Source organism: Oncorhynchus masou, chromosome 22 (genome assembly GCF_036934945.1).
Source record: "Oncorhynchus masou masou isolate Uvic2021 chromosome 22, UVic_Omas_1.1, whole genome shotgun sequence".
NCBI classification, from domain to species: domain Eukaryota; kingdom Metazoa; phylum Chordata; class Actinopteri; order Salmoniformes; family Salmonidae; genus Oncorhynchus; species Oncorhynchus masou.
In genome coordinates, this window is record NC_088233.1 from 33,989,327 (window position 1) to 34,118,911 (window position 129,585).

Genomic DNA, 129,585 nt, shown 5'->3' on the forward strand with positions numbered 1-129,585 from the left:
CCAAGGTAAGTTGCTAGCTAGCATTAAACTTATCTTATAAAAAACAATCAATCTTAATATAATCACTAGTTAACTACACATGGTTGATGATATTACTAGTTTATCTAGCGTGTCCTGCGTTGCATAAAATCGATACGGTGCCTGTTAATATCTCATTGAATCACAGCCTACTTAGAAAAACGGGTGATGATTTAACAAGAGCATTTGTGAAAAAACTGTCGTTGCACCAATGTACCTAACCATAAACATCAAAACTTTCTTTAAAATCAATACACAAGTATATATTTTTAAACCTGCATATTTTGTTAATATTGCCTGCTAACATTAATTTCTTATAATTCTCTTGCGTTCCGTGAAAGCAGTATATGCCTGGCTCATTGCGAACTTTGTGAAGTTCATTTATTCCTAACAAAGGTCGTAATTAATTTGCCAGAATTGTACATAATTATGACATAACATTGAAGGTTGTACAATGTAACAGCAATATTTAGACTTAGGGATGCCATCCGTTAGATAAAATACGGAACGATTCCGTATTTCACTGAAAGAATAAAAGTTTCTTTTTTTATGATAGTTTCTGGATTTTACTATATTTTATGACCTATTACTCGTATTTCTGTGTGTTATTATGTTATAATTAAGTCTATGATTTAATATTTGATGGAGCAGCGGTGGTAGGCAGCAGCAGGCTAGTAAGCATTCATTCAAACAGCACTTTTGTGCGTTTGCCAGCAGCTCTTCGCTGTTTATGACTTCAAGCCTATCAACTCCCGAGAATAGGCTGGTATAACCGATGTGAAATTGCTAGCTAGTTAGCGGGGTGCACGCTAATAGCATTTCAAATGTCACTTGTTCTGAGACTTGGAGTAGTTGTTCCCCTTGCTCTGCAAGGGCCGCGGCTTTTGTGGAGCGATGGGTAACGATGCTTCAAGGGTGGCTGTTGTCGATGTGTTCCTGGTTTGAGCCCAGGTTGAGGCGAGGAGAGGGACGGAAGCTATACAGTTACACAGGCAATACGAAAGTGCCTATAAGAACATCCAATGTCAAAGGTATATGAAATATATGAAATATGAAATAGTCCTATAATTCCTATAATAACCTCAACCTAAAACTTCTTACCTGGGAATATTGAAGACTCATGTTAAAAGGGACCACCAGCTTTCATATGTTCTCATGTTCTCAGCAAGCTGTTTTACATGGCACATATTGCACTTTTACTTTCTTCTCCATCACTTTGTTTTTGCATTATTTAAACCAAATTGATGTTTCATTATTTATTTGAGGATAAATTGATTTGATTGATGTATTATATTAAGTTAAAATAAAACTGTTAATTCAGTATTGTTGTAATTGTCATTATTACAAATGAATAAATACATGTAAAAAAAATAATCAGCCGATTAATCGGTACCGGCTTTTTTGGGTCCTCCAATAATCGCTATCGCTATCAGCGTTGAAAAATCATAATCGGTTGACCTCTACTCTAGGGGGTTTAAATAGCCAAGATGGCGGTGTACACATTGTTGGATTACTTAATGGAGAAAAACATGTCATTATTTTAATAACAGAGCATTTTCTAAAATCAAGAGAACCACTTTCAACTGGACACGGACATTTGAGATGTTTTGCCGAATCGAGAACAAAGATAATATTGGCAAGTTAATGTTGGTCTCTGTGCTACACCAAAAGCACGTATCCTGTAACGGGTTATGAAGAATCGCATTAGCCTGTTACAAATCTGTAGCTCAAAAGCTGTCCGAGGACAGAGATTTGTAGACCCTAGCCTGTGAACATGACTCTCAGTTCCCTTACATTACACATAAGAGTCATTGAACGAAGGCATCTTATGTACAGGGGAGTTTTGTTAAGAGGCCACATGCTCGGTCTAAACATTAACACGCATCGCTTGCAGTACGGTTTTGGAAGCATAAGGACCTTGTCTTTTATCAGCAAGAAACATAAAAATTAAAATAGATGTTGAATTGATACACACCTTTATGAGGTTAAGGTTAGTGTTCCCACATGGCCAGATCTCCATGTTGCAGCGCGTGTTTACGGAAGACAGAGGGACCACCTGTGCTAATTAGCTATCTGGCATATTCCGAACACCTGTGTGTAACAGAAGAAGGCCGCCAGAAACATGTTGTCACTGAAAAATACTGTAGGCTGCAACTGTGATAAAGCTAGTTAAAAAACAGTGTGTATTTTGCGTTTGTGAAGTTAGTTTGATGTTATATGAAAGTAAAGGGCTTTATGTTTCTAGAACCGTTTCACAATTGAGAATCCATTCACATTTAGATGGAGTATTTGGCTGCAAGAGCCAGTCTGCCTCTGAAAATAACATAATATCCTTGTACCTTAAGAAATAAGGGTACAGTAAGATTAAGCTCCTTAAGAGTACATCTTGGGCTACAGTGCCTTGCGAAAGTATTCGGCCCCCTTGAACTTTGCGACCTTTTGCCACATTTCAGGCTTCAAACATAAAGATATAAAACTGTATTTTTTTGTGAAGAATCAACAACAAGTGGGACACAATCATGAAGTGGAACGACATTTATTGGATATTTCAAACTTTTTTAACAAATCAAAAACTGAAAAATGGGCGTGCAAAATTATTCAGCCCCTTTACTTTCAGTGCAGCAAACTCTCTCCAGAAGTTCAGTGAGGATCTCTGAATGATCCAATGTTGACCTAAATGACTAATGATGATAAATCATGTTGTTGATTCTTCACAAAAAAATACAGTTTTATATCTTTATGTTTGAAGCCTGAAATGTGGCAAAAGGTCGCAGAGTTCAAGGGGGCCGAATACTTTCGCAAGGCACTGTATGTAGACCCCAGAAACATAGACAGTAACACTGTGCTTTCAGGTGGCGTTGGTCCATTCAAGGGGATAAAATGCCCTCATTGGAGTTTCTTTATGCATTGCATTGCCATAGATCTATTGGAAAGTGAAGTTGCTCCTAATATTTGTGTCTGCAAGCTCTTGTTCCACCTTGGCAAATCAATAGAGTCAAGGATAGGCCGACTGCTTGTTTGTGCAGGCTATAACACTGATCACATGCATGAGATGGAATGAGGCTTTAATCATGTAAAAAAGATGGTCAGTGTTGTCCTGGCTAAATCTAAATTATTCAAGACCCCAGGCAGTATTCAATTTTAATAGTTTCAGAACAAACTGTTATTAATCATTTGTAAATGCATTATAACCCATTAATGAATGGGTAAAACAAATTGGTCAATATAGTGTGATAGCCAGTCAGTGCTTGCCAAATAGTGAGCCACTATTTACCTCCAGCAATGAACAATTATAAATGCACTTACAAATGAGCATAATATTGAACCATTATGTATCATCATGCAACCTTATTTTCAACCGCTGCACAGTTAAACAATAGTTATTTTCACTTTGGGTGTGATGCATTGTTGCTCTGTCCCAGAAATGGTTGGTTTTCAGAGCAATGGTCAACTCCCATGATGTGTGTTGCCCCCCGTTTGAAAGCTTGATGATACATTTGTAAACTGATTTATTCCAGGAATGAAGGACTCGTCTGAAGAACTCAATCCATATTCTTAGTGTGGTCGCTGGGTTCTGAGAAATTTCCACGATTTTGTGAAATCTGCCCATCTGTGAAACGAGTTTGAAATACAGACGACCTGGAACATGCCCAGAATGTTCATGTGACAGTGTGTCGTGAAGAATCAGGATGGACATTGCTATGAAAAGTGTGAAAGCGCCAGACAGAAGAGACTGAGTAGAGAGGGTAAATTCTCGATACAATTTGTTTCACTTTTGGATACAGAAGTTCTGCTGGATGATTTAGCACTCTGCTCATATAGCTAAGTTATAATGTTTTCTAGGCCCCCTTCCTACCTAGCTAATAGGAAACGTTAGCTAGCTAGCATTAGGTAAAACCTCAAATGTATTTTTGAATATAGAAATTATGCTTGACGATTTAGCACTAGTTAATATTTAGCATGATATAGTTAGCTAGTTTGATGGCTAGTTAGCAATGGTTGAAAGTCATGCGTCCTCCGATACACAACCCAACCAGCCGCACTGCTTCTTAACACAGCGCACCTCCAACCCAGAAGCCAGCCGCACCAATGTGCCGGAGGAAACACTGTGTACCTGGCAACCTTGGTTAGCGCGCACTACGCCCGTACCGCCACAGGAGTCGCTGGTGCGAGATGAGGCAAGGACATCCCTACCGACCAAGCCCTCCCTAACCCGGACTACGCTAGGCCAATTGTTCGTCGCCCCACGGACCTTCCGGTCGCGGCCGGTTACGACAGAGCCTGGGCACGAACCCAGAGTCTCTGATGGCACAGTTGGCTCTGCAGTACAGCGCCCTTAACCACTGCGCCACCCGGGAGTCCGCTAAATCATCGTTAATAGCGTAATTAAATCCCTTACTAATGGAACCTTGTTGTAATGTGTTGGGTATTAGCCTGCATAGAGATCAAATAAACTAAAATGTATTTTTTACTTAGGCGGTATTAGGCTTGGGTTGGGCCCTACCTTGACCTTTGTTTCAATGTGGACAGACCTACTTTGGTTGGTATTTGAAAATGCTAGTGAGACAGGAGTGGTGTAACTGGTGTTGCTTGTTTTAACAAGCGGGCGCGGCGTCTGCCACTGGATCCAATAAATCCACGCATCGAATGATGGTCACCCAAGGATATTTATTTAGACTAAACTATGTTATAAAAAAGCCCAATCTGCTCCCTTCCTCTCAACCTAACTTTCCCTCACAGTCCCCTTAGTTCCCCCCCAGTCCTGTTATGGTGATATCGCACTCACTCAGCTGTCCATCACAGTGCTTTGGTTTCAGCCAATCAGTGTTCCCAAAAGCAACCTTTATTATTCAACCTTTATTTAAAAACAAATTCTTATTTACAATGGCAGCCTAGGAACAGTGGGTTAACTGCCTTGTTCAGGGGCAGAATGACAGATTTTTACATTGTCAGCTCGGGGATTTGATCTTGCAACCTTCCGGTTACAAGCTCTAACCACTAGGCTACCTGCCGCCCTTAACTAGTGTTTATTGCCGTGTTCAAAACCATTGGGAACTCAGAACTCTCTGACATCCGACTTCAGTGCATTCAAGACAACTAGGATATCTGGAAAAAAAAATGAGCTTCGATTGCGAAAAATCGATTTGGATTCCAACTCGCGAACTCTGCTTTCCATCCTGAAAAACACTGACGTCATGATTTGACCTCGTATTTTTCCAAGTTCCTAGTTGTTTTAAACGTGACATTAGTCATCGGAAGAAGACAAGTATTGGATGGTAACCAAGTGTTTACTAGGAAGATTGTGCGTGCACATAGAAAGTGAGTTATGGGGCCAACTGTTGGGTTTTTTACGCTGCTAAACGATGCTTAGTTACAAATATGTCAGCTTGGTTACTGGCCCAACGCTCTAACCACTAGGCTACCTGCCGCCCAAACATAGTACAATAATACCAACTGTGCAAATACTCATGCAATTAAGGCAATGCTGGCACTTAGACAATGTAAACAACATGCACAATCAAAAATACACAAACCTTAGCTGCAAGATAACAGTACTGTTACAATACAGTTACACAAGTCATTTAGAGCTGGTTATTTGTATAGCCTGTATGCGCACGCTACCGCTGCACTTTCATAGTTATTGCTACTGTTATGCCATGGTGAATTCTAGAACCTGCTGGAAGTCTCAGAGATGGTCCTTTGGTCTCATAGACTAGATGTAACATAGTAAACGTCAAACACGGACACTCATATCAGTATGATATGTTAGGTTTGGCATGGTTACACAAGACAGAATGTTACTTAATTAAGGCAAAAACGAAAGGAGGGTTGTATAAACCGAATGTCTAGCAACCCAAAGATTGCGTGTTCAAATCTCATCATGGACAACTTTAGCAACTTTGCAACTACTTACTACTTGTTACAGTAGGTACTTTGCAACTACTTAGTTAGCTAACCTGTCCCTTAACCCCTAGCCTAGCTAACATTAGCATTAGCCACAACTTAGTGGAATTTGTACCATATCATGCGTTTTGCAAACGCGTAATCTCAAATCTTTCAAATTGTAATTTGTAACATATCATACAAAATTAATGATGGACATCCACATATTAATATATAACAATGAAATGTAACATACCATGCTAAATGAAAACGTGAATAAAACTGTAAATACATCATGCTCTATGCATACATGCTGTATGCTACAGCAGAAACGACAACATGATATACAGAAAATAAGGCACGTACTTTGATAGGAACGCACACATTGTTATTGTTATTATTTGTTAGGAAAACAACAATGAAGGCAATGCGAGCGCCAGACAGAAAATGTATTAGGGGAAAAATGTTTGTGCAAGACTACAGAAATGTCTGCTTACTTGATCTACGGAAACACTGGGAAAGTGCTTGGGCTCTCCTTGAAGAGGAAAGTTTGTCCGACCCAGTAATGCCTCAAACATAAATTGCCTGCAACAGCGCAATGGGATACTTCTATGTGAATTAATGAGGAGGCCGGAACACACCTCAATTCAAACCGTTGTTAGAAAATAAAACTTGTTAGAAAATAATTAAAAATGTAAAGGTTGAAACATAACCTGCCCGGCCTGCTAATTATCTGTAGGCTAACTGTCCTGTTGCATAACAATCACATTTTGTAACAGTGAGTGCATTCTGACATCACTTGCATAAAACAACTCAGGCTGGGGCAACCTTTAGAGATATTTGGAGCGTGAAAGTACCAACAAGTGGGTGTGATCATTCTATAGTGGTTCCTGTTGTGTACGATCAAACCGGTGTGATTAGAACGCTTGATTAGAATGCTTATATAGAACGTCCATTTTTCAATTGACACAACAATCAGCATTTGAGCTGGCCACACTTTTTTTTCATAGAAACATTTTGCACAAATCCACTGGCTACAGGTTATCTACAAGTCTCTGCTAGGTAAAGCCCTGCCTTATCTCAGCTCACTGGTCACCATAGCTGCACCCCGAGCACGCGCTCCAGCAGGTATATCTCACTGGTCACCCCCAAAGCCAATTCCTCCTTTGGTCGTCTTTACTTCCAGTTCTCTGCTGCCAATGACTGGAACGAACTGCAAAAATCTCTGAAGCTGGAGACTCATATCTCCCTCACTAAGCTTTAAGCACCAGCTGTCAGATCACTGCACCTGTACATAGCCCATCTGTAAACAGCCCATCTATCTACCTACCACATCCCCATATTTTATTTATTTACTTATCTTTCTCCTTGGCACCACAGTATCTCTACTTGTACATCCAACTTCTGCACATCTGTCACGCCCTGGTCGAGGTATTTTGTGTTTATCTTCATTTATTTGGTCAGTCCAGGGTGTGGCATGGGGTTTTTGTATGTGGTGTGTTGGTATTGGGTTTGTAGCTTAGTGGGGTGTTCTAGTTAAGTCTATGGCTGTCTGAAGTGGTTCTCAATCAGAGGCAGGTGTGTATCGTTGTCTCTGATTGGGAACCATATTTAGGTAGCCATATTCTTTGTGTGTTTCGTGGGTGATTGTCCTTAGTGTCCTTGTTCCTGTATCTGTGTTAGTTTACACGAGTATAGGCTGTTTGCTGGACAGTTTAAGTCCCTGTGTTTCATTTGTTTTGTAGTGTTTGTATTTAGATTCGTGTTACGTTTTGTTCATTAAACATGGATCGCAATCTCCACGCTGCATTTTGGTCCGACTCTCTTTCACCGCATGAAAACCGTTACAACATCTACCATTCCATTGTTTTAATTGCTATATTGTAATTACTTCGCCACCATGACCTATTTATTGCCTAAACTCCCTTATCTTACCTCATTTGCACTTACTGTATATAGACTTTTGTTTTATTTTTTCTACAGTATTATTGACTATGTTTTGTTTATTCCATGTGTAACTCCGTGTTGTTGTATGTGTCCAATTGCTATGCTTTATCTTGGCCAGGTCGCAGTTGCAAATGAGAACTTGTTCTCAACTAGCTTACCTGGTTAAATATAGGTGAAATAAAAAAATAAAAAACAAACACAGTCCTTACAAAGTTATGTCCAGACTGTGACCAGTTTATTTTTGGATGCAATGTAAAGACATTCACAGAAGTCGCTACAGCATAACACAATCATCCATAGCTAATAGCAACTACTATATATAATTAATCACATCACGGGTGAGCTCACCATTGATTGAAATAATTGAGTGAAACACTTTCTAGAAATCAAAAGAAATCCGAGGATGGGTAGCTTGTATGCATGTTGAAGGGGGTGTGTAGTCTACGATTATCCACTTCCTGTCACCGGCTTACTAGCTGGCATTGATTCTTTTCTCCCCCTTGTCTGTTTATTGTCTTACACCTGTTGTGTATTTGCTGATTAGTTGGGCTTTAGTAGCCAGCCGGCCCACCTGCTCTTTGTGCGGGATTGGTTTGTGTAACTTGTGTGCACGTCTGTGGGTTACGTGTTTCCCATTTCATGGGTTTTGCTGGACAGTTTAAGTCCCCGTGTTTGGGGCATTTGTTTTGTTGTACGCCCTGTGTTTTCTAGGGTTAGTTTATGTTCGCCGTTTTGTGCATTAAATTAGCACTACCCTGAACTCTCTGCTTCCTGCGCCTGACTTCTCACCCACTACACCCAGAACGTTACACTTCCCTTCATTCACTTCCAGAAGTTTACCCGAAAGATGACTGAACCATTCCTTCACCTTATTAAAACATCTTTGGTCTGACAGATTACGTGACACCCAGAATGCATTGTATAATGTCATCAAACATGGTGCCACACATAGCTAGCAAATATCATTATTCAGTACAACCTTCAAAAGTATTTTACACACATCATAGGTGTACATTACAATAGATGCAATAATCTGAATGCATTATTTGGCACAACTACTTGAAAACTGTAAATACACTATGCTACATACATACATACTGTATGCGCCTACACTAGAAATGACAACACAATATACAGAAAATAAGGAAATGACTTTGATAAGAACGCACACATGTCCAAAGTTGTTATTTGTAAGGAAAACAACAAGGAAGGCAAAGTGAGCGCTAGCAAGAACATTTTCCAATTCTACCAAGACTGCGCAAATATATGCATACTTGATCTGCGCAAACATGAGTGAAGTGCAGTGGGTTTGCGATTACCAGCACATATTCCTGTTGATAGATATGCCCCTGGTTATTATGCGATTACCAGCACATATTCCTGTTGATAGATATGCCCCCGGTTATTATGCGATTACCAGCACATATTCCTGTTGATAGATATGCCCCTGGTTATTATGCGATTACCAGCACATATTCCTGTTGATAGATATGCCCCGGTTATCACACAATGAGATGCAAAGACAAGTTACGTTGTATCAACAACCTGCGGCCTACTCAAGTTTTTCACTACTGCAGATTGTTTGTAGACGCTGGTCACCTTAGATATATATCCAGCCGGTGCGTGCTGTGTTATATGCTGAGGGTTGTTTTCCTAATATCTTTATCCATTGAATATTTGTGATTTTAGGCTATGACCGGTTAGTGTGAAATGTATAATGTATTTGTTATTGGTATATATATATATATATATATGTGTGTGTGTAGACTATGCTCACGTTAACTATACTGAACAAAAATATAAATGCAACATATAAAGTGTTGGTCCCATGTTTCATGAGCTGAAGTAAAATATCCCAGAAATGTTTCATACAAACACAAAGCTTATTTCTGTCAAATTTTGTGCACAAGGTTGTTTACATCCCTGTTAGTACGTGTCCTTTGCCAAAATAATACATCCACCTGACAGGTGTGACATATTAAGAAGCTGATTAAACAGCATGATCATTACACAGGTGCACCTTGTGATAGGGACAATAAAAGGCCACACAACACAATGCCACAGATGTCTCAAGTTTTGAGGGAGCGTGCATTTGGCATGCTGACTGCAGGAATGACCTCCAGAGCTGTGACCAGATAATTTAATGTTAATTTCTCTACGTAGTTTTAGAGAATTTGGCAGTACGTCCAACCGGCCTTACAACCGCAGACCACGTTTATCCACGCCAGCCCAGGACTTCCACATCCGGCTTCATCACCTGCGGGATCGTCTGAGGCCAGCCTTCTGGACAGTTGATGAAACTGTGGGTTTGCACAACAGAAGAATTTCTGCACAAACTGTCAGAAACCACCTCAGGGAAGCTGTGTGCTCGTCGTCCTTACCAGGTTATTGTCCTGACTGTTGTTTGGCGATGTAACCCAACTTCAGTGGTCAAATGCTCACCTTCGATGGCCACTGGCACACTGGAGAAGTGTGCTCTTTACGGATTAATCCCGGTTTCAGCTGTAGAGGGCAAATGGCGTCGTGTGGGCGAGCGGTTTGCTGATGTCAACGTTGTGAACAGAGTGCCCCATGGTGAGATTATGGTATGGACAGGCATAAACTGCAGACAACAACCACAATTGCATTTTATCGATGGCAATTTGAATGCACAGAGATAATGTGACGAGATCCTGAGGCCCGTTGTCGTTCCATTCATCCGCCTCCATCACCTCATGTTTCGACACGATAATGCACAGCCCCATTTCGCAAGGATCTGTAGGCAATTCCTGGAAGCTGAAATTGTCCCAGGTCTTGGCCTGGATACTCACCAGAAATGTCCCCCATTGAGCATGTTTGGGATGTTCTGGACGTGTACAACAGCGTGTTATAGTTCCTGGCAATATCCAGCAACTTCGCACAGCCATTGGGACAACATTCCACAATCAACAGCCTGATCAACTCTATGTGAAGGAGATGTGTCGCGCTGCATGAGGCAAATGGTGGTCACACCAGATACTGACTGGTTTTCTTAACCACGCCCCTACCTTTTTTTAAATATCTGTGACCAACAGATACATATCTGTATTCCCAGTCATGTGAAATCCATATAATAGGGCCCAATTAATAATAATAATAATAATAATAATAATAATAATTAATTAATTTATTTCAATTGACTGATTTCCTTAAATGAACTGTAACTCAATAAAATCTTCGAAATGGTTGCATGCTGCGTTTTATATTTTTGTTCAATGTTGCTAGCTAACTTAACTGGTTCATTGTTGCCCATGTGAGGAAGTTAGGCTAGCAAGGATTTCAGCCTATGACAACAAAAACTTAAAGCATACTGTATGACAGAGCCAAAGCCAACACTTCCTTTAGCTGCTTTTCCTTCCAGTTCTCTGCTGCCAATGACTGGAACAAATTGCAAAAATCACTGAAGCTGGAGTCTTACATCTCCCTCTCTAACTTGAAGCATCAGCTGTTAGAGCAGCTTACTGATCACTGTACCTGTACACAGCCAATCTGTAAATAGCACACCCAACTACCTCATCCCCATATTATTACTTACCCTCTTGCTCAATGGCACCGCAGTATCTCTACTTGCACATCTATCACTCGAGTGTTAATGCTAAATTGTAATTATTTCGCCTCCATTGCCTTTTTATTGCCTACCTCCCTACTCTTCTACATTTGCACACACTGTACATAGATCTTTCTGTTGTGTTATTGACCATACGTTTGTTTATGTTTCACTCTGTGTTGTTGTTTTTGTCGTACTGCTTTGCTTTGTTCTCAACTGTCCTACCTGACTAAATAAAGGTGAAATAAAATACATACAATTTTAAAAAGAGGCATATACTGTTTTGCCAACAAAACAGTATATTGGGCGTTCAACTAACTAGTCTACAAGTAGGTAGAGTCCCAAAAATCGTTTTTTCTACACACACACACACACACAGAGAATTCAATACCGTGGACAGCCGCATGATATTTAGCAACATTGATTTGACTAAATTGTTTCAGGTATCTTCAAGTTTGTTTTCACTGTATTAAACAAAGCATATAGCCTTGTTGATATGATGATTTAAATGTTTAACTTGAAATGGTGCTGGAATAGCTGAGGCAGTGCTGCTGTTATCTTTCTGCTGATTGCGGTAACTCCGGGGTTCTGAATCAGTAGTTGACCATGCTGCAGGTCATAACTGTTTGTTACATGCAATATTTACTTTGTGGACTTTGTGATGAAACCAACGTATGTGTAGTTGAATTTATTCCACCACTGTGTGACTGTAGTGTTTTTGTTGTCTTTGCCTTATTGTATATCACAGTGGCGTATGAAGAAATGGGTTATAAAGCAAACAACACAATTATGACAACAGGTTGTAATTATGGCTTGTTTACTGACTTGGTTTGGCTTTCCAACTGATATTTACCATGCACCGCCACTGTTTGGAGGCGATCTGCAGAAGCCAGTCATAGCTTCAGTTATTGGCTATTTAGTTTAGGCCTATTGTCTGTTATTTTAGTCTTCATTCTAGGACAGAGTTCGTAAACATTTTGTAAATAGGCCTACTCATGGATCCAGCTCACCTTCTAGCCCAAAACCTGCAAATAAACAGCATTTTGCACCTGATTCCATCTGACTACTTATGATTCACACACCCCTGACAGTAGGGTCCACTATTTACTGGTCGTAATAATGTTAGCATATTCATGGTGGTAAATAAATTGAATGAATATGGTCAGGCTATGCAGGAGTTCCAGTGTTAGATATGGATGTGAATAGATTGTTTTTACACCACCTGCTGGTCAGTATTGGTACTGCACATTCTTGCCTGTCTACATCATAGTTTTCCCAAAATATCAGTCAAAGTTATACTAAATCAGTAATAGCAATGTGAACTATTCAGTTTCAAAATGCACTTACTGCACTTATGTTTTATGAGAGCCAACTTGGGCTGATCTATATAAAATGATGCATGTGAATAATTATGACACTCTCCATCACTCCCTTATGAAGGCACATGGAGTTAGTGTTTGAGCACACAGTAAGGTGTTTAATAATGCTGACAGTCTCTATTGTTTGGGACATCACAGGTGGACAAAATCTAGGTAAGAAAGTTGTTCACTTAATTTACAGAATAAGTGAGAGAACCTAAAATAGACAGTAGAAGCCAATAGTTTTACTTTAGTGAATGTAGAATACACATTTTTACAACAGTCTCTAGCATGGTATCTGAGTCATTCAATAAAAAGTTCACTAGAATATTTATTGTATAATGAAGATAAAACAACACATTCAAGGGAAATAAAATGCAGATCAACTTAAAATTCTCTCTTGATTTTGTTTCATTCATGGCAACAAAGTCCAGCTTGTGCCGCCAAACGGTTTGAGCATCCAAACCGCAAACAGCTTCTTGAAGTGAACTATTAACTACAAACAATTACCAAATACATAGTTCTGTTTATAAAAGCCATACAGCAAAGCAGTGTACTCTTGCACAGCAAAGTGAAGAACGCTCTTTCCACAAAGTTCCGTTGTCTGATATAATCCTGTTCTTTCACATTCAATAGTTGTGCAGGTTTTTACACAGCACATAGACCAAAAGAGCAAGTGTATCACTTTACGTTCTCTATACATTCCTTGTGTGAATCTTACTTCACGGGAGGGCAGAGTGGGAAAGACGAACCAGTCTCTATGTTCTGTAATGTATGTCAGCTGCATTAGCGGCGTTAGTTTGGAGCTATGTGAGGCTTTTCTTGATTTATAACATGAGTAATTCTTTGGGATAATGCTATTTTCTAACTGTGCATATAAAGAGTGAAGCTAGAAAAATTCCCTGATGTCCTATCAAGTGCTAAAGTGTGCATGTCATTTGTAATGAAGCTATGAAAAATAGACTGCTAAAGTCTTGTTGGAATAGTGTAATGGTATTATTGCTGTTCTGTAACCTGACATGTGTTCAAATGGATATTAAATCAGTTATGCTGTGTTTCTTATGCATGTCTAAAATAATTCAGAATTGATCAAGACTGAGGAAAATAATTTGTTCAAAAAGGTAGACATTGATAAAATGTTATGTGCAACTGGCTATCCAGCTCCCTGACTCTATGGGACAATAGTAGATTGGACCCTTTAAGTGACGTTTTTTAAGGGTCCGCATCTGGGCAGAATATGAGTTGGAAACTGCATAGATCACTATTGGCTTATTGCCAACTGCTATGGATCAAATGAAGGGGTGGAGACAGGCGTGGAGGAGAAACACACAAGGGAAAATATAGCAAATGTAAAGAGATACTCCTTTTGTACAGCAAACTTCTCATACAAATGTGTGCAATCCAGCAGTGTCGGATCAAGTCTATTCTGTTGAATTGTCTCTAGTATGTATTAGCTGCTGAATTGTCTGACACTTTACCACTGTGGGGATGGGGTATAATGCAAGCCAAGGCCACATGTAACAGACAATGACGTACATGCTTGCATGGTCTGATATGCCCACACAGGCAAATATACAACAGTGAAACAGAAAATGGCTGCTGCCACTCACCAGTACTACACACTTATGGGATCATGATTTCAGGGTTGTTCATTTCCTACTAGTGATGGGCCTCAAACATAGGGTATTTTGCTGTGACAATTTATAAAACGGATTAATTTTATACATAATCATGACTGAGGATTACATTTAGGCTATGCTATTTACAATGTTTGCAACTTAATTTACTCATAAGTGTGAACATTTTCACCAGAGAGTGATCCATCAATGGATCATTTAATTAACCATAAATGGGTCGTTCCACCAATTCGGTGCCTTTTGAGAAGTATTAACTTGGTAAAAAAAAATAATGATTCCACCACTTTTTACATTCTGTCATAAAGAGCATATGTTCAACTTCATAAACTAGTTTTCCCATCTCAAGATGTTAAATAAAAAAATGAAGTGTGGGAAATATGGGTTCTGAGGGTGCTGCAGTAACCCTGAACAATCTGAATAAAACTACAAACTAATTAGCCATAAATCCCCTCGTGACAGGGGGAATGGAAGCTTGTTGTGTGCAACAGAGAGCGGCAATTGAATGCAAGCTTCACACATTTAAAAAATAAAATAATAATTCTAGCCTGTCTATCTATGAGTAACAAGGTTGACGTATAATGCTCAACCCACTCAGTTTTCCACCACAAAACACCAGATAATTGCCAAAAAGAGTAGAACCAGCTCACCTGCTTTTACTGTATGATTTGACCATTAGGTGTTCAATATTTATTTTGAAAAAATATATATTTAAAAAAGAATAGTTTCACCATATTAAAACGAGAGTTCAGTTCCGTAACTGGGTTGACCTTAAATTAATGTAAATTAATTTCACATTATCACATTAAATAAATAATCTCCAGGAATGACTTTGTCAAAGCAATGAAATAACTAGGGCTTTACAAGGATGGTGAAATGATTTTGCGATGAAGTGGGTTAAAATCTTCCTTGAAGTGACACGGGACGGGACATGCAGATTTTGGCCACTTTAGAAAGCCATTATTCATATTAAAAAGTATATTAGTGTACAAAATGCTTTCCATGACAGACTGACCAGCTTAATACAGGTAAAATATATGATGTCACTTGTTAAATCCACTTCAATCCGTGTAGATGGGGAGGAGACATGTTATTAACTAATGATTTTTAAGCCTTGAGACAATTGAGACATGGATTGTGTATCATTGCCATTCAGCGGGTGAATGGGTAAGACAAAAGATTTAAGTGCCTTTAAACGGGGTATGGTAGTATGTGCCAGGCGCACCGGTTTGTGTCAAGAACTGCAACTCTGCTGGGTTTTTCACGCTCAACAGTTTTCTGTGTGTATCAAGAATGGTCCACCACTCAAAGGACATCCAGCCAACTTGACACAAATGTGGGAAGCATTGGAGTCAACATGGGCCAGCATCCCTCTGGAGTCCATGCCCTGACAAATTGAGGCAGTTCTGAGGGCAAATGGGGAGAGGGGGTGCAACTCAACATTATGAAGGTGTTCTTAATGTTTTGTACACTCGGTGTATATTAAAGTGCACTTAATTTAACATAACAGGCTTTTAAAATGCAATATTGGTGCACAATGTCTACTTCAAATATCAAAGTGACGCAAAAGGCACTCTTTTCGTGGAGCGACCCAAATAGGTTTATTGGCATGGTTCATGAAATGGCATGTCTTTCAATTGAGCAAAGCACAATCACAATGGATGGTTTTTCAATGCTGAGATGGGACCTTGGGTTTGAAAGTTGGCAGTGTATTCAGCAGCTACAGGTAAATAGCCTAACCCTAAACCATATTTTCCTCAGCGTTGAGATTATCCTTCACAACATAAGATATAGTGGAACTTTAACCTTACATCACTGTTATTACAATTTCTTAAGGACAGACATTCACCACTATTAAAGGGAAAACAACCCAAAAAACTACTCTCTGGAAAGAAAATCACTGACTATAATGGTAGTAATTCAATTTTGAAGAAAGTACAGTATAATTAACAAAATAGTAAATATTAACCAGTGAATAATCTACTTAATAAGGATCTCGCCCTGTAAACATGGCAGTAATCCACAAAAATATACCTTTTTCTTGAATCTGGTAATGGTACAATACATACGTACTTACACCAAGGTGATATATATATATTAAAGTTGCTATTTACATAACAAAAGAAAGTGTTTGGCTCAAATGTTTAATTTAACAAACAGAACAGCAAGTGTTCATGGCTTGAGATATTGATTCAAGATCTGGCTTGCATGTCTTTATAATGTTTGTAACAAAGCACAGTAAAAACAAAACTAAAATGAACAATTGTTTTTTGAGAGAATTGCTAGGAAAACATAGCTACAAATAACAGAACGAAACGTACAGTACAGCTTTGGCTTACATTACCAATGAATTGTTGGAGCAATGAGAAGATGCCTTGCTATTACCATGTTACCAGTTCAACTGGACAATTTCCCATAATGTTAATGTCCCATATATCAGATTATAAAATGAATGTTATTATTGCAATATACTTTTTCCTATTTATTTTAGAACTAAACACGACTCTGAGCCATGTCCTTCCCATACAGGATAGCTTTTCCTGTCTAAAACCACACAAGGGAAACCTCTTTCAAATGAAAAACAACTCTTTTTAGTCTCTGAGGTCAAAATTGTTTTAAAATTTGATTCCACATCTACTGATTTAATAAATTCATAGAAGAGACAAATTGAGACAAAGTTGTATGAGATTAAAGTCGTATGAGGTTACACCATGTAGTGAAACATGAGCTCTAACAGTGGACGCCACAAGCAGGGGCCCTCGGCCAGCAGGCAACACTCTTGACTTTTTGGATTGTTTGTAACTTGCAACCACAACAGCAAAAACAGCAACTACAAGTGCCAGACTAGACCAGTGACTACAATAATCTAGATTAGTTTTTTTCTTCTTTTTTTTCTTTGAACATCAGACTCCTGCAAACATCTAATTCGCACCCAGTACCTGATAACATCTGTTTGTGTACATAATTCAGTCCAACTACTTGATTGTTTTTCTTATTAATGTGAGACGTATTTAATTTATTTGCCATTCTCCTTCTTACAAAATGAAATGGAGTTAAATAATAATATTATAATGATAACTATAAGGACCTTTCCTACCCCATCCATCTCTCCCCCAAGTCTACCCCCTCCCTCCCTCCGTCTGACTAGCTGGTGACTGGAGGCCTGACTGAGTGACTCTATGTCACCCAGGTGTCCATGCGCATGCGCTTGACAGAGGGGCTCTCCCTGTTGTCCTCGGTTCCGGCCGGGGGTCTGCCTAGCCCCATGGACGAGGAGTGGAAGTCCGGCCGGTGGTCTTCGCGGTCGCTGCCATCGTACGAGCTGCAGGAGGAGCTGAGGCTGTCCACAGGCGAGCGGCCCAGGTCCTGCCGGCTGGACACCTGCTGCTGCTGTTGCTGCTGTTGCTGTTGCTGCTGGGGGAAGCCAGAGGAGGTGACGCGCTCCCGCGGTGGGGAGATGGGCTCTGACTTGATGTTGATGTTCTGGCTGGTGTTGATAGAGAGGTTGGAGCCCTGAGGTAGGTGACCACCACCCCTGTAGAGAGGAACAGCACGGGGTCAGTGGCCATTTGGATAGTAACATAGATCAGGTGCTTGGTTGGAAAATTGACATTTGAAAGAGTCCAAGCTATGTACTTTGAACGTGTATATAATGTGTGCACTGAATATTCTATTAATGTGTGGGTGTCTATGTGTTTGTGTGTGTGTTTGCTAGTGTGTTACTCACACCAAAGAGCTGAGAGCTGCCTGGCCCAGTTGATGTTGTTGCCATGCCGACATGGAGCCCAAAGAGAGCCCTGGAGAGCCGAAGCCCTGTAGGGAGGAGATCTCTGCACTGCTCAGGGAGTACTCTGCAACAACAACAGCACCAGAGAACAGTGAGTTACACACACTCCCTCTCCCACTGCTACTGCAGCGGCACCTCTCACCACAGGAGACCAGACCAATCAGTAACAGCCAGACAGGCAGCGCCGTGGCAGGGGACAGAGGGGTAGACTCACCGGTGTTGTAGCCGGTGGGCATGCCTGAGTAGACCAGGCCTTGGGGGGGCAGACTGGGGGTGGTGACAGACACTACTGGGGTGGCGAGTAGCTGGGACTGGGAGCTGCTTATCCTGTGGGTGTTCTGTAAACAGTACAAAGAAAACAGGTTTAATGAACATAACAACCCTGTAGGGTGCTGTAAAGGCTTACTGTAGTGAACCCAAAGTGCAAGATGGTAAATTGATATAGCTAAAAACATGTTACAGATGTGTTGTGTATAAATTAGCTGCAACGCATTTTTTTTAAAGTCATAATATGATAGGACTATAATAACTTAGCAATGAAAAATGCAATACTACTTCCCACCAAGAGGTAGCACTGTAGCTTCATGTAGCTACAATCCAGATAACGTATTGTGCCATGTTTGTATTATATGATGACTGTTTGACAATATGTGTAATAAGAAAAAAACTATATCCCATAAAGACTTAAAAGACTGTTTTTGTCCAATATTGATCAATTGAATGTTGTTTGTGGGTAAATCTGTAAACAGGTTATCAGAAACAGGAATAACGTTTTGAAATAGAAAACCGTTTTACACAATAGTGGGATTTTGTGCTGACATGCACTCGTTGTTGTATTCAGATTTCCTTACAAGCTAAGGTAAATGCTCTTCAGCACTCAAATTGTTTATGGACTGTGAATAAAGAAAACGGTCAATTCAATGAGTACCAAAGATGTCAAAAAAAAACAACAGATCTCTTACATCTACTGCCAGAAAGAGAGACAGGTCCTTCATTTTTCATAACATATGGTAGCTACTACATATCTCCTAAAAAAACGCAATGCTGGGTGCAGTGGCTGCATGCTGTCCCAAGCACACAGTCACAAAACACAGTGTCTTCATGCAGCAGCAACAGGATCACACAAGCTCTGAGAAGGCCAATCATGGTAGTCACTCATTAGGACCACAAACTTACTGGTCAAATTGTGGGTCATTTATAGATCTATGGATTCTTTAGTCAAATCTTCAGAGAATATAGTATTCTGTTCATTATGTACCCTCTAATATAAACGTTTAATGCTGCACTTGTTTGTTCTGATGTGAAAGTGAGACTATTTTGCTAGCACCTAACAGAGGCAAAATGGCAGAGTTAGCATGAGCTGCAGGGCTGTTTGTGATGTGGTGGGTATTAACATCAAGAGACACCTTTTACTGCATCAATCTAGGAAACACATACAGCATGTCATATCATATGATTACTCTGTGATCTGAGCAGCTCTGGTTGTAATATAGTGCAGTTGAGGGTTTCATTTGAGGCAATATTGCATCATGACAGTTTGATAACTTCCTTGGAAATATCCGCTGCTCATACTCTCTCCAAACAGATGACATCATCCAAAAACAAGCTTCTCTAAGAATGACATAATCCACAATGAAGTAATCTTTATTTGTTTTAATTTTTTTTAAAATCTTTATTTAACTAGGCAAGTCAGTTAAGAACAAATTCTGCCCCTCCCCATGAAGAACAATCCAAGATTTGAAATCTGTTCTTTGGAAATTACTTTGTAATTTTATACATATTACAAAACCTTTTGTTTAAAACAATTATACTGTTGAAGTCAGAAGTTTACATACACTTTAGTCCAATACATTTAAACGCAGTTTTTCACAATTCCTGACATTTAATCCTAGGTTGGGATGGTGTTCTTCAGCTTTCAAGCCTACCCCTTTTTCTTCCAAACATAATGATGGTCATTATGGCCAAACAGTTCTATTTTTGTTTCATCATACCAGAGGACATTTCTCCATAAAGTACGATCTTTGTCCCCATGTGCAGTTGCAAACCGTAGTCTGACTTTTTTATGGTGTGTTTGGAGAAGTGGCTTCTTCCTTGCCGAGCAGCGTTTCAGGTTATGTCGATATAGGACTCGTTTTACTGTGGATATAGATACTTTTGTACCTGTTTCCTCCAGCATCTTCACAAGGTCCCTTGCTGTTGTTCTGGGATTGATTTGCACTTTTCACACCAAAGTACATTCATCTCTAGGAGACAGAACGTGTCTCCTTCCTGAGTGGTATGACGGCTGCGTGGTCCCATGGTGTTCATACTTGCGTGCAATTGTTTGTACAGATGAACGTGGTATCGCTCCCAAGGATGAACCAGACCTGTGGAGGTCTACAATCTTTTTCTGAGGTCTTGGTTGATTTCTTTTTATTTTCCCATGATGTCAAGTAAAGAGGCACTGAGTTTGAAGGTAGGCCTTGAAATACACATCCACAGGTACCTCCAATTGACTCAAATGATGTCAATTAGCCTATCAGAAGCTTCTAAAGCTATGACATCATTTTCTGGAATTTTTCAAGCTGTTTAAAGGCACAGTCAACTTAGTGTTACGTCCGTCGTTAGCAGGAGAGTCCTTCGTTAGAACGAGACCAAGGTGTAGCGTGGTAGGCGTACATTTTACTTTATTTTCAAATGACACCAAAAAACAACAAAATACAAACGGACGTAAAGTTCTGCAGGCTCCACAGCAACTATGCAAAAACAAGATCCCACAAACTAAGGTGGAAAACAGGCTGCCTAAGTATGATTCCCAATCAGAGACAACGATAGACAGCTGCCTCTGATTGGGAACCATACCCGGCCAACAAAGAAATAGAAAACTAGAATGCCCACCCAAATCACACCCTTACCTAACCAAATAGAGAAATAAAAAGGCTCTCTAAGGTCAGGGCGTGACACTTAGTGTATGTAAACTTCTGACCCACTGGAATTGTGATACAGTGAATTATAAGTGAAATAGATCTGTCTGTAAACAATTGTTGGATAAATTACTTGTGTCATGCACAAAGTAGATGTCCAAACTGACTTGTGAAAAAACTATGGTTTGTTAACAAGACATTTGTGGAGTGGTTGAAAAACGAGTTTTAATGACTCCAACCTAAGTGTATGTAAACTTCCGACTTCACCTGTAAGTAACGATGTGTGTCCAAACTACTGTCTTGAAGTAACAAGACGCAGGAGTGATAATGATCTGTCTAATAGTTCTAGTGAATGTGTGCATCGTGTGCTCACTCACAAACAAACAGAGACATTAAAGCATTCCCTGAACAACACATGGGAGTGACGGTGCACAGGGAGTGGCGGTGTTGTGGGGCACAGGACATTAGACAGGTTGAGGCATCTTGCCAGGTTCATAACATGCAGTGAAACACTGACGCTGCTCTTCAATTCTCAATTTAGTCTTTATAAAAAGAAAATCCATTCAATCAAATAAATTCAATAAACTCAAGGTATTCAAATCTACAGTTCAAGAACAGCCTTCACTCCTGAACATGTTATTACTGATCTATTTGCCTCTTGTTGTTGTTACGATGAAATTGAAAGTGTGTTCATTCAGCCATTTGTCTTAAAACTCACCAAATCTATTTCCTCCTCCTCCGACTGCTCTCAACAGAAGAGAAGAAGAGAGGCAGGGTTACAAGAGAAGGTCAGGATGGCTTCTACAGTCACCCCTTTGATGTTGAAAACCAACGTCCTAATTGCCTGATTGTATTCCACGAGTAAAAGTCATCTAGACGTGCCTGCCCTCTAGACTTAAATATTCACTCTGTCCTGTAGACTTAAATATTCACTCTGTCCTCTACTATTCATGTTACCTTGCAAAACCTTCTTTGTCAAATGCAATGTCTTTGTCAAAGGCAATACTGTACAATGCTTTGGATAAAAGTGCCTACTAAATGACCATGTTATAACACTTTAGCTTGGGTTTGTGACAATTTCAGAGTAAGACCTATTGTTTTTGAACCCATAACTATTTGCTACTCAGAAGGTTACTGGTGTAAAACCAAAATGGGTCAACTTTAGAGTCAATTATTAAAGACACTCCAGCAAGAATGGTTTAAGTCAGCAAACACACTTAATGACTTGGACTCACATTGAATAAGTGCTTAACCTCTCATGCATCCATCTAATTACATCATCAATCCTGAGGCTATAGCTTGACTCATTTGGAAGGCTCTCCACTTACTTTAAATAAAACTGAGTTCAAGAAACTAAAACTGACTAGTTAGGTCAACTCAATGCAAACTGTAATGTCATCAAATATTTGTAGCTATCTATAAAGTAGAGTAGTCAATGAGGTACAAGTCAATGTAATACATTGATACCTGCATATTGTGCATTTTTGCTTCACCTAGTAGATTATAGGAGTCTCTGTATGTGAGGCCTACTGTTCTGCTAGACAAGAGGCTAACTGGAAGCCCATCTTCCTTCTTCCCTGTGCTGAGGGACTGACTGTGCCCTGGCCAGGACTGTCTTAATAATACCCACACTCAATCAATAGCGACAGGAAGACACGACAAGGGCGACAAGATATTATCTGGCTCACACTCTGGGCCCCTGATTAAGCCTTCATCCCCACTCTGTCACACTGAGATGTGATTAATTTAATACCATTATGGCCTAATGACAGGCTGTCTGAAGACCTGCCAGCCCACAACGCTGCCTTAACCCATCTGGAACGCTGCGTTTACACTGACAGAGCAGAGCCGAGCAGGCCCTCCCTTTTGTCTCAATACTACTGACACATTCAGGACTTCTAGAATCTCTGTCTGAAACATTGTAATCCTGCTCAATATTTCTAATAACGAACACTAAGGCTGCTTTTAGACAGGCAGCCCAATTATGATCGTTATTTCACTAATTGGTCTTTTGACCAATCAGATCAGCTCTGAAAAAGATCTGATGTGAAAAGATCTGATGTGATTGGTCAAAAGACCAATTAGTGGAAAAAATATCAGAATTGGGCGGCCTGCCTAAACGCAGCCTTAATTGCTTTGTCCTTGTGATGTGTGAATCTCTGTGTTGTGGAAGCTACTTTGAGAAGATAGTTTACCAAGCTACCAATTACTTCACACTGAAAGAAGTTAAGCTACACTAATGCCACCCCTATGGAAAAAAAGTTTAACTAAAGTTACTTTAAAAAAGTATTGTGTAGTTCCAGTAGTTAGCTACACCGCTACATGGTAAAACAGTAATTAACTACTGAAAACACTACCTAGATTTAAATTTCGTTCAACTACCACCAAGCTACTGCAAATGTAGTTAAATGACTATATGTAGTTCACTACTCTCCAACACTGGAAGCTCTGTGGTTTGGTTTGGGAGCTCTACCACTTCCAGATGTTGGCATGGTAACACACATGTTGATCCCTTGCTCCAGGCTGGTAGATGTATCAGGGGTACCCACGCTATGGTAACCCCAGGTATATTTACCATACAAGTGTCTTGGAGGAGGTTGGAAAAAGTCAATGACTGGTTAATGAAACCTTTTCTTCCCATTTAGATTTATGGCCATGGCAGTGTAGTGCAGCCTCAGATGCTCAATGTGGTCAGAGCTCTCTGCACATTCATTATCAGAATTAGAGAGGGCCTCTAATTTCAATATTTATAATTGAGTAACTGTTAAGGCACCTGGGGCCTCATTTATAAACGTTGTGTACGCACAGAATATGCTCCAAAACACGCAAAAGTTGGCATTTATAAAAAAGTAACTTGACTTGAGAATGTGCTTGTCGTCCCGCAATCTTTAGGCCATGCGTAGGACTACACAGTTTCTAGTGGTTGAATTATTGCATCGCATTGCAAGAAGGAAAAACGACCCTATAGTAGCCTTGTGCAAATGGGGAATATACTGTATGATGACACTCTTATTTATAACAAAAATCCGAAGCGCAGCTCAACTTAATGGTAGAACGGACGGCTCACCTTTTCCATTGACATTTGATGCCTGAATACTGTAATGTGAAATTTCTTGAGTAGACAGTATTTCATTTATTTACATCATAACCATTGCAGCATAAATTCCTCGCTTTCTCTGGCCACGATGAGTTCATAATCCCAAAGTGGCCGTACAACAAATGACCATGCGCATCTCTCATATAATTGGGCCTATTAGATAGGCTATTATAATTTCAATCGTTTTTACTCTATCATCCAAAAGGGAGCGCGGTTTATAACTTACAGTAGAATTGAACAGGTGAACAGACAGTTGATCTTCCGCATTGAAATGTGTAGACTACCACTGTAAGTAGGCCTATTGTAGTTTACATTTTTTCCCGAACAGACAATGTTTCAGAATTCACGGGCAGCGCATATTTAGGTTCGGGAAAAAGTACATGCAAAACAGTATTGAATTCAAAGGATCTGTTTACAGGTCCACAACAATTTTCCATTGTTTCAGAAACGGTCAGATACAGCAAATGTCACTGCAAAAGGAAACATTCTGCCAACACCTCCAAAAACATTTGATCACGTTGCCACTGCTATTTCCTTTAGATACTCTCTTGGCCTAATGCCAACACCTCCAAAAACATTTGATCACGTTGCCACTGCTATTTCCTTTAGATACTCTCTTGGCCTAATGCCAACACCTCCAAAAACATTTGATCACGTTGCCACTGCTATTTCCTTTAGATACTCTCTTTGCCTAATTCCAACACCTCCAAAAACATTTGATCACGTTGCCATTGCTATTTCCTTTAGATACTCTCTTGGCCTAATTCCAAAAACATTTGATCACTTTGGCCACTGCTATTTCCTTTAGATATGCCTAATGCCAACACCTCCAAAAACATTTGATCACGTTGCCACTGCTATTTCCTTTAGATACTCTCTTTGCCTAATTCCAACACCTCCAAAAACATTTGATCACGTTGCCATTGCTATTTCCTTTAGATACTCTCTTGGCCTAATTCCAATACTTCCAAAGTATGCAGCAAATAAGGGGGTTATTGTTACCATAAAAGGTTAATAATGGTCATTTTTTAGGCGGCGTTAAAATGCTCGTTCACACCTGCACAGTTTTACGATAGGTCTGATTTACCGTATAGCGGGAAGAGTGTATGTTTGGCATGCGCCAAGTTTAGAAATCACAATATTTTTGTAAAATGTACGCAACGGTTATAAATGTATCTCTGGGCTTCAGAGATACAGTATAGCCTAGCTAACCTCTGTGCTGTTTGTGTTCTTGTCACTGTCCAGAGTCTACCTCCTGTAGGTGATCAAATACAAATGCAGCATGAGAACGAATGCCGCTCACCGATTTCTGTTGATGTTATAAATGAATCTAGGCTGCAAGTAAACCAGGAATGAAGCACGAGGTCCTCAGACAGCACTGATATCCTCAAGCAAGGAGGACCATTTATCCTGCTCCAAAACATTTCCAACATTGCACACTATACCACAATAATACCATCACAATCCTGTGAGGGGGAAAATAAAACTCCCTCTGTTGCACACATGTGAGGTACAAAGAAGCCAAATTTGGTGCAGCCCCGAGGTAGATACACACAGTGTTCTACCAGTCAGCTCATGTGCAGTGAGGAGTGGGGACTGTAGGCTACTCACCAGTGGGGGCATCATGCCTTTGCTGGACGGGGGGATCAGCACTCTCAGGTCTGGCTTGCGGTTGCCCATCCCCATGTTCCCTCCAGGGGGCGGTGGAGACTTGGTGGGCATGACTTTCCCCAGGCCGTTCCCGCTGGTTGCGCCCAGGAGTCCCGGAGAGCCCCTAGGGTTGACAAAGCCGTTCCCTGCAGAGAGAGACAGAGACAGAAGCAGTCATGGGACTGTGAGACACTACAACAACAGTCATCTGCCAAATCTCCAACGCACCATTTCAAAGCTGCATAGCTTGCCACGGCACGCAACGTTAAGTGTTCCCAACCCTCTGGGAAGTTTTAATAGTCTCAGATAATTATCCTGCACATTTACCAAAATAAAACGTCCATTTCAGAATTTATGAGCCTTTCATTCTTGCTGTGAGTGACGATATCAAAGTCAACTCCTTGTATCCTGAGATGAGGAGCAATTCCCTTAACAAATGTACTGTGACTGCTGTTTAAGATGGGAATAGCAATCCATTACAGTTGGGTAAAACTGTTTGCTAAGGATTGTTATGGTACTTTTTTGGTGTGACAATATGAGAATACTATGTCTTGCTACAGTGTGCAAGACTATCTATGTACTCATTGTACTGTATTCGTAGTACTATATACGTATGTGTGGACTGTCATTTCTTCTTTACTCTAATGGTAGATTTACAGAACAATGAGTCATAAGGCTGGTTTACCCCCCACCCAGAGTCACTTCCTGTGGCAACTGTTCTAAAACAAAGTGAAAGCAGGCACAGGGCATTGACACCATCTCAGAGCTGATCAGGAGAAGGACCAGTACAGTACATGTCGCATCAATTACATGCTATGCTATGAAATCAATGTGAGAGTATTTGCAAATGCACTAGCAGTTTATATCTCTTTTTGATGCATTATTCAGTTATAACCATTCTGATGCATCAGAGCATAAAAAAATGGATATCAGAATCTGGAGAATAATGAGAAACAGAGGGATGAAAGAATCAATGCTATCTAGTATTTCATCAACAGATCAGTGTCACACTTCAACAAGTAACTGAGCACTCCATTGTGTTGTATAGAGCCCAGTGAAACACAAGCAGGCTGCAGGATAAGCAGGACCTAGTGACATAATGGAACAATCACCTCTCTGGCTACAGATAAGAACCCCCACAATACACGGCTAAATAAACAGTTATGAGACATACAATGGTATGTCACAGCTGAATCAACAGCATACGCAACGCAAGCTACTATCGCTCCCAGCACTCGCTTTCATCTTATACTGCAGTAAAAACTAAGGTGCACGCATATAATTAGCTATGTAAATTACCCAAACCCTACAAATAGGAGACACTGTTATTGCTTATATTTTTTTTAAATCCAATATTTTAACATAAATATAGGTTAATTGGAGGATGAGTACCATATGGGTCATCAACAGTTGCAAAGATGGTATCTTCACTATCAAAAATGTGATAAATCTGTCTAAATTATAATTCTTTGTTTCTGAGAAAGATTTATTATTTTCTGATCAGACAAAACCCTGGTTGTGTATTTCCACACAGAGGTTTCTTCTCTTCTCGGCTCTGCTCAGAAAAAGTTGTGGGGGTGGGTGGGCAAATCAAGCGAGGCAATATCTGGGCTGGTGTTTGGAGGGGGAGGGTCCTGACTGTAAAAGGTGCAGCAACACAGCTCTGATAATGATCCGAGGCCTATGGTATCATCACAGGGAATCAGTTCAAAATGAAAATCTGTTGTTTCACAAACGTGAATGTGTAGGCATTTCAGACAGCCACTATGGCGTAATGGAGAAAAAACATGCTCCTTGAAGCTGGTTGTACATAGCCTACAGCCAGTTGTGCACAAAAGCAACATGCAGAATTGTAAAAGTACATTTGTGCAGAGCATAATTCCTGAAATTGCTGATTAGCAAAAGACTTAGACGTAATTGAAGCCAGTATCCATTTAAAACAGTCACTAAAACGGGGCACCATTACAAGACAGAACAACTGTTTCTACCTTAAAGTACATTTTAAAACAAGAAAAGTATCACATGCAGAGATCACATGATCACACAAGCCTTTTGGCAGAAACATCTTTGCAGATTTGTTTTCTGTGTGTTATCTGAACCAGTGGTTCTTCTGCCATCAAATCATCAGTGAATGAACCTAGAACATGTAGAATGTTTAGTTTCTGTGTTTGGGTAAATAAATATACTCTTTGTTGTAAATAATTAACACCGCCCACCGTGGGAGCAGGATTACATAAGAGGCTGTATGTACCACTCAAACATTTAGTTTTCATCTGAACGTAAGACAAAATAAACTCTGTTGACTAAATTGTGCTTTCACTAGAATGCATTGAAGAGCAAGTGATGCAGAACTGACCAGACCTGACTGTCATTAGGCAAACACCAGAGGAACTTGAGTCTCAGCGAGGGAAGAGAATATGCATACATGACTGAGAAAAGATTAATGGATGTGAATCAAGAGCCTCTAATAGATTAAGTGGAAAAGAGAGCAAATTCTAATAATAGCGTCCATTAATGAGCCTGGATAGAAACTCTTTAGCGGGTGCTCTGGTATTGTTTTGGCTCAGGAAACCGAGAGCAGGGCCACAGTTTGTGAGACTGCAGTGCAGTGCAGTCACTCACTCACTAGTTAGTTGTTCCAAGAAATCCATATTCCACTTGGAGGGCCCCTTAGTATAAAAACAAATACAGTTTAGAATGCTTTCTTAATGGACAAAACACACACTGGGAACAACGGCTTCCACGGTTCTCAAGAAATAGAGGAATAATATGTTCAGATAGACTCTTTTTGACACACAAACAGCCCTTGCAATCACTCTTTAAGAGCCTGTAACTCTCCAGTATTAATGAAGGAATCTGCACCGCTTGCAGGCATATTGCATAAGAGAGAGAAGAGTCACATCCCCTAACATTCTGACAAGCTCTCATTCTTAATGCTCAACAGAGTGAGAGAGAGAGAGCATGGAAAGAGTGAAACTGTGTGCAAAGCATCTCTCATGCATTGAGGAGTGTGACTGTATCACATAAAGAATTCCACATTGGATTGCTAATTAGGTGTAAAAAATGATATCACAGAGTTGCTTTAATTACATCCATATCATTTATGTTTGAGCAAAGCATAAGAAGTTCATAGCCTTCTCGTGAGCCAAGGTAGGTATTTGAACGAGAGCCAAAACAGATGGCTCATTTTAGACAGAACAATTGAAAAATAATTGCTATCAAAAACTGCTCTCTGAAAATACAGAATTAAAATACAGCTACAACAATTTGCCTGCAAATCCAGAATACTGCATGTGAATATTCTGTGAATATTCTGACCCTCACTAGGCTTAAGTCATGATCACTTAGACCCGGACTACCATGTGGAGCCCACTGTTCTCCACTCTCCTTATTGATCCTGATTCATGTGTGCAGAGCACTTGGGACTGAGCCACTGTGAGAACTCTCCACACTTAGAAAAAAGGGTTCCAAAAGGGTTATTTGGCTATCCCCATAGGAGAACCCTTATAACCCTCTGGAGAAAGGGCTCTACATGGAACCAAAAAGGGTGCTACTTGGAAGCAAATGGGCCATTCTACCTGGAACCAACAAGGTTCTTCAAAGGGTTCTCCAATAGGGACATTCAAATAACTCTTTTAGGCGCCTTTTTTCCCTAAGACTGCAGGAAGAATAGTGGAGCCCTTATATCATCTTAAACACGGGCTTTTGTGCAACTCATGTGCTAAATTAACATCATCCCTCTACAGAGCCTCATTTACCCGAGGTGCCTGTAATGTTCTAGGAGTGAAATGACTGTATGAAAATCTCATTTCTGCTCAACGTAAGATGTGGTGTATTAACAGAAACACACTTTCATGTGTTAGTTTGTCAGCTGCCAAATCCTGTTATGATCTCAGATTGAAACCAGACTCATGTTCATTCTTAATGAACACATATAGTCAACTCATATCACATGTGGTAAAGACCTCCTTCACACTGCTGCAGAAAGGAAACTACGAAAACGGCTCCGAAAAGCTTTCAAGCTACAGTTTATATGCTTCCACAGTGTGGAGGGGAGAAAAGCTAAGGTGCATTGACATGCCATGTCCTGTCCATGGACAAAATGATTCATTTGCACTTTGCCGCTGTACGTCAATATGAAGAAAGAGTTTTCTTTCTGAGGACAAGTGCTGGCATATCAGATGAGATTAGGGTTTGGATCAGTGCTACCATTCCCTAGGCTTAATCAGCGATCCGGAGCATTTCCCAGGACACTCTCCGTGCTTGTAAGCCCCTCTTAGTGGCGATATCAAGACACACCACCGGAGGAGAAAAGAGAGCGAGCAACAAGACAGAACTGGTGCAAAAGGCCTCTCCTCTCCCAATAGCTGCTGCTTGTGAAAAATCAGAGCTATGTAAGGAATGGCCATCTGACAGCAGCACTGGAGAGAGAGAGGTTTCTCTTCCAAGCAGTCTGTCTGCTGTTCTACCCAGTTTGGTACAAACAACAGCTGCAGTCTCCTGCCAGTGTGCCAACGGCTGACACCCCTCCCTTGGCATGGGGGCGGCACAGCACCCCACAACCTTACCGCTTACCCAGCACAGGGACAGGGCTCCGAGCACTGCCAAAGACCAAATACAGACAGACCAAATATTTCACTCAGCCTTGACTGAGAGCATAGAATCACCTCACCAACCACAGACTCAAACTTATACCCAGCATATCTATGCTCACGAAGCAGGACATAATTAAATGCATAATCTATAGCTTTAAATATTGCATCTGTTGATTGCATAATGTATTTTCACTACTATCATAATACTGTATCATATGAGACACAGTGGCCTGTCTGGTAGGTAGAGGGTTAACGTCCACCTGCCTCTGCCTCTCACACAGCACATAGCAGCCATGACAGGCTGTCCGGTCATTGTGTACAGAGGACTTAGAGGGGTGTCATGGCCGGAATACCTCCAGGGTTCTGCTGGCCTAGGCATCTTGCAGGCTCTCTCCAGCCTTATAAGGGCTGCCATGGTACTGGGAAAAACAGATGCACCTGTCAATAGAGGGAAGGAAACTAGAGGGAGGGTCGGGTGGAGGTGTCAGTCTTAAAGGAAACACTGTGTTTATTTACCTTCCAAAGAGAATCTGCCGCCTGAACCCTACCTTTTAATATGTTAACCCTTTCAGGCACAAACAAGTTCACAATGAAAGGATAGTCCTAAGAAAATATATAGTGACTGTTGTCATCCCTAAACCCCAAACAAAACTTGTACCACAAACATGTTTGGAGCGACACAAAGTGAGCAGCCGATTGAGAACAAGAGGCATTCTTGATCTGTTACTATTCAGGAGGAACAGATGGACGTGTGACCTTCCTGGTGTCCTTGGTGGTTTGATTGTGTGTCACCATAGCGGTTGGCCAGACATTAGCAGCTGCTGCCATTTTCCTCTGTTACTGTACTCGACCATCTACGCCTCTTCTTTGGAACACATTGGCAGAAAAGATCTGTCCCTTTGGACTGACTCTTGGAGCTTTGGATGCAATCACTTCACCAACCTGTCTAGCTGCAGTCTGAATAATATACTGAACATACAGCATCTCTGTCAGGGTTCTGAGGACAGAACATGCTGACACTCAGCTTGGCTGTCTTGCTATACAGTAAGGACAGTGTACCATCACTCTAACAAGTACAGTGGGGCAAAAAAGTATTTAGTCAGCCACCAATTGTGCATGTTCTCCCACTTAAAAATATGAGAGGCCTGTAATTTTCATTATAGGTACACTTCAATTATGACAGACAAAATTAGAAAAAGAAATCCAGAAAATCACATTGTAGGATTTTTAATGAATTTATTTGCATATTATGGTGGAAAATCAGTATTTGGTCAATAACAAAAGTTTATCAATACTTTGTTATATACCCTTTGTTGGCAATGACAGAGGTCAAACGTTTTCTGTAAGTCTTCACAAGGTTTTCACACACTATTGCTGGTATTTTGGCCCATTCTTCCACGCAGATCTCCTCTAGAGCAGTGATGTTTTGGGGCTGTTGCTGGGCAACACAGACTTTCAACTCCCTCCAAAGATTTTCTATGGGGTTGAGATCTGGAGACTGGCTAGGCCACTCCAGGACCTTGAAATGCTTCTTACGAAGCCACTCCTTCGTTGCCCGGGCGGTGTGTTTGGGATCATTGTCATGCTGAAAGACCCAGCCACGTTTCATCTTCAATGCCCTTGCTGATGGTAGGCTTTGTTACTTTGGTCCCAGCTCTCTGCAGGTCATTGACTAGGTCCCCCCGTGTGGTTCTGGGATTTTTGCTTACCGTTCTTGAGATCATTTTGACCCCACGGGGTGAGATCTTGCGTGGAGCCCCAGACCGAGGGAGATTATCAGTGGTCTTATATGTCTTCCATTTCCTAATAATTGCTCCCACAGTTGATTTCTTCAAAACAAGCTGCTTACCTATTGCAGATTCAGTCTTCCCAGCCTGGTGCAGGTCTACAATCTTGTTTCTGGTGTCCTTTGACAGCTCTTTGGTCTTGGCCGGAGTGTGACTGTTTGAGGTTGTGGACAGGTGTCTTTTATACTGATAACAAGTTCAAACAGGTGCTATTAATACAGGAAACGAGTGGAGGACAAAGGAGCCTCTTAAAGAAGAAGTTACAGGTCTGTGAGAGCCAGAAATCTTGCTTGTTTGTAGGTGACCAAATACTTATTCTCCACCATAATTTGCAAATAAATTCATAAAAAATCCTACAATGTGATTTTCTGGATTTTTTCCCTAATTTTGTCTGTCATAGTTGAAGTGTACCTATGATGAAAATTACAGGCCTCTCTCATCTTTTTAAGTGGGAGAACTTGCACAATTGGTGGCTGACTAAATACTTTTTTGCCCCACTGTATATGAAGACCATGTTAACTTACTGCCTTCAATGTTCCCAATACTCACAGACAGACAACAAATACAGTCCTCTCGCATGCAATAAATTACCAAGAACCTGACAAAAGCCATCGATGTTGCAGGCCATGTCGCAGGCACATGTACATGTATAAAGACAGTGAGGTGAGGGCCTATTGGGCAGAGACACAGACAGTGAGGTGAGGGCCTATTGGGCAGAGCCACAGACAGTGAGGTGAGGGCCTATTGGGCAGAACCACAGAGACCTAATGAGTTCCTCCTGGAGGACCTACTGTACCCGCTGGGCTGGGGCTCACGCCACGCTGGCACTGCCAGGTCTGTCCTACCCAGCATGCCACCTAATGAGATGCACAAAATGATATTATTAACCATCTGTATCCTTCAGCTGGGAGCCACAGGGATCAGGGAAGAGCTGCCGTCAATCCCTCCAAAGAGGCTGGGGTCATTCTCTCAGTTATCCACTGCCGTCGAGCATAATATGTGGTGTCTGGAAATGTTTAGGATTTAATAGTGGAATGCATGGAAACAACATGCAAAACCATACAACTTCCATCACTTCTACCACTACTGGGAGCTATCAGTGAGAGGGAATGCATTCTCTCTGGTTCTATGGTGAGTGGGCCATTGGCCCTGTCCTTACTTTGTGCAGTCATCCAAGTCAAAGTTGTCAAGGAATGGCCCTAAGTCAAAGTGTTTTCTTTAAGGCAACTATGCCAGTATTCCATAGTTTGTAAAAGGGACATGTTCAGGTCCACACTTTAGTATTCTGACCACAACACCACCAGCCAGTAGCCTTGCGTTTGTTTACATATTATGGTAATAACCTAGTACAAGGAACTGAACAACAAAATATTATTTACCTGTGAATCTACCCACTGAATAGGTATACAGCAGTGCTGTATGTGTTTGGGTACAGTAGGTACTTTACAGGCACAGTGCACATGAACTCAGCTGTAAACCGGGTGAATGAGATGGCAGTAAGGCTAAAGACTGCCCTGCTGTTTCAGTGGCTCCCCAGAGAATAGAGAAAATGTATTTTACCCAGCTAGGTGGTCATGCTGCAGTTGTGGTTACCACTTTTCATGTGACTGAAATGAATACAAAAGCCACACATGACTTATTTCCAATGCAGATGGACTTCAAGCATAGTGCTATTTTTACCATCCAGAGCTCTGCATCCTGAAGAGGCAAGGACTGGCTGAATGCACAGGCCCCTCCGCACAACACAGAGGATGTAGCTATTGTGTCAAAACATTACCAGTTCATCCCACTTCCTGTGAGCAATACAAGTCTTAAAAAGGTGTCAAACATGAGTCATAATGCAGCCATTACTATAAACAGGAGCGGTAAACAAGTGGTAACATGAGCTCACTGACACCACTGGACATTTGCTTGAGTCATGAAAGATCCCTTCAAATAAGTGGGACTTTTTTTCATAAACTAGATGCAAATAGGCCCATTGCAAACATATCACATATCAGGCAAATATGGAGAAAGTTATATCTGGATGAGCAAGAGTGAAACTGGTGGATAAAGATCTGAATCTTTACCATGTAGAGTCAGTTGTATTGAGAGAGAGAAAAACAGTGAAATGTAACAGTACTGACCTGCATTGCCTTGACTAGGGGGCCTCTGCTGGCCCCCACTGGAGCCCACATTCCTGTGTAAGGAAGCCTGAGCGGGAGAGAGCATCCCACTGTCGCTCAGAGAGGCTGCGGCCTGGGCCTGGCTGCTCATGGAGCCTCCTGGGTTGTAGGACATGGTGTTCTGGTTGGAGACTGGCACTGCCACATGCATGGAGAAGTTCTGCTGGGGCAGCGCTGTGGGCTACAGGAGGGAAACACACAGACATGGGGAAAATCAAAGACCTGGCACTGGGCTGAGGGTCACAGGGGGAAGGAGACGGCAGAGATGGCATCTGTGATGGTGCCACATCAATCATATCGGTACGGTTAACAGAGCAGTCCTATTAACTGATGGCAAATCAACTGCAGCTGGCAAGTTGTTCATGTTCCTAATCCAGGTTGCTTATTATACAAGTGTATCTTACACTCTTACACATTCACTTCCATTAACATCGCATTTAGTCTGAATGGCCAAGAAATGACCACAAATAAATATGCCCTTGGTTTGTAATGGGATTAAATAATAACTGTCTTGAATAATATGCTTTACAGTGGAATCTGAAAAATTGCTGTACTACATATGATGCTGTCATAAACTTGTATAATATATTTATAAATAATATTGCAAAAAATGTATAAATTAACACTATGTTATTGTAAATGCACAAAACAATCATTTTGCTATATAAAATCATTACACATCACTGAAAACATGACATATTCCAAAACATGCCCATTAGCAGTGTACCAGGTGTTCAGTCTTGCACTGTAATAGTCAGCACTGCAAAACAACGTTTTCTCTTTTAACCAGGATGGTGTAATTGTGTCATTTCCAACAATGTGAAAGCATTTTGGATAAAAACGTATAGTAAGAATGATGAGTTATAATCACGTGACGTTAATATGACTCTCCTCCATGTCTGTGCAGTGCTAACTATCCACAGTGTGTGAGAGTGACTGTTGACAGTGAGACCACTCCATTCAGCATCGTCCAGTGAGGCAGTCAGTTAGTGATATTATTAGTGTGTTAATTGCAAACAATGGTGCCCTCCATGTCAGAATTAGAGAAAACAACAGTTGAAGCACTATGCAGCACTTTATGCAGGATTCTATGATTGCCACCCGCAATAAGATCACTCTTGTCTCAAGGTAAAGCTCTGTGTAATGGTAGTAGCTTGATGAAGGACTGGAAAATATACAGTGATAGTCCACTGATGTTGTACTTTAGGAGGACTGTTCACTTTAAAAAAAGATCTCCCCTTTGCTCATTGTACGGTCTCTCCTAGTGGGGCGTCCTCCATTCACTTTGGAAAATCATACACTTAGAAAAAAAGATGCCATCTAGAAACTAAAATGGTGATTCAGCTGTCCCCATAGGAGAACCCTTTGAAGAACCCTTTTTGGTTCCAGGTAGAGCCCTTTTGGGTTCCATGAAGAACCCTTTCCACAGAGTGTTCTACGTGGAGCCCAAAGGGGTTCTTCAAAGCGTTCTCCTATGGGGACAGCCAAGGAAGATTTTAGGTTCTAGATAGCACCTTTTTTTGTATGATTTGCCCAGGTGAATGGAGGATGCCCCACCAGGAGATGGGGAACCAGGAAAGACCATACAATGAGCAAAGGGGAGATAAACATTATTTTATTTCCCCAGTCACATGATCTGGCCACTGTGGGACTAAAAGAGATTCAATTTTCACATTTGCTTGGGGGTGAAAATTGAGTTTTGGGGAAAAAACACATCAATCACTAAAGCTAGAGAACCAGTCAATATTTAAGCCAGAATGGGAATATGATTTTTTCCAGGGGGAAATGTACATTGATAATAAAGAAGCTTCTCCTCTGGAATAAAAAAATGCACTATCCTTTTCATATAGTTTTCAAATGTTTCAAATAATGTGAAGAAACGGGATAATTCCAAAAGATCTTTGAAAAGGTTAAACCTATCAACAACAATGTGATCTTATCAGGCTGTGCCAAAAAATAAGTTGCAGTAGAAATAAACAAAATTAACAATTACACTTCCAATGAACGGAAAAAAGGTTATGCTTGAATAGTCCATGTTTGCTTATAGTAGTTGACAGAGGTTGCAGGGTGGGATAATGAACAAATAAGAACAAATAAAAACCAAAAGGTCAAAATCCTTTGTGCCACAAAGCCAAGCAGCAAAATCATTGCATTTACTTACGATTTTATGATTTCTCATCATATTATCAAACTCCTCATTAATTTTTTTATACTTTTCTTCTGTGTGAGGGGTGAGGACATATGAGGCATCAGGGTCCGGGCTATCACAGCCTCTGTGTTCTTTCTTGTTTAGCGCCTGTAGTGAACATCAACATAAAAACAGGAATCAACACAAAATGGCAGGAGAGGGAGGAAGTACTTACACCACAGCGCTTGTACATTAAATCACTCTCTTCGCTTAGTTTGCCGAAACGGTCGTCCATGAGGGGGCTGTGCCCAAAACAGTCATCTGGATCAGGACTGGCACACAGGTCATTGTGGCCTTTGTTTCTTAATTTCTGAAATAAAATTGCACAATTCACACACAATGTATACTGCAGGAAACTCAGTCTACTACCACATGACTCTCTGTCTAGCTAGGTTAAAATACATCCCCTACAAACCTGTTCCCAGAACAAAACATGAACATTGTCAAAAATATAAACATACAGTGCCTTGCGAAAGTATTCGGCCCCCTTGAACTTTGCGACCTTTTGCCACATTTCAGGCTTCAAACATAAAGATATAAAACTGTATTTTTTTGTGAAGAATCAACAACAAGTGGGACACAATCATGAAGTGGAACGACATTTATTGGATATTTCAAACTTTTTTAACAAATCAAAAACTGAAAAATTGGGCGTGCAAAATTATTCAGCCCCCTTAAGTTAATACTTTGTAGCGCCACCTTTTGCTGCGATTACAGCTGTAAGTCGCTTGGGGTATGTCTCTATCAGTTTTGCACATCGAGAGACTGAAATTTTTTCCCATTCCTCCTTGCAAAACAGCTCGAGCTCAGTGAAGTTGGATGGAGAGCATTTGTGAACAGCAGTTTTCAGTTATTTCCACAGATTCTCGATTGGATTCAGGTCTGGACTTGGCCATTCTAACACCTGGATATGTTTATTTTTGAGCCATCCCATTGTAGATTTTGCTTTATGTTTTGGATCATTGTCTTGTTGGAAGACAAATCTCCGTCCCAGTCTCAGGTCTTTTGCAGACTCCATCAGGTTTTCTTCCAGAATGGTCCTGTATTTGGCTCCATCCATCTTCCCATCAATTTTAACCATCTTCCCTGTCCCTGCTGAAGAAAAGCAGGCCCAAACCATGATGCTGCCACCACCATGTTTGACAGTGGAGATGGTGTGTTCAGGGTGATGAGCTGTGTTGCTTTTACGCCAAACATAACGTTTTGCATTGTTGCCAAAAAGTTCAATTTTGGTTTCATCTGACCAGAGCACCTTCTTCCACATGTTTGGTGTGTCTCCCAGGTGGCTTGTGGCAAACTTTAAATGACACTTTTTATGGATATGTTTAAGAAATGGCTTTCTTCTTGCCACTCTTCCATAAAGGCCAGATTTGTGCAATATACAACTGATTGTTGTCCTATGGACAGAGTCTCCCACCTCAGCTGTAGATCTCTGCAGTTCATCCAGAGTGATCATGGGCCTCTTGGCTGCATCTCTGATCAGTCTTCTCCTTGTATGAGCTGAAAGTTTAGAGGGACGGCCAGGTCTTGGTAGATTTGCAGTGGTCTGATACTCCTTCCATTTCAATATTATCGCTTGCACAGTGCTCCTTTGGATGTTTAAAGCTTGGGAAATCTTTTTGTATCCAAATCCGGCTTTAAACTTCTTCACAACAGTATCTCGGACCTGCCTGGTGTGTTCCTTGTTCATCATGATGCTCTCTACGCTTTAACGGACCTCTGAGACTATCACAGTGCAGGTGCATTTATACGGAGACTTGATTACACACAGGTGGATTGTATTTATCATCATTAGTCATTTAGGTCAACATCGGATCATTCAGAGATCCTCACTGAACTTCTGGAGAGAGTTTGCTGCACTGAAAGTAAAGAGGCTGAACAATTTTGCACGCCCAATTTTTCAGTTTTTGATTTGTTAAAAAAGTTTGAAATATCCAATAAATGTCGTTCCACTTGATGATTGTGTCCCACTTGTTGTTGATTCTTCACAAAAAAATACAGTTTTATATCTTTATGTTTGAAGCCTGAAATGTGGCAAAAGGTTGCAAAGTTCAAGGGGGGCGAATACTTTCGCAAGGCACTGTATAAGGTATCATTCAAGTCAAGACGCAAATTAATTTAATAATTTAATAATTCATAATGCAACCATTATAAGAAACCTGCCCTAGCATGTACATTAATAAATAATAAATAAATAAATATTTTTGGGCCTGCCAGTGTGCTGGTGTGAGCTGGGAACGATACAGGTACTGTACTCCTATGCAATGGTTGACAATGACAGAGACATTGAAATATCACTCCTTATCCTTTCATCATTTAGAGATCTTCAGCATGGGAGAAACTAAATATTTATCTGTCTCTGTCTCTGACCCTTTCTCTCTGCCCTCTCTCGTTGTCTCTCTGGCCCCTCCCTTTCTCTCTCCTCTATCTTCCTCCCTCTCTCTCGCTGCATGTGTGTGTTTCAATACATATTTCATTATCTTTCAGTTATCATAAGCCACCCAGCTGGAAGACACCACGGCATAAGAGGATCCCACAGAGCAGCAGTTCAAACCATTGCAGACTTTAATTCTGCATGGTTGCCACTCGCAGGATCTTATCAATGTTAAGTAATGTAGCAAATAAAATAGTTTATTATATGTGGTCAAAGACGCTTATTAGAGCATGAAATGGAGCGATTATTGTAAGAGGAACGAGCACACAGTATGGTGTGTTGTGATATAGAAGTCCAATGAGATTTGTTTTACATCTTAAAAGAATGCCACACTATAAAACAAAGGAGATAAAACCAGTGTTGTGTTTGTGGTAACTTTCTATCAGAGGAGTGGTTCTCTTGTCTTCGTTAAGAGTCTGAATGACGGTGCTTACATGAGCCGATGACAGCTCGTGACAGCATGTGATATCAAGCCAGTCAGAGCAAATCAAGCTTAATTTATATGTGTGTTGTTCAGGTTCCCCTAGCACGCTGGTGAAGGTCCAGAGCTGTGACCTCCCCTGTCTCTGGGCTGCGTCTGAGCCAGATATCTACAGCAAGGCCACTGAGTCCTCTGGATGGAGAGGTCAGAGTGTGAGGGAGTGTAGTTGGGCCCAAAGACACTAATGAGCCCTTAGTCTCTGCCTCCGTCTCCATCACCCTGGAGGTGCTGGAGGTAACGCACTGGCTGCTGTGTGTGTGTGTGTGTGCGTGTGTTCATGGTTGTTGCAGCAGCAGCTGGCGTCTGCTGACAGCTCTCTGACAGTACAGTGGTGTCTCGGCTGATCTCTATCTAACAACGTGTCTTACCCAACTCTGCTTACAGTCGCTACCAACACGCTGACGGGCTCTGTATGACACATTACTGTTGGATTTCCTAGGCTTGAAATGTTGTGAAACATAACTTGGTTACAATGTACCTGTCTACCAAGGCTCAGTTTATCCCAGCAAATTGACCAGTACTGAATCAAATGACCCTCTACTCTAGTTTAGGCACATGATGAAATGGTGTAGAATATAAAAGCTTAAGCAGGAGAACTGAAAAGTACCTAAATCTCATCAGTCATATCTGTCTGACAGTGTTGCTGAGGAGAGAGAGAAAGTCTCATGAGTAATGAATGATCAAAGCCGGCCCTAGCCTTTTGGGGGCCCTAGGCAATTTTTTTAGTGGCCCCCGTTTTGAATGTTGAATAGGAAAAAAAATATGTTTCAGAGTTAATTTCCTGCAATTCTACACATTTAGCCATGACTTATGCCATGTTAATACAATATCTGAGTGAGATTGACTAATAAAATCATTGGGGCTCCCTGAAGGTCAGGGCCCTTGGGCATGTGCCCTTCGTGCCCGGTCCATAATTTGACCATGATTACTACAAGTTTGATAGCTGGCTAGAATAACTTAACAATCTAAAAAATAATGCTGACATGCATTAATTGAGTGACTGTCAGTGACTGACATAACATGAGAAAAACTGCTGATGCACAATCAAATGTCGAAATTGCACCTTGTGTAATCTACTATTCTAACTCTCAACAGTTGAGACCCCAACTGAGTTACCCTATAGGCCGGGGGCCCTGAGCAACCGCTTATGTCGCTTATGCCTAGATCCGGCCCTGAGAATGATACACAACATGTGTAAATGTGCAGTTAGATGCACTTGGGTTTGGTGTGGTACAGAGCAGGGGCATTCTTCTCAAAAAAAACAACACCTTCCTGTTTACTAAGGCTGTTCTTTAGTTAGGCTCCCGTAAAGGCTGTGTTTACTACGGAAACTATGCACTTTCTCCACCAGACTGCCACAGATCTGATCGGGACCTGCAAATTAAAGTCCCGACCTGCTCATTATGTGAATAGCTGGTTTGGGCTGGTCGGCCATGGCTGTGTGAGATGGGCAGGGCAGCAGGCAGCACTTCCACAACAAGCCTCCAACCAGCCGCACCCCTCTGGCCCTTGGCCGTGATCACTCAGAGAGGGGCCAGTGGAAACATCCAGTGCCAGGGACACTCAGCATTCAGAACAAACCATGGAACATGTTGCACTGAGACTAAACAACACAGAGCCTAACAACGAGTGCTCATATCTAGGTCATTGTCCATAAGAGATGGATTCATAAGTAAATATTGATCACTCTGATTAGAGATATCCTGAAATGCAACATCACTTAAAATGAGGACATAATCATGCACGCCTAAGAAAGAGTGAATATTTCCTCCGAGGTGCTCCTAGCTGAGCATGCTCAAGAGTGAAGGTCTGGGACAGCATGGCCGTTATTCCTCCTTAAATGACTTGGCATGTTTCTGGTGTCCCACAGACGCTGCCCGCAGCTCCCAGTAAATGGATCACTAAATCAGCACATGGCCAAACAGGTGTCTCTCTACCAAACACCTGTCAGGCCCTGGTTCCCCGGCCCAGCCAATCACAAACAGTCTCACACCGACATGGCCTTAGAAGGGGCCACATGGAACCCTGAAGGCCATCAAACATTCCCCCAGCCAAGGATTTTACTCCATAATACAAATACATCAAAGTATTGGTAAAGCAATTCAAATCTTACACAAAACCTAGAAAACAAAACCAACCAACTCTGAACGCATTGGGTACAGATGTCATTTCAATGTATAGTTTTGATTTACATTTGGTTGAGTTGTCAACTAACGTGAAATCAACAAAACATTTCACCATGTCACTGCATTTAGGTTAAGAGTTGGTTGGAAAAAAACATGAAATTATCTTATGTTGATTCAATGTCATCACAATTATTTTTTGTTGTTGAAATGACATGGAAACAGCGTTGATTCAAACAGTTTTTGCCCCGTGGGAAGTATGGTAAACAAAATCCAAAATAAAACAAGCGTCCCTTCTATTGCTTTTCAAATTCTAGCTCTGAAACAAATTTTCAAAAGTCATGTCAAGCTGTGTGGTTTTATGCTCATTAAGAAAGAAAAGTTGGAGGGGTATGAATACAGTTGAACAGAGAGATTTTCAACAACAACATTTGTAATGGAGGTTGGGTGGGGGTGGTGGGTCTGTCTGTGTACGGGGCTGCAGTCAGAGAGTAGTGACGAGTGAACTTGTGTAATCTGTTCACAAGGCCCGTGGAGGCTCATAAAGTTCAGTGGGAACCAGGCCAGCAGCTATTTTCTCACAGCTATCCAGACCTGGATTGATAGAAATGTGTCTCTATACAGCAAACATGTTAGACGGGGATTCTGACATCAAACCAGCTGGACATCATAGTGAGTGTGTGAATTTAGCAGTAAGAGAACAGGCTTTCTGCTTTTCAGGCCTTGAAATGTGTCTCTCCATTCTCAGTATTGTATGCCAAACAACCATAGTGAAAATAACATCTAGGGTACCTGTATCACTCATCTCCTCCATAGTGACAATAACATCTAGTGTACCTGTATCACTCATCTCCTCCATAGTGACAATAACATCTAGTGTACCTGTATCACTCATCTCCTCCATAGTGACAATAACATCTAGTGTACCTGTATCACTCATCTCCTCCATAGTGACAATAACATCTCTAGTGTACCTGTATCACTCATCTCCTCCATAGTGACAATAACATCTAGTGTACCTGTATCACTCATCTCCTCCATAGTGACAATAACATCTAGTGTACCTGTATCACTCATCTCCTCCATAGTGACAATAACATCTAGTGTACCTGTATCACTCATCTCCTCCATAGTGACAATAACATCATAGTGTAACCTGTATCACTCATCTCCTCCATAGTGACAATAACATCTAGTGTACCTGTATCACTCATCTCCTCCATAGTGACAATAACATCTAGTGTACCTGTATCACTCATCTCCTCCATAGTGACAATAACATCTAGTGTACCTGTATCACTCATCTCCTCCATAGTGACAATAATTGTTCATTTAGCTGAAACTCACAAACATACACAGGAGTATTTGGAGTTTTTGGAGCAGTGTGTCAATTGTACTCTTTAATCTAATTACATTTCACCCAGCATAGAGTATAGTGTTCTATAAAGATCAGCGTTTATGTCACATAAAATAAACATGAATGTAACACTCAAAAGACTGACAGGGTATTTTTTAAATATTTTTTTTTACAATTGGCTGAGTTTAACGCCAACCGCAGAGTTTATATCATAGCCCCATACACATTCAAAAGTGAAGCCACCATCATTTCAGGAGTTAAAAATAAAGTGGAGCTGAGGCTGTTTGTGAAGCTGTTGCGTAAGCCACCTACATTCCCTGTTCCTTGTGAAGCTCTTTCACTGAAACAGTCTGCCTTGGATAGAACACCATTACACTCCAATGCCCCCCACTTGTGTCAAGAGCTTTTTACATTTCACTTATTCATGTACTGTACCTGAATAAAAGGGAGGTTGGAAGTAGACAGTGAATGCCGCTATAAAAGCCAAACTTCTCAAATGTGGAGAGAAGGCAGGTAGAGGCTGTCTTCCAGTGTGCAAAGGTAGCTACACAGAACATACACCAATATCATACCTTAAGAGCCATTATTATTGTATTATAGTCTATACAAAGTATGTATAGTTGAACTATTTCTCCTTCTGTAGCTCTCATCCTCACCCTGCTCATTCTGCACTGTTGTGAATGAGCTTGTTGTGCCTGTTGCCGCACTAAGCAAGGTAGCATGCTAATCCTCATGACATCACCATTGTGTCCAGTCCGTTCCATCTAATGTGCTTATCAAAAGGGCCTCTTTGAGTGTGAAGGCAGTTGAGAATCAGCATGGGGAGGCGGCTGATAGCAAGGCTTTCATCTGCTCACAAATATATTTCTCTTATATAACATCTTAAGAGACAAGTCTTTCAGTGTGAGTATGCTCCCATTTTTCCTTTGGTGCTGTAGATTTCACTTGAGGGGGGAAAAGGAACTGTTGGTTGTTCTCGTTTGCACTCTATCTCGTGGCTGTATGTATTGTATGCCATTACCAAGGGCCCTAAAAGCTTTTCCTGTCTACTCCCTGGTACTGGTCATGTTACTGGTATGGGAGTAGGGAAGTAGGGAGGGCTAGATAAGGAAAGTGGTTTTGATTCCCAGACATATCTGGTTCAATCTCATGACCATTCCACATCATCAGTGATCTAAGTGATATCAGGATATGACCTCTCTGTCAGACCATTGTCTGACTCCTCAAATCAGAGGAAATACAGGAGCAGGGCCTCCTTCTCAGTTGGATGGGACGGACTGCATTTTTTTGTTTGTTATTATTATCGGTCTGCGGCTGTTTGGGAAACAATATACAGTCTGTAATCCAATCCCCTCCAAAAACAGGACAATGGCGAGACAACAGTTAGTTCTAAGCTGACACACCAAAAAGACTAACACATGCAGACATATAAAAGGAGAGTGAGCCTAACTGAGCAGTGGTCTGCGTGTGTCTAAAGGAGGCAGACAGGGAAGAGAAAGCCTCCTTCTCAGCTCAATATACAATAAAGCAGATAATTACTGTGGTTGACCGGCTAGATTATCACTTTGATAAATATAGCCGCTATATTATTGAATAAGAATCCATTGCACTGCAGCGAGCAATACTTTTCCCTCAGAGAGACAGCTGCTCAGAGACTGTTGATTGATGGACGCGACAAAGATATTAGTTGCCACAGTCAAAGAGAACACACTTTCAATCAGCGGCTTGGATATTTTCAGAAAATTTTGCCAACTGGGAATTGAAGTCCAAATTGAGGATAAAGGCATCTCAAAGTCATCATTATCTACATCTTTAAAAGATTGGGAACAAATGAGACGAACACGCTCCATTACATCCAACTAGCTCTAGACATCTATAGAACACCATGTAGGTATATTTTAGATGAAAATAGATTACATTCAACATAAAAAGGTGTAAAAAGGTATACAATTTAAGTAAATAACCATTCACTAAGTTCACATCTTCCCCTCCCGACCTCCCTCACTGTCTTCCTCTCTCTCTCTCTCTCTCTCTCTCTCTCTCTCTCTCTCTCTCCCTGTCTCTCTCCCTGTCTCTCTCCCTGTCTGTCTCTCTCTCTCTCTCTCTCTCTATCTATCTATCTATCTATCTCTTCCTCCCTGTACCCCCAGAGTGGATCATTAGCTGTCAGAGCCCTTGAAACCGTACCCCCGCCCTCAACTCCCATTCCTGCTCGCTTCTAAAATATTCATAAGGACAATTAGGAGTTCCGATAAGGCGGGTGTGGAGGGCTGGTGTGGGCACGGAGGGCTGGGGGCGCACAGCGGAGGGAAAGGGCAGGATGTGCCAGCAGGACGTCTGTTCTGCAACACTCTATACCCAGACCACAGACCTGGCCTCATCAATCAGCAGCCCTCCCTGACACCCCCTCCTCACTCAGGCAGGCTAGTCGGGGAGGGTGGCATGATGCCTGCTAACCCCCTCCTCATTCCAAGTAACTCTGCTCTGCCCTCGCCCCTGGGCAGAGGGGAGGGGTGGAGCGTCTCACACTACCCATTGGGGTGGGCTCGTGGTTGTTCCTCTGTCCATTCTGGTCACTGTGGTCTCTCATGTCAGCTCTGCACTACACAGCGGGCACCAAGGCGCTCTAATGGTGGCATGTCTGTCATTAAAGTAGTTCAAACCAAATTAGGGCAGCTCATGTCTGACCTATTTTACATATTCTGATGGTTATGACGTGTCTGTTAAGGTTGTCAATCTGGCTGTTCCTATATGAACCTGAAAGAATAATGAAGTGGTTATTCTCTGAACATTGTGTTGCATGTTGCCACTGAGCTGCATGTAATGAATTCTTTTCATTACAAGTTAGGCCTTGCTTTACAAAGAGTTTTACCATACGCCATGGTAGGCCTGTGCCAGTTAATCAGTGCCATATGCCTCTAGAAACTAAAGAATACATCACTTAAGACATTTTAATAAAGTAAAACACAAAGGAATCATATATCATGGCAATGTTGAAATCATTCAAGTGTTTATGGGATGATGTCAGCTAAATGTAATCCACAAACATTTGCCAGAACAATGAGGTAGAGAGCAAAAAATTGTATTAGTAAAGGTCTTCATTCCTGGTGTTACAGTTATTACATTCAATCATGTATTTGAGTGTTGGAGATGCTTTCTCCCTCACGATCTCAAGTTGAATCAATAGGATCATAGAAATATTCCATTAGCCACGGTTTGATGCCTAGGGATGAGCTCTGGTGTTAGCTATAGCAAAGGGCTAGGGATGAGCTCTGGTGTTAGCATTAGCAAAGGGCTAGGGATGAGCTCTGGTGTTAGCATTAGCAAAGGGCTGGGGGGTGAGACTTGTTAGAATGCAATGCAACGTATTATGCATTGTTTTATACTGAACAAAAATATAAAACGCAACTTGTAAATTGTTGATTCCATGTTTCATGTGCTGAAAAGAAAATCCCCAAAATGTTCTATACGCACAAAAAGCTTATTTCTCTCACAGATTTGTTTTACATCCCTGTTAGTGAGCATTTCCTTTGCCAAGATAATCCATCCACCTGACTGGTGTGGCATATCAAGAAGCTGACTAAACAGCATGATCATTACACATGTGCACCTTGTACTCGGGACAATAAAACAACACTCTATAATGTGCAGTTTTGTCACACAACACAATGCCACAGACGTCTCAAGTTTTGAGGGAGCATGCATTTGGCATGATGACTGCAAGAATGTCCACCAGAGTTGTTGTCAGAGAATTGAATGTTAATTTCTCTACCATAAGCTGACTCCAATGATGTTTTAGAGAATTTGGCCGTACGTCCAACCGGCCTCACAACCACAGACCACGTGTAACCACGCCACCCCAGGACCTCAACATCTGACTTCTTCACCTGCAGGATCTGAGGAGTATTTCTGTCTGTAATAAAGACCTTCTGTTGGGAAAAGCTCATTCTGACTGGCTGGGCTGGGCTCCCAAGTGGATAGGCCTATTTCCTCCCAGGCCAACCCGTGGCTACGCCATTGCCCAGTCATGTGAAATCCATAGATTAGGACCTCATTTATTTATTTAAATGGACTATTTTCTTTATATGAACTGTAAAATATTTGAAATGGTTGTGTGTTGTATTTATAGTTTTGTTCAGTGTATGTGTAATAATTAGGTTGAACACTCATGTTGTCATTTTCTATGCCTGGTTCCTTTTCCTGACAGAAAGTTTTCAATCTTTCTCACTTTGTGGATTCATAAATGAAGTGTTGGTCGACATGTAATAAGGTGCAAATGATTGCTTTATTTTTCAAATCAAATCCAAGTTTATTGGTCACGCACACAGTTTAGCAGATGTTATATCGGAACGCTATAAGCGGAATGCTTATGCTACTAGCTCCTAACAATGCAGTAAAATGACAAATAAGTACACACATAACTCAAACGTTTTAAAAGGGACAAATGAAAGTCAGTATGAATCCAATTAACAACCCCAATAGCATTGTAACAGCAATCAAAATGAAATCTATACTATATTATAATATCATTAGACTATATTCTATATTCAGGTCTGTGTAGTGTTGCTTGTGTAAGATGCTGCTGCTCAGACTCAGGCCATGATGAGCCAGGTAATCCAGCCCAGCGGGCTCTGTCCCCCTGCCAGGTGCCAGGTAACCTAGGGACAGGTTAGGATCTGTCTCACTTGCCCCAAGACTGGGTTCAAGAAGTGAACTGCACCCACACCAACCAGTTCTAACACAAGAGAGTTTAACAGCAACAAAAACATCAGTGGTTATATCACAAACATGTCTGAGGACATAAACCACTGAAACACTAGTAATACCTTTCAATCACACAGCGCCTTTCCCTAAGCTACGGACACAGTACATGACAAAGAAGCAACATAATACAAATCCTACTCAGATGAGCAGCAGAAGGAAAATGTTATATATATAACAAAAAGAGCCCGAATGCTGTGTAATTTGTCATTCAGTCTAAAAAACATGTACTCGTGTGTCATCTCTCTTTTTTCCCTTTGTGAATGAGCGTGAGTGTTATTTGTACAAAGCTGCGAGTGCAGAGCTTCAGCACTTGAGATTAGAGCATGGCTCATTAGTGTCATTGGAGAGTAATGTTTACCGGGGACCGCCATGGCTGTTGTTCTCTCTCCTTTTATTCCACCCTCTCCAAGAAGACCTAGTTTTGAAATGAAAAATACGTATCACACTTGAGAGGGAAGGATGGAAAAAAACTCTGACGTCAATGAAGCACGACATGTGCCCGAAAACAAAAAACTATTGGCTGTAACCTGGTAACAAGCATCAAAGTGAAGAGTGCAGAGGCTTTGTTGACGAACAGGGGCAAATGGCTAACAAACACACATGCACACACTCTCACACTTCATTGGAGACTGCTGGTTGTGATAAACTGAGGAAGATTTCACTGTTCATGTCCTCTGTTTTTCTCAAACACTAACATGGGTTTCCACAGCAACCAAGTCACAGTGAACGTGAGGGAGAAGAGACAATCATAGTCCATTCACGGTTTGTTACATACATGTGGACTGAAATAGGATGTTCTATGAAAGACTTACATAAAAATTATCACTATTGTTTTTTTCATGGAAGAAAAAAACTCCTAAGACAGTGGTGACCCTGTTTCTAGTGAAAGCCCAGAGGAAAAGGAGTCCTTGTCCTATAAAGAGGTGCACTTTGAAACCCAGCAGGAGACTGGCTACAAAACCATTAGCACTCCTTCACTCAGCCATGCAAAGGAAGGCTTTTCAACCACCAACATGTGTACTGCACCTCAGTACATGCGAAAGGGTAACGGTTCTGCTATCTAGAACTACAAAGAAAAAATCAAAAAAATGTATCAAACGATATAAAAATATATGACAAGAGGAGCTTGGCTTCTTTCAGATTATGACAGAAAACATTTGTACAACAAAGCCTGACCAAGAACTTGACACTGGAAGTAAAATGGAGTAGTGTTTGTGTGCCATTCTTTCATCGTGTAGTGATAAAGTACAGTGTGTGTGTTACTGTATCAGAGTCAGAGTGAACGTATTAGTATCGCTCCCTAGTCACATGTGGAGGCAGATGAAATGACTCAGGTGAAAGAGGATTGCAGTGCCAAGCATATTTCCTAAAACCACAATCAACAAAAATATATCACAGTGTTTTATCTGGTCTTTTATGCAAAGATAGTGCTGCTATTTCTGCTTTCAAGTTATACATTTCTGATTCCTTGTTTATTTATAGGTGCTTATACATATGCCTGTGCTCACTGGCTCAGAATACTGTGTTTGTTTTGATGGTGCAGACTGATTGTACAGGTTAAAGTGATGCTTCAACAGTTTTGTATAATTTCAGACAGCAGTTTTGAAAGTAGTGCTCGCTCACGAGCCAAAACTGGTGACTAAGTTACAGGGGCGTAAATAGCATACCCCCCAAGACATGCTAACCTCCCCTGTTATTGTAATAGGGAGAGGTTAGCATCTATTGGTATTTGGTATTTTGGTATTTTATTAGGATGTCTTCGGGATATGATATTTGTGCGTCTGTAATTCTCACTCGTCATTATTCAAAATTCATTCAGGATTATCCGTAATCATAGTAGCATCCACATTACTGTAGACGTATTTAGAAACATTCTATTCTTATTTACAATAAAAGTGACTCCAAAATGACACAATACATTATTTACCCTTCGTTTCTATTGGACACAAAATCATCTGAAACACAACCAAAACAAACAGAAAACAGAGTCACAAGCTTGATGTAGTCATTGTGTGCTTGGAATATGGGACCAAATACTACACCTTTGACTACTTCAATAAACATATGAGTGAATCTGACCCAATACTTTTACTCCCCTAAAATGGGGGGACTGTGTACAAAAAGTACTGCACATTAACCTCCTAGTCATTGTATCAAATTCAAAGTGCTGGAGTACAGTGCCAAAACATTTATCACTGTCCCAATACTTTTGGAGCTCACTGTATTTTTGCATTTTGTATGATACAGTAAATTACGAATTTGTAAGTACTTAAGATCCTGGATTGCACCTTTAAATGACTTTCCTGGGATACACAGCAACAGCAACACTCAAGCACCTGTACTGAACTGGATACAGACAGCAGAGATGTAGGTAAATAGCCCTTTGCTTCATTTTTCAAATCAAATCCATTACCTAAATATGAATATTAGAACAAAATAAAATATTAAAGATAAGCCTAAATACGTGTTCAGGGCTGACCCTTGCATTTCCATTTCAAGTCACATTTGCAGAGCACGTTCCCAGACACTGACGGCCTCAGTCTTTATAGTATGAATGTATGGGGAGAAATTGACACTTCTATTCATATCCTACTCACTACAGACCAATCCCATAAAGAATCCTGTTGCGACAAATATATCAACACAGAGATGGCTTCTGAGATAAAGTCGCCAATACAGTTTATCAGATACTAAATATTACAGTTATAATATCTCACCATGCATAGTACTCTACCAAACCCCCTCTATGGATATAATTATACAAACCAGGCATAGGAAGAAATTATTTAATGTATCATAGGTTATAAAAGTGAAGGGGAAAGCAAATGAATGTCATTTTAATAAAGCTTGAGAGCCCAAAAGTACATATTTGTTTTTCTGCTGGAATATTAAAGTTGGGATCGGCTGGTGTATCAGAATGCCCTGAATCTACTTTAATACATCTATGTCAATAGAACTAACATTTGACTGAGCTTAAGGTGTATTTCTAATATCATGGATGCTCAGAGAGAGAGCTGTAGCTGTATAGCAGTAAGGATGAGAAGGTGCTGCTGAAGAAAACAGATGAGGAATTTAGACCATGAGGTAAACTAGTCACAACATATGATGAAGTACAACTTATGGGAACATATCAAATTCAGTGATGGCACTATAAAGATGACAAGGCTGCTCAGACTGCCTAACATTACTTTGTTAGATATACTGTATGCTTAAACTGAGGAAGAGAGTACTGCCCAATGCGCTCTGAAATCTTGCCCGATTATATCACTTTGCAGGCAGTGTAACCCTGATGTATAGTGTGGACATTGTATGTAGAATAAGTTTAGTAAAAACATGTGTTAATTAGGGGAAGTGGGCTTTTAGATTCTCCCTCCAAGCGACCTTACGCAGACGAGCCAGTGCAGCTAACTATGCGTACCCTTCAGCCATCTCAAATGTCAAACAAGGCTTTAGTGGACCACAGAGGGATTCTGGGCACTGGCCAACCCAAAGTCAAGTCACTACGTTAAGCACTTGCCAATTAAAATGTAATATTGTCTTTTGTGTTGTCATCTGTGCATATCAAACATAAATTAGGCCCCTGACCCCTTTTAGATTAATCTTTCAAACTTGGTTAATCATCCAGGATTGGGCAAGTCAGTGACATCACTGGAGCGTGAGGTACATATGTGGGATCTTAATTTGAGCCACTGTGCTACAGCAGGAATAAATCCTGCAGCAACAGGAAATTATCATTATTATGTGGATTATAATAGACATGTTTGTAAGGGGTGATACACTTTTCGTCAGGGCAAATCAAGTCTGACAGTTCAAACTTTAGCCTTTTTTAAAAACTCAAATACACTACAAGTTTGAATTTCATGCTGGGTGGGAAAATTCTCTGTGGCAAAAGAGTGATCAAATGATCAAATGAAGATCCTACATCTGTAAGTGCCATGATCCATGTGATGCCAGTAACTTTAAGGCAGGGGAATCTTCTCAGTACATGGCAGCTCTATGTTCTCCTGGGAGGCAACACTGTGTCATAATATGATACGGTATGGTGATTACTGACTGTTCATGACTCACACAAAATGTCTGAAATTGAAACCAAGTATTCAATTTAGACTGAAGCTTGGATTTTTTTACACCTTTGTCTTGTTTTATTGAGACAAATACTGTTAGGTGCATGTTTACAGCAGACTTCATTGTATGCACTACTTTCTACTGAACATCGACTACAAAATCCTGTTTCACACCTACCAAGCTATCCACAACTCTGGACCCAAGTGCCTGTCTGATCTCATTCTACCCTCCTGCCCCACACACACCCTTTACTCCTTCATGTCTGTCCCCCTTGTCAGCCCCGCAGCAGACTAAACACTATGGGTAACAAGGCTTTCAGTTGCACGGCTCCACGGCTGTGGAACGCACTTCCAGACACTATTAGGGCTGAGTCTCTTCCAGACACTATTAGGGCTGAGTCTCTTCCAGACACTATTAGGGCTGCAGAGTCTCTGGCCTCCTCTAAGACACAGCTCAAGGCAGTGCTGTTCAGGAAAGCCTTGAAGGACCTCTGCTATTTCTGTTCTCGTGTCCTCCGGATCTGGCCACACCTGTATATAGCTTTGATTGTTGTTAATATTATTATTATTATTTGTATTACTGTTATTATATGTTCCAGAAAGCCAGCCCTCTGGAGGAGTGATTTGTATGAGAGAATTCAGGAGTGGTGACAGCTTCTCTCTGTGCCAGCCAGGGCCTCATGTGACTGTCCCCATTATCTTGGAATGTCACAACTATAGATACACAAGCCTGAATCTGTCTCTGATGCTCCACAGAGGGAGCCACTAGGCGTTTGATGTTTATTACAATGTGCTTACTCACTAAGCCTAAGTCAACAAGAGTATGGTCATAATATTCAACAAAGACTAGCACCATCTCACGGTAGAACGCTTTTTCAACTATTCATTTCTATGATTGATTCCTGCATTTCAGGAACAGTTGTGTGTATACAAGTATTACCTGGGAAGCCTTGGTGTGGTTACTTGGATTGGAGAGATAAACTAAAATGAAAGGATTAATGTTTCCATCATATCATCACTGCATTATGTGGGCCATTGAAGTGCAGTGGTTGGGCATAAATACATAGCATGTCATGCCGTTGCAAGGTGTCTGGTGTCCACTGCCTGAGAAGCATGATTCATCCCCATAAATGAAAGGAATACATCTTGTCAAGTGCCAAGAGTCAAAGTGAGCAACGTATTTGTCTATTTGAGGACTACATCGTTAAATTGATAGCTCCACTATAATAAAATGAAAGAATTTCCATCATGATTTTTGCCTAATCAAATAAAGCATCTGTATTTTGATGGGTAGAATGAAGGGTTTGAAACAGAGGCTTTCCTTTCCCTCTCTTCCTCTCGCTCTTTCTGTGCAGACAATTTTCTTCACATTCACGTTCTCCGCAGAAGCACCGGGAGGAAGATAATTGATCAATCAGGCAAATTGAACAGTCTGGACGGCTAGCCCACCATAGCAGATGTGCCAATTTGCATTCATTAAGACAGAGATGAGTCTTAATCACTGTACTGGATTTGATTGACAACATAAACAGCCCCTGTCTCAAATCCTGGGACCACTGCTTTTTATAGCTCTTTTCTATATTTTAAATAGTCATTTCTATATGCAATGGCATTTGTTTTATGATCCACTGCCAATGGCAAATGTGGTTACTATAAGCAGGCTTAGTGGTGAAAGAGCGGAGTGATTTAAATGAAACGTAGTGGAGGAAAGAGAAAAGCAGGCCCAATAGACCTGACATTATGAAATGGTCAGGATTTACATATATCTTTGGATTATCATTCTGAATGGTGAGTGCCATTCATCATAATAGATGATCATTGAAAGTAACAATACTAATAAATCTAGAGTCATTTATACGCTCATTCTTTCACTGAATGAGTTGTTTACCCTTAGAACACTCAACAATGACAAATGTGCTTTTGGACATGAATAATTTAACAAAGATGGCCTCCCTAATGTCGCATGGGAGATAAAGGTGAATTTGCATATGACTGCTCTTACTTACTGTCACACCCTGACCATAGTTTGCTTTGTATGTTTCTATGTTTTGTTTGGTCAGGGTGTGATCTGAGTGGGCATTCTATGTTGTGTGTCTAGTTTGTCTGTTTCTGTGTTTGGCCTGATATGGTTCTCAATCAGAGGCAGGTGTTAGTCATTGTCTCTGATTGGGAACCATATTTAGGTAGCCTGTTTGGTGTTGGGTTTTTGTGGGTGATTGTCTCCTGTGTCAGTGTTTGTTCCGCACGGGACTGTTTCGGGTTTACACGTTTGTTGTTTTTATAGTTTATTCATGTATAGTTTTCTTATTAAAAACAAACATGAATTTCAACCACGCTGCATTTTGGTCCTCCTCTCCTTCGACGGAAGAATCCCGTTCCACTTACTCCACAAGACGGGCATGTAAAAAGACAAACAAAGAAAGTGTAGTCCGGCTCTTTACAAGCCCAGGCAGCTATTTGAGTAAAACTGCAGTTCCAAATTTGATTAAGGACATTATTACTAGCCTGGACTAAAGTGTAGCCTACCAGTTGTGTTTAAACTGGTACAGCTGTATAATCCCATGCAATTATATCCACATCCCCTATTTTATGAGATTACTTTAAATGTGTTCAGTCAATGTCAATTTCGTTTAAATGCAAACTTGATTAATCCAAGCATTGCTGCAAACCGTAATTGTGTTGAAATGCTCTAAAGAAAAGCACAGATGGACATTCCTGTGAAGTTGATTTCAGGGAATTGCAGCGAGACAGTGAGGAGTCTGTATTCAGAGTTGCAGTAGAAGGTTATAGAATAGCTAAAGGAAGATTTCATTAGTTGGGGAGGAAGAGGAGAAGGGATGATTTGATTATTTTAATTACCTACAGCAGCATTTTCATTTGAGGTACAAATAGAATTCAATAATAAACACAACAACACTGTAGGACAGCACCCAAATCCAGACATGAACAGCAGTGATCTACTATACAGGGTAGTATGACATATGCAAGCTGGTCTGTGTTTCTTTATCACAGTGATATTAATCCAGTTGAAATGCATTTGATCTGTACATCAGCCTTAATACAGATTCTCAGATAAAAGGTTCACAGGTTTCTCAACTCAGTTCAGCAAACTAAAGAAAGGGTACCAGAAACTAAAATGATCCTGTAAAAGAAAACGTTCCTTCTCAACTTGCCCGTGTTCACTCAGCACAGGAAAACGGCATGGCAAGGAATGACGTTTTCTCTGGCAATATATGTTCTATAAAGTCCTTAGAGACCCAGACAGACTTGCCGTAACCTCTGAGGAAAGGAAACAGTACATCAATCCATCCAGCATAGCTACTCAGTAAATAAAAGGTTGCTCTGAGAGCCGGGTCTTTGAAAGGTGAGACGCAGATGAGATCAGATGGGAACAGGGAGACTTCTAATCAGACGGAGAAGTGGACGTGATCCACAAAGGGAGATTTCATGCAACAGTTCACCTGTCGCCCGGAGTGTTGCTGCAGTTCAGACCACCACACACCGCACACACATTTATGCTCAGGCACAGCGATCTGAGCCTGCTGCTCTGGTCTCCACAGCGAGCCAAGTTTGAGACAAAATCCATAGCCCTCCACTGGGTTATCAAACTGTGCCCCAGGCATGTCTCCATCTGAGGAAAACACGGCAATTGCTCTCCCACACTGCAAGGCCCAGCCTTTATCTACAGATGGTACTACTGAGCAGGAATGTGACCTTTGATTTGGCTTCGCACATGGAATTGGAACGTATGCTGCCCAATGAAAACTCAGAAAGGATTTGCTTGGCCTCATTTGCTCACCTGCAAGGCAGGCTGTGTGGCAATTATCAGTTTAATGCCATTTCTACATTTAGAGGAGTGTCAGGGTGAGTGTCTCCATGTGAGACACATCACTACAGAGACCAGTGGAGGCTGCTGAGGGGAGGATGGCTCATAATAATGTCTGGAACAGAGTAAATGGAATGGCATCAAACACATGGAAACCATGTGTTTGATGTATTTGATACCATTCCACTTATTCCACTCCAGCCATTACCATGAGTCCGTCCTCCCCAATTAAGGTGCCACCAACCTCCTGTGACAGAGAGAAAGTGAAAGACACAGAGAGGGAGGGAGTGAGATAGATCTATCCATTATAGACAGACCCATTCTGTGCTTCTCTCACCCATTTACGCTAAGAAGGGAACTATTGCTTCATTCGGCGTGCAGTCATCCTTTATTCCAATGACACTGACTACACCCAGATAGAGAAGCAGCAGACAGATAGACATTCAGATCATGGCATAAAATACAATTTGTGCTTTTGTTATTTCAAAAGGATAGTCCGTGTTTTAATGACAAATCTATTGGCAATCTCTGTGTTCTGTAAGAACGAAAGGACATTCTGACATTCTGAACATTTAATTAGTCTTTTATTGAAGACGCCACCTGGCTTTCTCTATATAAACACTTCACAACAGGATGCAGCCAACAGCCTGGGCTAGATCAGATAAGCCCACAGCAGACACTGAGCTCTATCTAACGGCTCTGACATTTGCTCTTGTGCCGCAGAACTTTTTGGAACAGTGAATGGTGGGTAGTGTGGAAATGTTCAGAATTGGAGCCTGGACAGGCCTGGTTACTTCTGCTCTGCTTCTTCACTTCTGAACCTTGGCCACATAGCCAGCAGGGTTGGAGGGATTTGCACATATCTGCACAGATGCTGGCCGAGTGAGCAGGGACAACACTGCATTGTTCTCCCCTTTCGATCGCGCCGCAAGAGCAGGGCAGAATCCTTGCGAGTGGCTAGAGGGGCTATGAGGGACATGAACAGATCGCCACCAGCTTGTACTACACACTACACTTCAGTTAGTGGCAGTGCCCCCTAGAGATGACACTGTGTGCCCTGCAGAGTACAGTACATGACATTTACAAGATATAGCTAACATATACATCAATAAACTACAATGGCAAAAGGCATACACTACTGTACTGTAGAATCTGTACGGGAATCTCTACAAAAAGGAAACGCCTATTTATTAAGAGCAAATGCTGGATCCTCTTCCATCTGTGAGAAACAGTTTTAGTTGTTGTGCTTTGGTCCTGATGAATCCAAGAAGGACTCCCGAGTCACGGCAGAAAACAATCATAGGGTCACTTTTACATAATTGTGGAGTGTGTCCATGTATTTTTAATGCAGGTGAGACCCTGCTTAGCTCAGAGGGAGAGAGATCAGGGCCCCTGGTGGGGGAGTGAGGCTGCTGGATGCCAGAGCACTGTTTTGCAGCTCTGCCAAGCAGGTAATTTACTAGCAGCAGTACCATGAATAAAATATACCAGGCACAGCTGACTCCTTTCATGCTATTGGATGCTAAGTGAAAGACTTTTAAAAACATGGGATTCTTGGAATTTATGTATCATTCTCTGTATCCCTTTCCTGCAGTCAAATGACTAGTGGCCTCATTTTTCATAATTTCATAATACACGCAGATAATTAGGTGTTTCTATGTCAAACGGTTTTGTTATATTTCTTCTGTGATGTATATAAAGAATAATATTGGGATACAAACTCAAAATTGAATAAATTTCAACTCTATATCTGAATTGGTACAGGTGTCCTCTTTGTTTAAGCCCATAACCATGTGTGTGAGGGGTATGCTTTTGTTTCAAAGTAGATTTGTTTAAGACTATCAAGAAACCCTGATTTAGCCCACCACAGTAAAAAGTTAAACTCCTGATGTCTCTTTGTCGGACAGAGTAATAATAAGGTCCAGTGCCTTCAGAAACTATTCCCACATCTTGCATTTTTTCACATTTTGTTGTATTATAAAGTGGGATGAAAATGTATTTAATTGTAATTTTTGTCGACGATCTATAAAAATGACTCTGTAATGTCAAAGTGGAAGAAAAATTATATATTGTTTCTATTAATTAATGGAAAATTAAACACGATTATAAACTGGGTGGTTCAAGCCCTGAATGCTGATTGGCTGACAGCTGTGGTATCTCAGATCGTATACCACGGGTATGACAAAACATTTATTTTTACTGCTCTAATTACGTTAGCAACCAGTTTATAATAGCAATAAGGCATCTCGGGGTTTGTGCTTAAGAATAGCCCTTGGCCGTGGTATATTGGCCATATACCACACCCCTTTGGGCCTTATTGCTTAAATATATCTTGATTAGATACGTAATTCAACCCCCAAAGTCAATACCTGATAGAATCACCGTTGGCAGCAATGACAGCGGAGAGTCTTTCTGGGTAAGTCTCTAAGAGCTTTACACACCTGGCACAAAATTGTGGCATAAAACGTCTAAAATCTTACAGTCTGCAAAGGCCTTTAGTGAAGAATTAAGACACTCGCTTCAGAAAACAGGTTCTGAATAGGCTGAAAAACCACAAGTACGTCAGTAAGAGGTATTTGTATCCAGAAGGATCACATAATCACCCCCATTTTCTTTTCAGTGATGCTCTTGGCCGACAGATTAGGTAGGCTGGCATAACAAGTGGGTTCTTCTTCTTCTGTGAGTGTTTGGGCATGTAGACGGATACTAGCTGCCAGGAAGACCAAGTGCTGCCGGAATTCTCTCCAACACTCTTAGAGCCAATATGAATCTCTAAAGTATGTTCACTACACAATGCTGTGTAATGAAACCTAACATTTAAAGACTTTTTGTCTTAAATGGTGGTATAATAATTCTGCCATTCATCCATGCATGTATCTACAGTACAGTATCTGGGGGAAACAGGGTTTCCATACTGTTTGGACAAACTACTGAGTGTAGGCCTGTGCTGAACTCATCTCTCATAGCTTATCAGAGGCTGCAGACGTCCTCTGCCTGACTGGTAACTCAAAGGAAACTGTTACCGGCCCTTCAGTTTCCATTGACCAAACAGTGTATTTTCCAACATAAGCATATACATGGTTTCATTCCATGGCACAGTGAAAATGTGAAGCCACTCACCTCGACAATGTCAGAGTTAGTTCTGCTCTCGTGGGGCTCGTTGTACTCAGTGTATTTGAGCAGGACCTTGTCCATGTCTGTGCTCGCATACTGAAAGAGTTTGTTTGAGCTGTTGAATATGATCAGGGCTATCTCACAGTCACATAGAACACTGAGCTCATAGGCCTTCTTCATTAGCCCAAACTTCCTCTTCGTGAAGGTAACCTGAGGAGACACAGACCAACATCATCAGTTACACACAGAACAAAACCAGATTCAAAAATTACTATTCAAATCCAAAAAATATGCATAAATAAATCCACACAGAATTGAGTATGCATGTATTAAAGACGGTGCTTAAACAGAATTGGAAATGATGTTGAACAGCAGCCTGAGGGTGTTTTTACTGCTTCGATAAGGGGTCAGGCTGCAGCTGCAAAGTTTCAGAACTAAAAATAAGACACTTTCCTATCTCCATCTCTCATAATACACAAGTCATAAGTGTATCCCTTTAGGAAAACTACAGTGAGGATATGAGGCTGGTGTGACTGGTTAGCAGGCCAGAGGTCAGGCAGTGTAAAGTCATGTAGCGGTTCAGTAAGCTGAATCAGGGCATTGGGAACAGGGATCCATACATTACATTAGCTCCTGACTCCATGTACGGTACGGACAGTGGTCCCTCCCTGCCCCTGCATCACTCTGCCTGTAACATGAGCCCACAGACGGGACTGCAGGTCATGCATCACTCTGCCTGTAACATGAGCCCACAGACGGGACTGTAGGTCATGCATCACTCTGCCTGTAACATGAGCCCACAGACGGGACTGCAGGTCATGCATCACTCTGCCTGTAACATGAGCCCACAGACGGGACTGTAGGTCATGCATCACTCTGCCTGTAACATGAGCCCACAGACAGGACTGTAGGTCATGCATCACTCTGCCTGTAACATGAGCCCACAGACGGGACTGTAGGTCATGCATCACTCTGCCTGTAACACGAGCCCACAGACGGGACTGTAGGTCATGCATCACTCTGCCTGTAACATGAGCCCACAGACGGGACTGTAGGTCATGCATCACTCTGCCTGTAACATGAGCCCACAGACGGGACTGTAGGTCATGCATCACTCTGCCTGTAACATGAGCCCACAGACGGGACTGTAGGTCATGCATCACTCTGCCTGTAACATGAGCCCACAGACGGGACTGCAGGTCATGCATCACTCTGCCTGTAACACGAGCCCACAGACGGGACTGCAGGTCATGCATCACTCTGCCTGTAACATGAGCCCACAGACGGGACTGCAGGTCATGCATCACTCCAGTGGTACTGACACCTAACCCTCTCTGCAGACTTTCTGTCCTGCATCTCTCAGCTCTGTCTCTGTGGTTTCTTGTACCTGATACACATGTCATTATGTAACACTGCGTTATTGCCTTTGCAGTACTGTATGCTATGACCCTCTTTCATTGTAAAACCTGATCCAGGCAAACAGGGAAACAAGGAGAACATACAAGCTGTTCTGTAATGTTGTTTATGTGAAACACCTCCTCAATAGCATTTATGCAAGCTTATCATCCTCACAGTGTGCATCATGTAAAGTGCATTCAGTTACAGTACACTGAGAGCTATGCTATGGATATGCCAGTGAAAGCTGTGCTTCAGGCCAAAGGAGAGTGAATGTGTCTGTATTCACTTCTGCCAATTTCACTGACCTACTAAGAGGAGCTGAGCAGATGAGCTGGCTTTGTTCAACTTTAATTGGTCACAGCTTGCGGCTACCCTCATTTAAAATGGCATAATGCAATATAGTCCTATGAGTTGCATAGCTTATCTGTCTCCACTCAGACAGTGGGGTCACTCCAACTGTGAAAAATGAATTTCAAATGTTCCACACTACAGGTAATTACACAGGTCCATTATAAATCTGGGAGACACACAGACCCATTCCACATGTAATTTGACAGTCACTGCTCCCACGTCAGGTGTGGACATGATGACAAAACCAAATACCAGAATGACATTCCCTAAAATGACATATTTTAATAGTATGAGTTGGAAGTCTTAGAACATGTTAAAGGCCCAGTGCCGTCAAAATTCTGTTTTTTCCTGTGTTTTGTATCATGTTGTACAACAGCTGATGAAACTAACACTGTAAAAGTGTGTTATTTCCTGACAGTTGCTGGTTGAAAATACAATCTACACAGGACCTTCTAATGAGCAGGTTTTTTATTATTATAATTATTTTTTTTACCCCCTTTTTCTCCCCAATTATTAGTTACAGACTTGTCCCATCCCTGCAACTCCTGTACAGACTCGGGAGAGGCGAAGGTCGAGACTCTCTGCTCACTTAACCCAGAAGCCAGCCGCACCAATGTGTCAGATGAACCACTGTACACCTGGAGACTGTGTCAGTGTGCTCTGTTCCCGGCCCGCCACAGGAGTCGCTAGAGCACAAAGAGACAAGGACAACCCGGCCGGCCACACCCTCCCCTAACCCGGACGACGCTGGGCCAATTGTGAGTCGCCTCATGGATCTCCCGGTCGCGGCCAGCTGAGGCACAGCCCGGTATCAAACCAGAAAATGCAGTAACGCAGCTAGCACTGCGATGCAGTGCCTTAGAACGCCACTCCACTCGGGAGACCCTAATGAGCAGGTTTTGCATGCGTGGAGTTTCGGCTTGCCTGGTGACATCACAGACATCGCAGTAAATTAGTTAATTAGTTAATAGACCAAAAAAGAGAGTTCCACCACTTTTCAACCTCATATACATTATCTCCAGCACCATACCAGTGTCTGCATATGTGAAAATGGTATGTTTCTATGGTCTGTGGTTAAATACATAAGAACGGTCCTAAACAATGCTTGTACGTGACAGGGTAGGACTAAAAGTACGAAAATGATTTTCAAAACCTGCAACAAGTTTCCAGCCAAACGGAATGTATTGTCTTGCTCCCCACGTCACTGTGAATCTCATAGTGTTTCAAAATCACCGCTTTGGCTTTTGATGATGTCATCAGGTTGAACTTTCTTACTTTAGATTTTTTTCAACAAAACATAGTGCGCCATTTTCACATATGCAAACACTGGTGATGTACTGGAGATAATGAAAACGATGTAGAAAATGTTTGTAATTGCCTATTAAATGTTACCCAGAAATGATTTGATATTGATGTAAAAACATCTGCATTCACAGTAAGTTGGACATATGGATGTATACGAGTCCTGCTGGAGAGCAACTCCTCTATATTTTTGTTTTGTGCATGTCATAGTGCTTATTTGTGCTGTGGAGGTAATACGCTCCATGAGGTCAGACAAGGGTATGTGCAGTCTTTGTATCCTTGGTCCACAGAGGACCATTCCCCACTCCGTTCTCATCAGACCTGACTATAACACAGTCCAGTAGGCTACAGTAGTTCCTGGTGCAGGTTAATGGACCTGTGTGTGACAGGTCAAGCCACCTGACAATGACCTCCCTTGACTCACACTCCTTCTCAGAGCTGCTTGCTTGCTTACTTGTTTGTTTAATCGGCTGGAAAGCACGGACTGTCATGTGGGGAAATGATTAACAAATGGACTGCATTTTAGCAGATGAGTATGTCTGCTAAGCTAAGCCATGGAGAGAGGGAGCATTACCTTTCAGCAGGAAGCAGGAAGCTAACCCTGGGTGAATGAACTGAACTGGTGAGCTGGGACATTGTTCCACCTGGTTGGGCTGGCTCTCGGTGTGCTGAGTGGAAGAGCAGGGCCACAGCGCTGTGCTGACCCAGGCTCCTGCTTCATTTCACCCAGAGGAGCACAGAGACCCTGCTTCGTTCCGCATCGCCCCTGCAGAGCCAGCTGCTTACCCTTAAAGAGGCGTGTTCCCTATTCTATTGTACTGTCTGTATCCTTGCACTGACTGGACACACTGTAGGATGCATGTCTGACATGGTTTCTGCTCTGTATGCCCTGATCAAAGAAGAGAATACAGACATGGCAAACAATATGTCCACATACTGTGCTTCATACTAATGTACAACAAGGTATATCTTCATCATAAAAAAGTTCTTAGATGCAGCGAGACCAAGCCCTTTGTGTCATGACTATCAGTAGCCTACACCACAGAGTTGAGTCCTTGCTGAGGCGTGGGCCTTTGGGTTGACACCCCCCAGCCACTGTCCTCTATGGGGTGACTGCCTGGTGAGACAGTGGAAAACCACAGACATGCTTGAGGTCACGTGGGCTCGTCTGTATGCAGGGTTTTCTATTGCTCACCGCGTCAAAGACACCCACACACATAGGCACCATTCTATGGGTTCCTCGAGAATTTGGATGGTGCTTCAAGTGTAATGATTATGCTTAGTTAATGTACTGTCTAATTCGAGCAATGACAGTGACAGCGAAAGTAGAATCCACTGTAAATCATGTGGAACAAACTACTTTAGGGTACCACAAGTTACTAGTGTGCTACTGTTATCCTCTGCCAAGCAATCAACTGCAAATATAGAAAAAATCTAATGACTCAACTATTTTAAACTCTAAATATAAAATGGATCCATTTCTCCAACTTTCTGCAGCCTTTGATAAGGTCATTATAATAACCCACACAATGCCTAGCAGACAGACAGTAATTATATTAGCATTTCTCACCTGATTGTGTGCCTGGCTGAAAACCTTGACCTTTTCAGATTCTCTCTCACTGCTAGTGACGAGCTGGGGGTGCTAATTCTGCTCTCATAGAAAACTTTCTCCAACTACTTTTCCTTCAGGTCTCCACCCCTCATCCTATCTATGAACTGCATGCCTCAGGCATTGTGCTTCCGAAATTCTCCATTGACAACTGTAGTCAGTAATTAAATGTGGGAAGATGAACGAAGAGGATGTTCAATAGAATGTTTAGCTTGGTCAAGTGGTTTTATGTGTTGAACTACTATACTGTATAGCATTTGTTGCCAGAGATCAAGCTGAGTGCATGGTCATCTTGCTCTGCCATGATATGAACTGAATACCTACATGATCCTGTCTCCAGAGAATGACAATGATGGAGGGACCTGTCACTCGTCGGGTCTATCAATTTCCAGGAGTCAACATGACAAACAGGCCATCAGGGCTGGCTTTGGGGTGATAGAGGTGATGCCGACCCATTGAGGGAAAAGGGAGATGGAACTCCATGTCCACTCTAATGGTCTCCATTGCAGACAGGGGTGTGGGAGGATTGGTAGGCTTGGTTGGCTGCAGAGCATGTGTGCCCTGACACTAGCTGGGAGAGTGACCCTGGCTCCTTGGCTGTACAGTACTAGGCACAAGGCCTTCCCTCCTGTCCTGTCTGGCTGGATCAGCTCTCACAGGGAAGATGGACAGCTTCAGGACCCCTGTGCCAATGGACCACCGCAGGACCAAGAGGCCTGACCCACCAGCTGGGCTTGACCTTGGAACCCAAGTGGACAATCCTTCCCATTAGACCACAAGAAAAGAGCCCACCACTCCGACCTCCTCTGATAGGTCTATATTGATACTGGAGTTTACACGGCTGCGCCGGTGAGAGGACTGGTGCTAGAAAATAATGTAATTATCATTCCTTATTGGTCGTAATTTGAATTATTAAATTCATAAGAGTCTGTCTGTCCTGATGGGTAGAAAAGGATGAATAATCTCATTGGCTCTGCTTTTCAATCTGACAACAGGAGCAGACCATTATACGTCCCTCACAAACCTCTTGCTAATACTTCACCATTGGAAAACAAAACATAATTTTCACTGTTTCACATATAGCTGCTACCCTCTCATTTGTAAGGCAGTTAAACACGATATTTTTTCAAACATGCGTCATAGATGCACTCCACCTAGCCTCCCCTGTTTTCCACCACTTCACCTTCCTTTATTCCCTCTCCATTCTCTACCAACAAGGTTTTTACCTGTTAAATAAATAATGGAGTTGGCCCTGGAGCTTTCAGAGTTTCAGAGTGGGGAGAGAAAGAGATGAAAAATAGAGATGTGCTTTGCTGCTCCCTGGTGAGAGAGGGAGAGGGAGAGGGGGAGAGAGAGAGAGAGAGAGAGAGAGAGAGAGAGAGAGAGAGAGAGAGAGAGAGGGACATAGGGAGAGGGAAAGAGAGAGCAGCACTGTGCCCACAGCAAGGGCAGGCAACCCTCCACCCAGCAGAAAAATCATCAAACTTTTAATGACTTGGGCAATTACCCCCAGTGAGCCTGCTTAATGGCATCCAGAGGACGTCATTAGACACGAGGAGCTAACTACGTAGCGTTCCCTGGGCCAGACACAGCCAGTCACACTTTTTTCTTACAGTAGTGAATGCAAACATTTTCATACTTTATCATAACTGGTCCCCCATGAGAATTGAACCCACAACACTGCCTTTGCAAGCACTGTGCTCTACCAACTGAGCCACCACTAAACAAGGTCACTCTGTACCTTCCAATGTCCTTTCACTGGGAGGGAGTCCCCAGCACACGCTGCTACTAAAAAGCCCCACCGTCTCCTCCATGGCCTCTCACATAGTCTTTGTCTCCTAGTACAACATAACAATCACAACACAATCAGGCCACAAAGTTTCTCTGTCTGAAAGGCACTTCTCATCAGGTCATGTGAGGCAAATTATATTATTAAATCAGATTCCCCCTCAGGGAATCATCTCAGAACATTCCCCTACTCTTGAATTATTCAGCCAGATTCTCTAAATGAGACAGGTGTGTGTTATCATTTGGAGTATTAATTGTAGGGTGGTGCACTTGGGTAAATCAGGCCTTTCACTGGCTGGGCTGAGCTGAGGATTGATCCATCCATAGTGATTCTGTTGTCGAGCTCCATTATAGAATTCATTGTTTACACAGGTTTGCAATTAGTATGTCAGGCAGGCTGTTCTGCTCAGTGAGACTGGCTGAGCTGAGGTTTCTGCCTGACAGGACCTCAGCCACCATCTTTCATACACCTAGAGTATGAAGAGAAGGAACGCAGTAGAACCAAGGGGGGGACCTAGGGTGAGCAAAATAAAATAATTCTAAGTTCATGAAATCTATTCATGAAAAAGTGATTTGGTTATTAATACATTTTAGAGAATTGACAGATGAGTCAATCCAGAGGAAAGCAAAGAAACTTCCTAGAAATTACATAGTTCTGCAGAGCTCTGCCTGAGCTCTGCATGGGCTCTGCCTGAGCTCTGCCATGGGCTCTGCCTGAGCTCTGCATTTGGCTCTGCCTGAGCTCTGCCTGAGCTCTGCATGGGCTCTGCCTGCATGGGCTCTGCCTGAGCTCTGCATGGGCTCTGCATGGCTCTGCTCTGCCATTTGGCTCTGCCTGAGCTCTGCTGCTCTGCCTGAGCTCTGCATGGGCTCTGCATGGGCTCTGCATGGGCTCTGCATGGGCTCTGCATGGGCTCTGCCTGAGCTCTGCATGGGCTCTGCATGGGCTCTGCCTGAGCTCTGCATGGGCTCTGCATGGGCTCTGCCGGAGCTCTGCCTGAGCTCTGCATGGGCTCTTGAGGCTAATCTTTCTGCCATAAAGCGTGAAAGGTCAACAACCCTTCCAGAGCACTTTAAGTATTGATGTTAGGAGAACACCCCTGCTGCTGTCCCCGTGCAGCGTCCTGTATTAGCACACTATTTAATTAGGAATTACGGCAAATTTCAAACATGTTTCTATGCTCCTAAACCCCTCTGACGCATTATTGGACTGTCTGTCAAAGTGGGAGAGCGAGGTAGAGCTAGAGCAAGGTAGAGCGAGGTAGAGCTAGAGCAAGGTAGAGCGAGGTAGAGCTAGAGCAAGGTAGAGCGAGGTAGAGCTAGAGCGAAAGCTACATCACCAGGTTATGCAGCCCCCCACTCTCACTGCAGTGCTAGATAGGACTTTGTGGAATAATGCAAATCTATGAAAAATATAAACATCCTGTCACAGAAATGACTAAATTCTGGAAGTCCAATCGATTGTGAGATATGGCATATACATTTTATGTGATAAACTTGGGCCACTGGTTCACAATTTGACCTTTTCTGAGACCTCTGCCAAGCAAGGAGGGAGAGGCGGGAGAGGCGGAGAGGCGAATGTTGAGAGCCGTAAGTCCTCCAAAACACAACCCAACCAAGCAGCACTGCGACACAAGGCCCACTTAACCCAGCCACACCAATGTGTTGGAGGAAACACCGTACACCTGGCGACTGTGTCAGCGTGCACTGCACCCGGCCCACCGCTGGAGCTGCTAGTGCACAAGGACATCCCTGCCGGCCAAACCCTCCCTAACCCGGATGACGCTGGGCTAATTGTGTGCCTCCCCATGGGTCTCCCAGTCGGCTGCGACAGAGCCTGGACTCGAACCCAGACTCTAACGTGGTACTGCAATGCAGTATCTTAGACCACTGCGCCACTCGGGAGGCTGACAATGACCTTATAATGTATTTGTGTGGCTACGATGCCATCTTTAGAGGCCAACATTTTCTGCTTGGTTTCTGGTGCATTGAAAAACAAATGAAATAGACTACTACCAAGGTCTGGTGATGCTTCTGACAATATAGTAAAAGGCGTGTTGTGTTGGGTGATGTGCTAAAGTCTGTAGGCCATTTTGAAAACTGCCGGTGTGTTGTGTTTATGAGGAGTCCCCTCCTGTGTGTGCTGTTGCATGAGATGACTGCTGTTTCCTCCTTGCTTGGCAGAGATCTCAGAAAATGTAAAAATGTGAACCCGCGACCCAAATGTATTATTTAAAATGTATATGCCATATCTCACAATCGACTGGACTTCCTGAATTTAGTATTTTTTCGCTGTGACAAAACTTTTATATTTTCTGCATACTTGCGCTGTAGTGAATGGGGGGCTGTGTATCCCTGTGAACGAGCTCCGAGTGATAAAGGTGCACACTTTGACAGACAGTCCTACAACAAGTCAGAGGGGTTTAGAAACATAGTGACATTTTAGAAATATGTCGTTATTCCCCAATTAAGGCTATGAATACGGATTGCTGGCCATGCGGATAAAGATTGTAACTGTCTTCTGATAATGAGCCTGAATGCTAATGACCATTCCCCCTTGGTTAGGAGCACACCCCAGGGAAAGGGGACTGTGTGTTTCATGGTCCATAGAGAGAAGATACACACACATCACATTATCATGGTGAAATTTTATTGTAGCAGCACTCCCAGTGTTTTCACAGTGTGCCCTATTCTCATAGAAGAGTAATGGCAGCGCCTGGGCTCTTCTGATAACCATTCTGGGAGATGAAGAAGTGTGACATTTCAAAATCCTATTGTGAAAAAAAAGGCAACGGTAAACATGTCGTCCCCCACGAATGATGCAGCGACCCCCTTAGGCCAATCAGTGTAATTTTGTAAATGATGGACCTCTATGGTAAGACGCATCATGTGAGAATGCTATTCATTGACTACAGCTCAGCGTTCAACACCATAGTCCCATCAAAGTTCATCACAAAGCTAAGGATCCTGGGACTAAACACCTCCCCCTGCAACTGGATCCTGGACTTCCTGATGGGTCAGCCCCCAGGTGGTGAGGATAGGTAGCAACACATCTGCCACGCTAATCCTCAACACTGGAGCCCCCCAGGGGTGCATACACAGTCCCCTCCTGTACTCCCTGTTCAGTCACAACTGCATGGCCAGGCACGACTCCAACACCATCATTAAGTTTGCAGACGACACAACAGTGGTTGGCCTGATCACCGACAACAACGAGACAGCCTATAGGGAGGAGGTCAGAGACCTGGCCGGGTGGTGCCAGAATGACAACTTATCCCTCAACGTAACCAAGACTAAGGAGATGATTGTGGACTACAGGAAAAGGAGGACTGAGCATGCCCCCATTCTCATCGACGGGGCTGTAATGGAGCAGGTTGAGAGCTTCAAGTTCCTTGGTGTCCACATCACCAACGAACTAGAATGGTACAAACATCCAAGACAGCCGTGAAGAGGGCAAGGCAAAGCTTATTCTTATTCTGTAATTTTTTATCATAGGTACACTTCAACTGTGAGAGACAGAATCTAAAACACAAATCCAGAAAATCACATTGTATGATTTTTAAGTCATTAATTTGCATTTTATTGCATGACATAAGTATTTGATACATCAGAAAATCAGAACTTAATATTTGGTACAGAAACATTTGTTTGCAATTATAGAGATCATACATTTCCTGTAGTTCTTGACCAGGTTTGCACACACTGCAGCAGGGATTTTGGCCCACAATCTCCCGATACTTCAGGTTTCGGGGCTATCGCTGGGCAATACGGACTTTCAGCTCCCTCCAAAGATGTTCTATTAGGTTCAGGTCTGGAGACTGGCTAGGCCACTCCAGGACCTTGAGATGCTTCTTACGGAGCCACTCCTCAGTTGCCCTGGCTGTGTGTTTCGGGTCGTTGTCATGCTGGAAGACCCAGCCACGACCCATCTTCAATGCTCTTACTGAGGGAAGGAGGTTGTTGGCCAAGATCTTGCGATACATGGCCCCATCCATCATCCCCTCAATACGGTGCAGTCGTCCTGTCCCCTTTGCAGAAAAGCATCCCCAAAGAATGATGTTTCCACCTCCATGCTTCACGGTTGGGATGGTATTCTTGGGGTTGTACTCATCCTTCTTCCTTCAAACACGGCGAGTGGAGTTTAGACCAAAAAGCTCTATTTTTGTCTCATCAGACGACATGAACTTCTCCCATTCCTCCTCTGGATCATCCAGATGGTCATTGGCAAACTTCAGGCGGGCCTGGACATGCGTTGGCTTGAGCAGGGGGACCTCCATAACGGCGTAGTGTATTACTAATGGTTTTCTTTGAGACTGTGGTCCCAGCTCTCTTCAGGTCATTGACCAGGTCCTGCCGTGTAGTTATGGGCTGATCCCTCACCTTCCTCATGATCATTGATGCCCCACGAGGTGAGATCTTGCATGGAGCCCCAGACCGAGGGTGATTGACCGTCATCTTGAACTTCTTCCATTTTTTAATAATTGCGCCAACAGTTGTTGCCTTCTCACCAAGCTGCTTGCCTATTGTCCTGTAGTGTACCTATGATAAAAACTACAGACCTCTACATGCTTTGTAAGTAGGAAAACCTGCAAAATCGGGAGTGTATCAAATACTTGTTCTCCCCACTGTACATACTACCTCAATTGGCCGAACCAACCAGTGCCCCCGCACATTGGCTAGCCGGCTATCTGCATTGTGTCCTGCCACCCACCACCCGCCAACCCCTCTTTTACACCACTGCTACTCTCTGTTCATCATATATGCATAATCCCTTTAACCATATCCACATGTACATACTACCTCAATCAGCCTGACTAACCGGTGCCTGTATATAGCCTCGCTACTGTTATTTTTCACTGTCTTTTTACTGTTGTTTTTATTTATTTACTTACCTATTGTTCACCTAATACCTTTTTTGCCCTGTTGGTTAGAGCCTGTAAGTAAGCATTTCACTGTAAGGTTGTATTCGGAGCATGTGACAAATCAACTTTGATTTGATTTGATCATTCACGCAAGTTTCATCAAAATCGAGCCAATGGTATCTGAGATATCGCGTTGGTTAGCTAGACTGATTATCCTGAGGGTTCACAGCCAATTTAGCAATCAGAAACAACCTGAACTGATGTTGTCGCTTACTTCCTTTTCCATTTTTGCTGATGTCACAGGTCAGTGCAGATGGTGCAGATAATAAAGCTCTGGCAGGAGCCTGCTCTCACCTGGACTGCTATTTGGATCCCACCCAGAAGCAGGTGTTATGCTGATAATTGGCCCATCATGTAGATTTTGGTTTCTCACTTGGCTGAGCTGCATCCCACACAGTAACAGTCAGAGACACGGGGGGAGCGGGAGCAGCATTGAGGAGAAGGGGCATGAGGTCTCATGTTATCACCCTCAGGAGGGTGAGCAAAACCTCAATTCGCTTTCTGTGTGCATGGCATAAAAGTTGTTTCACCCACTAGAGAGTGCAAATGATATTTTGAGAGGGTGCGAATAGGATAAATCCTATTGGATCGGGCTCAAAGACCACGTCTCCATACTTTATCATGGGTAATGCAAAATATCAAACACATTGCTGTTCACAGGAATACCTACTACCTGACATATATCTACATATTCTGCATATGTAATGCAAAGATAAGAAAACTCTAGGGATTTCGGTTCTCCACAGATACAGTCGGCCTCAGACAGTGGTTGAGCAGACAGGATGGTACTGTACTGTTTAAGCGGGTTATATTTAGCGTGAGCAGGCAAACAGAGTGAATTCCAGGGCAGGCCTCTCCTCTCTGTGGCTGGCCAGTACCAGATCCATGGCAGTTAGAGTTGAGGGAGAGAAGGGTGCTCTGTGTCCGGCTAACTGACCCACCCTACTAATGAGAGGGTGGTGTGGTGCAGTGGCTGCTCCTAATTACTACCAAGCAGCTGCAACCGCATGGAGCCGCGCGGAGCCCAGCGAGGGGCCCTGTCAGGCCAAGGGACAAGCCCTCCAGTGTGGAGAGGCCGCAGTCGCCCCACTTCGCCCCGCTCACTGCTCAGTGTTCTGGGTTCACTCCCACGCCAAGCAGCCCCCGCTGCAGCCTGCTATACTACTGCTGCTGCCTCATCAACTTCTCCTGCTGAAATTGCAGGGTAGCGGGGGAATCATGTCTGTAAATAATGCTGCACTGACAAAAAAATGTCATGGTTCTTGTTTATCCGGCTGGGGACTTTCTGTTCAGATTCATATTGTCACTGACAGCAGCTTCAGTTCCATAGAACAGGTATCCTATCCAAAATATTACCCAATATAGAAATGGCATTTTACTCCAACCCTTAAACTGGAGAGATATACTTTCTCTTAAAGGACTGGATAATGTTAATTTATTACAAACAATAAATGGTGTTTATTGGATTGAAAATACTTGAGTCACCAATTCACTCCAGAGAAAAGTGCTACCTCAAATAGAAATGGTTGCTATATGAAAACATACAATCCTGTCAGTGGGCACAGTCCCTGTCAAGAATTCACCACAGGTGGTAAGCGGTGAGAAGACAACTCCTGTTTTCAACTCCAAGCGGAACAACACTTTTGGCCTCAGGTAGACAAGTGGGAGTAGCCTGCTGCCATTGGGTTGTGTGTGGAGAGAGGTGCATCTTTATGCTGAGTGGAGGGCAGGGGAGAGGGGTGACACTGACCTGCCTGTTCCTCTCATCCATGATCCTGGTGATCTGTATCTTCTTCCGTCCCATCTCTGCGTTCTGTACGGTCTCTCTGACACCTCAAGAATATCAGAAAAACTACCGAGCTCGTCTTCTTCCTTATCTCCTAGCACATTGTACAACACTCTCTCTTCTCTCTCTCTGGCTCTGTCGTTTTCGTGACCACACCACAATCTGCAGGGAGAGAGAGAGAGAGAGAGAGAGAGAGAGAGAGAGAGAGAGAGAGAGAGAGGGAGAGAGAGAGAGAGAGAGAGAGAGAACAGAGTTAACATAACATCCAGTGATCTCTTCTCAGGCACAACAAAGCAGCCAATGGCTCTGTGTTCCATTCCCTGACACATACAGAGAGGTTATGAGACAGACAGAAGAACATGATGGCACCTTATCTCCTCACCTGCACTTCCACAGCAGCTGGAGCCACTGTCAGAACACTTCAGACTTAAAGGAGAAACCGTTCGGAAAATGCTAAACGCAATTTATAAGTTCATCTGCTCTTTAGTGTTGAATAGGCCTGATTCGGAACCAATGATAAAAGTACCTTTCAAGAGCTTTTCATACATAAGTGTGAAATTATCTTTTCCATTTTATGTGAGAAATGACTGCATTAAGCTCTTACTGAAGCACAAGTTGCCATGTGGAGCTGGTGTTGACTCCCAACCAAGTCAATGTCTACTGGGTATATCTGGCTTTGATCTTTAAGCCTAACAACCAGTAGCAGGATGACATAATTACAAAGCTTTAACAACAAAAAATGTTTCCTATTCTCTCTCGCTCTCTGTGTCTGTCTTACTCTCATATGTACACCAGTAGTCAGTCAAAAGTTTTCCTAAGATGCCTGTGAAGACCGAGCACAGAGCTCCACTCTTCCTTGGCCAAAGCTTTTGATACGGTAGACCATTCCATTCTTGTGGGCCGGCTAAGGAGTATTGGTGTCTCTGAGGGGACTTTGGCTTGGTTTGCTAACTACCTCTCTCAAAGAGTGCAGTGTTTAAAGTCAGAACATCTGCTGTCTCAGACACTGCCTTTCCCCAAAGGTGTACCCCAAGGCTCGATCCTAGACCCCATGCTCTTCTCAATTTACATAAAGAACATAGCCCAGGCAGCAGAAAGCTCTCTCATCCATTTGTATGCAGATGATACAGTTTTATATTCATCTGGCCCCTCTCTGGATTTTATGTTAAACACTCTACATCAAAGCTTTCTTAGTGTCCAACAAGCTTTCTCTGCCCTTAACCTTGTTCTGAACACCTGCAAAACAATGGTCACACACATCCCTAAGTCGCTCGTATTTTCAATTCGCTGCAGCTAGCAACTGGAACGAGCTGCAACAAACACTCAAACTGGACAGTTTTATCTCAATCTCTTCATTCCAAAACTCAATCATGGAAACTCTTACTGACAGTTGTGGCTGCTTTGCGTGATGTATTATTGTCTCTACCTTCTTGCCCTTTGTGCTGTTGTCTGTGCCCAATCATGTTTGTACCATGTGTTGTCATGTGTTGCTGCCATGCTATATTATTGTCTTAGGTCTCTCTTTATGTAGTGTTGTGTTGTCTCTCTTGTCATGATGTGTTTTATCCTTTATTTTTATTTGATTTATTTTTAATCCCAGCCCCTGTTCCCGCAGGAGGCCTTTTGCCTTTTGGTAGGAAGTCATTGTAAATAAGAATTTGTTCTTAACTGACTTGCCTAGTTAAATAAAGGTTAAATAAATAAAAAACATGTTTTTAAATTCCTCATCTGATCCAGGCCGCTGCCAGCTATGCTCTTCAGAAGATTAAGAGTACACCCAGTCAGGTTTAAATCCTCTGAGGTGGGTGAGGTAGTTCCCACGTGAGGTACTCTGTAACCTGCCAACCTGGTCACTGGTTCAGACTCCAGCAGGCCCGGTGAACTTTGATCTCTGTTCTATGAGAGATAGATATCTCCATGAAAGAGCATTCATCACTGACACATGGATATAATTTACAAGCAAATGGAAAAATGCTTATATTTCCTTTAGAAAATAACCTCTGGGCAAGGTTAACATTGTAGTATTCAGCCTCGGTCCAGCAGAGATACAGTTAGCACCATAGACCAAAACGCAGTGAGAGCTGACTAACATCATGGGACCAGAAATGGCCAGTTCCAGTGGCACACAGTAATTTTAGGCTTTGAGACACTGGCATTATAGTGTCTGGCTGTCTGAATCTAACCACTGTTAGGCAAACTCAACATGAGATCACCTAGCCAACAACCCCCAACCCACGCATGGCTGTCCACAGTAAGGAAACTAACTACGCAAACCCCCTTGAAGAATTTCCCTAAACCACATCACAACAAGTCGGTGAGAACGACAGTGTTCTTTTTCATTCACTGTTTCCAAATACTCCTACTGACACTTTTTCTACTGGTGTGTCTGTATGAGTGTGTATTTCTGTCCGTCTCTCTCGCTTTGAAGAACAGTTGACTTGCTTTTCTTGACACTACTGTACAATTGTAGGCCTACATCTGAAGACAGTGAAACACACACATTCCACCCTTGTCTCTAAACTGTGAAAGGATCTGTCATAGCAGTCTAGTACAGTGCAGGTTCTTGTGGCATAATGCCTTGTGCCATGACATTTCTGTTACGTAAATATGAGGTGACAAGCTGAGGTCCCTCAGACACCAGGTTTGCTACTGCACTCTGCTTGGTACAGCTACTATCTGAACAAAACACAGAAATAGATTTCCTTATTCTATCTGTAAATCAAATCAAAAATCACATGTCATTTGCCACATGCACCGAATACAACGGGAACCTGCTTACTTATAAGCCCTTATCCAAAAATGCAGTTTTAAGAAAAATAAGAGTTAAGAAAATGTTTACTAAATCATTATTATTATTATTATTTTTAAACACAATAAAATAACAATAATAAGGCTATATACAGGCTATATACAGGATGTAGTTGGATCATTTTTGCTGGGTAGGAATAACATTTAACACAGTAAAAGTTTGATTTTAGCATAATAAAGGTGTTATGAATCTATGCATAACAACTGGTGGATGTTAAAGCATGTTCTCAAAAGAGACAGCAGATGGGAGACAGACAATCAACACCTGTACTGTTTTTATTTTCTTCTTCACTGATGCATTATGTATCAGTACATCTGTAGCATGTGTCGATTACTAAACCTTTTCACATAGCTGCCTAAACATAAAAAAAGTCTAAGTAAAAAGTACGTCAAAGTTCATCCATAACTGAACTAAAATAAATGCTTGTGGGTTAACTGCTTGATGGATGTGAAGTCAACTTGTTCACAGGTGTAAGAGTTACAGTTGAAATCGGTTACATACACTTAGGTTGGAGTCATTAAAACTCGTTTTTCAACCACTCCACAAATTTCTTGTTAACAAACTAGTTTTGGCAATTCGGTTAGGACATCTACTTTGTGCATGACACAAGTCATTTTTCCAACAATTGTTTACAGACAGATTATTTCACTTATAATTCACTGTATCACAATTCCAGTGGTCAGAAGTTGACATACACTAAGTTGACTGTGCCTTTAAACAGCTTGGAAAATTCCAGAAGATGATGTCATGGCTTTAGAAGCTTCTGATAGGCTAATTGACATAATTTGAGTCAATTGGAGGTGTACCTGTGGATGTATTTCAAGGCCTACCTTCCAACTCAGTGCCTCTTTGCTTGACATCATTGGAAAATCAAAAGAAATCAGCCAAGACCTCAGACAAAAAATTGTAGACCTCCACAAGTCTGGTTAATCCTTGAGAGCAATTTCCAAACGCCTGAAGGTACCACGTTCATCTGTACAAACAATAGTACGCAAGTATAAACACCATGGGACCACGCAGCCGTCATACCGCACAGGAAGGAGACGCGTTCTGGCTCCTAGAGATGAAAGTATTTTGGTGCGAAAAGTGCAAATCAATCCCACAACAACAGCAAAGGACCTTGTGAAGATGCTGGAGGAAACAGGTACCTATCAGGTATCTATAGCCACAGGTTATTGACATAACCTGAAAGGCCGCTAAGCAAGGAAGAAGCCACTGCTCCAAAACCGCCATAAAAAAGCCATACTACGGTTTGCAATTTACAGTTTGAAACTGGGGACAAAGATCGTTCTTTTTAGAGAAATGTCCCCTGGTCTGATGAAACAAAAATAGAACTGTTTGGCCATAGTGACCATTGTTATGTTTGCAGGAGAAAGGGGAGGCTTGCAAGCCGAAGAATACCATCCCAACTGTGAAGCAGTGGCAGCATCATGTTGTGGTGGTGCTTTGCTGCAAGAGGGACTGGTGCACTTCACAATATAGATGGCATCACGAGGAAGGAAAATGATGTGGATATATTGAAGCAACAAAGTCAAGGTATTGGAGTGGCCATCACAAAGCTCTGACCCCAATCCTATAGAAAATGTGTGGGCAGAACTGAAAAAGCGTGTGCGAGCAAGGAGGCCTACAAACCTGACTCAGATACAACAACTCTGACAGGAGAGTGGGACAAAATTCACCCAATTTATTGTGGGAAGCATATGGAAGGCAATGCTACCAAGTACTAATTGAGTGTATGTAAACTTCTGACCCACTGGGAATAGGATGAAAGAAATAAAAGCTGAAATAAATAATTCTCTCTACTATTATTCTGACATTTCACATTTTTTAAATAAAGTGGTGATCTTAACTGACCTAAAACAGGGAATTTTTACTAGGATTAAATGTCAGGAATTGTGAAAAACTGAGTTTGAATGTATTTGGCTTAGCTGAATGTAAACTTACGACTTCCACTGTATGTAGAGAGCAGAGTTGTAATCCTGGCTGTGAGTTGTGTCCTAATCTTGTTGGGTGACAGAGGAGAGCAGGGCAGTGCCGGGGCAGCAGAGGGGATGCAGAGTTACACTAAATCCTGGTGGATTACTGCAGCACGTGGAGATGGGCCAGCACTGCAGCGTGTCACCAGTCACAGCCTCGGCACGGCACTCCTCTATACAGGTGGATGTACGTAACCCTCCACAAGGCTCGCTAACTAGAGCATGCTACCATGAGTCATACCACTTCCATTGTTTAGCACTCAATGATGCCAATGGTAAACTGCAGCTAAGTAACATAACTGATGTCAATGGGCGGCAGGTAGCCTAGTTGTTCAGAGGGTTGGGCCGTAACTGAAATGTCACTGGTTCGAATCCCCAAGTCGACTAGATGAAAAATCTGTCAAATGTGCCCTTGAGTAAGGCACTTAACCCTAATTGCTCTGAATAAGAGTTACTACTAAATGATGATTAAACTGTCACTGACTCTCCAGGTCCATACAACCATTGTGTTTTAAATGTGATGTGAACTGAGCTATGCATTTAAAGCTTTACTCTATGTTAATCACGCTTGATAGGATTATTCTGTCCATTTCACCTTGCTTGTAAGAATGTATACATCTCACCATGTACTCTTTAGAAGAACTTGATAATGTACACCTGCACCACTTAGCCTTTCATTTAAACCAGTCCAGCACTTCATAAAGGTGCTTACCAAACATTTGCACCACAGAGATCAATGCACAGAGAATATGTCTCTATAGGAGAGACCACATCATGCTGACATCAAAATCAATACCAGCTACATGACACACAGAATGTGTTGACCAAACCAAGCCTCATTTACAACCATACGAACCAAGAGTGTAAATACAGTGGGACGTTTTGAGCATTGTTGTTTAGGTTAAAAAAGTCCTCTTAGATTCTTGGAATTAATATAATTAAGAGTGATTTCTGGCCACGGAGACAGGCCCAGTAGCAGCCACTCTCTGTCTCTCTGTCCCTTCCTCCCTCCCGTGAGACAGGCCTCTGGGAGATGGGGAGGGTTGGTGACGGGGTCGGCCCTTTCACACTCAATAAAACATGCTCCACTCCCATGTAATTACTGAACACAGCACATCCGCCTCACTCCCTCACTCCCTCTCAGTCAGTAAGCCTGAATAAGCTCTGCACGTAGTCACAGAGCTGTAGGCCTAGTATTACTTAACCTCATATTACATCTTACACTGCTGTCCAACACAAAAGACGACATCCTATATGGTTCATTTCATTTAAAGGATGAGACCAGATCATCTATTGTTGACCCTGTTATTGGCCATACTACATTCAGAGCATGATGTGGTTAGAATGATATATCTTAAAGCCAAGAAGAACATCTAATGCTTTGAATGTTTAGCTCTTACTTTCTTCAAAGACTCTATACATTCAAATGTGTGTACTGTACTGTCTAAGTGAGTGTTTAATGTGAGGAAAGCCTAACCCATTTCCTTAATCACTCTGACTGTCATGGACAGGAGCCAAAGTCCTGAGCATAGCCATGACAGTTGTGCTTCCTGTGTGTGAAGAGCTCAGTTTGACTATCCTACCACAGGGCCAGGTCACAGAGTGGGCAGACAAGACTCAACTTCCTGCCTCTCCACTTCCTGTTTTTAGGACCACTTCTAAATGCTCACTGCAGGGGAGGGATAGAAAAAAGGGAGGGAGTGTGCCTTGGGGACACCCTTACTCTCTGATCTCCTCCACGTGTTGCCTTCCTGACTGTAACTCTGAGACTAAACAACAACAGGACTCCATCTCCTGTTCATTCTTTCTGTGTGTTTATTATGTTTACAGTACAGGGCCATTAGACAGGCTGGACATGCACATGCTGCCACACCAAGCACTGCACCACTTTCTATTCAGTTAGATGTCAGGCCTTTCCTTGTTTTGGCCAGGACTGATAATGACTTGAAACATTTCCGGAGCGACATAATGATGAATAACTACTCCATCACACACTAAACTAATGAGCAGTAAAATACTGATTAAACAGAGTTCACACTTAACATGAAAACAGCAGCGCAAAATGGTAGCAATATAATCCCAAAACTTGAAAGTGGAAAGAAATGGCTCAGTTCCAGTTTGTTAGGCTTTAAGCGGTGTGGGGACATGGAGCAAAGTAAACCCTCATGATTCTGCTGCTTCGTTTCAATGAGACCCTGACATAAGTGCATTAAGAAATGAACACCCCAACTCTTTGTTCTTCCTATCATCATGCTCTGCTGTACCTGGAAATGGGGCTGTTGGCCTGGGGGGGGAGTGGAGGAGAGCCAGCCTCTCTCTCTCCTGCTCCTACACTTCCCTTTGTGAGAGCACCCTTATCTCCCACTCCAGCAGGGAGAGGTAGGATTGTGGCCCCAGAAGCAGCATCACTAGTGTTAATGTCTCCTGATGCTAATCTGACACACGGCTGATCCTGCAACAACCACTTTCTCCATTCCTCTCTCCCACTTTCCAGCTCTCTCTTTCTCCATTCCTCTCTCCCACTTTCCAGCTCTCTCTTTCTCCATTCCTCTCTCCCACTTTCCAGCTCTCTCTTTCTCCATTCCTCTCTCCCACTTTCCAGCTCTCTCTTTCTCCATTCCTCTCTCCCACTTTCCAGCTCTCTCTTTCTCCATTCCTCTCTCCCACTTTCCAGCTCTCTCTTTCTCCATTCCTCTCTCCCACTTTCCAGCTCTCTCTTTCTCCATTCTCTCCCACTTTCCAGCTCTCTTTCTCCATTCCTCTCTCCCACTTTCCAGCTCTCTCTTTCTCCATTCCACTCTCCCACTTTCCAGCTCTCTCTTTCCATTCCTCTCTCCCACTTTCCAGCTCTCTCTTTCTCCATTCCACTCTCCCACTTTCCAGCTCTCTCTTTCTCCATTCCTCTCTCCCACTTTCCAGCTCTCTCTTTCTCCATTCTCTCCCACTTTCCAGCTCTCTCTTTCTCCATTCTCTCTCCCACTTTCCAGCTCTCCCACTTTTTCTTTCTCCATTCCTCTCTCCCACTTTCCATTCCTCCTCTCCCACTTTCCAGCTCTCTCTTTCTCCATTCCTCTCTCCCACTTTCCAGCTCTCTCTTTCTCCATTCCTCTCTCCCACTTTCCAGCTCTCTCTTTCTCTCCATTCCTCTCTCCCACTTTCCAGCTCTCTCTTTCTCCATTCCACTCTCCCACTTTCTCTTTCTCCATTCCTCTCTTTCTCCATTCCTCTCTCCCACTTTCCAGCTCTTTCTCCATTTCTCTCCCATTCCCTCTCTTTCTCCATTCCTCTCTCCCACTTTCCAGCTCTCTCTTTCTCCATTCCACTCTCCCACTTTCCAGCTCTCTCTTTCTCCATTCCACTCTCCCACTTTCCAGCTCTCTCTTTCTCCATTCCTCTCTCCCACTTTCCATCTCTCTCTTTCTCCATTCCTCTCTCCCACTTTCCAGCTCTCTCTTTCTCCATTCCACTCTCCCACTTTCCAGCTCTCTCTTTCTCCATTCCTCTCTCCCACTTTCCAGCTCTCTCTTTCTCCATTCCACTCTCCCACTTTCCAGCTCTCTCTTTCTCCATTCCTCTCTCCCACTTTCCAGCTCTCTCTTTCTCCATTCCACTCTCCCACTTTCCAGCTCTCTCTTTCTCCATTCCTCTCTCCCACTTTCCAGCTCTCTCTTTCTCCATTCCTCTCTCCCACTTTCCAGCTCTCTCTTTCACCATTCCACTCTCCCACTTTCCATCTCTCTCTTTCTCCATTCCTCTCTCCCACTTTCCATCTCTCTCTTTCTCCATTCCTCTCTCCCACTTTCCATCTCTCTCTTTCTCTATTCCTCTCTCCCACTTTCCAGCTCTCTCTTTCTCCATTCCTCTCTTTCTCCCTCCACCTCTCCCTCCTACCCCTCAGTCTCTCTATTTCTCTCTCTCACTCTAACTCTGTACATTCCCTCACCTCTGTTTCCAAGGCAACTAATGAGATATAATTAATAAGATCTACCAAAGGCGTGTGTGAACAGAAATGAGTGAGAAAGAAGCCTTGAGAAAGAGAGAGAGCTGCTTGCCTAGTGAGCTAAAGAAACTCCTTTAAATGTGTGTGCATATTGGACTTTCTACAGCTTGTTAACTTTCTTTGTAGATCATTGCTTGGGGTGACATTATCTTCCTAGACAATGACTTCAAAAACATTTATGAGTAGTTAAGACGATTACTATATTAGCACCATGATAAACTGGAGTACTTTGAACCACTACAAGCCAAGTGAAACATCTCATAATGAACATTTTACATTGAGTAAGTGCCCTATGTTACTGACAGAAGGGATGTTAAAAATTAGTTGTTTTTTTATGATATTGAGATTACAACAGAAAGTGTCTTCCTCCTTTATTTCACATAATACAGTAGTTATACTCAAGTACGCTGTAACGATGTGTGCTGAGAATCGGGAAGCAAGTTCAGGGAGTGTTTTAATAAAATAAACATAATACAAAACAAGAACCTCGAACAACGCACAGACATGAAACAGAAACAATGACGCCTGGGGAAGGAACCAAAGGGAGTGACATATATAGGGCAGGTAATCAAGGAGGTGATGGAGTCCAGGTGAGTCTGACGATGCACAGGTGCGCCTAATGACGTCTTAACGAGCAGCCTGGTGACCTAGAGGCCGGAGAGGGAGCACACGCAATAGTACCCCCTCCCTGACGTGCGGCCCCTGCCGCAGGACGCCGACCAAAATGGCGATCCTGGGGAACAGGAGCGGACCGGTCACCTCTGCAGAGGCTCAGGAAACCCGTCAATCCAGCTGAGATGCAGGAGCATGGCGACCTAGAGCGCCGGAGAGAGAGCATAACTAATGATACACCATCCCCGGCACGTTCGGCTCCAGCCGCAGGACGCCAACCCAAGGGACGATTCCGGGGATCAGAAGCAGACCGGTCACTCCCGCTGATGCACGGGAACCTGTCACCAGCTGAGACGAGGGAACCTGACAGACCGGCTGAGGCAGGGAAGTCTGGCGATCTGGTTGAGGCATGAGAGCCTGACGAGCCAGTGGAAGCAGGGGAGCCTGGTGATCCGGCTAAGGCAGGGGAGCCTGGCGATCCAGCTAAGGCAGGGGAGCCTGGTGATCCGGCTGAGAAATGAGAGTCTGTAGCAGCTCCCAGACCCAACGTCATTCCCACCGAAACAAAAATGCTTCCCTTAGGTGATGCGTCATTTTGTAACGATGTGCGCTGGGAGTCAGGAAGCAAGTTCAGGAAGTGTTTTCATATAATATACCAACATAATACAAAACAAGAACCTCGAACAACGCACAGACATGAAACAGAAACAATGACTCCTGGGGAAGGAACCAAAGGGATGACATATAAAGGGCAGGTAATAAAGGAAGTGATGGAGTCCAGGTGAGTCTGACGACGTGCAGGTGTGCGTAACGATGGTGACAGGTGTGCGCCATAACGAGCAGCCTGGTGACCTAGAGGCCGGAGAGGGAGCACACGTGACATCCACCTTGATATGATTTGAGTGGATCCGGCCCTGACGTACATTGATATAAATCTGAGTGGATCCGGCCCTGACGTACATTGATATAAATCTGAGTGGATCCGGCCCTGACGTACATTGATATAAATCTGAGTGGATCCGGCCCTGACGTACATTGATATGATTTGAGTGGATCCGGCCCTGACGTACATTGATATAAATCTGAGTGGATCCGGCCCTGACGTACATTGATATGATTTGAGTGGAACGGCCCTGACATACATTGATATAAATCTGAGTGGATCCGGCCCTGACGTACATTGATATAAATCTGAGTGGATCCGGCCCTGACGTACATTGATATGATTTGAGTGGATCCGGCCCTGACGTACATTGATATAAATCTGAGTGGATCCGGCCCTGACGTACATTGATATAAATCTGAGTGGATCCAGCCCTGACGTACATTGATATAAATCTGAGTGGATCCGGCCCTGACGTACATTGATATAAATCTGAGTGGATCCGGCCCTGACGTACATTGATATAAATCTGAGTGGATCCGGCCCTGACGTACATTGATATAAATCTGAGTGGATCCGGCCCTGACGTACATTGATATGATTTGAGTGGATCCGGACGTACATTGATATAAATCTGAGTGGATCCGGCCCTGACGTACATTGATATAAATCTGAGTGGATCCGGCCCTGACGTACATGGATATAAATCTGAGTGGATCCGGCCCTGACGTACATTGATATAAATCTGAGTGGATCCGGCCCTGACATACATTGATATAAATCTGAGTGGATCCGGCCCTGACGTACATTGATATAAATCTGAGTGGATCCGGCCCTGACATACATTGATATAAATCTGAGTGGATCCGGCCCTGACGTACATTGATATGATTTGAGTGGATCCGGCCCTGACGTACATTGATATAAATCTGAGTGGATCCGGCCCTGACGTACATTGATATAAATCTGAGTGGATCCGGCCCTGACGTACATTGATATGATTTGAGTGGATCCGGTCCTGACGTACATTGGCAATTTAAGTTAGAGTACAACAAGGGTTAGACAGTGACTCACACAAACATTCCAAAGCATGTTCTGCATAGCTTCGATAGTAAATAATAATGGTTAATTGAGTTTACGGCTACTGGGACATGACAAAGCTTCTTCATTTGTATAACTATTTAGCGCGCATCTTAATCAGACCAAAAGTTGAAGACTGAAGTTGTTGGCCTATCTTGCTCAAGTTTATTTTATTTTTTCTCCCATTGACATGTATGAGAGTATGAAGTGTAGGGGACAATGATGCAGTATTCACAGACTACAGAGTGTGTTGAGGAGGCAGACCAGAGCAGAGCAGGCCAGGCTGCGAGTGGTTAATCTCTCCCAATGATGACTGCTACCTCACTCCAACTCTCCACTGACCCAGCTGTAATCCCACGTTGGATCAATGCAAGTTCAAACAATCATCCATCCTGCTCGCACCTAACTCTGGCTGGGAAGATGGAGTTGCAGACAGGGACAAAGCTACTTATCACCTCCACAATGACATCATCAGGAAAACCCCAGCGGATTAAGTGGCTCTTCTCTTGGTGAAAATAGTTTTAGGCCACCATCATATAACATCCATCAATAACCTGGGAGAAATAGACGACTGTCTTTAGGAGAGAGGTCAATAACAGAACATACAGCTTTACAGCCTTGCCAATCAACACGGATATACAGTATTATTGTTACTTTTGAATGTATTCCCATTGCATGCTGAAATCAGCCAGTTTCAAGGTATGGTAATGTCTGGATAATAGGCGACATATCCAGAAGGACAGAAAAACACAACATGAGATGCTGACAGTGAGCGCTAGCAGACAGACACCCTCACTCTCAGTCACACAGTAATGTCAGGGGATGAGAGGACTATGCAAGGTGACTTTGACTAAATGCCTGGGGTCCATGACAGCAAGCCATTGACTTGACTGTGGCATATTTTCTCACTTATCACCATCCTAAATCCTAAAAGCTTGTATGATGAAACTAAGATTAACACATATTCCCTTTGGCTTGAAGGCACAGTAAGAAGAATCTGAGGCCAGTAAGTCACCTGCAACAAGCAGGAGACACAGTGTACTGTGATCACTGCCAACATGTACAACCTAACTGGCTTAGCAGACAGCCAGTTACTCTGACTGCTCATGTATCTTCTACAGGCATGGAACAGTGCATTGAAGTTCAGACAACAGAGCTCGATAAGCGTCATAGTCCAAACAGATGTTGTTGTGCTGGAGCTGGTGTATGAGTGTGAGTATGTGAGCGCACGTGTGTTTGTGTGTGAACTTAAAGGGAATAGAGAGGAAACAGGAATAAAACCTTGAGATGGAAGAGTCCCCCCACCCCCATCCCCAGCCCCAGCTTTCTTGCCGTGTGCGGTAGCAGCAGCGTTGTAACATAATTACTGCTGGGGCGCCTCTATTCCCAATGATCCATTTGCGTCAGTCAGGTTTTCGAGCCGAGCCGATGAATGGATTTTCAGTTTCTCAAGGATAAAGCGATGACCCTATCCTAACTGTTGTATCCATTTCATGTGCAGAGGCCACTCTCCTTCTCAAGGTTTGTCTCCAGATGCTAATTGTAGTACAGAGCTTTAGCATGAAGAAAAGGACGCAAGCTTAGAGTAATGATTTTTTCTTCATTAAAAAGGTCTGGTTGAGAAATGCATGATATACATTGAGAGGAATTATACTGCCGGTTATTCAGATTGGAAAAAAAAGAAACCCGCTCAGATTTGCAATGGTGAACAACCCACAAGCTAAATCCAAATGATATGCAACTATTTTAATTTGAGCATCTTGCTGTTTTTGGATGAATCCCAAAACGTATTACCGTGTTATGTGACAGTCACAAATCACTTCTAATCAACCAAAATGTCATATTCTACTGCCAAAATGAAACTGACTAAGTGTCTAAGCACTCACATCAAATTAGGAGTAACGGCCAAACACAGTCACTCAACATCACTGTCTCTGAGCCAAAACCTCTCTCCAAAAACATTTAATCACCAACATCCCTTATGACAGTATGTCAATTTTACCAGTGAATTTCCTGACACGAATCAGCATCAGAATCTGACATTCTCTATGGATGAGCACTTCAAGTGTCACAGCGCACCCAAGTTCTCCTTTTCTAAATCAATCTGATAGAGTCACAGATGACACAGGTCTAAAAGAAATGCACAAGCCGAACATTCCAGAAAGTTTTCTGTACATTTCTGTACACTTTCTTCATCCTTCATAATCTCAACTTTTCAGGTATATCAGGAGAGCCCATTTTCTGTGTGATGTGATGCTGTGATGTGTCCATTTGCATGGTTGTCCATCATCACAGGGACTTCTCCCCAGGGAGGATAATCACACCAACACAGAGGGGTGTGACACACCCCTACCCTCAGCCCCCAAGGCACCCTGCAAACTGTGTTAAGAGGCATGGCAGCCTTTTGATGTTCCACAGACCGCAAATCCAAAATGGTAAACAGCACAGATGAATGGAGATCTTCCTCCTGGGGGAATACACTGTGTAAGGATATTAGGGACGCATTGCATTAATGTGTCTCGGCACCACTACATTTACCAGCTCTCATCCCCACTAAACGAACTGCACATCCAGATGAAACATTCTGATACAGTTTAGATATGTAATTCTTCAAAAATGTTGTTCGATCAACAGCAGGCAGATTTAACTATATAAAACAAATGAAACTACTCTGAGTTTATCATGTTGTGTTACACATCATGTGCACACTGTTTCTGTTGGTTGACAGTGTGTTAAGTCCTGTCTTGACCAACAGAGCACTGGTGCTTCTTTTAATGGATTTTTTTGGTTCTTCAAAAAATGGCTTAGAATAAATATTAAATTTTCTCTTTCCATGTTTCTCTTGCACTCCATCCCTCTGTTTCTCAGTGTTCCATTACATAAAAGGTTTATGCAACCCAAGCAGCATGGACCATTATGACTCATGAAAACTGTGAAAGGTTCAACATTGATTTGATTTTTTAACAAAGAAAATGGATGACTCAACACATACCTACATGGATGATCGTGGAAATCACAAAATAGAACACTAATCCCGTAAGGAAAGGGTGCAGAGGTTGGAAGATTATATAATGCTAAATAACAGAATTGCAATTTGAATAGACTGATCTCAATATACAGCCAATAAATCCATGTCACTTAGGCAAGGTGAAACCTCTTATTTCCATTGCAACGAAAGCCCTGATTTTCATTTTTCTGTTCACTGGTTTCAATTTGTTGTTTCGTGTTTTTTGGCATGATAAAACTCTTCCGTTTATTGTAAAGGAGTGCTTGTCAAGAACGGCAGGGAAAAGAGGAAAGATGTACAGTAGCGATAACATTAAACAACCACATCATATAGGCACCAGAGAGAATGGTCAGTGGACGCAAAGTTGTTTTGCTTCAATGCCAAGCCAAAGCTGAGTAACAACTTTCACTTTGAAATATAGATGTGCTCTTATATAAACGCTGTCTGCCTGGTGCATGACTGGCGCTTATGCAACCAGCGTTTGAATGGGGGCATATCCTTGTAAACTTTATGCTTGTACAGGACAAAAAGAAAAGAAAATGTGTCATTCTAAAGTATCTACTCTATCAATACTTGTTGTTTGTTGCTCAGAACACCAAATCTGAACCAAACATAAGAACTTTCCTCCAGCAAATATGTCCCAAGATCAAGAATAATGTATTGTAAATGATCCAGGAATGTATTTCTTATGCCACGGGCTCAACATCAAATAAACGATATTATGAATATTTCCAGGCATTCCAGCGAGAATTGGCTTAGTTTGCATAATGATTCAGTACCTCCATAAAGAAGTAGTGCAGAAAACAACAAGGAATTATGTATGGATGAGAATGTAAAGCTGATACAATCTATCTTTACCACAATTTGCATGTTTTGTTTTGTACTTTGGGATTTACAAGCACAGCTCTGCCTTTTGGAATTTCCTAAATGTCCTCTGAGTCGATATTATACTAAATGAAACCCATTCTTTTCAAAGTCAATAGGACAGATGGATCAAACACATAATAAAGCTGTTTGACAGATCATCATAGAAACATATTCTCCCATCCATACATACATAGTGTGCTACACACACACACACACACACAGAAACCCACTGGCCCTGCTGCCTGCCTCTCCAGGAATCTTTCCAACCCGACTGTTTTGTGATAGCCTGTGGCCCTGACTGAGGCCCAGTTGCTGGTGACGGATGCCTCTCCCCCCATGCATGGTCTGAACACTGTTGGCAGCTTGGTCAGTGACAGGGGGGCCGAGGGGAGAGAGGGAGGGGACTAGGAACAAGCTGGGGAGCAGAGAGTGTGACACTGGCCGAGTACATCCAGAGAACAGCTGATACACCAGTGGGATCAGTCAGTCTACTATTTCACCTGGATCAGCAGCGCACATGCGCCACACACTGCACACAGTCTGGTCCCAGGCAGAGACAGACTGGACTGGGAGAGAGAAGGAGAGAGGGAGGGCAGAGACAGCTGGCAGACTCAATAAACTCTCACACAGAGGCTTAAGAGAGCCAGGCTCTGGAGACTGAAATTAGGGTACAACTACTGCAGCCAGGACAGGAATTAAATATATATTTTTGCAATGAAGAAAGAAAATGAGTGCCTTAATATAAAACTTTGCTTTTACATTCCAGGCGATAACCTGTACTGTATTACTGCTCCCAGCGAGATTGTGCGACTACATGTTTTCATACAGGAGTGGTGTAATGTTTTCCCTGGTTGGATGCTGCCAGGGCTGTAAAGGCAGAGGGATGATGTCATGCCCAGCCCAGTAAAAGTGATACGTCCCCGTCCCGGCTTCCACTTCTCCTAATAAGGCAGGGGTCAAGTCTCTTTCATTACACTAGCGTAGGAACATCGTAGGGGAAATTGATGGGGAGAAATATTGGCTGTACCTACTGCTTAGATTAGGCTTGGGCGGTATCCAGTTTTTCATACCTTCATACTGTTCTTCCCAGGATTCACAGTATTACCAACATAGCACACAAGGGGGCATTAAAAACTTTTTAAAAAGCGCATTGGGCATTTTTACCAGAATGCTTAAAAAAATTGCACAAGTAATAGAAAATTCTCAAGGAAACTTTTAGCTGAATGCTAACAAGCACAAACCAACAAAGTAATTATAAAGACAAATCCAGCTTCGGTGATGTACTGGGCCGTATGCAAGTACTCCCTATAGTGCCTTGGGGTCGGAGGCCGAGCAGTTACCATATCAGGCAGTGATGCAACCCAGCAGGATGCTCTCGATGGTGCAACTGTAAAACTTTTTGAGGATCTGAGGACCCATGCCAAATCTTTTCAATCTCCTGAGGGGGAATAGGTTTAGTCGTGCCCTCTTCACAACTGTCTTGGTGTAATCGGGTAGCATATACATGTAACTTCATGTCAGCCGTACAACAGATAGAGACTCACCAATAGAATGCTATGGACACATCAGGTCCCGCTTTCTCCTGTTGTGCTGTTTACAACAAACATGTGACTGGCTGATGTTCAGGGGAACTACGGTAATAATTAAAAAATTATGTGACAGGCGAAACGAAGAATGCAATCCGCTTTATCTCCTTGCACACATTGAGTGTTGGTATTGATACTGAACAATATAAACACAACATGTAAAGTGTTGGTCCCATGTTTCATGAGCTGAAATAAAAGATCCAAGACATTTTCCATATGCACAAAAAGCTTATTTCTCTCAAATTTTGTGCACATGTGTTTACATCCCTGTTAGTGAGTATTTCTCCTTTACCAAGAAAATTCATCCACCTGACAGATGTGAAATATCAAAAAGCTGATTAAATAGCATGATCTTTACACAGGTGCACCTTGTGCTTGGGACAATAAAAGGCCACTCTAAAATGTGCAGTTTTGTCACACAACACAATGCCACAGATGTCTCAAGATATGAAGGAATGCGCAATTTTCATGCAGACTGCAGGAATGTCCACCAGAACTGTTGCCAGATAATTACATTTTCTCTACCATAAGCCGCCTCCAACGTCGTTTGAGAGAATTTGGCAGTACGTCCAGGCCTCACAACCGCAGACCACGTGCAACCATGCCAGCCCAGGACCTCCACATCAGGCTTCTTCACCTGCAGGATTGTCGGACAGCTGATGAAACTGTGGGTTTGCACAACCTAAGAATTCGCACACTGTCAGAAACGGTCTCAGGGAAGCTCATCTCCGTGCTTGTTGTCCTCACCAGGGTCTTGACCTGACTGCTATTTGGCATCATAATTGACTTCAGTGGGCAAATGCTCCTCTTTGATGGCCACTGGCATACTGGATAAGTGTGCTTTTCAGAGATGAATCCCAGTTTCAAATGTACCAGGCAGATGGCAGACAGCATGTATGGCGTTGTGTGGATGAGCGGTTTGCTGATGTCAATGTTGTGAACAGAGTGCCCCATGGTGGCGGTGGGTTTATGGTAAAGGCATGAGCTACGGAATGCACAGAGATACTGTGACGAGATCCTGAGACCCATTGTGGAGCCATTCGTCCACTGCCATCACCTCACTTTTCAGCATGATAATGCACAGTCCCATGTCGCAAGGATCTGTACACAATTCCTGGAAGCTGAAAATGTCCCAGTTCTGCCATGGCCTGCATACTCTTCAGCCATGTCACCCATTGAGCAGGTTTGGGAAGCTCTGGATCGACGTGTACGACAGCGTGTTCCAATTCTCGCCAATATCCAGCAACTTCGCACAGCCATCTAAAAGGAGTGGGACAACATTCCACAGGTCACAATCTTTTGCCTGATCAACTCCATGCGAAGGAGTGTCGCACTGCATCAGGCAAATGGTGGTCACACCAGCTACTGACAGGTTTTCTGATCCACACCCCTACCTATTTTTTTAGGCATCTGTAATATTTTTTAAGGCATTTACATATATGAACTGAAACTCAGTAAAATCGTAAAAATTGTTGCATGTTGCGTTTATATTTTTGTTCAGAGTACTTAACAAGTAGCTACAAGTACTTCAAAGAAATAGTTTCAACGATATTGACGGTATATGAAAACCGTCCCGTCGGTATTTCCAAATACCCTGGTATACGGTACATACGGTATACCGCCCAACACGAGCTTAGATCATTTTACAGTGTCAAAGCAAAGGTGAGTAAAGACATCCTGCCCTCACAGAAGAGAGATGGTGGAACTTGAACTCTAGGCTGAGTCCTTTGGTGGACCCGACCCCCTTTCAGACCAGAAGAGTGTGTTAAGTCACTTCCCTTCACTGGTAATAGACATGTTGTGTGCTGCAGGATAATGGGAATTACGACATCCCTCCAGCTGTCCAGGTTCAGAGGGCTTCACAGACAGGCAGAAAAACAAGGATACAGTCAGGCCCCAGGCTCTTCCTCCAGCCCACATTGCCTGACTCGCCGATCCAGCTGCAGGAGGCCTGATTGTTCCCACCACCAGCTACTGTACTTACTGACTGCACGGGATCACACTAGGGACTATGACTTCCAGATCCTCAAACAAACACCTGCAAATCTGTTTATTATTCAGAAGACCCCTGGTGGGATTCAATTCTATATTATTGTATTTTTTTTTTGTCTGAGCAAATAACATAGTTTTCTACCAAATGCTTTGGGATATCTTACACAACCCTGTGACCATGGCTAGTGCCTATAAGAATAGCTCACAGATTCCACCGTATGATCCTGCTGATCCTCTAACATCACATTTCTATTTGTCACATACTTTCGTGAACCACAGGTCTAGACTAACAGTGAAATGCTTACTTACTGGCCCTTCCCAACAATGTGGAGAAAGACAATATAGAAATAATATAAATGTAATAACAAATAATAATACAAGTAATTATAAATACACAACGAGTAATGATAACATGGCTATATAGACGGGGTAGCAGTACTGAGTCGATGTGCAAGGGTACAAGGTAATTGAGATAGATATGTACATATAACTAGGAATAAAGTGACTAGGCAACAGGATAGCTAATAAACTGTAGCAGCGTATGTGATGAGTTCGTGCAAAAAGGATCAACGCAGTCCGGAGAGCTATTTGGTTAACTATTTAACTAACTATTTAGTAGTCTTATGGCTTTGGGGTAGAAGCTGTTCAGGTTCCTGTTGGTTCCAGACTTGGTGCATTGGTACTGCTTGCCGTGCAGTAGCAGAGAGAACAGTCTATGACTTGGGTGGCTGGAGTCTTTGACAATTTGTAGGGCCTTCCTCTGACAACACCTGGTATAGAGGTCCTAAATGGCAGGGAGCTTGGCCCCAGTGATGCACTGGGCCTTACGCACTACCCTCTGTAGCGCCTTGCAGTCGGATGCCAAGCAGTTGCCATAACAAGCGGTGATGCAGCCAGTCAAGATGCTCTCAGTGGTACAGCTGTGGAACTCATTATCAGATTGCCTTCTCAACAGGAGCAGCATACGCTATGTTTATCAGTGACTATATAACATGCATGGAGCTTAAAGTGCAAGATAGTATACTATTCAGATTGAGGGAAATGTTTTAGGCTTTATAAGCTGCTTGTCTATGCATACTGTAAATATATAGTACTCTCAAAATACATAAACTCAGCAAGAGAAATCAGGTCTTCATGGGGACTCCAGACTTTTATGTTAAGATTAAGCGGTTGCGTCTTAAATGTGATACAGGGGAGCATATTAGCGATCACAAGAAATCTTTTGATCTGGCAAATTAGATTATAATGTATTCCTTTGATACTGTATATGCTTTTTCAAAGTCTCATTGAAATTCAGTCAAAGTGCAACTCAGCAAATTGATGTACTTCAAGGGAAAATGAATACAACAATTTTGATCTATGATACTGTAGGTATTCAAATCAAATTCTATTTGTCACATGCTTTGTAAACAACAAGTGTAGACTAACAGTGAACTGCTTTCTTACGGGTCCATTTTCAACAAACAACAGTTAAAGATAAAGATTTTTAAAAGTGTGTGTGTGTGTGTGGCATAAGTATGCATGTGTGCGCATAATATGTGTGTGTGGGCAAGTGATTTGATTCGCAGTTTGCACACACAGTTTGACACATACCCCGCATTACCCACGATTATATCCGCAGGGAGGGCGGGTTAAGGGTAATGAAATATTGTGTGGATGAATGGCGGGAGGGTAGCCGGCAGGTTAAATAAATCGAAAACAATATCTTAAGAAAATCCATAAATGTAGTAGTAGTAACCTTTTTGTGCAATTTATATCGATAGGCAACATTGAAGAAGTTTTTCTTTCATTATTTTTGGCTATCTGGCATTAGTGCGTAAACCTAAGCTTTAGGGCCTAACTGTACTCACAAATAGCCTACAACCAATCGCAAAATGCTTTTGGGAAGGGACAGAAAAAGTTCATGTCTATCCATGGAGGCAATTCAAAAAGTATAATTCAAAAAGAGAAAAGCTGCGAAATGGAGTTTAAAATAAAAAGAATGCATGGTGAGAAAAGTCATGTTTGGGAAAGATTTGGTGAAGTGATGAAAGAGGATGATAGCAATACCGGCTATGCTATGTGTGATGATTTTGAGGCGCTATTGTAAGGTTCTGCTTTTCTTTTCTTAGTCAAACTTGTGTTCTTTTTCTTTGTGTTCTTGAACGTAGCACTGTTTCTTTGTGTTCTGGAACGTAGCACTGTTTCTTTGTGTTCTGGAACGTAGCCCTATCTTTCATTTTTGTTAATTTCTTTCACCTGTGTTCGTTTCTCACCTGGTCTCATCAGCTCCCTATTTAGTTAAGTTATTTCTGCTTGTATGGTTGTGAGGTATTGTTTTGGTTTTGACTACCGACCTGTGTTTGACCATTGCCTTCAACCACGATTCCTGCCTTCTGAGTTTATAGTGAATTTAGAGTGAATTTAACAGCTACATCTATCAACAGTTGTCACAGTGACATTCTATTGAAATTGTTACTTGCATAGTGGAGTATTTTGTTGACATGTAGCTAGCTAGGTAAACAATGAACCATAATCCCAACTCATGACGTTACTACCCTGCATGAATCTGCAGGTAGCTAACCAACCAGATTCAATGTTAGCTACCTACAACTAGCAAAGCAAATGGCTTTGAGATACAAATAATATTACTAAACAGATCATACACTTAATATTAGCTAGCGAGCCAGCCAGTTAACTTTAGCAAGCTAGCGAACAGTACACGTTAACTTGAAATGACAACGACTTTCTGTCAAAATTAGAGACGTGTGATATCTGAAAATGTAGCTAGCTAGATCATGGATGGACGCTTCTCCCTTTCACGGATGCCATGTTTGCCCTCAGTTTGATTGAAGACGTAATCTGGAGACAGGTGTTTTCTCCACCTCCTTAGCTATGCTACTCTAATTCCACTGATTTCAAAACTCGATCCTCCAGAAAGTAGAGAGCAACACTTATGTAGTTCTACTACGTGATATATATTTTACAAAAGCTGCGTTAAAACAGGATTACCTACACATACTGACCAGCTCAAATAGACAGAAGCGGTCTACATGGCAGACCAATCCGAACTCATCTCTCGGCATGTCCAGCCCACTCATTATGTCAGCCAATCATGGCCAGCGGGAAGATTGGTGTCTTTTTCTGTGGCTAAATCAACTAGGCACTTAATTTAACAAATGTATTTGTATTTACAGATGCCATACAAGTTTGTAGTTAAGGCACATGAAAGTTCACATGTACCAGAAGGCATTTCTTCCAAAAAAACACATTTTGATTTATTTATTTTAAAGTTTACGTTCAAACCGCTCTCCTGTGAAGTAGTGACCCGCGACATATGCCAGGTTTTCTGAAACAAGTCACATTTGCATCCAAGCAAAACTGAAATCTTATCAGAAACATTTTAGGTCGTTTTCACAGCTTTCTATTACCTTCAAACTGGTAAAAATGATTTGGAAATTTTGCATAGATAATCTTTCCCATTTCTTTTCCCTCCCCGGTACCTAAACATCTTTGCTCTGAAAACTGTACCTATGTCAACCACTGAACAAAGATACAAACACAACATACACAAATGTCAAAGATTTTACTGACTTTGTCACGCCTTGGTCTTAGTATTTTGTGTTTTAGTTAATTAGTTGGTCAGGCCAGGGTGTGACAGGGGTTTATTGTTTGTTGTAATTCTTAGTGGGGTTTTTTAGTTATTGGGATTGTGGCTGATTAGGGGTGTGTGTTGCATAGGTTTGGCTGCCTGAGGCGGTTCTCAATCAGAGTCAGGTGATTCTCGTTGTCTCTGATTGGGAACCATATTTAGGTAGCCTGGGTTTCACTTTGTATTTCGTGGGTGATTGTTCCTGTCCTTGTGTTAGTGTTCACCAGACAGGCTGTATAGGTTTTTCACGTTCCGTTTGTTGTTTTTGTTATTTCATGTATTGTCATTTGTCTATTAAAAACATGAGTAACCAACACGCTGCATTTCGGTCCGACTCTCTTTCGACTAACGAAGAACGCCGTTACAGACTTACAGTTCATAAATCAGGAAATCAGTCAATTCCAATAAATGTATGAGGCCCTAATCTATGGATTTCACATGAGACACCCCCAAAAAAAGGTACGTGCGTGGATCATAAATGTTATCCCACTCCTCTTCAATAGCTGTGAGAAGTTGCTGGATATTGGTGAGAACTGGAACATGCTGTCGTACACGTCAATCCAGAGCATCCCAAACATGCTCAATGGGGGACATGTCTGGTGAGTATGCAGGCCATAGAAGAACTGGGATATTTTCTGCTTCCAGGAATTGCGTACAGATCCTTGCGACATGGGGCCATGGATTATCATGCTGTAACATGAGGGGATGGTGGAAGATGAATGGCACAACAATGGGCCTCAGGATCTTGTCACGGTATATCTGTGCATTCCGTAGCTTACACCTGCCCATACCATAACCCCACCGCCACCATGGGGTGCTCTGTTCACAACGTTGGCATCAGCAAACCGCTCGCCCACACAACGTCATACACTCTGTATGCCATCTACCTGATACATTTGAAATCGGGATTCATCAGTGAAAAGCACACTTCTCCAGCATGCCAGTGGCAATCGAAGGTAAGCATTTGCCACTGAATTCAGTTAGAAAGCCACCGTTTGTGCAGAAATCCTTAGGTTATGCAAACCCACAGTTTCATCAGCTGTCTGGGTGGCTGGTCTCAGACGATCCTGCAGGTGAAGAAGCCAAATGTGGAGGTCCTGGGATGCTGTGGTTACACGTGGTCTGCGGTTGTGAGGCTGGTTGGACGTACTGACAAATCCTCTAAAACGAAGTTGGAGGCAGCTTATGGTAGAGAAAATAACATTCACTTCTCTGGCAACAACTCTAGTGGACATTCCTGCAGTCAGCATGCCAATTGCACGCTGCTAGAAAACTTGAGACATCTGTGGCATTGTGTTGTGTGACAAAACTGCACATTTTAGAGAGGCCTTTTATTGTCCCAAGCACAAGGTGTACCTGTGTAATGATCATGCTATTTAATCAGCTTCTTGAAATGCCCCACCTGTCAGGTGGATGGATTATCTTGGCAAAGGATAAATGCTCACTAACAGGGATGTAAAAAAACTTGCGCACAACATTTGAGAGAAATAAGCTTTTTGTACGTATGGAACATTTCTGGGATCTTTTATATCAGCTCATGAAACGTGGGACCAACACTTTACATGTTGCACTCATTTTTTTGTTCTGTGTAATGCTGGTTTGGTTAGCTCGCTTTCCAGCTAGCTAGCCAATTTTGCTAAAGCCGTGAGGCGTTGGCTAACCTAGTTAGTAACCTTGCAGTACTGGTTAACCAAGTCTTGGTGGATACTTCAAGCCAGTGATCATCCCCTTAACAAAATCCCATACTGACAAATAGAAATAAAACCACAGAAACATAATGTCAATCAATGTTAATATATGTTAGCCAATGATAGTTAGTTATGTGTAACTATGAGTTGTGTGGGCGGGCGGTTTGCTGATGTCAACGTTGTGAACAGAGTGCCCCAGTTTGGCGGTGGAGTTATGGTATGGGCAGGCATAAGCTACGGACAATGTACACAATTGCATTTTATCAATGGCAATTTCAATGTACAGAAATACAGAGATCCTGAGACTTTACAATGTACATAAATATAAAAACATTAACATGTAGTGTGTGTGTGCATCTATCAGTTACACATACAATACCGGTAGAAAGTTTGGACACACCTACTCATTCAAGTGTTTTTCTTTATTGTTTGGAGACATCAAAACTGTGAAATAACACATAAGGAATCATGTACTGTAGTAACCAAAAAAGTGTTAAATCAAAATATATTTTATATTTGAGATTCTTCAAAGTAGCCACCCTTTGCCTTGATGACAGCTTTGCACACTCTTGGCCTTCTCTCGACCAGCTTCATCAAATCAAACGTTATTTGTCACATGTGCCGAATACAACAAGTGTATATCTTACCGTGAAATGCTTATTTACAATCCCCTAACCAACAGTGCAGTTCAAGAAGAGTTAAGAGAATATTTACCAAATAAACTAAAGTAAATAATTGTAATAAAAAGTAAATAACAATAACAAGGCTTTAAACAATGCTATATACGGTACCAAGTTAGTGTGTGGGGGTACAGGTTAGTTGAGGTAATTTGTATATGTGTCACACCCTGACCATAGTTTGCTTTGAATGTTTATATGTTTTGTTTGGTCAGGGTGTGATCTGAGTGGGCATTCTATGTTGTGTGTCTAGTTTGTCTGTTTCTGTGTTTGGCCTGATATGGTTCTCAATCAGAGGCAGGTGTTAGTCATTGTCTCTGATTGGGAACCATATTTAGGTAGCCTGTTTGGTGTTGGGTTTTGTGGGTGATTGTTCCTTGTCCTTTTGTCTGTCGTGTGTTAGTTTGCACCAGTATTAGGCTGTTTCGGTTTTCGTGTATTGTTTATTGTTTTTTTATATTGATTCGTGTTTACTTCAGTTTTATTAAACATGGATCGCAACAGCCACGCCGCATTTTGGTCTGACTCTCTTTCACCTATAGAAAACCGTGACAGAATCACCCACCACAACAGGACCAAGCGGTGTGACAACAGGCAGCTGCAGCAGGAGATACGAAGTCTGGATTATACGACTTGGGAGGAAATAGACAGGTGGGCGGTCGACCCAGGGAGAGTGCCGGAGCCCGCCTGGGATTCGCTGGAGCAGTGCGAATAGGGGTATAGAAGAATGGAGTTGGAGAAGCAAGCACGGTGGCGCGGAAAAAGCCCGAGAGTCAGCCCCAAAGATTTCTTGGGGGGGGGCTCACAGGAAGTATGGCGAAGCCAGGTAGGAGACCTGCGTCAACTTCCTGTGGTTACCGGGGGGCTAGAGAGACCGGGCAGGCACCGTGTTATGCTGTGGTGCGCACGGTGTCCCCAGTGCGGGTGCATAGCCCGGTGCGGTACATTCCAGCTCCGCGTATCGGCCGGGCTAGAGTGAGCGTCGAGCCAAATGCCATGAAGCCGGCTCTACGCATCTGGTCTCCAGTGCGTCTCCTTGGGCCGGCTTACATGGCACCAGCCTTGCGCACGGTGTCCCCGGTTCGCCTGCATAGCCCAGTGCGGGCTATTCCACCTCGCCACATTGGCAGAGCGACCGGGAATATTCAACCAGGTAAGGTTGGACAGGCTCGGTGCTCAAGAGCTCCAGGGCGCCTGCACAGTCCGGTCTACCCAGTACCACCTCCACGTACCAGCCCTCCGGTGGCAGCTCCCCGCACCAGGCTTCCTGTGCGTGTCCTCGGCCCAGTATCACCAGTGCCAGCACCACGCATCAGGCCTACAGTGTGCCTCACCTCTCCTGCGCTGCCAGAGCCTTCCTCCTCTACAGCGCTGCTGGAGTCTCCTGCCAGTTCAGCGCAGCCAGAGCTGCCAGTCTGCATGGAGCAGCCAGAGCTGCCAGTCTGCAAGGAGCTGCCAGTCTGCAAGGAGCTGCCAGTCTGCAAGGAGCTGCCAGAGCTGCCAGTCTGCATGGAGAAGCCAGAGCTGCTGGTCTGCAAGAAGCCGCCAGAGCTGCCGGTCTGCCAGAAGCCGCCAGAGCTGCCAGTCTGCAAGGACCTGCCAGTCTGCAAGGAGCTGCCAGTCTGCAAGGAGCTGCCAGAGCTGCCAGTCTGCATGGAGAAGCCAGAGCTGCCGGTCTGCAAGAAGCCGCCAGAGCTGCCGGTCTGCAAGAAGCCGCCAGAGCTGCCGGTCTGCAAGAAGCCGCCAGAGCTGCCGGTCTGCAAGAAGCCGCCAGAGCTGCCAGTCTGCAAGAAGCCGCCAGAGCTGCCAGTCTGCAAGAAGTTGCCAGAGCTGCCAGTCTGCAAGAAGCCGCCAGAGCTGCCAGTCAGCATGGAGCAGCCAGAGCGGTCAGTCAGCATGGAGCAGCCAGAGCCGCCAGTCAGCATGGAGCAGCCAGAGCCGTCAGTCTGCCAGGATCCGCCAGTCAGCCAGACTCTTCCAGATGCGCCAGTCAGCCAGACTCTTCCAGATGCGCCAGTCAGCCAGACTCTTCCAGATCCGCCAGTCAGCCAGACTCTTCCAGATCCGCCAGTCAGCCAGACTCTTCCAGATCCGCCAGTCAGCCAGGATCTTCCAGATACGCCAGTCAGCCAGGATCCGCCAGTCAGCCAGACTCTTCCAGATCCGCCAGTCAGCCAGGATCTGCCAGAACTGCCAGCCAGCCAGGATCTGCCAGAGCCTTCCTCCTCTTCTGTGCTGCATGAGTCTCCCGCCTGTCCGGCGCTGCTGCCGGAGTCTCCCGCCTGTCCGGCGCTGCTGCCGGAGTCTCCCGCCTGTCCGGCGCTGCTGCCGGAGTCTCCCACCTGTCCGGCGCTGCTGCCGGAGTCTCCCGCCTGTCCGGCGCTGCTGCCGGAGTCTGAAGAGCCCCTCTGTCCCGAGCTGCCCCTCTGTCCCGAGCTGCCCCTCTGTCCCGAGCTGCCCCTCTGTCCCGAGCTGCCCCTCTGTCCCGAGCTGCCCCTCAGTCCAGTGGGGTTATATAGTAGGGTCGCCGTAGTTAGGAGGCCAAGGAAGCGGACAAGGTGGAGGACAAAGACTATGGTGAAGTGGGGGCCACGTCCAGCACCAGAGCCGCCACCGCAGACAGATGCCCACCCAGACCCTCCCCAATAGGTTCAGGTTTTGCGGCCGGAGTCCGCACCTTGGGGGGGAGGGTACTGTCACACCCTGACCATAGTTTGCTTTGTATGTTTATATGTTTTGTTTGGTCAGGGTGTGATCTGAGTGGGCATTCTATGTTGTGTGTCGAGTTTGTCTGTTTCTGTGTTTGGCCTGATATGGTTCTCAATCAGAGGCAGGTGTTAGTCATTGTCTCTGATTGGGAACCATATTTAGGTAGCCTGTTTTGGTGTTGGGTTTTGTGGGTGATTGTTCCTTGTCCTTTTGTCCTTAGGTCTGTCGTGTGCTAGTTTGCACCAGTATTAGGCTGTTTCGGTTTTTGTGTATTGTTTATTGTTTTTTCGTATTGATTTGTGTTTACTTCAGTTTTATTAAACATGGATCGCAATAGCCACGCCACATTTTGGTCTGACTCTCTTTCACCTATAGAAAACCGTGACAATATGTAGGTAGGGGTGAAGTGACTATGCATAGATACCAAACAGCGAGTAGCAGCAGTGTACAAAATGGAGGGGGGTCAATGTAAATAGTCCGGTGGCAATTTGATTAATTATTCAGCAGTCTTATGGCTTGGGGGTAGAAGCTGTTGAGACTTTTGGCCCTAGACTTGGCGCTCTGGTACCACTTGCCGTGCCCCTGAACTCTCGTGTATTTTCTGCAATATGCAATGATATGGGCAGCGACCATGTAACGCTTTTAAAACATACAGAAGTGCGCTAGTTATCAAGGGGCTAAGTATTGACATGTTTTTTTTTATTCAAAAACTTGCTTAAAGTTTTCTTTACTGACAATAATTTTCACTTGTCTGACCGCTTGCATGATGACGAGTTTCTCACACGACTGGCCTATCTGGGTGACGTTTTCTGAATCTTGGATTACTGGGACTCTCCGCAACTGTATTCAATGTGCGGGATAAAATTGAGGCTATGATTAAGAAGTTGGAGCTCTTCTCTGTCTGCATTAACAATGACAACACACAGGTCTTTCCATCATTGTATGATTTTTTTGTGTGCAAAAGAACTCAAGCTTAAGGACAATGTCAAATGATGAAGCACTTGAGTGAGTTGGTGCGCAATTACGCAGGTACTTTCCCGAAACAGATGACACAAACAACTGGATTCGTTATCCCTTTCATGCCCTGCCTCCAGTCCACTTACCGATACAGGAACAAGAGAGCCTCATCGAAATTGCAACAAGCGGTTCTGTGAAAATTGAATTTAATCAGAAGCCACTGACAGATTTCTGTATTGGGCTGTGCTCAGAGTACCCTGTTTTTGCAAATCTCACTGTTAAGACACTGATGCGCTTTGCAACCACACACCTACAGTTGAAGTCGGAAGTTTACATACACCTTAGCCAAATACATTTAAACTCAGTTTTTCACAATTCCTGACATTTAATACTAGTAAAAGTTCCCTGTTTTAGGTCAGTTAGGATCAGCACTTTATTTTAAGAATGTGAAATGTCAGAATAATAGTATCGAGAATGATTTATTCAAACTTTTATTTATTTCATCACATTCCCAGTGGGTTAAAAGTTGACATACACTCAATTAGCATTTGGTAGCATTGCATTTAAATTGTTTAACTTGGGTCAAAAGTTTCAGGTAGCCTTCCACAAGCTTCCCACAATAAGTTGGGTAAATTTTGGCCCATTCCTGCTGACAGAGCTGGTGTACCTGAGTCAGGTTTGTAGGCCTCCTTGCTCGCACACGCTTTTTCAGTTCTGCCCACAAATGTTCAATAGGATTGAAGTCAGGGCTTTGTGATGGCCACTCCAATACCTTGACTTTGTTGTCCTTAAGCCATTTTGCCACAACTTTGGAAGTATGCTTGGGGTCATTGTTCATTTGGAAGACACATTTGCGACCAAGCTTTAACTTCCTGACTGATGTCATCAGATTTTGCTTCAATATATCCACATAATTGTCCATCCTCATGACGCCATCTATTTTGTGAAGTGCACCAGTCCCTCCTGCAGCAAGCACACCTGACAACATGATGCTGTAACCCCCGTTCTTCATGGTTGAGATGGTGTTCTTCGACTTGCAAGCCTCCCCCTATCTCCTCCAAACATAACGATGGTCATTATGGCCAAACAGTTCTATTTTTGTTTCATCAGACCAGATTCCAAGAACACAGGATGAGATGTTACTATCCTTTGTGCAAGCACTTCCAAGAGTTCATGAACAGTGAGCCTGGTGAAATTTGGGGAGCGCATCGTCAGTAGTGTACCTTCTAGGGTGTTTCGGCCTTTCACACTATACACCCTCCCCAAAGGCGGCCAGCGACAGGGTGATCAATCCTACGCTTGCGTCCCATTCCCAATTAGTCATAGGAGTTAGTCAGAGGACATTTCTCCAAAAAGTACAATCTTTGTCCCAGATGCAAACTATAGTCTGTCTTTTTTATGGCGGTTTTGGAGCAGTGGCGTCTTCCTTGCTGAGTGGCGTTTCAGGTTATGTCAATATAGGACTCGTTTTACTGTGGATATAGATACATTTGTACCTGTTTCCTCCAGCATCTTCACAAGGTCCTTTGCTGTCTTTCTGGGATTGATTTGCACTTCTCGCACCAAAGTATGTTCATCTCTAGGAGACAGAATGCGTCTCCTTCCTGAGCGGTACGACAGCTACGTGATCCCATGGTTTTTTAAACTTGCATACTATTGTTTGTACAGATGAATGTGGGGCCTTCAGGCGTTTGGAAATTGCTCCCAATGATGAACCAGACTTGTGGAGGTCTACAATTTTTTCTGAGGTCTTGACTGATATCTTTTGATTTTCCCATGATGTCAAGCAAAGAGGCCCTGAGTTTGAAGGTAGGCCTTGAAATACATCCACAGGTACACCTCCAATTGACTCAAATGATGTCAATTAGCCTATCAGAAGCTTCTAAAGCTATGACATAGTTTTATGGAAATTTCCAAGCCGTTTAAAGGCACAGTCAATTTAGTGTATGTAAACTTCTGACCTACTGGAATTGTGATACAGTGAAATAATCTGTCTGTAAACAATTGTTGGAAAAATTACTTGTGTCATATGTCCTAACCAACTTGCCCAAACTATAGTTTGTTAACAAGAAATTTGTGGAGTGGTTGAAAAATTAGTTTTAATGACTCCAACCTAAGTGTATGTAAACTTCTGACTTCAACTGTATGTGAAAGTGGATTCTCAGCCCTCACTAGCATGAAAACTAAATACTGGCACAGACTGTGTGTGGAAAATTATTTAAGACTGAGACTCTCTCCAATACAACCCAACATTGCAGAGTTATGTGCATCCTTTTAAGAACACCCTTTTCAGTAACCTGTGGTGAGTTAATCACAATGTTCGATTAACAAATAAAGTTTAATATGTAAGAAGGCTAACTAAAGAGCAAAATTATTGATTATTATATTATTATTTGTACCCTGGTCCTATAAGAGCTCTTTGTCACTTCCCACGAGCCGGGTTGTGACAAAAACTCACACTCATTCTTATGTTTAATAAATATATTGTATTGTGTGTGTGGCCCGGCTCACAATGATGGCAAAAAACAGAGTGTGCTGACCCTGGTGCTAGAGGGGGTATTGAGGTTGAAAGTTTGAAGGGGTACAGAACTATAAAAAGTTTGGGAACCACTGTTCTAATATAACTTGGGTTATGCAAGTAACCCTAATTTTTGATAACATATCAATAGTGACACAAATATTATAGAATGAGAGACCAGACGTCTCACAGCTGCAGTGTGACTCTGGTCAAAGCCATCATCTCTACTCCACCTAGCAGAAGCTTTCACAGATTAACCCCAGAAGCCACACTGCAGCTAGAGAAGCATGCATCTACAACTTCTGTCTTTTCACTTTATATCTGCTGTCAGTCCTCAGTATTTTTTTTTATTTTACCTTTATTTAACTAGGCAAGTCAGTTAAGAACAAATTCTTGTTTTCAATGACGGCCTTGGAACAGTGAACAGGTTAACCACCTGTTCAGGGGCAGAACGACAGATATGTACCTTGTCAGCTCAGGGGTTGCTAGCCTTCCGGTTGCTAGTCCACCACTCTAACCACTAGGCTACCCTGCCTCCCCAGTATAACTCAAGTCACTTCACTTGACTTGGGAGTGGTGAATAGATTAAACTATTTTTGTGTGGTTCTTGTCCTACTCCAATTAAGTAACATAATAGTACACCTGAAAGTTAAGTGTGTCACATGATACATGGCCAGTAAGTTCTTTCTATGACACAATGTCAGTTTAGCCCTTTGGTTTGTTTATCATGTGTACCATAGTGGCACTGCATTGGCTTTATTTTCATCTGTACATAGCCTGTCAAACAAACACTCATAAATAAATACGTCTAAAGATAGGAGTGCACTGTTGATCCAACATGACTCAACACGAAAACAGCTCTAGTCAATTTCACATAGGCCATTTCACATAAGCCATTCCAACACAATGCTTTGTAGAAGCGGAGCTCGTAGATTTACTGTACATGGGGAATCAAAATATGGCCTGTGTCAATTTGGCTTTGGAAAAAAGTTATTTCTGCTACTGCTGAGACTTTAAAAGGGCAAACTGATGGAAAATTATGAAATTAAGCAAATATGAGCGCTCTTATCAGAGGTGGGATTTTCTGTCATCAGAATAGAATGCTTTGAAAAACCAGCCAGGAGACAGTCCAAATCAATACAGTATAGAGAGACACATGGATCAGAATGTACTTAAAACTCTCAAATATATCATTGTGATGATTAATAGCTTTAAAAGGGTAAGGTTATTATAAAACCTTAACTCAACTTACACTATGCAAACTTTCTCTAGTGTTTACTTAAAAAATACAAATATACATTCAAAGTTGACTTGCACTCTTAACCCTGTGTGGGCCACTTATACAGGGGAGGGGGAGAAAGAGACAGGGATGATAGTTGTGAAAGAGGATTAACTGCAGATTGAGGCTGCCACTTTGGTTTAGGATCTTACTGCTGATTCTCCAGTATGGCCAGAGAAAGCTGAGGGGTAAGGACACCTCCGTCTGACTGAGGGCTCGCATGGGAAGGGCAAAGAAGACAGGAAGAGGCTGTCGATCCTTAAGCCGCTCTGCCCTGCTCAGCAGCACATGTGCTGAGTGGACCGTATGGGGCTGCTTACTACCAGAGGTCACAGCCAAGGGCAGGGCAGTTGAAAGGTCACTGTTAGCTGCTCCCTTAGACAAACAGTACGTTAGTGAGTGGTTCATTAGTGCTTCTGTGTTAGAAACAGTGTTTCTGGCCATCAGAGGTTTATAAGCCACTGTAGTTCAGGATATTGATATACTACAGTGACATAACAGGCAGATGTGATAAGAAAATATAGGCCTATAGGAAATAATGGTGTTTTTTCCATTTGCTTTTCCGAGTACACATTAATCCTGGGTCGCACCACTGTACATTATTAGTATATACAGTTGAAGTCGGAAGTTTACATACACCTTAGTCAATTACATTTAAAGTCAGTCTTTTACAATTTCTGACATTTAATTCTAGTAAAAATTCCCTGTCTTAGGTCAGTTAGGATCACCACTTTATTTTAAGAATGTGAAATGTCAGAATAATAGTTGATATAATGATCTATTTCAGCTTTTATTTCTTTCACCACATTCACAGTGGGTCAGAAGTTGACATACACTCAATTAGTATTTGGTAGCATTGCCTTTAATTTGTTTAACTTGGGTCAAATGTTTGCGACCAAGCTTTAACTTCCTAACTGATGTCGTCAGATGTTTCTTCAATATATCCACATAATTGTCCATCCTCATGATGCCATCTATTTTGTGAAGTGCACCAGTCCCTCCTGCAGCAAAGCACCCCCGACAACATGATTCTGTAACCCCCGTTCTTCATGGTTGGGATAGTGTTTTTTGACTTACAAGCCTCCCCATTTCTCCTCCAAACATAACGATGGTCATTATGGCCAAACAGTTCTATTTTTGTTTCATCAGACCAGAGGACATTTCTCCAAAAAGTATGATCTTTGTCCCGACATGCAGTTGCAAACCATAGTCTGTCTTTTTTATGGCGGTTTTGGAGCAGTGGCTTCTTCCTTGCTGAGTGGCCTTTCAGGTTATGTCAATATAGGACTTGCTTTACTGTGGATATAGATAATTTTGTACCTGTTTCCTCCAGCATCTTCACAAGGTCCTTTGCTGTTGTTCTGGGATTGATTTGCATTTCTTGCGCCAAAGTACGTTCATCTCTAGGAGACAGAACCGGTCGTCTTCCTGAGCGGTACGACGGCTGCGTAATCCCATGGTTGTTTAAACTTGCACACCATTGTTTGTACAGATGAATGTGGTACCTTCAGGCGTTTGGAAATTGCTCCAAAGGATGAACCAGACTTGTGGAGGTCTACAATTTTTTGTCTGATGTCTCATCATTTTATGGACATTTCCAAGCTGTTTAAAGGCACAGTCAACTTAGTGTATGTACAGTGAATTATAAGTGAAATGATCTGTATGTAAACAATTGTTGAAAAAATTAATTGTGTCATGCACAATGTAGATGTCCTAACCGACTTGCCAAAACTATAGTTTGTTAACAAGAAATGTGTGGAGTGGTTGAAAAACAAGTTTTAATGACTCCAACCTAAGTGTATGTAAACTTCCGACTTCAACTGTAAATGTATATATTTATATTTGAGTATATATACAGTACCAGACAAAAAAAACATCTCAATTGGGTTGTGTTCGGGTGATTGTGGAGGCCAGGTGAAGAAGAAGAGTGATGGAGTGCTGCATCAGATGACCTGGCCTCCGCAATCACCCGACCTCAACCCAATTGAGATGGTTTGGGATGAGTTGGACCGCAGAGTGAAGGAAAAGCAGCCAACAAGTGCTCAGCATATGTGGGACCTCCTTCAAGACTGTTGGAAAAGCATTTCAGGTGAAGCCGGTTGAGAGAATTCCAAGAGTGTGTAAAGCTGTCATCAAGGCAAAGGGTGGCTACTTTGAAGAATCTCAAATATATTTTGATTTGTTTAAAAAAAATGGTTACCACATGATTCCATATGTGTTATTTCATAGTTCTGATGTCTTCACTATTATTCTACAATGTAGGGAAAAGATATAGAAAAACCCTTGAATGAGTAGGTGTGTCCAAAATTTTGACTGGTACTGTGTGTTTGTGTGTGTGTATACACACACACACATACATATATATATATATATGAGCCTTTTCTTTAAAAATATATGAATTCTGCATAATAAGTGTTTGTATATGATTTGATAAATATTGTAATTACATTAACTTGAAAACCACACTGCCATGTAGGAAAGTAAGCCATATTTATGAAGTGTATATGTGGTATACTAGCCTGTGCCAGGGCTGGTCCCTGATCCCCAGGCTAAAGGTTTGGAATTCATCATCACAGCACGTTAAGGGCCTGCCTAATAAAGTTATAACTGTGCTGCATTAAAACATGATAGACAGTTTGATTTGGCACACTCCACAGAAACGTATTTGCACAATAACACAGACTCAGTTTTGTGAGATTGAAGGAGAGAAAAAAACTAACAAGGAGCAAATATTTTGATACACATTTTAAATTATGATTTTGTATGTTTGTCAAACATGTCACTGGCTGGTATCCTGGGGTAACTAACGCATTTAGCATCAAAGGTGAGGCTCTGTGGCCTGGTGGTGAGACAGGAGGCAGCCAGGGGTTTCTGGGTTTGGAGCTCAGCTCTCTGTTGGGTCGAATTGTGGGGTTGGGTAACCCTGCTAGGACACTGCGCATTCCTCTGGGTTACACAGCTATTCATGGTTTGGTCATTCTGGGATAGAAGAACTTCATTTATACCCTTTTATTTATTAAAGGTACTTAGAAGGCTTTCCTTTAGAACTGAGAGTCTAGTGAAAACACAAGCAAAATATGGCCTAAAACATTATCTGCAGGGCTCAAGATTCTGCATCCTGCCTCCAGGTCTCACGGGAGAATGCTGGAATCTCCCGTTCGATGATGGAGCTTCAAAAAACAATGAATCATGTTGCAGAGAGCATGCGCAAAGAGCTTTGTAACAAAAAAAATGAAGCAAAGTGGACATAGAGAACAAGAGTAGTTTCTCCCCGTTGTTGAACTGAGAAATATCTTTAACGTAATAGCCAAAGTGCCCTCACACCTAACTTTGAGAAGAAAAGAGGACTTGCTACATAAGGTCACAGTCACACTAGGGAATAATGAGAGAGAAACAGTGAAACAACTACTAATATACACACATATTTTGATGAAAAAAAGTTAATATCATGACCTTTGCAGATACTTTTTGTCTCGAGGTTGTGTAATACACAACCTTTCTTCTTTGCTTGTCTTCTTTGTTATTTTATCGATCTATCTAAAGAAGATGAAAATAGCTCATCATGTTAGCTACTGGTTCTTTATAACAAACATTTAGCTAGTCTTGTAGAACTCTCAAACAAAGGCTATGTCATTTGCTATAAATCTGTGCCTGTTAGCCAGCTGCAGTTGACACAGTTCAACTCTCCAGTGTACTGTAGGGGAAGTGCTGTGCCTACAGTACACTGATGTAACATGGTGAACACTACAAAATCCATGTATAGCTAAAACTCTCATGTAACCAGATGGTCTTAATGATTTCCCCCCAACGTATATAAAGAGATTAACCAAAAGGACCAAATAAAACATGAATGGAGATACATGTCAATTACAATCAAAAGTAAGTATATCAAACATAAATAAACAGCAGAGTAAATAAACAGGTAAACCAGAAAGAGGTGGAAGAGAACATTTGGCTCACCCAACTATCAAAGTAGTGATAACCTCTTTATCGGACCAAGAATATCCAGCTCCTGTCTGTCTGTCTGTCTGTCTGTCTGTCTGTCTGTCTGTCTGTCTGTCTGTCTGTCTGTCTGTCTGTCTGTCTGTCTGTCTGTCTGTCTGTCTGTCTGTCTGTCTGTCTGTCTCTTCTTTTAGCCTTCAATGCTTCCCTCACTCACGTTAAGCTTCCTGCAGATTTCTGCTCCTTGGGAAAAATGTCCTGGGAGGGGGAGAGGAGAGAAAGTGTTTTGCTCAGTGATTCAGAGGCATGGTGTCAACGGCAGCATTCTTTTTCTGACAACCAGCATTAATTGCAGATCAGACTCGCCCACACACTCCACATTTCTCCTGTGTCTCCTGGAAGGAGCTGAGATCAGACTGTGATATTCTGGTGCTATGAAGAGGAGTGTTGTGGGAGACCCTCCAGGCCCACACTTATCGCACCAATCACCACCTCAGAACTTATCCCTTTTACCTGGGTCAACTTTCTCCACTCAAACCAAAGGCTGCATTTACACATCTATCAATTTATAAAGAGAGATTTAGGCCTATACACACCCATGATGTAATGTGGTAAAAGTCCAATTAATTTGACCTGGTAAAGGTCAAATAATTTGATAACTTGCTCTACTGCACCCTGACATAACACTAGAGCGTAAAAATGCAGCTCATGTTGCAGTAGACGATTACAGACAAGTAATGGGTGGTTATGGGTGATATGGGTGATTGCAGTAGCATATTGCATGTGCTTAAATAAGTTTACTCTACTTCAACACAACACTTTTCTGTAAGATGGGTGGAAGCTGTCTGACTTGCTATATGTAACTCATCCACACCCTAGACATAAGAGGTCACATGAAGTGCATCAGGAGCAACAGGGCCTCATTATTGGTTAAGCCTTGGGCGTCTCAGAACCTAACGTCGGCGGATTGGAGGGTGCTTTGCTCTGCTGCATTAATAGTCACAATCGGTCTGCCGGGGAAGTAATGTAAATGCAACGGGGGGAGGGGGGGGGGGGGGGGGGGGGGGGGGGCTCCTAAACAAAAATAGATACTCAATAAAAATACACACAGATATGCCTTTATATTGCTGCCAAGACGGCTGTCCCTGAAAAACTTTGCTATTTTCATTTAGTGCCAAGCCAGGAATACCTCATGGTTGGGGAGACCAAAGGGAACGTTAGACATTTATCAGTCAGTCTCGGCCAAACACACTCTTTACCTTCATCTGGATTTATAAACAATGGGGTTAAGTGAAGACGCCATAAACGTTTGTCCTTAAACTGACTGAGACAGTTAATTATCTACTATACTAAGGACAGGTTTGTTATTTTACTTTCTCAGTTTGTGAGTTTACAAAACAATATGTTTCATTAACAAGTTCAAAATGCACAATTGGTACAAACAAAAACATCTCAATTTACACTGACAGGTGCAATATGGTATGTGGACTTAACAAATATGTTAAATGAGCAGAGTGTAATTTATTATAATGTTGAACGTTCACTTACTGGTAACTATTTATGGTCATTTTCAATGGCAGATAAATTATAAAAACAAATCAATGCCTCCTTCCTACCTGTTAAAAATCTGTCAGGACAGCAGACACACATGTTGAGGTCATTCTCCTAACTATTCCCCATGACCTGACTGCCTCCCATCAAGCTTGTAATTAGATTAGATATTAGATATTATTAAAACCTACAAACAGGTGCAGGGACTAATTCCATTGTGGAGTGTTGCTGTATAATTTAGTTTATTCTTCACTTAGACTTAATTCAGCCAGGAGTGAGTGACAAAACCTACATTCAGATTACGTGTATCGGCATGTCCTACACAACATAGATTGTCACCTTAATCGTGCAATCAATATCAGAAGAGTAGAGAGACAATGGTGGAAAACATACATTTCTCCACAGCAGAGGTGGAAATGCAAAGTGGCCATTAGCTGACCAGAACCATATACATTTCAGGACTTCAATACACAGCATATTACTAATAAACTGACACTTTCAACATGGATACTCTTTGATTATAACAATGTCATTGCATGCTTAGGCTACTAGTTGGTATTGTGTCACCTATTAAAATAAGAAAATCTACAGGTCCATAACCAAGAAAATGCATTCGAGTTTACAGTGACAGCAAGAAGCCTATGGAATGGATATAGGCAATATCCTTACTTTTAATCGCACACTCTTTAGTGGTTCAGACATCTAAATCAGCTGGCCATTATAGTGTACGTCATGCAATTATAGTATGCACAGAAAATTATAATGGATTTCAAAGCAATCCATGTATTCAAAAGCCAAACAGTCGTTTGATAGCATGTAGACTATAGTGATGATGTGATGGCATTTATGCGAATGTAAAATACATGTTTAATGTCGGTAATACAGAACAAAGTTCAATTGAATTAGCAAAGGTATGCCTCCCGTTGCATGAGAAGTCCCCGACACTGACTGTCAAATGATATTGCGCGCTCTATGAGAGCTCATTGTAGCCACTGTAACTTAGTTCCAGTAAAGTCATAGCCATTAGTAATTCAAGACGATTGATAAAAGCTATTATTCTAAAAAATATCCTTAAAATGACAGACTCCGAAAAAGTTCATCAAATTAACCGTAAACTATCAAATTAAATAAGATAAAGATAGCGGAACTCTTCACTTAGTCGATTGGGTCAATAAGTACAAAGACGCACGTTCATACGATCGATATGAATATTAAATAACTGTAGCCTTTTCATAGGCATACAAATATAAATGTTGTTATCCAGCATAGACACAGAAACTGACATAATATAATAGCGCTACAGTATGGGATGGCTTTTCACTCTACGTCTCCCTCTTGCGCTTTCTCTCTCACACGAGTGCAATATTGTTGCTATTTTTATTACTCACCTTGTCTCTCAAGTCCCTCGCTGTATATAGATACTCTATATCAGAGCCTCCAATGGATACCGTGTGCGTGGAACATTAACGTAATTTCAGTCACATTTACACACAACTGCTATTTTAGGGAGCAGCCAAACTCAGTAGAGCCAGTTTCTTGTCAGTGAGACTCCTCCCCTTATCTGACAAACACCAGACGAGTTAGAAATCAACCTCCTCCCGCTCATGTCTATCGTTACAAAAACTATACCCAAACTTGTTTAACTTTCATCGTTAGGCTACCTATATACCTCGATAAATGTGACTTTCACAGTGAAATAGAATGTCAAAATGACAGTGCGCGAACGCATGATATAGGCTATCTGATGACATGATTAGTAAGATGTGCTCTATGTTCCTCAAGTAGACCGAGCCTATGTATGCTATTTACAGTTTGGTAAACTTTATATGGTTTGTATCAAATTTACAATGATAATAACATAGTAATTGCATTCTTGCTACATGATAATTGGAAGTCTTGGTGTCAACATAGCACCCCTGCCCTTGTATTCCAGTGTCAAATTTTAAATCTGCTACATCTGTGTCTTGAGGCAAGTAAATTAGTGAGACATAGGAAGTGTAATACAACAATGTAGGCTATCTTACATTGTAAGTGATTGACAGTGTAAATGTGGCAGCAACTATACTCAAATTAATTCAAATGACGATATAAATTGAAATCTCAGCAATAAAATAAAATTTAAAAAATTATTCTAATTATGATTGTTAGCTTCTTTCACTTCACTCCCTACGATTGACGTCATATGTCTCAAAGACAACAGCAACTCGGGAACATTGATTTTGAAAGGACATGTTTCTGATCCAATTGAAATACTCAGCGGCTGGTCAGTAACCAATTACAGAAGGGAGGTGGGATCTGAATAGCTGGCATGTGGCAAAGTCACGTGTAAGTGCAGGATCTGAGGAAGAGGAGTGGTGCGGGACTCACATTGTTTTTACCAGGATTTAAAGGAACAGGTGCATGTGGAAATAAAGTAACGCTATTGTAACTTGACAATTTGTGATGAGATTTTGCATTTGCACCTTACCAGAATGGGTTTAGGAAACACTTATAAAATAAATAAATGATCTGGCACTATTTTCATCAATGTGCACAGTCTGCACACACTGTTATGAGCTGGTTAAAACTATCATCAGTGTCATAAGCCATTATGAATTATTCAATGTTTATAAAACCTTAATACATGATTACAAGTTACAAATAATTAAGTTATTATTTATTAGTAAGTTAGGATATTCATAGTTTATATATTTAGTATAGTTTATTGAAGACTATTCATGAATGTTATAAAGTGTTACCCATGAGGTTAAAAATAAATAAATAATAATAACATTTGGATGTCCATTGCTATAACTCATTAGAAGAACAACCCTCAATGTATTTGGGGTATCAAATTCTTGCTCTTCTTTAAAATGACTGTATACAGGAATCAGGAAAATACTGGCCTTATGTCAGACTAGTGTGTGTGTTAGGAGCACAAGTGAGCAGTACCAAGTGACTGCATGGAAACAGTGTACACTACACAGTAGACCTGCCTCTACAGACACAGAGGTACATCCCAGGCATGTTCGATCTCCAAAATCCAGCAACAGTGTCACAGTAATGAATCCTTCAAATTAAGCTCTCCTTGATCCCACATTAGATTGTTCCTATGGCTGTACTATCATTGATTTTAGTGGGTTTATTAATCCGTTTCTGTAGCTCCACTTTGGTCCTGACAAAGCACAAGCCACCTGCAAAAATAGTCCTGCCATGGCGAGGCATATTCTGTAGATCTGTTTCACAAACACTTGTTAGCCCCGGTCCACTGAAAACCTCCCCATGTACCCTTGACAACACCTGATAACCATCCCATATAACCATGAAAACCTCCCCATATACAGTACCCATGAAAACCTACCTATATACCCCTGTCAACCTCCCCATGTACCCCTGTCAACCTCCCCATGTACCCCTGAAAACCTTCCCATGTACCCCTGTCTACCTCGCCATGATATTAATGAAGAAAAAGTGTATTGCTCCACGGCCCCAGCTTGATAAGAAAGCATATAGAACTGTTGGCAGATCATTTTTGTTAATTTCTTTACCATAAGCCGCCTCCAACGTCATTTTAAAGAATTTGGCAGTACTTCAACCAGCCTCACAACCGCAGACCAGGACCAGCCCAGGACCTCCACATCCATCTTCTTCATCTGCGGAATTGTCTGAGACCAGCCACCCATACAGCTGATGAAACTGAGGAGTATTTCTGTCTGTAATAAAGCCTTTTAGTGGAGAAAAACCAATTCTGATTGGCTGGGCCTGGCTTCCAGTGGGTGGGTATGGCTTCCAAGTGGGTGGGCCTATGACCTCCCAGGCCCACCCATGGCTGTGCCCCTGCCCAGTCATGTGAAATCCATAGATTAGGGCCTGTTGAATTTATTTGAATTGACTGATTTCATTATTTGAACTGTAACTCTGTACAATTGTTGAAATTGTTGCATGTTGTGTTCATATTTTTGTTTATGGAAGTGGATTTGTATATTTTTGTATGTACTCTATAAGAGTGTGTTTATGCTATAACATGCTATAGACTTTCACAGTGTGTTCATGCAATAACATGTCATAACAATTGATTTAACTATGCATATCACCAATTTCAAATAGTTTTTTCTTTGATTCTATAAATATCATCAACCAGGTTATAAATCCTTAACACATCAAATAAGATTTACATCATTGTGTGAAGTCACTGTTCAGCATTTCAACACATGATTGAGGCATAACAATAAATATAACTATCTTATGATCACCATGTTTGTTTGTGAATTAAAGAGATTCAGGAGAATGACCTCTCAGTAGAAAGAGCTGTTGCTCACCCATCATTGCTTTCATCACCTACTAAATAGTACTGTTGAGTCCACATCAATGCTCCTTGCCTGGGTAACACTTCTCATATCCAACCTTCCTCTTCCATAAGTCAAGACAAAGATGCCCCTCATGACACCCCCCAACCTTTGTGTAACACAAAGGCCCATGTCACTGCGTGTCTCACCTGTTTGAGTTGTTGCACAAATGCCTTCACAGAACCTGCTGTAAAGGGTCTTCAGGTTTTTTCCTGCAAGGATTCACTTTCTATATCTCATGTTTCCTCTCTTTATCTTTCGGTCTCTCTTCTTTGTATCACTCGTTCTCTCTTTTGTACTTCAAAGCCAGACCAGCTGGCTTTGGATGCTTTCCTTCTTGCCCCTGAGAGGCCTGACTTCACACCCTCTGCCTCCTCCTGTCCCTTGGTCTTTCTGCCGGGAGGGAGTGGGGCGACAGCAATTTGAAGGGTAGGACCCCAGATGGACGCAGACATGCCAGGCATGCGTTGTTTGACAGGGATTGGCTCAGGGGCTCTCTGGACCAGCCGCAGCTGTCAGTCATGGGCACAGAAGGTGTTAGGAGGTTTTCCTTATTGTGTTATTGTGATTCATATACACTGAGTGTACAATGTATTGCTCTTTCAATGGCATAGACTGACCAGGTGAATTCAGGTGAAAGCTATGATCCCTTATTGTCACCTGTTAAATCCACTTCAATCAGTGTAGATGAAGGGGAGGAGACATGTTACAGGATTCTTAAGCCTTGAGATAATTGAGACATGGATTGTGTACGTGCCATTCAGAGGGTGAATGGGCAAGACAAATGATTTAATTGCCTTTGAACTGGGTATGGTACAGTAGTACGTGCAGGCACACCAGTTTGTGTGTGTAAAGACCTGCAACCCTGCTGGATTTTTCACCCTCAATGGTTTCCCTCGTGTATCAATAATGGACCACCACCCACAGGACATCCAGCCATCTTGACACAACTGTGGGAAGCATTTGAGTCAATATGGGCCAGCATCCCTGTGGAACGCCTTCGACACCTTCTAGTCCATGCCCCAACAAATTGAGTCTGTTCTGTTCTCAAAAGGGAGTGCAACTCAATATTAGGAAAGTGTTCTTAATGTTTTGTACACTCAACGGGCAAACATCATGACTTATCAAGTAAAAATGACTTTTCCTGATAAAAAGTGTCTCTAGTGTATTCATGAGCTGATGATTAAACGCTATTTGGTCAATAAAATGACCCATAAACATGATTTACAGTACTTTTAATGTAAGGTTCAGGAAAGAGATCCTTCATCTCTACCTCACGGCAGTAGACGCAACACCTTTCAACTCAGTCGGTTCTTACACAGGAAGCATATTATCATGAAGTATGAAAAAAGTCTGTTAACAAAGTTACATTTCTATTTAAAAAATGGATATGCATGAATTATGTATTAATATCAAATCATATATTTGGCATGAATATTAAGTCGCAATAACACAAAAGATAACAACTGGTTCCATCAGAGCTCTGATGGGAGACAGCTGGCATTTCCAACTTTGCACCAGACCACAAATAGCTCCAGAGACTTTCCTTCCAATTAAAAAATGGATTGAAGAAAATACCCCTCAGACAGTACATTCGAGTCCAGTTTGATCTGGTATATGGTATTGAAGAAAGAAATAGATGTTTACTTTGTAAATTAGGACACCACAAAGTTCCCTGTGTCACACATTTTTCAGAGACCTTGGTCTGGCCATGCAGCTCTGAAATAACACTTATCTGAGGCTCATTAAAACAGCCCCTCTAAAAAGCCCTCAGCGCCCCTCTCCAATCCCTGACTCTTCAATCCCTGCTTCTTCAATGGGGGCACTCTCCAAATCCAGTCATGGGGCAGAGACAGTCAACAAACCACATACAATACATTGTCTTGAAACCTGATTTGAAATGTTCAACACTTTAAAAAATCATTTTGACAGAATTTGTTTTGAAAGTGTAAGAACTTGTATATACAGTAATGTCTGAATGTAACAATACACTAATATAGAACTCCCCCCAAAATGTATTAAAGCTCGTTAAAGATATTACTTGAATTCATAGTAAGAATAATCATTAACACATTTACATTCCTACTGCATGTAATTGGCTGCAAAAATATTATTTCACAAAACATAGGAAGGAAGTCTACAGGTGAAAGCACTCTGTTTATTTCTAAAGGAATAAAGCAGTAAGTAAGTTGAATGTTAGATAACCCTGTCGATCATCTAAAAATACCCAATGTCTCACAGTCTGGATGAGTTCTCTCATTACCAACTGTAATTAACACTAACCAAGCCCAGCGTAGAGCAGCACACAACTGTTAATGTAGAGGTATGACATGTGTAATGAGAACGACTCATTACAATATGTAATCTTAGTTCCCTGAGGGAGAGGAACGAGATGTAGCACATAGCTAGGGGAATACACAACCACAACACACGGGTCAGGCTGAACAAGATCTATAACCATGTGGGTTGGCCAAGAGACATGTCACTTATGAATTAAAAAGTTTCACCTTCCATGGGTGAAAATACAAGTCCCACATTCATACCCAGTCCAAAATACATCCCTATCCGAAACCCCTAGGTTCCACCTGGTCCTCTGGTAGCCTAGACAGAGGTTCCACCATATTGCTTACACCCATCCAATCCTGTCAGATCCATGAAAACAGTTTAGTGGTGAGGGTTAGGGTCATGTACCGTAGTTGAAGAGTCACAAGCCCTTGCTACTCTGTACAATTGGTGAATATCCTCAGGGCAGGGGAGAACACAAAAGGGAGCACAGTAAATGAGTACGATCCATCTTTGAAGACAAAGCACAGGTATTTCTACATGTTATACAGTTGAAGTCGGAAGTTTACATACACTTAGGTTGGAGTCATTAAAACTAATTTTTTCAACCACTCCACAAATTTATTTTAAACAAACTATAGTTTAGGCAAGTCGGTTAGGACATCTACTTTGTGCATGACACAAGTAATTTTTCCAACAATGGTTTACAGACAGATTATTTAACTTATAATTCACTGTATCACAATTCCAGTGGGTCAGAAGTTTACATACACTAAGTTGACTGTGCCTTTAAACAGCTTGAAAATGTCCATAAAATGATGTCATGGCTTTAGAAGCTTCTGATAGGCAAATTGACATCTTTGAGTCAATCGGAGGTGGACCTGTGGATGTATTTCGAGGCCTAACTTCAAACTCGGTGCCTCTTTGCTTGACATCATGAGAAAATCAAAATAAATCAGCCAAGACCTCAGACAAAAAATTGTAGACCTCCACAAGTCTGGTTCATCCTTGGGAGCAATTTCCAAACACCTGGAGGTACCACATTCATCTGTACAAACAATAGTACACAAGTATAAACACCATGGGACAACGCAGCCGTCATACCGCTCAGGAAGGAGACACATTCTGTCTCCTAGAGATTAACGTACTTTGTTGCGAAAGGTGCAAATCAATCCCAGTACAACAGCAAAGGACCTTGTGAAGATGCTGGAGGAAACAGGTACAAAAGTATCTATATCCACAGTAAAACAAGTCCAATATCAACATAACCTGAAAGGCCGCTCAGCAAGGAAGAAGGCACTGCTCCAAAACCGCCATAAAAAAAGCCAGACTAAGGTTTGCAACTGCACATGGGGACAAAGATCGTACTTTTTGGAGAAATGTCCTCTAGTCTGATGAAATAAAAATTGTTTGGCCATAATGACCATCTTCATGTTTGGAGGAAAAGGGGGGAGGCTTGTAAGCCGAAGAACACCATCCCAACCGTGATGCACGGGGGTGGCAGCATCATGTTGTGGGGGTGCTTTGCTGCAGGAGGAACTGGTGCACTTCACAAAATAGATGGCTTCATGAGGGAGGAAAATTACGTGGATATATTGAAGCAACATCTCAAGACAACAGTCAGGAAGTTAAAGTTTGGACGCAAATGGGTCTTCCAAATGGACAACTTTGGAAGTATGCTTGATACTTCCAAAGTTGTGGCAAAATAGCTTAAGGACAACAAAGTCGAGGTATTGGAGAAGGAGGAGATGAAAGAAATAAAATCTGAAAGAAATAATTCTCTCTACTATTATTCTGACATTTCACACTCTTAAAATAAAGTGGTGATCGTAACTGACCTAAGACAGGGAATTTTTACTCTGATTAAATGTCAGGAATTGTGAAAAACTGAGTATAAATGTATTTGGCTAAGGTATATGTAAACTTCCGACTTCAACTGTATATACTGTATACCATGCATGTTTTTTCTAGTGGAGTAACTTTGACAATATACATAGAGGTAGGTTATTGTAATTAGTACCTGCATCTGTGCTTCTTAGGAGTGACTGAGGTGGCATGTAAAGCACGTTGTTTTAATGAGTAGATGATCTCCCCTGGGGATTTCTAAACCCTTGGGCTTTGGTTTTCTAGCCCATACTGCTTTGTTCTTCACACTGCTCAGTGCTTCTGAACTCTGCAGGGTGGAGGAGCACAAAACAGCTTATTGTCTGTTTGTTTTGGCTAGACCCTTTCTCGGAGAGAAGTACAGAATTCCCAGCAACAATATGAGCTCCTTAATTATCTTAAATATTTAGACTAAGGCTTCATTTATAAAATGTGCCAGCCCTCGTACTGAGCTCATAAAAAATTTAACAAGGTCAGAAATGAAACTCCTCTTCCCATTTTTCATTTTGTCCTTAATTTCAAGTATCATTTCATTTATCACTTAAGATGACTACCAAATAAATCACTCTGGCATTTTGTTGTCAAGTAACATTAGCAGTATCTCTACAATAAACACAGATCAAAAATCGGAATAATGTGATGTTGTACTCTGACCAAACAAGAGGTCCTACCCATTATATGAAACAATTAGAGACATATTTTTGTACTATCTTATGAATGTGAAGTATGATTCACTAGTGAATTGTTGGCTATAATTTATGAATGACAATTGAAAGAAACCATCTGTAATTGTTTGAAAAATACTTAAGATCAATCAAAATACATTGTTATGCAATGGTTTTGTGAATACTAGTCCTACCTAAAATGAAAGTGTTGGGTTTTGACTGATATTTTGAAAGCAGTGGTATTATTTGTCAGGTAAGCCAACAGGATAAACAGTAAGCTGTATTATTGAGTGACAGTTCAGTGCTGTTAGAATGGCCTTCACTTAATCACACGTTACACCTAACATTGAACTGTGTGAAAATGCCATGAGAGTCGATATTATCTCGCACCTCACCTTTGTCTAGTTTAAAAACCCCAATGCAGATAGGCCATTTGGACAACCTAATCAATGCTGCAAAAACTGAACGTAAATAACAGATATAAAAAGCGTGTCTGGAACAAGATTCTTGTTGTCAGTTATCTATTCCCAATATGCATCTCCAGAGAAAGGGAAGATAGATGATTAAATAAAAAGTCAATTTATACTACCTGTTAACTCATTAAAGATGGCACTGAAAGAACATTCTTTTTGAGTCTCATCTTGTTATTGTATACTCAATTTCACAATTATTTTATATACAAGAAATCAGTTGCAAGTCAAATATATTGAAAGCCGAGAAGGAACAATTGCTGCATGAATTTAGTCATTCAAAGGAAGTTGCCATGACATTATTGAAAGTGAGATGCACCTCACAGTTTACATCGTCCAAGACACACCCCTTTTTACTCTTGCATTGAGCCAACTGAGCCTAAAGCAGCTAAATCTTCTCCAGATGTTGGGGCCCCTAAAGCGTACTGCTGTACTAAGACTGCCACACTGACCAGGACAATGCAACTAATATGTGATACTGTATAAAATATCTGGGAAAGTATTATCAGAAAGTATGGATTTGATAAAGAGTATCAAAGCTTAATGTCTAAACTTATAATTATGCACATATGATAAAAACGTAATGAATGTTATCTAATCATGCCATGTTCATAAAAAGACTGACATTACTGTCTACCCAATCATTAGTGTTGCTTTTGTTGTGAGTCATTTCAAACAATTAATCTGTTCCAATCCTTTCACATCTAACATCTAAGACCAGTTTTCACTTGAATTATCTCGCACAATCTGTTCACCTGCCACTGATTGTGTGGCACCCAGAATAAACAGCCTGCTTTGTCCTACATTTTCTGGGATAGATTCATAGTAGAATAGAGCATTGTCCACAAAACAGGTGCATATGCTTTTTTAAATTAGGGTATTGTGATGTTATTTTAGAGGAAAATAGCTGTAACATTCTAACTGCAGTACACTGCGTACTGCATTTCTATTAAATACCTTGCATTTGTTCAATTTGAATAATGACTAGAATATCAAGTTTACATTTCTTCACTGTATACACTAAACGTTTGTTCCATGAACCCACTCTAACATAAAAGGTTGCCATAAAATGTAAGGTACACAATTTCAACTAAGCATTATGACTTCTAGCAGGCACAGACTATCCAATTCTAATCCATGAAACATAATTTGGTATTCATGTCTTACAAATGTGCAAAGGATCCCTAGCTAAATAACTTTGGCAAGAGCATTCGAACAAATTACAAGCACATCCTCCACCATAAAATGCCAGTGAAATGATCCAGCAATGCCAGGCTTTGTCTCTGGAATTCTATAGAAACCCTATAATCTAAGCTTTCCTGTGTTTTTCTTCATGGATTTGGTTTTTCCCCTTATTTGACATTTTTCTCAAAAGGTAAACAGGAGACAGACACAGGGGACTCGTGCAGTTGTCCTACAACAGGTAATAAAGGTGCATGTCAGGCCTGAGCGTCACAAATGAAACATGCTTTGTTTAGCAATGATTTATAGCTCTGATGCCTGGGCGCACTTGGCTGTGACTAGCTGAGGGTTTGATAGTGGTGAAAGAGCAGTTGGGAGAGGTTGGAGGGGGGGGGGGGGCAGTGTCAGATTTGTCTTACAGGAAGACTGATCTGTACCTGCTCTGAGGATGCTCACTACAACACACAGCACTGCCATTAATCACATGGAGCCTCAGAGTGCTGTGAGCCTTGTCTTCCCCTTCTTTCCTCTGTGTTGCATGATGCCAGGAGGCTGGGGAAACCAACTCTCACCAGGCCCTTCACAGCAGCTCCAGGCCATTAACAGACCTCGACTGAGCATCCTTAGACACAGAGACCACTGGGACATACACAGTGCATAGTACTGTACTAACCGTGTAAAAGCAGGCAGATGTAGGGAGAGTCCCTAACTCTATTCCAGCTCTCAGGCCGTCAAGCTCTTGGATACCTGGAAAAAGTATAATTAAGCAATAAGGCCCGATGAGGTGTGGTAAATGGCCAATATACCATGGCATAGGGCTGTTCCTTGCACAACACAATGCAGAGTGCCTGGATACAGCCCTTAGTCGTGGTATATTGGTCATATATCACAACCCCCTTATTGCTATTATAAGCTGTTTACCAACGTAATTATAACAGTACAAATACATGTTTTGTCATACCCGTGATACACCACGGCTTTCAGCCAATCAGCATTCAGGGCTCGAAGCAAACAGTTTATAAGAATAAATAATCTGTGATTCAATCCAATCAAAACTGGGCCTTATAACCATATTTCATTTTGCTGTCTGGTACAGAGGGGCTTCCTCACTGTATTGCTGTGACAAAGCACTGAGTCTCTCTGTCTCATATCCATCCTACATCAGAAAAGGTTTCCTGGATACACAAGATTTAGATTGTTCACTAGCATTGCAAAGGAAGAGCTAAATCTACAGGCGCCTCAAATTACAAACCAAATCCGATTGGCTGCCGATACTCTGCTTTTATCAGTTCGCAAGTCCCGGAATCCAGAACTGAATTTACAGTGCAGTATCCTGGCAGAACTCAGCGGGTTAAACTGCTCCCAGATTTATTCAGTTGTATCTGCTGTTGCAAGGGTGTCCTTGAAGCTGACATTGTACATAAAGGAGGCAGCCAGTGTTTGACTTTGTTTAGGGATACTTCAGGATTTGGGCAATGAAGCCTTCTACTTCCCCATGAATCAGATGAACTCGTGGATACCATTTGTATGCCTCTGCGTGCTGTTTGAAGAAAGGTAGTAACTAGCGTTAGTGTAATTGTTAACTAACATTAACTCAATGACTGAAGGTCTATGGTAACAGCTAGCATGCTAGTAGATACCATAGACCTCCAGTAATTGTGTTAACGCTAGTTAGCATTGGTTAGCGAAACTACCTCTAACTCCCTTCATAATGGAAGTAGATAAAAGCCTTGATTGCCAAAACCCCTAAATATCCCTTTCATTAACCACTTCCCAGCCAAGTTCAGAGGACCATTGTAATCTGGATAAGCCTACCTTCAGTATTGATAGGTGTGTACTGTATTTCAACAATCAAGGTGACCAAACAATCATGTAGTGGCACTCAAGAGTGTTGGTTTAAAAGAAAGTTGATATGTATATCAGATAAAAATGGTCTGGGCTTGTTACAGCGTCCTCTCTTATACAATCTGAGATCTCTATGTAGTGACGCCACTTATAGTTATATGTAACAATGTCATTGTATAGTCTTAAAAAGAAAGAATGGTTGCAATACTGACAAAAATAGGCTCTGGGATTGCGATGGTTACCCAAGGCCTAGATCTATTGTATCCAGCAGCCTTCGTTCATCACAACCCGATGGTCCAGTCAGGACATTGGGAGAAGGCGATTGTTCCTGTTCCCAGCTCCAGAACAGTGATGGCAGACATAGACGTGAGGCAGCATAGAAAGGTTTTTAAAAAGGAAGAGGACTGTGGAAAGCAAGACCAATGAAAGGGAATAAACTAATGTGTGTGCAGGAAGGAAGGCTAAGACAATGACAGGAAGCTCATAGAGCTAGCAGGTAACAGCTAGCCCAGACTGTAATAGCATTAGCCTAAAATCCAATATCAAACAGATCCAGTCTTTTACTGTGTATTCAGAATGTAGCCATCAAGTCTAAACACTACTTGATCAGTCGCCATAGAATTCTATGATATCGTCAACATTTTAATATCAAAATATGTTTTCCTGGCGAAGATTTCAATTTCAATTGATCATGCACCATGAGTGTTTAATCACAGCTAATAAACAGTTCATCTTTGGATGTAATAGTAGTAGCTCAGGAAGAGGAATAATGATCTGTCAGAATAAAATGTCAGCATACAAAGGCATTCTTTCAGTTTAGAGGGCCAGATATGTGAAGTCTACAATTCCATACACTGTTTAACATTTATTTCATTCAGTACACCATCGTGGTTTGTTTATCTAAACATCCAGAGCAAACCGTTTTAATGCGTGCCTAAGCAAATATTTGCAGCACTATATCAAATTCCCCCCACAAAATTAAGGATATCAGGGAGGCCAAATGTTAGAGCCGTGTACTGCTCCACGCAGAGATGGACCTATCGCAGGAGCAGCTAAACTGTTTGCCCACGGAGAGCTGTGCCGTCTCCAGGCGAATAGATCACACTGTGCCTTCCTTATTAAGAGCTTTTAAAAATCTGGCTTTCACTAACACCCATCCCCCCCTTTATTCACAGGCAGGTAGGCAGGAAGTACGTTTTTACACTACTCTGCCTTAATTCCCACGAGTATCCCCAAATAGATTGGAAGAGTACATTTTCTGCGATAGATAAAAAGACAAATATTTGAGGGGAAGAATGGAGAAGTCATGGTTCAGCTCAATGAGCTCAGGACAGAAGTGGTCCAAACTGATAACCCTCTCTCTCTGTATGCATCTTTGGCCCTGTGCTTTCCATCCCCTCTCCCTGAGTATCTGTAATAAGAAGAGAGGGATCAGACACGTACTGTAGGGAAGAAACACGATTGGTGCAGACTGCTTGGAGAGAGACAGGGCTGAGGTCTCCGCATCCACAAACACAATAACCCCTCATCTTTAGGGAATGTCATGCTTTTACGTGATTAAATTTTACATCAGAAAAGCATTTATATTGAGCCGAATATATTCGTATTTACTACAAATGCTACTTAGAATTCAGAGAGCGCAAACCAACAGACAATCATTTTTTCTCCCTGAAACCTCAAATTTTCCTTAATGCAGTAGCCATGCAATCAATGACAAGCTCTATTTTGACCGCCATGGAGGGAACATAGAGGATATTTCATTCATTCTGCTCACACGACAGTGACTTATTTTACTCAGTGGCATAGCACAGTTTCACAGTCTGAGCAAGGCCCCCCATAATATTGCCATGGGGTATAGAGAAAATGTTGCCGTTTTACAGCTCATATTCTGTAATTCTAACTATTTTGTCATGGATTATGACATGCTTATATGCTATCTGGGGAGGAGGGCGACCTCTAGGGGTTGGGGGCCCCCACACTCCATGTCCCCCCTCCCCGCTTCAGCAGTTAGAGATTACAGATCTAACATGAAATGTTTCAGTCAATGATTAGCATTTGAACCACTATGTTACGTCCTGACCATAGAGAGCACTTATTTTCTATGGTAGAGTAGGTCAGGGCTTGACTGGGGGTTAGTCTAGTTTATTATTTCTATGTGGGGTTCTAGTTTTGTTTTTCTATGCTGGTGATTTTGTATGATTCCCAATTAGAGGCAGCTGGTAATCGTTGTCTCTAATTGGGGATCATATTTAAGTAGCATTTTTTCCACCTGTGTTTTATGGGATATTGTTTTGATTTAGTGCACATAGCACCTCAGTAGTCATGATTCATTGTTAGTTTATTGTTTATTTGTTTTTGTCTTTGCTAAGTTTCACTTTATCATTAAATTATGTGGAACTCAACATCCGCTGCGCCTTGGTCCGATATTTATTCAAGCGAACGTGACACACTTGCTCACAAATTAATTAATTATCAATGGCTACAGACGAACCCATAGAAAATGGTTGCATTTTGCACATTTCCTGCAGTGATGTATATATTGGGTGTAGCCCAATGACATTACTTCAATCACTAAAATAGAAGTCCCAGTTTTATGACAGCCTGCTGGGAATTCCCCACCATTTCCCATGCTCTTGACCTCCCACCTCCCATTGTATGAACGAGTAAGGGGTTTGAGGCTAGAGGAGCCAGAGGAGCCAGGAGCCAGCCCAATGCCCCAGCCAGGCTGACAGATTGTCCTTCCATGGCCTCTGCTTCTCCTCCTGCACTGCGGACCCATTGTTCTGCCCGCTCAAGCCCCACCACAGGACACACCTCACCATTGTGTCTGACAGACCTGCAACCTGATACCATGGCAGCAGGCGCCTGCCTCCCTCCAGTGGACGAGTGATGCGGAGTGTGTGTGCGTGTGTGCGTGTGTGCGTGTGTGTGTGTGGTGATGTGCATGCGCTGTAGAGCTGAGGAGCTGGGTGATTGAATAAGGATATATGAGTTTATGCATCGGTTGGGGGTAGAGCTCACTATCAACAATACTAATGTGGAAAGAGATGACGAGGGGGGTGTTAAATAAGTTGCATGGAGACATTGGTATCATCTGAGGGATGTTAATTTATTGTGTGATTGGATCCTCGCTAGATTCGGATAGGGGAGATATACTGGGGTTTACATTAACTCCCTACCAGCACACTTTGGGGGATGGATCTGTAGACAAACCATTATTACCAGCGGACCAGATCAGGGGCATCTGGGACCAGCCCTATAGTACACTGTGAGAAGGTGCAAGCCTAAACAAGCCCACATCTGGGAACACTGACACTGCTCTCTCTGTTGCAACAGCACCAGGACTGCAGTTCTCTCACACTGCCACTGAGATCAACCCAAGAGGAGTAATAGTAAAGACACAACCCAAAAGCCTGTGTACAGTAAGTACATCAAAGCAAAGCCCTAACTGTGTGTGGCTCCATGTGCGTTTCACAGAGGAATAGTCCTCTTTTTATATAACACACACAGATGATTAAAGAGTTCAACACTGCTGGGGGACTAATGACTCCACTGGGCTGGAAGGGAGCTTAAGAGAGAGGAGTCTAGGAGAATAGATGGTTCCCTGGAGAGTAGTCACAGAAATGGGGGTACACTTTAAAATATACGAACGTATTCATCAACAAGCAGCATTCCTGGTTGTGTCTGCAGGTGGCAGAGAATAAGGAGAGCGATGGGAGGCCTGATGGGAGGAAAACAGGGCATCAGAGGGCAACAACACACTGAACAGTCAAGAGACACAGAGAACAAGCACCATGGAAATACTGCACTGTTTGACCTTACGTTGCCCATGACCTTACGTTGCCCATATGTTTTACTCCACTCTATTATTATGATTCATTGTCAGCTTTCTAAATATAACAACTTGTGAACATGATTTATACACTGTTGAATTTTTGCAGTGAAACATATCCCAAACTTCTAGTCATAGAGGCTGTGGTTTCAGTTTGCATGCCCAGAGATTCCCTCCTCACATAGATAAATGGACAGTGCACTGTCCCATGTGAGAGCTAGTAGATGACAGAATGACAAATGGCTATGTTGTCCCTCGCATAGTGCAGGGATTATTGTCAGTCACTGTAGGGGATGGGATTAATGACCACAACCCAGTGGCAAAGGGTAATCACAGTAGATTAAGAAGAAGAAATCCCCCAGACTCGGAAGACAGTAACGGTGCCTCTATTGCAAGGTCCGTAAGGACTAAATATTACCCATGAGAGGGGAGGACTGAAGCTTCTAGGTAATATAACCCCAGTGATACACTGAGATGGTGGTTTGAATGGAAAATTGTACTAGTACAGATAATATTTTTTCAAATAGTTGAATAGATCTTTAGAACTCTGCTGACCCCTTTTCTATTAAGATGATAGTCAAATGCGTTACAAATCCTCTTAAGCTGTAGGCTACACCGTGGGCTACACAATGAACCTTGTTTCAAAGGGATGTTTTCATTCCTGGTTATACCATTTACATGGTATTGTACGTACAAATCCACTAAAATGATTTCCCCTGTGAGGCAGACCCAGAGGGGATGACAATGTAAACAATGGTGCCGATTCTTGTTCAAACCAGCGGCACAAATGTTCACAGGTTGGGATTTGGATGAGGAGCTCAGCACAAGGTAACACTGAAAGTAATCATCATAAAGACACATGATTAGTCTAGGTGGATAAGTCATTGTTCCACTAACTCCGTGGCTGTTGCAGTCAGCAAAAACCTGAGCCGCATATTTCTACCAACTGAGACATTGATCCAAATGTCATGAGTGTGCCCTCACACCAGGTAGCTGGGCTGCTGTGTGGTGCAACCAAAGATGTTGTTCACAGCACACATTTAACCGGACCAAACACAAAACACACAGCACTACAGGGATGACTGGTAGATGGTGAGACTATGCAGAAGCACTGAAGAATATCAGTGATAACGGGGTCAAAGGAAAACAAGTCATGGAGAAGGAAAGGAAAGAGAGGAGAGGGGAAGAAAGAGGAGAGAGTGAAAGCCCCTCTGACTGGAGGGGCAGAAGTCATGCAGCGCTTGGCAGGAGTTCTGCTCCCAACAGCAGCTGTGGCCCCAGCTTATATCTTAAGGTGGTGCCTATTCCACCCGACACTCTATCTCCTGCGCTCTCATGTTTTAATTCGGGGGGGACCATCAATTATTGTCAGCAGTAATCACAGCTGTCCACTGGGGCACCGCTGAGGGGTCCCAGCTTGTCTGGGTGCATCCATTCACACTTTCCTGACACCACTGACACGGGCATCGAGCCGGGCCTGGGCCTGCATGTGGGCCAAGCAAACAGCACCCAGCTCCAAAGAGAGGCTGCACCCCGTCCGGGACTAAGAGCTCATGATACTGATTAACCTACTGCATATGCTTAGGGCCTATTACATCAGCAGTGGGAACGGGTCAGGATGGGAAATATTTGGGACTGATGGAGATCCATGTGATTAAAGCTCCTCGCACCTTGAAGGGAATATGCTGTTTTGTTGAACTCTAACCTTTAATGGAATGGGTACGTACATGGGCCTCTTTGACTGCCACGTAACACTGATACAGTTCTCCTTCCCAGAGTAACAAGACAGACAGAAGGGGGTTTTCCCTCTCCCTCCCTCCCTCCCTTCCCTCCCTCCCTCCCTCCCCCTCCCTCCCTCCCTCCCTCCCTCCCTCCCTCCCTCCCTCCCTCCCTCCCTCTCCAAAACTCATCTGGCTTCTTTGGCTGACTGCCTGTGTTTTTTGTTATTTCACTGTGAAAACTCCCAGCATGGGGTGGCACACCCACCTCTGGCAAGACACTGCTGTCAGAGCAGATCATCGGAGAGCAGCCTTCCCCTTCAATTAGCCCTCATCTGTCTGAGAGGAGGGCCAGGAGCACCGGAGCACAGGCAGGCACCCAGCCCAGCCAGGGAACAGAACAGCAATGAGAGCAGGTGGGAGGAGAGATGAGGAGAGATAGAGAAATAAGCTCCAAAACTCCAGACGGGGACTGAAATACCCTCCACTGCTGCACACTAAGACCCTCCTTACCAAAGAGACCCCGCCATAGCACATCACAGTAAACACAGCCCAGCGCTATGGAAACGCAGCCGTTTGGCACTAAAACATTTGATGAGAAACGGCAGCAATGAGCCATTTAATTCCCTGAATATCTGGAACTGCTCATGCACTCCCTGTGACTGAGACGGAGGAAAGACCGAGGCCATGAAGCAGGGCTGCAGCACTGTGAGGCATTCCAGTGAAAACACCCATCTCACATGTTACCAATGGAGTGAGACCAGAAACCACAACATATATGGCATTAATCCTCAATGGACAAATCAGGGGGCTGTTCAGTGAGCTTGTAAAGAGACTTATGTGGGGAAGGGGCTTCAGGGGGAACACAGAGAGTGAGATGGTGGAGGATGGCAGCCCTACAGCAACGCCTGTAGGTTGTTTGTTACAAATGCCACATCCAGGTGGGATTACCACTGCTGCACCCCAGCCAGCCAGCTCTCTCTCTCTCTCCCTCTCTCCCTCCCTCTCTCCCTTTCCACCTCTCCCTCTCTCCCCCTCTCCCTCTCTCCCTCCCTCTCCCTCTCCCAATCCCACTTCCCCTACCTTTCTCCTTCTCTCCCTCTCCCTTTCTCCCCCTCTCTCCCTCTCTCCCTCCCTCTCCCTCTCTCCCTCTCCCTCTCCCTCTCCCTCCCTCTCCCTCGCCCTCTCCCATTTTCACAATATGCAAAGCCTCTAAACTCAAGGCATGTCTAATTCAAACAACTTCATGGTTACCAGCAGATAGTTTGAGGTGAATGTCTGGCTGTGCCTCCACAAGATTTTCAGGAGAACTTGGGGCTTACTTGGAAGCTCAGCATAATTCAATGCAGAACACTTGTCTCAGTCTCAACACCTACAGTTCATTCGTCCTGCTCCATTCCAGACTGTGTTTGGCTCGCTGTGGCCAAATGGATCGAACTAAACCAGAATATATATATTTTTAAATCACAGGGATGCTTAGGTATGCTGCTCCAATTACTTTTCCAAGCATGTTCATTTTTCTCCAGCAGAAAGCAAAAGCAGAAATGTTCCAGTATAATGAGTCCTGTGTGCTTGGAGCCTCCACCGAGGACCATTGTACCAGATTTCAAATCAACAGGCTAACACTACTTGTACGGAGCTGTATTCAGTCCAGAACTCAGAGTTGGACTGAGGTTTCAGACTTTTGATAAATTCTTCTGTTGATGTTAAAGTATTCTCTG

General features: G+C 42.4%; 1 protein-coding gene across 6 annotated transcripts; it reads right to left on the reverse strand.

The window, feature by feature from the left end:
• Positions 1 to 16,877: 16,877 nt before the first annotated feature.
• LOC135509364 (myocyte-specific enhancer factor 2A-like) lies at positions 16,878 to 114,364 on the reverse strand. 6 transcript variants are annotated; one of them, XM_064929970.1, is made up of 10 exons: positions 111,049 to 111,226; positions 71,861 to 72,058; positions 58,747 to 58,950; positions 36,753 to 36,887; positions 36,551 to 36,685; positions 34,351 to 34,570; positions 25,804 to 25,988; positions 18,407 to 18,530; positions 18,133 to 18,256; positions 16,878 to 17,940 (listed from the first exon to the last, which is right to left on the reverse strand). In XM_064929970.1, the coding sequence occupies exons 2-10, from the start codon at positions 71,912 to 71,914 to the stop codon at positions 17,583 to 17,585; spliced, it is 1,539 nt and encodes a 512-aa protein (XP_064786042.1). In that variant the 5' UTR covers positions 71,915 to 72,058; positions 111,049 to 111,226; the 3' UTR covers positions 16,878 to 17,582. The 6 variants fall into 6 exon arrangements, with proteins under 6 accessions (XP_064786042.1, XP_064786039.1, XP_064786041.1 ...); XM_064929967.1 differs by lacking the exon at positions 36,551 to 36,685 and adding an exon at positions 108,327 to 108,367 and having other exon boundaries at positions 111,049 to 111,224; XM_064929969.1 differs by lacking the exons at positions 36,551 to 36,685; positions 111,049 to 111,226 and adding an exon at positions 114,135 to 114,364.
• Positions 114,365 to 129,585: the final 15,221 nt, after the last annotated feature.

Excerpts from the sequence above, each read along its gene's own strand:
- LOC135509364 (XM_064929970.1), bottom strand. The coding sequence starts at position 71,914 with ATGGGACGGAAGAAGATACAGATCACCAGGATCATGGATGAGAGGAAC. Across the intron at positions 34,571-36,550 it reads TGATGAGAAATCATAAAATC|CCCACAGCGCTGCCCCAGCA; the intron begins GTAAGTAAATGC and ends TCCCTCCTGTAG. Across the intron at positions 18,531-25,803 it reads AAGGCATGATGCCCCCACTG|AACACCCACAGGATAAGCAG; the intron begins GTGAGTAGCCTA and ends TACTGTTTACAG.